Consider the following 144,179-nt stretch of genomic DNA (forward strand, 5'->3'; position numbering starts at 1 on the left):
AAAATAAAATCCTTTGTTCATGCACGAGTAAATTGTATCTCGAACACCTGTTCAAAAGTTCATCAAGATCGGTTGAGTATTTTTCAAGAAAATTTGACAACCGACTTTGAAAACACGGTTCCGAGAAAAACGCGTTTAAAGTTTTGAGTAACAATAGTACTTGACTAGGAGTGCACACCTTCCAAAGGCCCCCCGAAGTAAAAAAATACATTAAATAATTGATTATGAATATTTATTCATAGGAAGTTTGTATGTATATTATTTTAATTGTACTATTTTATTTTTATATTTGTCAGACTAATTTTTTTGTTGTTTTTATAATTTTATTATAAAGTTTTATTAGATATATTTCTCTACGTAATATTTATTGCATATTTTACTATTTTTGTGCTCATATATGGTAAATGCCGTTATTTTCAAATATGTAATACTTTTTTGGTTCCACAGTTTTGATTTTGTTTTTAGTGTTTTTATTTATGTTTTTAGTGCATTTGTATATAATATAAACATTTATTTGATTGCGATTTATCGCTTCTACTCATACTACTTAGACAGCTCCTAGTTAATTGAGGTTTGTTATGATACTTTTGTTTTCACTTGACTAGAGTTTGATGGCCATGGTGGCACTTGTAGCATGTTTTTGAAATATTAATCGTTATAATTATAATAATGTATATAATTGAAAAAAAAATAAATGATTTTTATAGTTAGCACAGTAGGAAGAAGTTTTTTTGTGAAATATACTTAGACAAATAACAGAAAAGTAGCAATATTCGTACCATGATTTGGTTTGCCAAAAGCTCAAAACAAAATTGTGTACTTACAAAATACTACAAGAATTCTTTTCGCGAAATGGATTCACTTTTTGACTAGTGAACCCATTCAGTAGGCAATCCTCACTCTCATGTTCCAGCATGTATTTCATCATCAGCTGGCAGGCCTGTGACACCTGTATGCGCGGTACATTTACCTCGCGTCGCAGCTGTTCGTTAATGATGCGCTGCTGTTGTAGATTAGCAGCCATAATGTCCAGTACGGCAGTCTCGGCGAGCCCTATGTTGCTGACGCTGTTAATGGACGTAAATTGAAGGAATTTGTGTGGAAGTGGAAACCACTTTTGGTTGATACACGTACGTATGAAAGCTGGATAAAAATTTGCGTGAATATGTATGTGCAGTTGAGAGTTGAATTTTTTCAGCAGGATGCAACAAAAATGTAGGATTCGGGTTGGGGAGGTTGTCAGCCGTGGGGTATGCTACAGTATTCAGCTTGATATGTTCTATTTGGCACTAGTTTCGCATTTTATCTATAAAATTAAGTGTAAATTTTAGATAATTTTACTCTCTTAATCACTTTCTTGTTAACTCACTGGCATAAAGTTTTGAAGGAATGTGAAGTCCTCGAATGCTGGTTTTGTTGTGCCTGCATATTGAGAGAACTGATAAGAAGTTTCTGAAAATCAATAACTACAATACTTTGCTACTCTAAGGAAGATGGCGCTGTATTAATGTTAATATTTTCCATGAAAACAAATAAATTCCATATTTTATTATGTTATTTATGTTTTATGCAACCCCTACAACTACTTTCCATAATAAATCCTTAATGAATGTTACAACTAATATATAAATAAATAAATTATATAACATTTTTATTTACCTTTTTTCGTATATGTTGTTATATGGTTATTAAATTAAGCGGTTTGCAGCGGTCCATCGAGAATCTTCTTGCTTTTATTCACAATAGTCAGTGTATCTATTTTGAATAGTTAATTTGTAGTCATCCGTCATTTGAGGCGTGTGTGAGGTTAAAATCGGCAATTTCTTTCATTCCGTTTATATCTGAGCATTGTGTTACCAAAAAATCTGTGAACAAAAATGGCTTTATCTGTACCAAAAGCTCCAGGAGTAGCGCAAATGCTAAAGGATGGCGCACGGGTGAGTGAAATATGCCAACACAGAGCGGAATTTATTCAGAATTTTGCTTTTCCAAATGAATAAAATTAAAAAAGAAACAGCGTGCGGCTTTTTAAACACAGCTGGCTGCGCCTATACACATTAGTCACCAAAGCGTGTGATCCATAAATTAATATAAAATCAGAATATTTTTTTTTTTTATAGTTTTTGTGATTATGATTTGCATTTTCTTTTATAGATGTATAGTGGTCTGGAGGAGGCCGTCTACCGTAATATCACCGCCTGCAAAGAATTTGCACAGACAATGCGCTCTGCTTATGGTCCCAATGGCATGAACAAAATGATTATAAATCACATTGACAAGCAATTTGTAACAAGTGATGCTGGTACCATTATGCAGGAATTGGATGTGGAACATCCAGCTGCAAAACTTATGGTTATGGGAAGCCAAATGCAGGATGCCGAGGTTGGTGATGGTACTAATTTTGTTGTTATCTTTGCGGGAGCATTGCTCGAGGCTGCCGAGGAATTGTTACGTTTAGGCATCACCACATCTGAAATTGCCGATGGTTATGAGAAAGCTTTAGAGAAGGCATTGGAAATACTGCCTAAACTTGTATGCCACGAAATCGAAGATTTCCGTGATGTCAACAAAGTCACCGAGTGCATTAAAGCAGCAATTATGTCGAAACAATACGGACAGGAAGAATTCCTTACCGAATTGGTGGCAAAAGCATGTGTAGCCATATTGCCCGATCAAGGCACATTCAACGTGGATAATATACGTGTTTGTAAAATTTTGGGCAGTGGTTTGGGCAAATCAGAAGTTGTGCACGGCATGGTTTTCAAACATTTTGTTGAAGGTGATGTCACATCGGCTGAGAAGACTAAGGTAGCTGTATTCTCGTGCCCCATTGATATCATACAGACTGAAACCAAAGGAACTGTGTTGATCAAATCTGCCGATGAGTTAATGAACTTTTCAGCTGGTGAAGAAAATCTGTTGGAGGGACAAATTAAAGCTTTAGCCGATGCTGGCATTAAAGTCGTAGTTTGTGGAGGCAAAGTGGGTGATATGGCATTGCATTTCCTCAATAAATACAAACTCATGGCCGTGCGTTTGAACTCCAAATTTGATCTCCGTCGTCTTAGCCGTACAGTAAATGCCACGGTGTTGCCACGCATCACCACACCAACTAATGAAGAGTTGGGTTACTGCGACAAAGTGTGCGTTGAGGAGCTTGGTGGTACAACCGTTGTAGTGTTCAGGTAAAAGCAAAGAAGACACTAAAATCCTAGAAAAAAAGACATAAATATTTCTATTAAATATTTTTAGGAACACTGGTAAAGATGCACGTATTTCAACCGTTGTCATCCGTGGCGCCACTGATAATTTCATGGATGACATTGAGCGCGCTGTAGATGATGGTGTAAACAACTTCAAGTGTCTGACACGTGATGGCCGTTATCTACCTGGTGCAGGTGCGACTGAAATTGAGTTGGCTTCACAATTGGCTGTCTATGCTGACACATTACCCGGTCTCGAACAATATGCTGTGCGTAAATTTGCCACCGCTTTGGAGGTATTCCCCAAAGCGTTGGCTGAAAACAGCGGTGTGAACGGTACTGATGTTGTAAACGCTTTGTACTTGGCTCACAAAAAAGAAACCGGTCAAACTACTGGTTTCAACATTGAAACCGAGAAAGCTGATACAGTTGATGTGACCACAAAGCAAATCTATGATTTGTTCCAAGCGAAATATTGGGGACTCAAATACGCCGTGGGTGCAGCCACTACAATTCTGAAGGTTGACCAAATCATAATGGCAAAACGTGCGGGAGGACCAAAGCCACGACAGAATGCCGGCAGTGATGATGAAAGCTAGACTGTTAACGGTTAAAGTGGCGTTGGATGATATTTGCATTAACTTCCTATGTATTACCATTTCTCATTAAAAAAAAAAAGTAATTTACTAAGTTATCTGCTACTTACAAATTTTTGACATAACGTATATCATTTTACGAACAAAATAATACGATATTTCGCAAATTGGTCAGCCAAAATAAAATGTTTAGTTAACAATATTCTTTTCTTCAATGTATTATAAATAACAAAAGCGTTCTGTGCACAGAGCTTTGTAGAACTGGCAATAAAGTTCGCAAAAGCTTTTGCTACAGTCAAATAAACTCACGGAAAATAAAAAAATTGTTCACTTTTTTAAATAATTAATAATGTGTTGAATTCTGTAAAAAATAGAATAGAATAATTATTGAGATATGCACTGTCACCCATGGTCAATTGTGCTTATGTCTACATCGGCTCGGTTCGTCCCAGCACTCTCATAAATTCCAAATGTTGGATTACTAAAAACCAGTATGCTGCTCCTGCTCCTGTAAAGTGCTACACATTCTAATAACAGGAGTAGTGGAGTTTCAGCGCCATGTTTCTGCTGAGGCCATGTACAAATTATATGGACGCTTCCTGAACTTGTGTTCCGGCCCAAGGTTGTTTTTTTCAACTTTAAAACGAGTTGTGCAGAATGTAAATGTATAAAATTTCAAATTTTAATGGCAGTTGATGAAACCATGAGATAAATCCACCCTTCCACGTTGAAGTAATAAATACAATTTTTTATGGGTTCCTCTAGGTAACACATCTAAATTTTATTTGAATCCAAGCAAACGAATATTCATTGATATTTTTTGTGTGAATGTGGTGTTGTTTCTGTTGCTATTGGAAATTCATTCAGTTATGTTACGAATTCCACCATTTTCAACGATACAATATTAAGTAAATACAAGAAAGTGTTTTCTTATTTAATTTGTTGTTCGAATAAATATTGCATTAATAATTTGTATATTTGATTTTTGTCTTTCCTGAAAAAACATCTTGAAGTTAGAATGTATGCAATCTCTTAAAGAAGCTGAAATATAAATCTCTTTGCATAATAAATACAATTCTAAGAATACATGCATAAGCTTCAATATATATACATATATTTATATATATATGTGCAGACCTATGTCAATTGCAATAATTATTTTATTATGTAGTGCTACGGTATGGGCACAATATCGTTGAAATTTAAATAAATTATTATTAATATGTTTTTGGTGGTACTTTCTCTATTATAAATTTTGCGCATCAGGTTTTGTTTTTATAATTAAATTGAAATATTTGTTTTTTTTTATACGTTTTTCAACAAGTTGTTCTTTAGATATATGTATGTATCACCTTGTTATAATATATGTATTAATTGGTAGGTCATACATTTATATGTTGCCCTATATCATATTATTAATTAAATCCTTTGTCTCCTTACGAATTAATACTTAATAATAGAAATATAACTGTATTTGTTACTTATTATTTTACGCATCAGGATGTTGTTACTACTTTAATAATTTTTTAAATTTAATTTTCATGTAGATATATTTATATAGTTAACTTTGCAATAAAACGTACGACGCTAATGACGTTTGAGCGGATTTCCTTTCATTTACATTCTATAGCAACAAATGTCACTGCAGTTTGACAAATGTCGCTAACGTTGTTGCTTTTACAGCTGCACTTGATTTATATATTTGAATTGTTGCATTTTTTACTAACTGCTCAAGTGCATTTACTATTTTTCAGAAAATAAACAAATTTTACGAATTTATTGTAGTGAAATTAAGTATACGCATTAAAATAAATATAAACGAAATTAAAAAAGAAGTAAGAATATAAAAAACTTTAAATTTTATCACGTTACTTTAGCATTTGATTTTTTGCCACCGACTAACTGTTTGTCTAACTACAGTTAGTTTAACAATAACCTATTCGTTGCTTTCGAAGAAATTTCTTCTAACTAGATTCAAATGACTATACCTTTCTACCAACCACATGCAAATGCTTTTAAATAATGGAAGTGTGAAGATTAAGATTTTTACCTAAATCGTATAAGCCGATTTTAATTACACAAACTTTTTTTACTTACGAATTTACGTTATACATATTTGCGGAAGAGGTATTTGCAACTTTGGCAACAATTTAAAGGAAACACTTAACACATACACAAACTAACATGTACACAACACATATTTTTATAAAAATATATATACCATTTTTAATTTGTTAACTTAATGTTGCATTGCTTTTTAAAATTATCACAAGTTTTTGATTTATCGCCTACTTATTTAATTGTTAATATCATAAAGTATATTTATTTAATGCATATTTTGTTGACCTTAAAAATGTGGAAAAATATGTCAAAGTAACATAGTAGATTAAATAAATCATACGTTGATCATAAATACGTTAAACCATACGTGCTTGCGTACCATACCGTTTTTGTTTGTATTCTTCCTGCAATACCCACCTTATATCACCACGATTTGTAACATGTTTTAAACATTTAATTTAATTGTGTTCGTCTTTGTTATTGTTAAAAAAAAAAAAACATTTAAACAATATTCTCTGATATAATTACTTGTTTGCTAATTTTGTTCGCGTAAATCTCGCCCTATTCTTATTGTTGCAGTGCAACCATTTCTTTTTTAAGTCCAATTAATAACAAAAGCCTTTAAGCTTCTAAATTTGTTCAAGAAATCCGCTTCAAATACGCCATATATGTATGCTGTCGTTCGTATTGCACATATATTGTTTATCGTGTAATGTTTACTTAATATTTGGTTAATTATTTATTTAATAAAATGTTAAATATAGTTTGTGTTTTTTGATAATTTACTGAACTTTAGTAAGTTTGAATAAAATATTAACTAACGGTTAAGCTTGATAAATATTTTGATAATAATACAATCAAATGTCCGCTAATATACTAATTTCGTGTAATCATCATAAATGTTATATATGTAGCATGTGATTATGCTTGTTTTTTTTTTTTTATATAAATCGCGTGCATAGTACGAATACATAGGCTGTAATTAATTAATTTGCCTTTCGTAAACTGTTTTAACTGCTTGGATATCCGCGTTTTATTTGAATATTCAACGTTTTTATTAACCGTTTATATGTATCGTTAGTAAATTGCTTTGATTTTTACGTGCGCAACCACAAAGAGCGCTTTAACAATAATTTAAGTATTAATATATATTTTCCACTTCGTTTATATGTATATATACTACTTGTTGCTAAGTGCCTCCGTGGTATAAGTACTATTTTTTCTATTTTTTTATTTGTAATAAAATATGTATTTGCTTTGCTTTTCAACTTCAGTTTGAGTATCGCACATCTCTCACTCGTTCTATTTCCAACTTTCGCCTGCAACCACTCACATTTAGTACATAGATATGTGTGAGCCCATCATCCTAATAGTATTTAAATCGGTTTTAAGGTTTTACTAAAATAATTGCCTCAACGACAATGATACAAATTGAATTTTAGTGTTTGAAAAAAAAAAAAATGTTTGTTGGTAGTTATTTTGCCAATATGTAAGTTTACTTTATTTATTTGTTATATTTTCGTTCAGTATATAGAATATATAGGTATAGTTATGTATTTATAAATTAGTTTACACAGAAATATTAAGAATTATTATTTTTTATTTTTGTAATGTGCGCAAATGGCACTTATTTTTTTTTATAAGTCTGTATCGTGTAAATGCGAGAGTGTGTGTAGGTGTGTTTTATACAAAATAACATGGTTTTCGGGAATCTATGTGAACTATTACATACTTTCTAAGAACTTTTGTGGTGGTTCTGTTTAGTGGTGGTCTTTAAATTGCTAGTCATAGATTACTTTTTGCCACGCAACTTCTCTCGGTCTATAATCGTATTAAATTTTTTGGTTTACAAATTGTAGATAAATATATATTTGTGTATATAATATGTTTGGATGTGTTTCATACGTTGAATAGTTTTGTATATAATTCATCATCAAATGCGTATGTGTATGAGTAGACAACTGTAAATGTGTTTACTTGTTGCAATTATTATGCTTTAATATGTGTACTTAATTGTCCCATAGTACTCAAGATATTTTTCGAATTCAAATTGTATGCGATCATTGCCGCACTCATCGCCAAATTTACATTTTCTGCTCGCACTGCTTAACCGCTTCCTCCATTCAAAATGCAATGCACACTCTCACACGCTTACCCACGATACAGAAACTAATTTACTGCAATACTCCAAATTCAAATTCGTAGAAAATTGTTGACTACATTTCGCCAAAGCCTCACACCAAACTCCCTCTCCATTTATACTCCCCAATGTCAATACCGGCAACTCGTTTTCTAACTTTGGATGGTGACTGCTGTTGTTAGTAGTTGTTTATAGCACGGTGCATGATGATTTCTCACGGAAGGGATTGACTTTTTGACTGGAGAAACCAGTCAAAAGATAATCCTCCTGTTCGTGCTCCGTGATATATTTGATCATCTGAGCGCAAGACTCAGTGACCGGTTGGCGCACGATGGACGCTTCGCGCCGCAATTGCTCGACGACTATACGTTGCTGTTGCAGTGAGGATGACATTACGTCCATAACGGCTGTCTCGGATAGGCCTATGGTTGAAAATTTGCACAATATATGTCGTTGTAAAGAATTTGCAAATTTGTTTGTGGGGTTTTAGGTATAAGTATTGTTGATTTTTACGTTTTGCAAATGTAAATAGTGCGTTTTAGATGTATGTGTTTTGGAATATTAAAGGTGCTGGTAATAATATGAATTCTAATTATTATTTTTTTTTTATAATATTTTGATGTGGAGATTGGTTAGGTTTTCTTGAAAAGCTGCTGCAAATATGTCCAAAAGAGAAAAAAAATGCAAAATACATTTGTAGTTGCACAATGAATGAAATAAACAGTTTTCAATTGGATTAACGTTGTTTTTAGTAGACACATTTAATTAACATTATTCAGGCAGCTTGTTAACGAGGAAGATGTTTTTATCAAAGGATAGTTAGAAATATGTAAAGGTATGATAGATGTAGGTTTATAGCTCAAATACATTTACTATATATGTACATATAAATTAGTTTGTATGTTGTTTAGTATAGAATTTTAAGAAAATTTAAAGATAAATAGATAAAGATTACTAGTTCTTATACGTAGTGGTTATGGATTCTAAAATATTTTAAGTTTCCGTTAACCAATTAAATATTAATATGGATAGAAGTTCATATTAGATTAATTTCGAATACATATATGTACTTTGCAGGCAGTCCGTAAATAACATGCTGTTTTGCAAATTTTTGAGTTAGTTACGTTTAATTTTTTGTGATTACATATACACAATGTACATATGTAGTACATTCCAAAGTTATATGCAACTTTTCGAGACCTTCAAAATAACTTTAAAGTCGGTATTTTATGAATTTGTCATTTTTCAAGAAATTAATTCGGAAAACAATGAGTTGGAAATGTTATATTATTGTAATAATGTTTATATACAACATTAAAAAGCACTTTTCCTCAAAAAACATATAAGTACATATGATACATAAGTACTTTTACTCGTATATAATAATATAATCACTTCTGTTTACACATATACATAACTACACAAATAACCACTAATATAAAATGGGTGCATGAGGTGTCTCAAAATGCATGATTAACATTTTTCAGAATTATGAGTAACAATATTTTGGAACAAATCTCGCTTGAACTACTTTTTTGTTTTTACGATGAGCTGAATATTTTCATTTATATATTTGAAATTTTCTATTTAATCTAGCAAGTTCAAATTAAAATGGATTTAATTTTTAATGAGGGAAATTGTATAAAATAAACAAAAAAAAAATCATGATGCAAAACAAAATGTCCGTAAATTTTATTTCTTCCTCTCAATCGATTAATCATTCATTTTTCAGCAATATCCCTCAGAAAAGGGTGCAGCCAACCAAACCCTAGGTGGGGTGGCATTTCCAAATACGCAAAAAATTATGTTTAAAATCAATTGTTCGACCAACAAATGGGTTTACGAAATGTATTATAATTTATGTATTTCGAGTTTTATTTCTTTATTATTTTAATGATTAATCCATGATCACTTCCATAGAATCCAGACACACTTATGTATACATGTACATCAATTTTTTCATTACTCAAGTAACGACCTTATACACCCATTTTATTTATTTCACAACACAAATTTTATATTAGTAACAGTACGGAAAATAGCTAAATTAGTAATTTACCAGCTCCTTATTGAGTATATTTTGAATTTACTTTTGCTGAAGAAATCTAAAAGGAATAGAAATCAAGATGATACACACCCTAGAAACGTTTGCCTTTGACAGCAATTCTCGCTAACTTCACTTGCTTCACCTTTTATGTATTTGGCATTTTGTTTTGCTCCCAGAAAGGAAGGGAAATATGCAAATTTCGACAAAACAAAATTTATAGCTCCGAATAATGTGCCAAAGAGAGACAGCTAAACAGTTCCTTGCGTATGTCAAATTCAGTGCAGGGTTTCCATTTCTTTTCGATAATACGAAACAGCTTGTCATTTTAATAGTTGGTGAAGGCATTCGATAGTTTTTTATCTGATAAAAATGTTTTTCTTGCGATATGGCGTTTAAAAAAATTATAATAAATTATATTCAGGTTTTTTCAAAAATTCCAACTATAAATTATTTGCCTTATGTTCAAACAATTAGCAATTTCCCTAAGCTATTGTGAATTGATCATAAACAATGGCATTTAGGGGTTGATTTCGCACAGCTGTTTCGACACCCTTTTGTTACTATCGTGGTCCAAAACAAATGCTGCTATTACCATACTACTTGGTATAGTAAAATTATTATTATTTATTAAATATGAAATTAAAGCGTTACATCAATCAACTGTGGCTTCGACATCGCAATACCGATGAAAATTGGTATACGTATCTATTTTTTCTGGTGCTTCGAGTTGTACTGGTCTTCATACCACAAAAGGGCTATGTACATCCTGATGAGTTTTTCCAATCCGTGGAAGTGATGACTGGTAAGTTAATAGAATATTTAAACTAATAACAAAAAATGCAAACATATTTTTTTTTATTAGGTGATCATTTCCAATTGGAACATGTACGCACTTGGGAATTTAACAATACAATGCCGTTACGTAGTATAACATTGCAATTCGTACTGCTGCGAGTGCCCTGGAGTTTTCTGGAGTTTTTCGCATTGTACACGCGTCGCTATCTGGACATAGAATTGTTACAAAGTTACACATACTTAGTTTTCCCACGCTTAATAATGTGTGCGTTGTCTTTTATCAACGATTGGAGTATGTATCGCATATGTCGTTTATTCAGCCTAAACTATGAAATACGTCTACTAGCGCTTGGCAGTTCTTGGGTTATGTTAATTTTCGGAACCCGTACGTTTTCAAACACCATAGAATTAGCTTTGTGCTCACTGCTGCTAGCGCTTGTCGCCGAATGTATGATAAAAACAAATACTATTATTTACAAGAAGGAAATGCTTGAGGAACGTTACGACAAGGCGAAATCTATAAGCGAACGTGTACGAATGTGGCGTCTGTGTAAATCGCTACCAGCACACAACTACTCGCATACACTACTAGTGGCCAGCATTTGTGTGGTAGGTGTCTTCAACAGGCCAACATTTATAGTTTATGGCGCACCAATGGTATTTTATTGGCTGCTACGCGGTATGGGTACGAAAACGATAACTTTTCGTGACTTCAATTTTCGCATGCTGCTGTTCTGCTTAAGTGCGCTACCCGCACTTGTATTCTTCATAATTTGTGATTCATTTTATTACAAATACCTAACGGTTGGTGAACTGCAAATGTTGCAATTGAGCATTAACAACTTCGTCAGCACACCTTGGAACTTCATTAAATACAATTTGGATGCGAAAAAGACCGCTGAACATGGTATACATCCGAAGTATTTACACCTCTTGGTTAATATACCATTACTGTACAACGTGCTCGGTGTAGTGACTGTGGTATCATTTGCATATCTCTTGACACGCTTTCTACGTGCCGAATACCAGGGCTTGCCGCGTGCGCAGAGCATTATCAGCTTGATGACAAGTGCTATATTTGTGCCACTCTTCTTTCTATCACTCATCAACCATCAGGAACCACGTTTTCTTCTGCCACTACTCTTTCCTATCGTACTGTTACACGCGCCCAAACTATATCATGGGCTTTGCCCCAACTACCCTTTTAAGGAGGAACATCCGTTAATGCGTAAAATTTACAATATGCTGCTTTGTACGCAGGCATCTGCGCGACCATTACTGAAAACCTGGTACATGTGCAACATTGCGCTGGCAATATTCTTTGGCTTCATCCATCAAGCTGGTATCTTTCCACTCACGCAGCATTTGGAGACGGTCATGCAAAGTAAAGCGCCCGCGGAGCATATACATCTCATAACCTCGCACATCTACAATGTACCATTGACTTTTATGAATATGCCCAGCACACAAGTGTTGCATTTGCACCGTGAAACTGGACGACGTTTTCGTCGACACAAAGATTTCTACATCTATGAATATGGTAGCCTCAGCATGCCACAGCTGGTGGCTAAAATAAAGCTCATACAGTCATATTGCGAAAATAAATATGTGAGCAAACAGCAGAAATATCGTCTCTATTTAGCGTTGCCCGCCTCATTAAGTGACAACATGCTCGCAGAATTGCAAACAAGTGGCGCTAGCTCCAATATGCGTACACAACTAAAACGTATCTTCTATCCACATATATCGACAGAGGCGCTGCCACGCCTAAATTTTAGAAATGATTTTAAAACGACGGCACATTCCAAGCTAAGTTACAGTTATGTGAGTGCACAATTGTCGTTGTTCGTTAACGAATTCGGTTTAGCGCTCTATGAGCTACAACCTGCACGCAAAAGTCAAACGGAGAAGCTGCAGACCGTTAAGTTGTCCAAACGGAAAATATAAGTGCTTTGAAATTAATAATTTTAACAAGTTATGCTCGCTGACAAGTTATTCACTCTAGTCATGTACTACGTTCATAGCTGTATGAACGTACTGCTTAGTTTTTACATTCCACTGTATTATTTATAAAGTATTTTTCTTAATAAAATATAAATTTATACACATAAATCGATTTAAAAATGCAACGTCAGTTTCATTGCAAACTGTTACCATGTAAATATGTCACTATGGAATTCACTTCAATTTCTACTATGCAGCTTTCGGTATATTCACAGTTATTTGAAAACACGTTTTATTTGCTATAAATGCATTACATTTGGAATAAATGTTTAACGAATGTACAAAATATAATCTGACATTGTACCAAATAATAAGAATTAATGCATAGGCGTGTACAATTTGTAGAGCTTATTAGTATAAAAACACAAGAGAGTTGTATAAATGTTAAAAAAGCAAAGTTAAAAGAGATCACAATACAATATAAATACAAATATTGTTGAAAATGTTAACGAGAAAGAAACTGAACAATAATAGATGTTTAAATAATATAAACGCGTCGATAAACGAAATATTAACGAATACAGAGCATAAAAATAATACTTGACACTACAATAATAAGCGAATCAGCTATCGATAGAATTCAGAATATTGCATACAGACCGTAAAAACACCAACGATTGGAACATTTTCGTTCATAACATTCAAAATTGTTACTGTGAGATAATTAGGAGCGGAGAAATTGTTTATTCAATGATCGAGGTGTTCAGTAAACGTGCTTGTGTGGCGCACGGTGTGTTACCGGATATCTCCGTCAATTGATCTAATATTTCTATAGAAAAAAATTATACTAAATAACTTATAATTTCCGTTGTAATGCAAAACAACTTACCCGAAATTTGTAAACTGGCCGAGTTTTGCAAATAAAAATTACAAGCTTTCTGTGTCTCTGCGGATTTTTGGCGCTTAAACATCACAGTACGCAAACTTTCCTCTGCAAACAGTAAACATATAAAGAAATTATTTTTTAAAGTAAACGTTTATTAATAATGTACCCACTCCTACGCATACTGCTGCCAGCACTACTGCTGCGACTCTGCCTGAATTGACTCTGCCAATCATCGTGTAATCTTACATGCGATGCGCGCTTATCATTTTGTGGTATTGGGCATTTAGAGTAATTACCACGCATGGAGTCGCTTACAGCACGCCTACGTGGTGTAAATAATTCGGTTTCATCGCGATATAAAATACTGCAAACGCTCGGTTCTATACATTCTAGCATATACTGCGAGGCATTCAAGTCAATTGATTTTATATCGGTAGCAACGTTTTGCATGACTGTCCGATCTGCTTCAACTTTTTTGCCCGACACATTTTCGGTTTGCTCTAGCGCATCAACGAATCGCCGCAAAATAGCACGCAATATTTTAAAACGTTTTATTATACGCATTTGTTCCACTTGATCGGCACATACGAGGATAGCACGACATTCGTTTAACATTAATTTCAATTTTTGAAACAGTTCAAGTGCGTTGTTTTTCAATTTATGTGCATGGTGGAGGACTTTTTTATTTGTGGTATACTGGAAATATTGCAAAAGAAATTCACCCATTTGCACCAAATCGTCCAACTTCGACTTATTAAATTGTTTTTCTGTTTCAGCGAGACAAGTGCTGAACAATTCGTAAAAGCACCTGGTGAGCGGCAGCGCATCGACAATTTCATATAAAACCGTTTTGAACTTATTTATTTCCTCATAGAAATGTTGTTCTAGAATTTCAGTATGCATATCTGTGCCGTTATGTGCTTGCAATGAGGGTATTATGCATGAATCAAGCGCTTCCAGCGATGCCATACAACTGCGCACCAACGTCTTTACTGCAAGTTCAAGTGTATAATATAAGTAAACTCAGTAATACAAAAGAAAAAATATTACATTTGGGCCTTAAGACGTCACTGGCAGCAAAGAGTCCTATTTGAGACAGTCTATCCAAATTTACATCAAAATCCGCTATGAATTCATCCAACTCGGTATCATTTGTGCCGTTTTGACGCATCTTGGCGCGTAGCTTATCTAACGAAAATTTTTCAAAATCTGCGAAAAAACGAAATATCAAACGCAAAACAGTTCCATCGATGTACTGATGCAATTGTGTTAATGAGCATCCCAACGCAATAGCCTTTATTCTGCGATGCCAATTATTACTTTTAATTTGCTGCAAGTTGTTTTGACATTCCTGTTGAAATGCGGTACTCTCGCGCAAGACCTAAAGAAATAAAACACTAACAGTCATAAAGTTTTCATTAAAATATTTACGTTTTACCTTTTGACATAATGCGCTGATAGCGGTTTTATCTTCAAACAGCGCTACATTAGCTAGCGCAAGTGCATGACTGATCATTAAACGGACGGCTTGGTAAACTTCTTTACTGGATGCTAGTGCCTAATGTTATATTGGAAACTATTTGATTTCAAATTGTACACAATATTTTTTTAATAAATAAAAACTTACATCTTCAAGTTGGTCTAATTCATGAGTATCAGTTTTAATTTCTTCTTGATAAGTACTATACTCTTTTATATGATCCATTGCCATGTCTAATAAGGTCATAAATCCACAGCCTGACATTCCCTGTGTTGGTAATTTCTTCTCGGCAGAAATTGTTAAATTATTGAAACATTTTTCCAATTTATCGAAACACAACATTATGCGGTCAATAAAATGTTTCCGTGAACACTGAAAGTATATAATTGTAAATAAAAATTTAAATTAATAACAAATTTAACACATACTGATAATGCAACTCTAGCAGTATCCTCCGCACGTATAATTCGTTCCAGATATTTTGTACACAAGCATACTTGAGCCAAGCAAAGCAAAATGTTATCCATATTTTCATTTCCTTCATGATCTTCGTCTTTCAATTCGTTAGTGATATATTTGTGCAGGTGGTTGGCAAATAAATAAAAATCACCGCAGAAATTCTGCAGAAAATAGTAATTAAAATAACCAACTAAATCAAATTCGATAAAATTTTACATTTAACCATTCTATGCGGTTTTTCATATCGCTGGAACCTCTATATATGGTTTCTCGACATTTTATTAATTGGGTACATAGCACCTGTTGTTCAACCGACATAATAAGACTTTTTATCGGTTTTAGATGTAAAATATTTCGCCAATATAATTAATTTATTTAATGTTCCGTTGATTATTCAAAACTGAATTTGTTTTCTGCTTCTTCACGAAAAAATTAGGTCACAATTGGATGTAGAAGAAAATATTCACAAAAGCCTTTTATGAACGAAAATTTTGAGAAACATAACTGGGATAGTACAAAATATTTACCCTGCTAAGACCGTTTTCACACGGGCAATTTTTGTCGCGGCAATTCTTAGTTTTATAGGAGAGGGGGCGACGAAGAGAAGAGAATTTCTCTCTCTCTAGCTTCCCTTGGTCGCCCCCTCTCCCATAAAACTAAGAATTGCCGCGACAAAAATTGCCCGTGTGAAAACGGTCTAAGGATTTTCTAATAAGAAGAGTTTTTTACAAAACTATTTTCGGAAAAAGTCTGCATTCACAACCACAATAGTTCCACTAACATTTCGGAGGAGGCGAATCAGAGAATAGATGATGAAAGTGGGTTAAACAATAAAATAAATATAAATTAATTTTAATTTAGCAGTGTTTGATTTGCGATTATTTAAAATTTTGTATTGCTCGTAACTAATTTTAAATTTAGCTAATTTATCTATGATTAATTGCTTTATGCATTGTGAATAAAACATAGACTGTTTTTCACTCGATTGACGTCTATGATTTTGCCTTGACAATCAACTTTTCGCTCATTTTCGCCGTCATTCGACGTTTTTCTTTCGGTAATGTCATAGAAGAATATTTTTTATTTTTTGATTGCCACAGAAGTTATTTCAATTGCAGCGTTTTCGAAATATACTCAAAATTGTTATTTTATTGAATTATTTGCTTAGATATAAACAAATGCAGCAATTTGAATAGTGCAAATTAAAGTGAAAAGTGTAGTACAAGTGGTCATATTGATCGTTTAAAAAAAAAACAAGATCTTTACAAGTGTGTGTTCAACATAGTGAAGAGGAAAAATGAGTTCAACTACGAGCCGCAAAGAAAATGAAAGGACCAAATTAATACAGGAAAAATGCCAAACTCTGCTGACTCAGATGCTACGCGATGAGGACAATAAATATTGCGTTGATTGCGATGCAAAAGGTATGAGGTGTTTATATAAAAAAGGTAGATAGTTTACGTGCAGAAATTTCAATTAACTTCATAGTGGGCTACCAACACGCGAATCCACCAAATCTACAGTAAGCATTAAAAAATGCCAATCCTTAATTTTTCAACCCGGTGTAGGGTGTAATTGAAACATTAGTATCGGTAATGTTGTCACACAATTGTGTTTTTTTTTTACTATTCACTTTACTGACTTAATTGGCAGCAATGCAATGAGGGACCATTTTTTTAATGAATATAAAATTATTCACAAGATACGTGACGACCAAATTTAGATCTATTTCAAATTGAAATTGAATAATTCAATACTTGAAGAAAAAAAAAAACAAAAAAATATATTACATTATTGCAGCAAGCGAACCACTTATATTTCTTAATACCGCTGTCACTGATATTCCTATCGATGTTGGCTCAACGTTGTAGGGTTACGTGTCGTATGATAGTAAATTGAATATATTTTTTTTAAGTTATATATTTCTTATCAGTAATGGTTTCGAAAAAACAAATGCATTAAAAGTGTTTAACTTCAGTCCCTAACTTCTCAATCCTATACCAAACATTCCGTTATATTGGGTAAAAATTGCTAAAAATCAATATAACATGAAAAATTTATTTATAAATTATATTAAAAAAAAAATTGAATTTAATGCTGTTATTAGTATTCTGTACAGTTGTTTTAATTTTTCTATACGAAACCTTTAAAATACAGATCCTTTGTTCTTTCCTCGCAATTAACATTTTTGTCAAAATTGCTTTACTTAGTTACTTCAGTTATGAGTCACAGTATAAATAGCTATTTGTTCAATAAAAGTGAAGATCACAAGGGAATATGAGCGCGAGAGCATAGAGTAGCAATTCGATAAAGCATCTCTTGCAACTTTAATGAATAAAAAATCAATGCACTAACCACGCAGACAGTTTGTTGTTGCTAAGCAGTGTTAAACTGATAAGCAACTTGTTGTGTTTACGTTTTATGATATGTGAATACACATTTACGATATTGCTAAAAAACATTTACTCATTAACAATTGCTATGTTTTTAGGTCCACGGTGGGCATCATGGAATCTGGGCGTATTCCTCTGCATACGCTGTGCAGGTATACATCGTAATCTTGGCGTACACATATCACGTGTTAAGTCGGTTAACTTAGACACTTGGACACCAGAGCAGGTGATTTCATTGCAACAGATGGGCAACTCGCGTGCGCGTGCCGTGTATGAAGCACAGCTGCCAGATGGTTTTCGCCGCCCTCAGACCGATACAGCGTTGGAGTCTTTCATACGCGCTAAATATGAGCATAAAAAATATTTAGCACGTGAATGGGTGCCACCATCACCGCCTAAAGTAGACTGGGCGAAGGAAATCGATGAAGAATTAGAGCGACAGAAACGTAAGAAAAAAGCAGCGCAAGCTTGCAGTTCAATGGGATTGAGTGTGATGAGTGCCATCGGTGCCGGAGGTGATAAGAAGAGCAGTACATCCTCAACGTCTGTATCCAAATCGACGCCACTGCCAGCACCATTGCCAAAACCCAAGGCCGGACAAGTTGGTAGTGGTTGTAGTCCAAAAACTCAGCGTATTACAGTAAATCCCACAGTTGGCGAAGGCAATCAGAGCAGCGATTTACTCGGTCTTTCCTCACCTACAAAACCAGTACAGAGTGGTATGAGTAATAGCACAGCACAAGACTTGCAAAACGATAGCTTCACTGGTTTTCTTAGTGCAACACCATCAATAGCGCCGCAAGCAGATCAAATAAAGGCGGCGGAAGCAAATGGACAAAGCGCCGCACAAAACTCGCTTGCAAAGGATGAGGAAGATTTCTTCAATCAGGGTTCACTAAGTGGTGGCGAAAAGGATAAGTCAGGGAAGCTGACTAAAGATAGTATATTAGCGTTATACGGTACGGCACCAACCAGCACCGTTAGCTCCCACAATCCGCACAGCGGTCAAATGCCTTTTGCCCAACCGCAACCGATGTTTGCTGCAACTGGCGCCTATTCAGGTGGTTTGGCACCCGGTTACATAGGCGGTGGCGGTGCACCACATCCCCAGCAACATCAGTTCATGACACCGCCCAATTCGACCAGCATGTATAATGCACCCGTTATGACGGCCCCTACAGCATTCACCACACCTGGCATGCATTTGGGAGGCGCTGGCGCAACTGGCGGTTTCGGTGCACAATTTCCGGGCACCACTAGTACTGGCGTGTACACACAACAACATATGTCGAGTCTTGGAAATATGATGCCGAATAATGGACAGCCAGTTAGCAATCTAAATCTTATGCACACGAATCAGAACTTACTGAGTGGAATGTCTATGATGAGCATGGGTGCAATGGGTGCAACTACGACGGGAATAATGCAGCAAGCACCGATGAACATGAGTCTACCATTGGGGAATATGCAAATGTCAAGCGCGTTTCAAACAGCACCAACAGCTGGCGCCGGTGCAACGTCCACCAATACACATGGCCTAAACCAGCAATTCAGCAATTTAAATATCGGAAATGTGTGGCAGTGAGCGGACGGTAATTTGCGGGTTGGTCAACTGTAACACCTGCATGATATGTCGTCAAAACTCAACTTGCCTTGTTCAACTTGTTCAATATTTCGCAATCGTAAATGCCGACAACGGTATGTTTTCGTTTTAAGTAGACATCAAAAGCAGAAATATGTTGAATAATTATATTTTCTAAATAATGAAAATATATTTAATATTTCTTTATATACTTCATTCGAAAATTAAAGATATGTATTTTCAATGAAAAGTGTGTTTTCTAAAATTTGCCGCAATATAAGATGATGATTATTAAATAACAAAATTATTTTTTATGATAACGCACTAAATTTCCTAACTTGCATGTAATAAGAGAACACGACGGTGTAATAAATTTATTATTTAACATAGAAAATCCCGTATTATATTAAAAATTAAAGATGGAGGAATTTTCAATTTACTAATGTTTATGCAGTTCATCATAGTTCTCGAAATTAATTATTATTTCGCTTATCGGTAATTAATTAAGTTAATGTATCAAATATCATTGTCTTAGGGATGCAGTACTTAACGTACCACACAGTATAAAGATATGAATATAAAAAAATGTGTCGACCGTCTTCTGTCGTAAATAATAAAAAAAATATTGGCATATTGCGACAAGTATGTGTGCTAAAAAGGAATGTGAGAAAATAATATTAAACTTATAGAATGCAATATATAAATACTTTGTTTTTAAACACCCCAATGGTGTACTATATTGAATAAACACCTTTGTACATTCGGCTGTCAGGTTTATATCCTCTATATTGAAAGCAGAAATGTTGTAAAAATATGCTTTTATATGTATATATATTAAAGCTAAGATCAGTATGTATGGAGTGAGGAATGTTTCCTTCCACAACTATAATGAAATTTGATTGTAAACCACAACTAGAATGATACTTTTATTACAAATTTAATTTCCACAATTCTCTAAATACACGAACATATTTGTAAGTTTATTACGATGTTTAATTGGAACTATGGATATCAATAAAAAACAATAAATAAAAAAGAAAAAGCCTTTACAATTAATAATATTGAGCGAAATCAAGTTTAAATTTTATTTACATACATATATATATGAACAAATTGGGTATTTCTATAAACAGTACGTCAAGAAAGTGTTTTGGTGAGAGAACATATTTCTCTTGTCAAAACACTTTTTTGACATACTGTACATACGTCTATATGCTAGGCCGATTTACTAGATTTCCGAAAACCTACATATATGACTATATAGAAAATTGGGTGCGAAAAATTTGCTCAGCAATTATACATGCTCTTTTATTGGAACTTGATGCGTTGAATTTGATTAACGTTTACACAATTGGACCACAAACGATGAACCAATATTTGTATTTAAATCATATAAAAATAAAAATATAACGGGATTTTGAAAAACAACGTTATTTAACATAATCGTATTAACTGGCAACATTTATTTCTTGGGACAATTGTTTTTTTTTTTTCATTCCTCCCATATAAATCTGTATATGTCAATTCAGACGTTATTGTGAATGATTCAACAGAGACAGCTGTTGAAAATACATACAAAGTTAACATTGCATTGCGCAGTGTCGGTTAAATAATTAAAACGAATGTCGTGTCCATATTGGTGAAAAAAATAAAGCAAACAAAATATACATATGCAAATATTAAAACTATAAAAACGCCAATGAATGAGTTTGTTCACAAATTCAAATAATAACTAAGAATTACCAACAACAATGGAGCACATAGATAAGGAAAACGATATAAAAAATGCAGAGAAGTGTGAGGATAGCACCACATCGCCAGTTGGCTCAGAAGCACAAAACATAGATGCTGAAAAGGAGAAACAGGTTACAACTGCACCGTCAACAGAAAATGTTGTTGGACGTGAGCTTACTACTAAGGAAGCATATTTTGCTAGTCTGAACGAATGGGTTTGTTTGCTGTTTTAAAATACATATGTCATGGTGCCTCTAATAATGTTTGTTTTGTTTTGTTACAACTCCGTTACAGGTGAAGCATGCTAATATCTCACAAAATGCTATGGCTCTCTTCCCTTGGTATTTAATAAATAGCTATCCTCAAATGTTTCAAAACCAACAAAATACTTCCTTTGCTGGTTTAGGCGCTACACTACCACCTTTAAATGCACAAACGGCGATAGTTAATGCACCGAATTTAAATGCCAACGATGCCAACGGACTAGGCGAACGTGGACGTGTTTTGTTTCATTATCGTATATTGAACGAACAAATGCAAACTGAACTAATACATCGTACTGGTGGTTACGAGTATGTTATAGCACCATTTTGGAAGCGTGTTATTGCTGAAATCATTGATATGGTTATATTGTTGTTGCTGAAGATTGTAGTCACATTTACAATAATGAATTTATTTGATTTGGATTTGGGTTTCGACCTCGACAAGGAAGTTTTGCGAAAAGCGATTGAGGATGATGACTACGCTAGTTTTTTGGTAGTATCTATGGACTTTCTAGCCTTTTCTTCAGACCTTCTAATGCTAGAGCTTTTAACAAAAGTAATAGTTTGTTTCTATGAGGCCATATGGACAGCAGCTTATAATGGCGCTACACCTGGTAAAGCGGCTATGAAAATACGCATACAATATGTAGAGGCAATATATACACTACCACCTCCAGTTGATATGCAGCCACCACCACTCGCGAGACAGCTTCAGGGCTTCCAAGCCCAACGAGTGCCCATTAGTGCGCTTATATATCCAAATGAGGTGCCAACATTCCAACGTGCATTCATGCGCGCGTTATCTAAGAATTTAATAATGACTCTATTTTTTCCAATGTGTTTCATAATGATCTTCTTTAAAAATAACCGTACGGCTTATGATATAGCAACTAAAACGATTGTTGTTGAGGCAAATTCAAATCCCACACTTCGACGTCCACCGCTACAATAGGTTGCGCTGTAAGTGTGCAACAGTTGCTATCTAAATATGGGAAAAATTTTGGTTACATTCACATTGTATTGTTATTTTTTATTGTTTGCTCTTTAAACTCTTGTAAGTATTTCCATATCTGAATATTATTAACAATTTATGAAAATAAATATTTCAACATATGAAACATATTAACATTTTTGTTATTTTCAATTACTTTACGTTAACGTTCTTCAAAGTTTGTGCAACAACGTTTCCTTTTCCAGGCACATGCAATGCCGCATCTTTATAACAGGCCACCAACTCGCCATTCGTTTTTAAATCAGGTGCACAAGTTTCAAATATTTTTTTCTTGGGATTAAGTTGAGCATCTGGTTGGCGAGTATAACCCTCACAATGCACCAAGTCACCAGGCACTGCACCTGCGGGGGGACTAAGAACTTCCACTTTGTCCGGTGTTGATGCACACATTACCATCGCTTCGGAAGTAACGCCGCGCATTTTGGCAGGTTTCAAATTACAAAGCACTACCACTAGACGGTTTTGCATCTCTTCCAAGGGCACAAATTTAACCAAACCAGATACTACGGTTCGTGGCTGTGGTTCTCCACAGTCGATCTTTTCCAAATATAAACTGTCTGCATCTGGATGACGACCCACTTCAATTATCTTTCCTACGCGCATATCAAGGCGTCCAACATCAACTGGAAGTTCAGCGGGTGCACTTGTGTTCGTAGTAGTTTTTTCCTTTTTGGGTTTCTTCTCCTTAGCTGCTGATTGCTTTTTATCGGACGAGTCCACTTCTGCGGTAGTTACTGGTGCACTTTTAAGTTTTGGCTCAACCGGAGTGCTTGGTACTTCGGTGGAAAAACTGCGAGTATTTGGTAATGTAATTTGCTTTTTACCATGACTGAGTTCAAGTGCAATGAGTTGCTGCTTAGCAATCTCAACTTGTTGCTTTAACAATGAGTTTTCTTTGATCAGTTGTTGTTTCTTACGTGCAAGTAGTTCTCCACGCATCACAGCTAACTAAAATATAGGCATGCATGTATAACATTTGGTAAATACAATATTGTGTTAGAAAGATTCGTACCTCCGCTGAGATAGACGAAATGATTTGTTCATTGCGTTTGTTGTTTGCTATAATATCCTCCAGAACGGGCATTCTTAGTAGCTGAGTTTGATGGCGCAGTGATGTGGTTGTAATTCTACCAGTTCCAAGACCAAAAATGCGGTATAATGACATGGCTCAGCTAAGTTATTGTGAATGACAAGTTACGGCCATATGATCGGAAGATGAGCAAATAATATTTTGTAACTAAATACATACGCTACGGAGTTAAAATTTTTTATTGAAATAGTTTATAAACGTTTTTTGTAAACGTTATAAATTTTGGTACGAGCGGAATGTAAAACTTTATTTTTTCGTGAGTGGTTGTATAATATCGATGTATACGGCGTATGTAATTGTTATATTTGGCAACCCATGTTTCGCTTTCTCTCATGCGATAAACGAACATTATTGTTGAAAGAGATGAAATGACATGATACTTTTTTATTCAGTGAGAAAGTTGCATTTTATAAAATTTACAACAGTGCCACTGCGTTGAATTTATTACTGGGGAATTTCGCAAGACTTTTGGGCATTTTACTTTTGTTAGATCAAAATTGGTTTTGTAATTTTTCTTTATATTTTCACGGTGATATTTGTATACATGATTAGTTATTTCCCCGGTGTGACACGCCTTGATTAAAATTAGTTGTATATATATATTTTTTTGTATTAACAAAATTCGTTTTCCAATAAAATACGGTGTGTTTTGTACCTCATTGTCTCTGGTAGCATACATTTTGTTACCCAGCTGTTGCAAATTTCGCTCTTTTGACATTCTTGCCAATTTAACTCACAAAATACGGGAATGTTTGTGAGAGCATGAGAGTATTGTATATCATGTCATTTTTATCTTTGTTGTTGGTCAACATTTAATGTGCTTTGTGTGCTTATTCTAAAATAGTCCTGAATTAATACGTTTGTGCATTTAATTCTTTCGTGCATTAATAAAGAATTTCAGCCAAGTAATGTGTAATTTAATAATAATTAATTAGTAGTATAGTGTAGTGCAAATTAACTAAAAGTTCAGTGAATGAAATTGTGTGGAGTATGCATTGAATGTCCAGACATTTTAGTAACAAAGGATAAAGAAAAAATGTAAGTGCAATTCAACCTTGATGATTAATCGGCATTTATAACAGTGAAAAGTGTATAAAAACAACTTCGTACGATGTAGTTAGTAGTTGCAAATGTTCCAAGAATCACCTGTTGTTTTTTTTGTAATCAAAGTGTTGAATACTCTTTGTAATATTTGTTGTATTATACGTACTTACGCATGCATAATAGTGCATTCACTTTGTTTACATTGCAAAAACAACAAAAAAGTATTAATACAACAACTCACCCACATAAGTATCAATTAAACGCTGTCATATACATATGTACAAATTGTATGTGCCATTTCGTCACAATATTTACATACATCTTTAAACACACCGGCCGAAAAAAGGTCATTCAACCTAATATTTTCACAATGTGTTATTACTACTATTTTATTTAATAAGCAATTTGCATGTCGCTAGTGCTATGTGTGTGTTATCTGTCATGATTTCGACGGTTAGAATTTTCGTTTTCATTAGCAAAATTCATTAAATAACCGGTTTAAATTATTTGCCTTTTAAGGTAATTCCAGTAAAAAAATAACTTTTATAAAATAGCGTGCATATGTATGTATGTATATGTATGGGTTATCATTATAGTACCTATTTGTTAAACTTAAATTAAAGTACGTATGAGCAATTGGAAATTTTTAATGTTAGTGTAGAGTGTTGTATAAATACATTCATATTTTGACTGTGATTTCGGCAAATAGGCATAAATACATTTTATCTCAGTGAAATTTCACAACATGATTGGCTCCGAAAACATTGTAACAACTTCCAAGAAGCTTCAAAAATATTTGTTTTCAAAAAGGATATTGAAAAACATGCTTTTGAATATAATATGATAATGTAAATAATATATGAGATATGTACTGACTTTTTTCAAAAACCAAATAGCGAAAACAAGTTAAGAACACTATCATACAATCATACATAATACAGCAATTGATAGCAATTAAAATACAATTTCACTGGAATAATCGTGATTCAATTAAACACGGCAATATTGTATGAATCATAATATAACGTAGTTAAGCTACCTGTAGCTTTACGATATCTTAAAATAGACTATTAATTTATGTGAACATTTGCATTATCTGGTAAATATAAGTGGTCTTTGAGAATTAAGTGATAGAAGGCATATTGCAATCAATTCAATTGACTTGTATATACACTGGCGGACATAATTATACACTCATCACGCAGTTTAACATAACATAACAGTCTTAACACAATAAATAATTTATTAATTACTGTTATATTTAAATACCTAAGATATAAATCAAGATTTCCTTAGAACAAATTTATAACCTAGTTTTTATTATCTCAAAGATAAAACTGCTTTTATGGTAAACTGAGTGATGTGTGAATGTCCGTAAGTGTGCAGAATACTATATTTATAAGTACATACCATATACAGTGGAACTTCTCTAACTCGAATCACCATAATCCACAAAAAAACTTCGAATTAGAGAGACTTCGAGTTATAGAAATTTTCAATAAAACATAAATTTTTCAAAAAGCTGTAAAATATAGATTAACTCACAGTTTTAGTTATTTACTTCGCAAAAAGTTTTATTTTTATACATTAAATCATGTATTCTGTGATTTTGTTCGTTGCAGTTTCCTATTGTTTGGCTATTAAAGTCTGTATCACATGCCTTCGTTACATGATTTATGCAATTCTTAAATGTAAAATCTTATTTTTTTTGCGTCCATACGATATAGGGGCCCTTTTAAAATTCTGCCTCGATAGTAAAATTTTAATTTTTGGATTATCCCCTGGTCGAAAAGTTTGATTTATGGAATGAATTTTGTATGTAATTTTTCTTCTATTGTCATTTCAAGAGTTCGAGTTATGGATAACTTCGAGTTATAAAAGTTCGAGATATGGAAGGATATTTGTATGAAATTTGATTTCTAAACGCTATTGCCAATTCAAAAGTTCAAGTTATGGCGATTTTCGACTTATAGAAGATTAAATTCGATTTAAGCAATAGAGTTGAAGGGAAAGAGAAACATTTAAAGTATGTATTAAACAAGTAAGGTAGGGCTAAATTCAGCAGTTTAGGCACTGGGATAAAATATGAATTGCAGCTTCAGGCTTTGCACTTGCTTTATTATAAAACAAAGCAAATAAGGCAAATAAAGCTTCAAACAGTTTTAATTTCTATTATTTTGCGCCAGATGTATAAACACATACATATGTACCTATTAACAAAAACCTAAAAATTTAATATACCGTTACTGGTTAATAGAAAGTTAATAGAATGCTTCAATTCAAATGATAGTTTTAGCCAGAAAAAATATATGATTTTATAAGATTATATGTATGTACATATAACATTTAAATCTTCCACGAAATGTATTAAATGTGGTATTGTTGAGGAGGGGAATGGTCTGCTGTTTATATGCTCCATTTAATTACAGATGATGTCACTTGCATTCAACTTCTTACATATGTACATTGTACATATGTATGTAAGTGCGATAATGTCATTATCAACATTATTGCAGCGCTTAACGCTTCGGCTCGTTGCAAAAAGCGCGGGAAAACGTATCGTATATTGCATAGATAACTAAAAAGTCTAGTAGTAGACTAAGAGGTTTCGAAATTCATTAGTCGAGCTATTGTAGAACACGCTAGTCACTATAATTGTAGTCAAATATTGTATACATCACACTTTATAATAAGTGAGCTGTATAAAATCACTTTTATCGAGAGCGAACGGAATTTGAAAATTATAAGTATGAGCATAAAAAATATGTAAAAAGCAAATAACTTGAAATTTGAAAACGCAATTGTCAACACCAAAAGAGAGAAATTTGCAAAAAGTTTTCGTATATTTGATTTTCTTTTTGCCACTCTCAATTGATTTATGTTTGTCAGCATGCTCGGTTGTGTTATTTCAATACATTGCAATGGTATATATGAATGACCATATATGCATGTGTACATATGTATATACATATACATATATCTTACTCGCATAGGATTCAGTGAATTTGAAATTTATCGTCACTGAAATTCATTGTGGAATTACTATAAAGCGCCACAGCTTGTTCTTTGCAGTTCTATATTCATTAGATACTTAGTATAACTGATAAGGCTTTTTATTTATACATACACATACATATATATACTCCTTTGAGTGAACTTAATGCACGCATATGCATACTCGAGCTTGGCATTACACTCGTTCGCTGGTTTATTAGTGCTATGTTTTTTAACTAATTTAACATTAACACTTTTTCGACTCAATATATATTTTTTAATTGCAATACGGTTAAAATTAAGTGAATAAAAGCAAACCAAAAACGTTAATAATATTTTTAATACAGTGCTGTGAGTTTAATGTAATGAAATGACAAAGAGATGTAATCTTTAATTCTATGATTCTTGCTCTGCACTAAATGTATAATTTAAGCCGGTGTCCAACTTGACAACTTCCGTAGATATTATATTATTATCGTTTTAATATTGATGTTGACCCAACAACCATCCGCAGAGTGCTTACAAAGGAAGATCTCAAAGCCCTAAGCACAAGAAAAGTCTATGTCTATGTTGCCAAAAAAGAACGTGTAACAAATACTAATGTTTGCTCAAGAACAACTGGTTTCACATTCACTAGCCTGAAAACAAATGTAAGCTTATTTAGTTCTGAACGAGGTATTCATCTTATAAGAAAGACCAAAAATTTATTTTAAAACTCTAAGTACTCGATACGGACCGCTAAATATGGTTTGGGGATCGATTTCCTGTAACAGCGTAGGGCCGCGTCTTAGCTTACAGGGCACTATAATGGCAACCAATTATACTACGATACTCCATAAATGTATGATACAGTACTCTGAAGATAAAATGGCACTTGTGTGGGTATTTCATCGAACCAACGATCCTAAACACACGGTTAAATGTACAAAAGTGTGGTTTGGGTCAACTTCAATAAGGTGAAGTGGACGCCGCAGTCTTAGGATAGGAAAAATATAAAATTTGTGGAATACAGTCAAGTACAATGTGCCTAATCAGAGAATCCGTTTCGATCGAAAAATGGTTCTATACGATCGAAATCATTGAAACCGTATCGAAAATAAAATTTATGATCATATTGAACTCACTTACCGACTCGAAAAAATATATTCCGTAGCTAATAGATGTCGCTAATTACGAAATCATTGAATCGTAATCGTAAAATCGAAAACTTTGGTCGAAATCAATTCCTTAAAACTCAAAAAAAAATTTACATATATATTACAAAATTCACCACACCATATGTTCATATCCACATAATACAAATATCATTAACCGAATAAAACTACACAGGTAAAATATTAAAAAATGATTAAAAAAATCACTCATTCACAGAACAACAGTAAACACAGTTTTGGGAGAGTTTTTGTGAAGTTGTATTCACAAGTGAAACGATTCGCTAAGATGATAGCAAATAATTCGACTCAATTGTTCCAACAAAGTAATGAATCTCAAGCCTCGGCGGATGGGTGCATGAATTCGAGAATGTTGGATAATGAGCCGTTGCTTCCACCAACAATCAACAACTCTGCGATAACACTGGATAGACAAAGCTGTAGGCATTTTTCTTTAATTTGTTTACTATTTTACTTTATTCATAATTTCAATTCAATTGCAATTCTAATTATGGTTCAAAATTTAAACTTTAGTTTATTTGTCTCAAAATGTATTTATCAATTTGATTCAAAATTATTAATATTTCCAATTCTCCTGTGGCATTTTCAGCAACCGCCATGAGCAGTATTTCAAGTGATGACGCTTCACTTGACGGCCATTATGCGTTGGACATTATAGAAGGACATTTTCTGCAAGACTTTGATGTGAGAGACATCTGGGAACATGTACAAGATATCTTTACCACACCTGAAAAACAATATATAAATGCGGTGAGTGAACCATTCGTAATGGTTTCAAAATATTCAAAATATTAATACATTTGTTTTTCCTTTGTTAGAATCTACAAAGCGATAATGAGAGTACACAACATTCCACCACCGACAGTCAAGAAGTGTTTCGTGAGGAGCAAGTTTCGCGTCTATTTGCTATATTACGCAATAAGGATCATACTCAAATATGCAAATTCAAAGAGAATTTGCGCATGGATTATATATGGCTCATGCGTCTTTTCGACAATATCAATAAAGTGGATTCTAGTATTTATGTGGATTTGGTACACGATTTGCATTCGAAAGTTAGCCTTAAATATGACGACTACAATGTACATCGTTCAATGCCGGTGAGAAAATTGTTTCGCTTATTTCACTAAGACTCTGACCGTATTAAACCAACTAAACCAATGGGTGATAATCTTTATATTTGTTATATAATAGGGTCCACTTAAAAAATAATATGTTAAAAATCATTTTATATGTGACAGCTGTAGGGTCTGATGTCATCTAGGGGGAGGCATATACATATTTTAAATATTTTTGGAACAGAGTTGCCTTAAATGGATCGTTATTGGTAATACATTTAGTTGTATAAAGATTTAAAGTAATGTTGTATGGTTGAGAAAAGAATGTTACCAACAAAATTTGGTTTAGTAATTTGGGTTTCATCTAAATGTCAATTCGACCTATTGCTTAATGAACTAATACGTATGTAAGTCTATAGTTATTATTATAGATAGTATCACAATTGTCAATATATTGCAAGAGTACAGAAATGTAGACACTCGATCTTAGGACTATCTGAAATATGTGTTATAAGTTAGATATTGTGAAGCTAGGTGTGGTTGGTTCATGTTTAATTCATGTTTTTATACTCTCGCAACAAAAGTTGCTAAAGAGAGTATTATAGTTTTGTTCACGTAACGGTTGTTTGTAACACCTAAAACTAAAAGTGTGAGATATAGAGTCATGTATACCAAAGTGATCAGGGTGACGTGTAGATTTGAAATCCAGATGTCTGTCCGTATCTCTGTCCGTTTGTCTGTCCGTCTGTGCAAGCTGTAACTTGAGTAAAAATTAAGATATATTGACGAAACTTGGCATAAATATTCCTTGGGACCGTGAGAGGGTTGCTTTCGAAAATGGGCGGAATCGCACCATTGTCACGCCCACAAAATGGCGAAAACCAAAAACACATAAAGTGTCATAACTAAGCCATAAATAAAGTTATAAAAGTAAAATTTGGAATAACAGAAAGAAAGATTCGGATGAAATTCGGTATATAATATTTTCTTGACACCCTGATAACACGGACAAAAAATGGGCGAAATCGGCTCACAACCACGACTACACTTTATAATATATATATTAGGTACCAATGAAGATAACGAAATAAAACTTTACACAAATAGTGCATATCATCTCTGGCTTCACTTGTGAAAAAATTGTCGAAAACGGACCATAACTTTTCAAGGCCCCAGATATCGAACATATTGAACTCAGCGCCTAAGGATAAATTTTAACTAAAAATGTGGATAAATCTCTCAGATAATTTAATGTAATTTAGAGGAAATTGTTTTCTTCTAATAGTGTGTCTCTATTCCAAAAATTATTAAAATAGGGTCATAACATCTCCATATACCTAATTATAGGTTTTTCAAAAATACGGTGAGCTTTATTCCGCATATATGTATTGGTTAATATGTGAGATATTTTAGCAAAATTAAGTGAGCATATAGTCTTGGATATAGTGTACCTTGCTGATGAAAATTAATGAAATCGGTTCAGGAATTACCTCAGCCCTCATATACTATATATGACGAATTTCGTTATTCTATTAAACTGTATGCCGAATTTATGGGTACATTTGTGCGTTATCTTAATAAGATTTCTTCAATAAATTGCGAGAGTATAAAATGTTCGGTTGCACCCGAACTTAGCCTTTCCTTACTTGTTTTAGTTTAAAATTGGATGAGGAACAGTGCGTTGAATTATATACGCGAATTTTAGGTGTGGTGGATTTCATGTATGGTTAATTAAATCTGTTGAATTTAAAGTCAGTGGTGAATTAAGTTAGGTGGTGAATTAGTGAGACGTTAAGAATATGTAAATGGTGAGTACTAGTGTTGTGAATTACCCATGCTGTATTCGATAAGTTTAGTCCTGATGAGTTCTTACCATTTTGTTGATCTGTCTTCATTCCTCGCTCAATAACTGCATAACTTTATTTTATTTTGTATTTATTTATCTCTATTCTTGTCCATTATTATGTCTTTTTAGTTTCGAAATTTACGCAATGCCTTACTTACGATGCCAATTCAAGGTCGTGTGATATTAACTAGCGATTTCGGTTATGGGAAAAAATGGCTCGCCATCGACGTTTGCACGGATTTTGATGTGGCCCAATCAATGAATTTTCGAATTTACTGGATCGATATGGGCGAGTGCACGAACGCATTGGAAGATTTACGTATGTTACGTTATTTAAAACTTTTGCTGACCAAACCGACACGTTCACCTTCGCCAACCGGTTATGGCTCACTAGAACGTTTCGAACCGAATACGAATGCATTTAAAAATTCAATAGATGAAACTAAACATCTAGTAAGTCAAGAGCTCAAAAAGAATGCGAATAGAAAGTGCCTTGTCGTATTGGTGAATGTACGAAATACGCATGCGTTGGAAGTCTTCAATTTGCCATGCAAATTACTTGTACTTACACGCAGTAAAAAAGTTAGTGATTCATTTGCGCAAAAACTTAGCACAACATTGCGTCTGAAAAATGGTCTAACAAAATTCGAGTTCTATATGCTCTTTGAAAAGTATTTGGGTCATCAGAATTTGGTGAAAAAATATATGGATTTGATTTATGCGCACAGCAATGAACATCCATACTTGCTCAGCTTGATTGGGCAGAGTCTACGTCAAAATTTGGACAACTGGCAGGATTGGATTGATAAAATGCAAGAATCAAAGTGAGTACACAACAATTTTCATTGGCAGATATATGTTAGTGATTTGTATCGCTGAGTTCTGAGCTCTTATTTTAAATGTTGTCAAGTGTATTTTCTTAAGTATTGTCTTATTTGAAATCAGATTTGTTGACCATAAATTCAAAGCGGCCATTGAAAAGAGTCTCGACAGTTTACAACCGGAGTTGAGAAAGACGTTCACCAAGACATTCAGTTGCTTTCCGCATGCCATTTATGTGCCACAAAAGGTAAATATATTAATTTCTGTAAAAAATACATTTTCCATTGTATTTGTAAAACGTTCCATTCGCCCGTTACAGTTGATCGCTGCGATTTGGTCTGCGGGCAGGTGCGAGAAAGACTTGGATAAGTTGTATCGACATGGTTATCTAGAAAAATTTATTTCACCACGTGGTGAGATCTGCTACAAGCAACTATTTGTTTACGGCAAAGCAATGCAAAACAATGAAGTGACAGCAAATGATATGATGGAAATGCATAGAAAGCTGCTTAATTATTATCAGTATGTTGTTCACAATGTGTGCTTTCTTTCATTATATTTTGTTAAAAATAGTATTTTTTTTTCAACTCCAGTTTAGTTGAAGATCTGACGGCACGCACTGAAGTTTTGCCATTCAAGCGTCATATACATGACTTCTACTTTTTCTCTTGTATTGGTTATCATCTCAAAAAGGCTGGCTTCACTGACTACTTTCCTCAGCTCTATTTGGACTTTGGCTTTCTGGAGCAAAAACTACGCAAAGTCGATATGCTAAGTACAATTGCCGATCTAGAAACTTATCACGAGTATATTGGTTAGTTAAATGTTAATATTTATAAAACATTATAATAATTATTGTATTTCTTTACTAATGCACAGCACCAGACATGGAGACACACAAAATATTTCGTGCAATACGTAAATTTTTACCCAACATCGAAAAGACATTGCAGGAATCAAGCAACACCACACTGCTGCAATGCGCCTTCATGGAGGATGGTTTAGTGGGCAATGAAGCGCGCAAACAAGCTGCCGCTTTTCCGAATTTCGCATGGTTTGAACAGGAGTAAGTATTTTTACCTATACTTGCTTCGGTGACAGTAGAATTTAAGTCAGCGACATGAATTTGTTTCTGGCATATTGCATGTTACAATAACAACAAGTGTAATAATACGTTACTAATTGTCTATCTTTCCTCTTTTAACACAGCGGCTGTATACAACAATGTCACAATATTTTACCACTACCAAGCATCCCGAAAAAGGTCATATTACTCGATCAAGAACGTGCATTAATTGCCTTGAGTTCAGCAATCTCGTTGATTAATATAACTTTTGATTGGAATACGTATTCGCTGAAACTTAAGGACCCCATGAAGGGCAAATCAAACGTAGTTGATATACGTTTTTTACGTGACAATAATGCGTTTATGTTATTAGCCTTATATAATAATGGCAATATGAAAGTTTGGTATCTACCGGGTGATTGCAATATGAACCGTCGCAGGGTGAGTACAGTTTGTAATTATATATATATTGTTTTTCATTTATAATTACTATGTAAACAGAACATAACACATACATATAAACTTAACATAACATACACTGCACGTCATCTGATAAGCGCCCACCTCTTAATAAGTTGCAAAAAGAAACACATTAGATTTTATTAAAAAACTATATGGTTCTCTCCTCAATTTAATCCTCTCCTCTGTTTAATTTAAGTAAGTAAGGGCTAACTTCGGTCGTGACTGACCATTTATTTATTTAATTTTTTTAATATAAAACACAATTTGAGTAACATATTCGGCATATATATGGTATAAAGTCCATTGAAAACCCTAATATTAAGTATATGGGAGCTAGGGGAAGTTATGAACAGATTTCACTCATTTTGACACGGAGACATATTATTAGAAAAAAAATATTCCCTCTGAAATTATTCAAAATATCTGAGAGATTACCTATATTTTCATTAAAAATGTATTAGAAGATCCTCTAGTTCGATATATGGGGCCTTGAATTCTTATGATCCGATTTCAACGATTTTCAAAAGGACGATGCAGCATTTGTGCAAAGTTCTGTTCCGATATCTTCACTAGTGCTTACTTTATATATTGTAAAGTGAACGATTCAGATCGACTTCAAAGTTTTGGTATATGAAAAGTAGGCGTGGTTGTGCACCGATTTGGATTTATTTTCATAACATATCATTGGGAAGCAAGGAAGATATCATGAACCGAATTTCATTGAAATTGGTCGAGTAGTTTCTGAGATATGGTCTTTGGCCCATAAGTGGAGGGAGTCACACTCATCTAAAATTTTTGCATACCAATTTGAGTGCAGCCCTTCGGTACCATCTTTATAATGAAATTTAAGGTTTCTGGTGTTTTTCCTTACTAAATTAAAGCATTTTTTGTAGTTTTCAACATAACCATTGTATGGGAGGTAGGCGTGTTTATATTCCGATTTTCTCCATTTTGGACTATTTAAAGTAGTATCTAAAAGAGCGACTGTAGAGAGTTTAGTTGATATAGCTCTAGTGGTTTACGGAATATGTACAATATCACGCCCACTTCCCCATAAAAACCCACATACGCCCCTTCATAGTGCGATACTTTTTCCCAAAATTTACTTGCATAGCTTTATTTATGACTTAGTTATGACACTTTATATGTTTTCGGTTTTCGCTATTTTGTGGGCATGGCTGTGGTCCGATTTCGTCCATCTTCGAAAGCAACCTTCCAAGAAACACGCTATCCTGATGACGCGCCGTGTATAAGTAACATAATGCAACATATTTTCTTTTATATTTCATATATTACTATTTTATTATAAATATATTTTTCTACTATCCTACAGTCTGATACATTTCCGAATAAAGCTGTAAAAGAAATTGAGTGTATCAATTGTATACCAACTAATAACTTGCTTAAACCAATCGCTGCTTTTGATGTTGATTACGGCGTTAACACTAAACAGCCCACTTTACATTTGGCTTATAGAACCGGGGAAATTAAATTTATTGAGTGGCGAGGCGAAAATAAGATCTTTGTGCCAGTAATATGTGAGCCTTTGAAAACCAGAATAACCGATATATGTATACTACGTAAAGTCTTCGAACGTTATTATATAGTGTGCAACAAGAATGGTGACATATGCATTTTCGATACACGCGATTACTCGAATCCACGTGGCGTCGAACCATTTAAGCACCTAATCGAAACAATCGAATTAACGCGAAACGAACTGCTCTTAATATGTCGACGTTGCATTGTATATTTTTCAAGAAAATCTATCAATGAAATCGATCCTTTGAACTATGTACTACATGAAAGTGATCTAACAGCCGATGATGCAAATAATGCAATCAATTGTGCCAAACTGTTGTACATCAATGAGCATAAGCACCTACTTTTGGGCACCAAGAAGGGTCTCATAATGTTTGACATCGAAACGCGTACAAAAGTGCTGACGACAAATTTCAACGAAGAAATCACTTGTGTTGACATACAGTTGTTGGATCGCACCAAGAACAAGTATGTAGTGGCGTGTGGCTCCAACGCGCATAAGTTCATCAATTTGTTTGCATTGCGCACCGATGCCAATGGCAAACCTTTGCTCAGGTGGTCAAGTAGTTCAAAAACATTGCAATCGAAGCACGCTGCGGTGGACCTACAGATGCCGCCATATGTTACGCTCAAGGGCGACAAATTATATACGGTGCAATATGATGGGGGTGATGAAGCGACGTTGCTGGCGGTTGATTCTCAAAATCAGGTTAATTGCAATATAAATGAAAAATTATGTTTAGAAATTTAATTTCGTTTTCTTCTATTTTACAGTTACATAGAATTGATGCCAATGGTCATACGAGAGTATACGAACAAGTGCCGAACACGATCACTGCCATTACACAATACGGCGAACAGGCATTTGTGGGTTGTGCGAATGGCGAACTTATACGTTTGAATTTGAATGCAACTGCAACGGCAACAGTGGAAACAGTGTTTGGTGCGCAGCCGATTGAGTTTTTACAGTTGCTCAATGAACACACACTGATTGCAGTGGCTAAAAATGAGTTTGTGGTTTATGCTAATTTGAATTATGGAGAATGTAAGCGATTTCCAATACGCCATAAAGTTGTGCGTTGTTTTCGTTTGACAACTGGCAAAATGCTTATAGTTCTTGCAAGCGGTGAATTTTTGGTATGTGCAGCATATAATATAAAAAGATTCATTTTCATAAAAATATTTTTTACTTGCAGATTTTGAATGAATGTGCTGATTTAATATACCCTTACCGACCAAGAGCATCTGTTAGTATTGTTGATTGCGATTTCCAAAACAATCAACTCTTTAATGTAACACAACACTATAAAATCGAGGTGAGTAACGGCAAGTCGTTAAAGTTTGCAATCATGGAAAAACACAAAAATATATAAATACGTAATAGTCTATAAACTATTTTGTACGTATATATGTACGCTTTGTTTTAAACAGCTGTCTGCATTTCAGCCAATTGTTCCTATTTTTATGATGCATGACCCTAGAAGATAACTGTTCTAAACATATTCTATGAACTATGTCAGCGTTTGGATGCTGTGGTGAATTTGTAAAGTCATAGCATTCTATCCACACTTCTGGTTGCCTCTTAATGCATTTACGGTTATTGACAGGTGCAGCCTTATTCTTCTTTCTTCTCATACCTCTATGATTTTTAACTGAATGTATTATAACGTTTATGTGAACACATTTCTAATTCACAATATTTAATATCCACACACGTTCCTGGTCAGTTTGCTAACTCAATTGTAATAATTTATGGCACATCTACCATAAGGTAGTTACACTCACAAGTTACTAACAAAATGGTGTCAAGTTATGAATGTTAAATGTTAACAGAGATTATATGTGTATAGGTTTGGCATGTTTTAAACGAACCTGAAATATCTCGTGTTATTTCAGAAAATTCGTGTACGTTTAGTCTAAATTGTTAAGAAATGCCTATGTATGTTAAACTCACATCGTGGCCACTAAACATGAAGCTTATAGCGTATTTTATTTCATATTTAATGCATTTTTGATATCACATGGGTTTGTCTAAGGTACTAATACTTGACCTAATACTAATTTTTTTTTATACTCTCACAACAAAGTTTACTTTATTAAGTTTATATCTCATATCTCTGAAACTACCCGACCAATTTCAATGAAATTTGGCTCATAATATCTTCCTAGCTTCCCATTGATATGTTGTGAGAATAGTCTAAATCATGCCTACTTCCCATATACCAGAACTTTGAAGTCAGAACAGAACTTTGCAAAAATACTGCATTTAAAGAGTGGTATCGCCCTTCTAAAAATCGTCGATCTCGCTCCATAAGTTAGCTCCTATATACCTAATATTAGGGTTTTCGAACATTCAATGGACTATATACCGTATACATGCCGAATATGTGACTCAAATTGTGTTTTATATTAGTCAGGGGTGTTGTGGAATCCAAGACAGATTTGCTGAATGTCAGAATGGCAAACCAATTCTGATTTTCATTGGTGTCACAGAATCTGATTGGATTTTCGTCTTTTCGAATATAAGCAAACCAATATTCGAATCAGCTGTTCTGCTATTTACTCATAGGGAAAAATTAGCAAGACATTTTTTTGAAATTGTAATCATATAATTAGTTCAAAATATTCATTTTAAACCCAAAAAATATATTCAAAATGAGAAATTATTTCAGCTTTTATTTTATTTGGCAATGAAAGTAGCGCGAAAAAATTAAAGTTTTACGGAATCACAGTAATTCGCTTTATGCTCAAAGGAAGGAAAATAGTAATTATTTTTATTTAAAAATGTACATATTTAAGTGTATATATACAGTGGAACTTCTCTAACTCGAATCACCATAATCCACAAAAAAACTTCGAGGAAATTTGTATGGAATTGCCTTTCAATGCCACTTCAAGAGTTCGAGTTATGGAGAACTTCGAGTTATGGAAGGAAATTTGTATGAAATTTGATTTTTAAACGCTATTGCCAATTTAAAAGTTCAAGTAATGGAGATCTTCGAGTTATGGAATTTCCACAGTATATTGTTTAACTTTTATATAAAAAGTTGGATATTTCCATGATCTAATCTGAATTACTTAGAATTAGAATATTTTATTTTTTTCCGTTGAATTCAATAATTACGTCATTATGCGTTCTTATCTTATTTTTTAATAATAATTATATTTTTTCCAAAGCGTTTTCAATCGGCAAATCAAAATAAATTTGAACAAAATGTCTCAAATCTGTCAACCCTGAAGCTCTTGGTTTGTTTCTGATAGTTAAACCGATAAAATTGGTTTCAATGACACCTAAAACCAATAGAATTTCTGATTCGAACATCAAACCAAGAATATCAGAATTCATAACACGAACCAGAATTTTTTGTCGGTTTGAATTCTGATTCCGACAACTGTCAGATTCCACAACAACCCTGAGTAAAATTAAATAAATATATTGCGAGAGTATAAAATGTTCGGTGGCACCCGAACTTAGCCTTACTTGTTTTCAAAACTTTTTAACAACTACATGTCATCATATGAATCGCTCGCTGTACATATTGTATTGTGGTATAACACCATTCGAACGTTAGCGGCGGTGTCCACTGTCTTAAAAAAATGAGTTTTGAGATAAACGCGTTTTGAGTTTTAAATCAAAACTGACGTGGCTTCATGGCGGAACTTCCAAAGGGTCCATCTCTTAGAATTTTACTCGGATCGATTTGGAAATGTTGGAGATTATTTGAATAATATTGTACTCTTTAATCAGATAAAAAATCCGTTTTTTTTTCAAATTTTGAAGTTTTGAAACCCACCTAACCCCTTAGCGGTTATAGAGATATCCGTAAGTTACTAATAACTGCGAATAAACGTTATTGAATCCGTTGTTTCTCTGCGCTGAGTTTCATTTCATTGAATATACTCTAAAAAGTGTAATCAGTATAGTTTATGTTGTAAGGGATTCACTTAGTTATTGTACCTTATTAGCTACAAACAATAACAGTGTTAATGTATGTATTTGTAAATTGTTAAATTCCACGATACAACACATTCTGCATACCAGTGTTAATATGTATGCCTTCTTTCTTAAAAAAAATAATATTATTACTACTTCTTGTTTTATTTAAAGATTTTCGATCTAGCCAATTCGCTCAGTCCCACACAACCGAATATGACCTATAAGAAAGATGATATGTTGGACATCTATGTTGGAGCAAAAGTCAGTTGTATAGCTGTGTCACGCAAAGCGAACTTAATCGCAGTCGGTTGCTATAAAATTACCGACCATGAGGAAAACGACATAAGCATACATGTATGTATACATATAACTATAAATATATTATGAAAAGAATTCCTCAACCTAACCTTAAAATTGATTTGTAGGTTTACGATTGTCAATTACACGTTAAACACATCGATTTACTCTACACACTCAAGGGACATAATCTACCCATCAATAGTATGCGTTTCTCGCCCAACGCCTGTGTGCTAGTCAGCTGTGCCGAGCAGATATGCTGGTGGAGTATGCACATGGCGGCGTGTAAGCTGAACAATACCGTTGCAGTTACCGCACACGACCGTAGCGATCATTCACGCTTTTCCTCCGATAGTGATGACGACGATGTAGCGAATATACAGCACTTAACACTGGACAAACTCGAGCCAATTTTGGAAGATATTTCAAGGCGCGCACGTTATGACACACGCCCACCAACAGATGTCACACCAGTCGATGATGTCGTTGATTACGTTATTGGCGGCGCTGATGATGCCGTTTGGAAGACAAAACATGGCCCGGCAACAAATTGTGAATTGTTGGCCTGTATCAAATTTAATGGCAGTGAGGCGCAACAATTTTTCGCAAATGAAGCTTTCACCAGGTTTCAGACGATCGATAATGGTGGCAGTTATTATGTATTGACACTGCATGATTTCAATGCGTCTGAGCGCGCTTATACGGATGTTGATGTGGTCACCTGATCGGCTGACATGAGAATTCGTACACCAAGGGGGTGTACGAAAAGGCGTTCTCTAGCGAAGTATACGCCTGTGTTTGCGACTGCGGTATTTTGCTACCAACTAATATATTTTATAATTTATTTTTGTAAATTTCACTGCGATCTTTTTGCATGTGATGCTTAATGGCAAGCTAAAAGTCAAAAGGCCAAAAGTCAAAAGAACAATGCCAAAAGAAAAAAACAATCACAAATGCTATGTATTTTTACATAAATCAATTAGTGTATAAGTATTAAAGTTTTCTACGGCAATCAACTACACATGACAACTATTACGTAATTATTTTTAGTTTATATAATGCAAACAAATGGTGACTTCAGTGTGCAACAAATTGGTGCCAAATACTAATTTACACCATATACAACATATTGTAAGTCTTCCAATAGCGAAAGACACCCTTAAAGCGGTCTCACTTGATATTTAAATGTATGCATGTTCAAAATAACGTATTCCATACTTGACAAGCCAATTATACCATAAGCCACATTTGATATGCATACATGTTTATATGTTTTTGTAAATGTTGCATTTATTTTATAGCAATAACTGCCACGTTGAAGCATTTATAAATTTTGTGCGAATGCTAAAGTTATATGGCATATTGAGATGTACCTCCGTTTGTGGGGTATTCTTGAAAACCAAATGTAACGACAAGTTTCTCAGGATGTTTAAAATGATACAAATTGTGTCCATTCACTTAGGCCGACTTAAGCTGTTTCAACATATTATTGTAAATATATGTACATACATATATATGTACATATATATACATATATATACAAAATCTCGTTGATCATGAATCATGCTCTTGTATGCGTGCGAGTCTGCACTAGTGTAGAGTTTTTGTTGCAATTAATAATTATGTTTTATTTAAAAACAAAAATAATTTTTTTATAAAGTCATATTTGGTATTCTTTTTCAAATTGTTCTTTTATACATATACATATCAACATGCTTTTTAAAGTGTCATAAATATTTTTAACTCAAATTTACCATATTTTATGATTTTCAAAATTATTATTTTTTAATTTATAATAAACGGACGTAAAATATAATATGTTAAAATTTACAATAGCAGAAAACTGTATGTATTCCAAATTTTATTATATTATCAGCTTCCAATTTTTATATACAACTATATGATATTTTTGTAACAAATAAAAATTAAAATATAAAAAAAATACAAAAAGAATAAAAATCAAAATAAAAAAGAAATTTTCGTTTTCATTAGCAAAATTCATTAAATAACCGGTTTAAATTATTTGCCTATTAAGGTAATTCCAGTAAAAAACAAGTAAGTAAGCGCTAAGTTCGGGTGTCACCGAACATTTTATACTCTCGCAATCTATTTATTTAATTTTATTAATATAACAAACAGTTAGACTCACATATTCGGCATATATATGGTATAAAGTTCATTGAAAGTTTGAAAACACCTAATATTAAGTATATGGGAGCTAGTGGAAGTTATGAACAAATTTCACTCGTTTTTGGCACGGAGACATTATTAGAAGAAACATATTCCCTCTGAAATTATTCAAAATATCTGAGAGACTTACCTATATTTTCGTTAAAAAATGTATTAGAAGCACTGAGGTCCTCATATTCGATATATAGGGTCTTGAAAACTTATGGACCGATTTCGACGATTTTTAGAGGGGTGATGGCACTCTTTAAATACAGTATTTAAGCGAAGTTCTGTTCCGATATCTTCACTAGTACTAACTTTATATATTGTAAAGTAAACGATTCACACCGACTTCAGAGTTCTGGTATATGGGAAGTAGTACGTGTTTGTGAACCGATTTAGACTATTTTCGCAACATATCATTGGGAAGGTAGGAAGATATTATGAACCGAATTTCATTGAAATTGGTCGAGTAGTTTCGGAGATATGGCGTTTGACCCAAAAGTGGGCGGTTCCACGCCCATTTAAAATTTTGTATATCATTTTGAGTGCACCTCTTCTGCACCTTCCTTATAATAAAATTTAAGCTTTCTCTTGGTTTTCCGTACAGAATTAATGCATTTTTAGTAGTTTTCAACATAAGCTTTGTATGGGAGGTGGGCGTGGTTATAATCCGATTTCCTCCATTTTTGGACTGTATAAGGTAGTATCTAAAGTAAGAAAGTTTCCTTGATATATCTTTAGTAGTTTGGGAGATATGTACAAAAAACTTAGTCGGAAAGCGCTGCAATAATATTGATAATGACAGTATTGCACATATGTACATACATATCTACAATGTACATATGTAAGAAGTTAAATCGAGCAAATAAACAGAAGACTATTCCCCTCCTCAACAATACCACATTTAACACAGTTCGTTGAAGATTTTAATGATATATGTATGTATATCATATCCGCGTCATATATTTCGAAATTCGAATTCAGTATTTTTCATATCATTTTGTTACTTTTATCTGGCAAAAATTATCATTTGATTTGAAGTAGGTATTACTTTACTCTTCCAGTAGCCATTTCACAATTACAAAATTAAATTTATAGATTTATTTGTTATGATGTACATATATAAGGGCTTTTAAAATTATTCGAATAACCTGAAAATCGATTATTCGAATGTCCGGTTTGTAACCGTTCGTATGAATATTACCCGATTAATACTATTCGAATAGTCATAACATTGCGACTATTCGAATAGTCGTTCTACTACGATTATTCGAATAGTTGCTCTGCTGCGAGAATTTGAATAAATGAAAATTTTTTAGTTTCAATTTTCACAATAAAAATATAAATTTTATGAACTTTCGCTATTCGAAAAGTCGACAACGAACGGTTATCCGAATAGTCGGAAATGAGTGGTGAATCGAATAGTCGACAACTTACGACTATCCGGATACTGCAATCCGAATATTATTATTCGTATAATGTCCTATCCGGTTAGCTGATTGTTTAGTACAAACAAATACTCCTCTGCATTACCCTCCAAAAAGTAATAGAGAGATAATCAGAGGAGACAAACTTCACCTATCACACAATAACGTAGAACAGTGATCGGCAGCCCATTGTTGTCGATGTTCTACGTAAAGAAACAGGTGAACAATACGAAGCAGCAAAGATAACAGAACAGAATGATTCTCCAGAAGTATCCGCACTTTAAGAAGAATTGAACAAGTGCACAACACGAACACAGAAACCCGCGCAATTTAAAGTGTGATAAAAACCCAAATTCTCGCAAAACACAAAACCCATCAACACAAATCCACTCACGGAGAGAAAATACACAAACCCAACGCAACCCAAGAAGGAGGAATCTATACCGAACACAAACCCAACAACACGGAGGATTAAAACACTATACAACATAAAACAAGGAAATAACATAAAACAGGTCAATATTTTACATATTCACTAACACTAAATTTATCTAATTACACATAAATCTCAAAACTATAATGTTTAAACTCAACACACTAATCTTTTCTTCAACGGAATCGGCCTCATCGTCACCTTAACCCGACACTGATAATATAATAAAATTTGGAATACATACAGTTCCCTGCTACTGTAAACTTTAACATATTATATTTTACGGCCGTTTATTATAAATTAAAAAATAATAATTTTGAAAATCATAAAATATGATAAATTTGAGTTAAAAATATTTATGACACTTTAAAAAGCATGTAGATATGTGTATAAGAGAACAATTTGAAAAAGAATATAAGATATGACCTTATAAAAAAATATGTTTGTTCTTAAATAAAACAAAATTACAGGGTTCTCAGGTTTCTAGAATTATTGCTTTGCTATCGCTACCGCTCTCACTTTGTCGAGAGCCACAGCATAGCCTTAGCATAACAATGTAAAAGTATGTGATCAACTCTGCTCAGAGTTTTGTTGTGTAAAAAACTATAGCTGGAGCGGGAGCAAAAATTAAATTCTGCGCTTTGCTCTGGCGTAGCGATAGCAAAAAATTGGGAGCGGTAGCACAGCAGAGCTAATGAAAATTTTCATGTGCTACAGCACTCGCATGTGTTTGTTGTTTCTTTTTCTTTTTTGCTGTTTTCTGTCATCTACAAGTATGTATATCATCTATTCCAAATGTATTACAATACTCAATTACTATATACTGAGCAATTACTATGAATTTTATGCTCTGTACAATGCTTCGAAAAGATTTCTGAAGAAAAAGAAAAAAAACGACAAACACATGCGAGAGCTGTAGCACATGAAAATTTTCAAGAGTTGTATAACAATGTATAGTACACCATACTAGTACTCACCATTTCTAAATTCTTAACGTCTCACTAATTCACCACCTAACTTAATTCACCACTCACTTTAAATTCCACAGATTTAATTAACCAAACATGAAATCCACCACACCTAAAATCCGCCAATATAATTCAAAATATTATTGCTCAGTATCTGAAACTAGAAAAGCTAATCACACATGAAATCCACCACACCTAAAATTCGCGTATATAATTCAACGCACTGTTCCTCATCCAATTTTAAACTAAAAAAACATGAATCAAACATGAACCAACCACACCTAGCTTCACAATATCTAACTTATACCACATATTTCCGATAGTGAAAAGATCGAGTGTCTACATTTCTGTACTCTTGCAATATATTGACAATTGTGATACTATCTATAATAACACCTATAGACTTACATACGTATTAGTTCATTAAACAATGGGTCGAATTGACATTTAGATGAAACCCAAATTACTAAACCAAATTTTGTTGGTAACATTCTCTTCTCATTCAAATAACGTTACTTTAAATCTTCATACAACAAAATGTATTACCAATAACGATCCATATAAGGCAACTCTGTTCCAAAAAACTTTGAAATCTATATATACCTTCATCTAGATGACATCAGACACTACAACAGCTGTCACACATAAAATGATATTTAATATATTATTTTTTAACTGAACCCTATTATATACCCAATATAAAGATTTTCACCCTCCAGTTGGTTTAATACGGTATACATCGGTCAGAGTCTTAGTGAAATAAGCGAAACAATTTTCTCACCGGCATTGAACGATGTACATTGTAGTCGTCATATTTAAGGCTAACTTTCGAATGCAAATCGTGTACCAAATCCACATAAATACTAGAATCCACTTTATTGATATTGTCGAAAAGACGCATGAGCCATATATAATCCATGCGCAAACTCTCTTTGAATTTGCATATTTGAGTATGATCCTTATTGCGTAATATAGCAAATAGACGCGAAACTTGCTCCTCACGAAACACTTCTTGACTGTCGGTGGTGGAATACTGTGTACACTTTACACATAAGTGAATAAAAGCAAACCAAAAACGTTAATAATATTGAGTTTAATTTAATGAAATCTGGTTTCACATTCACTAGCCTAAACACAAATGTTAGCTTATTTAATTCTGAACAAGGTATTCATCTTATAAGAAAGACCAAAGATTAAGTTTAAAACTATAAGTACACGATTTGGGGTCAACAACGTCAACAACAAGGTGAAGTGACCACCGCGTTCTTAGGATCAAAAATCCATAGAAAATTTGTGGAATACAGTTATTCCAACAAAGTAATGAATCTCAAGCCCCGGCGGATGGGTGCATGAAATCGATAATGTTGGATAATGAGCCGTTGCTTCCACCAACAATCAACAACTCTTCGATAACACTGGACAGACAAAGCTGTAGGCATTTTTTTCTTTCATTTATTTATTATGTTTCTTTATTCATAATTTCAATTCAATTGCAATTCTAATAATGGTTCAATATTTAAACTTTAGTTTATTTGTCTCAAAATGTATTTAACAATTTTATTCAAAATTACTAAAATTTCCAATTCTCCTGTGGCATTTTCAGCAATCGCCATGAGCAGTATTTCGAGTGATGACGTTTCACCTAACGACCATTATGCGTTGGACATTATAGAAGGACATTTTCTGCAAGACTTTGATGTGAGAGACATCTGGGAACATGTACAAGATATCTTTACCACACCTGAAAAACAATATATAAATGCCGTGAGTGAACCATTCGTAATGGTTTCAAAATATTAATACATTTGTTTTTCCTTTGTTAGAATCTACAAAGCGATAATGAGAGTACACAACATTCCACCACCGACAGTCAAGAAGTGTTTCGTGAGGAGCAAGTTTCGCGTCTATTTGCTATATTACGCAATAAGGATCATACTCAAATATGCAAATTCAAAGAGAATTTGCGCATGGATTATATATGGCTCATGCGTCTTTTCGACAATATCAATAAAGTGGATTCTAGTATTTATGTGGATTTGGTACACGATTTGCATTCGAAAGTTAGCCTTAAATATGACGACTACAATGTACATCGTTCAAAGCCGGTGAGAAAATTGTTTCGCTTATTTCACTAAGACTCCGACCGATGTGTACCGTATTAAACCAACTGGAGGGTGAAAATCTGTATATTGGGTATATAATAGGGTTCAGTTAAAAAAAAAATAATAATGTGTTAAAAATCATTTTATGTATGACAGCTGTAGGGTCTGATGTCATCTAGAGGAAGGTATATATAGATTTCAAAGTTTTTTTTGGAATAGAGTTGCCTTATATGGATCGTTATTGGTAATGATGGATGGATTTAAAGTAATGTTGTATGGATGAGAAAAGAATGTTACCAACAAAATTTGGTTTAGAAATTTGGGTTTCATCTAAATGTCAATTCGACCCATTGTTTAATGAACTAATACGTATGTAAGTCTATAGTTATTATTATAGATAGTATCACAATTGTCAATATATTGCAAGAGTACAGAAATGTAGACACTCGATCTTTTCACTATCGGCAATATGTGGTATAAGTTAGATATTGTGAAGCTTGGTGTGATTAGTTCATGTTCTTTAGTTTAAAATGTTTTTTTAGTTTAAAATTGGATGAGGAACAGTGCGTTGAATTATATACGCGAATTTTAGGTGTGGTGGATTTCATGTGTGATTATTTTCTCTAGTTTCAGATACTGAGCAATAGTATTTTGAATTATATAGGCGGATTTTAGGTGTGGTGGATTGCATGTATGGTTCATTAAATCTGTTGAATTTGAAGTGAGTGGTGAATTAAGTTAGGTGGGGAATTAGTGACACGTTAAGAATTTGTAAATGGTGAGTACTAGAGTGGTGAATTACCCACGCTGTATTCGATAAGTTTAGTCCTGATGAGTTCTTACCATTTTGTTGATCTGTCTTCATTCCTCGCTCAATAACTGCATAACTTTATTTTATTTTGTATTTATTTATCTCTATTTTTGTCCATTATTATGTCTTTTTAGTTTCGAAATTTACGCAGTGCCTTACTTACGATGCCAATCCAAGGTCGTGTGATATTAACTAGCGATTTCGGTTATGGGAAAAAATGGCTCGCCATCGACGTTTGCACGGATTTTGAAGTGGCCCAAGCAATGAATTTTCGAATTTTCTGGATCGATTTGGGCGAGTGCACGAACGCATTGGAAGATTTACGTATGTTACGTTATTTAAAACTTTTGCTGACCAAACCGACACGTTCACCTTCGCCATCCGGTTATGGCTCACTAGAACGTTTCGATCCGAATACGAATGCAATTAAAAATTCAATAGATGAAACTAAACATCTTGTAAGTCATAAGCTCAAAAAGAATGCGAATAAAAAGTGCCTTGTCGTATTGGTGAATGTACGAAATACCCATTCGTTGGAGGTCTTCAATTTGCCATGCAAATTACTTGTGCTTACACGCAGTAAAAAAGTTAGTGATTCATTTGCGCAAAAATTTAGCACAACATTGCGTTTGCGAAATGGTCTAACAAAATTTGAGTTCTATATGCTCTTTGAAAAGTATTTGGGTCATCAGAATTTGGTGAAAAAATATATGGATTTGATTTATGCGCACAGCAATGAACATCCATACTTGCTGAGCTGGATTGGGCAGAGTCTACGTCAAAATTTGGCGAACTGGCAGGATTTGATTGATAAAATGCAACAATCAAAGTGAGTACAAAACAATTTTCATTGGTTGCAATATAGCGAAATTGGCAGAAATATGTTAGTGATTTGTATCGCTGAGTTCTGAGCTGTCATTTTAAATCTGGTTAAGTGCATTTTATTAATTGTGTCTTATTTGAAAACAGATTTGATGGCAAATTCAATGCGGCCATTGAAAAGAGTCTCGATAGTTTACAACCGGAGTTGAGAAAGACGTTCATCAATACATTCACTTACTTTCCGCATGTCATGTATGTGCCACAAAAGGTAAATATATTAATTTCTGTAAACAATACATATTCCGTTGTATTTGTAAAACGTTCCATTCACCCCTTTAAGTTGATCGCTGCGATTTGGTCTGAGGGCAGGTGCGAGAAAGACTTGGATAAGTTGTATCGACATGGTTATCTAGAAAAACTAATTTCACCATGTGGTGAGGTCAGCTATAAACAACTGTTTGTTTACGCCAAACTAATGCATAGCGATGAAGTGTCAGCGAATGATATAATTGAAGTGAAAAGAAAACTGATGCAGTATTATGGGTATGTTGTATATAATAATAATTTCATTATATATTGTTAAAAATATATTTTTTTCCACCTGCAGTTTAGATAAAGATCTGGAGGCGCGCACAGTTTTGTCAGTCAAGCGTGATATACGTGATATATTTGCTATCATGTATTTGTTATCATTTTAATCATTGTGTTGCTGAGGCAACTTCAAACCCTCTCAAATACTCTCTAAAAAGTAATAGAGAGGCAATGCAGAGGAGACAAACCGCAAATCCACAAAACACAAACCCGAACGAATTAAAGTGTAAATAATGAATTGTAAAAAGAAGACCACCCACAAAAAAGGAAATAACATAAATTAGATCAAAATTTTACATATTCACTAACACTAAGTTTAACTAATTACACATTAAACAATTAACTCTATTGTCAACTCACACATCCATATATACATTTTAATGTACACTTAATACATATATAACCAAAGGCCTAGGTGCGCCGTTTGGCAGCCACTCTACCTAACCTAACCTAATACATATATAAACGAAAATTATTATAAATTATACGAAATTTATTTAAAACTCAACCAAATACTCTTTTCTTCAAACGGTATCGGCCTCATCGTCATCTTTACCCGACAGTTGTTATCTATTAATGGAAAATCTTTGGTTACTCTCGCTCTTTAAACTCTTGTAAGTATTTCCATATCTGCGGGGGGACTAAGAACTTCCACTTATATATGGGGTTATATATATATAAATGATCAGGATGACGAGTGGAGTTGAAAGCGATAACTTGAGTAAAAATTTAGATATCTTAATGAAACTTGGAACACATATTCCTTGGCATCCTGAGGAGGTTGCTACGCCCACAAAATGGTGAAAACCCAAAACCTATAACTAAGCCATAAATAATGTTATGAAAATAAAATTTGGAACATAGGATCGCATTAGGAAGGGGCACATTTGGATGTAATTTTTTTGGAAAAGTGGGCGTGGCCCCGCCGCCAAATAGGTTTTTTGTATATAACTTGCAAACCAATTTTTTACAAAATGGAAAATGGGCGTGGCGTCGCCCACTTATGGGTCAAAAGCCATATCTCAGGAACTACTCGACCGATTTCAATGAAATTCGGTATATAACACTTTCTAGATACCCTGATGATATGGGCTAAATCGATTAACAGCTACGCTTACTTCCCATATAACTCAATTTTGAATTCTTCTAATTCGTTCACTTTATAATACATACATATACATTAGGAACAAATGAAAATAGCTTAATAAAACTTTACACAAATACTGTATTTGAGCTGTGACATCACTTGTGGAAACTTGTCAAAATCGGACAATGACTTTTCAAGGTCCCTGATATCGAACATGAAGAACTCAGTGCCTAAGGGTAATTTTTCACCGAAAATATAGGTAAATCTCTCAGATATTTTAATGTAATTCATTCCCTCTGAATTTTTTTCTTATAACAGTTTGTCTCTGTACCAAAAATGGTTAAAATCGTGTCATAACTTCCCCCAGATCCCTTATACCTAATTATAAGTAATATAAACTTAAGTGAGCGTATAGTCTTCGATATATTGTATCTTGGTGGTGAAAACAAGTGAAATCGGTTTAGGAATTACCTAAGTCCCCATATACTATTTATGATGATTTTCGTTATTCTATTGAACTTTATGCCGAATATATGGGTGGAATTGTGTTATCTTTATAAAATTGCATCAATAAATTGCGAAAGCATAAAATGTTCGGTTGCACCCGAACTTACCCATTCCTTACTTGTTTTTTTTTTTATTTTAAATTTATTATTACATTATTTAGAATGATCCGATTTGTTTCAAATAGACACAGTTTTGTTCAACCACTTGTTGAGATTTTGAAGATAATTTCATAATGTCACTCTTATAGAAACCCCTGTTGCTACTGGCAAAAAACTGGGAGAGTCTATTTTTAAAAGTTTCGATTGAGACAAATTATCAACATCATTCGTTATAGACGGGAACAGCTATTAATAATTTCGTGCGGGTCTGGACTATGAGGTGCATGCAAAAGAACCTTCCAAAAAAAGCTTTTTTTCTGTTATTAAAGGAAAAAAAGCTATATTGTTGACCAATAACTTATTTTTCATATATATAAAAATTTGCACACGTCTGCAGTTTGGTCCAACCATCTGTCCATTCGGCCATTCAAGCGATAATTTGAATTGAAATCTATCTGAAGAAAAATTAAAAAGAAGATGGCCAAAATCGGACTTATGCGACTAAAAAATAGTAGTTAAACAAAAAGGGATATAACAAAGCTATAGTGTTAGTTCCGTCCATTTTCATTCGTCCATGAGAGGGTTAACGACAGAGATGAGAGTAGAGGTAAAGAAACTGCTTTTAACTTAAAATACCGATTAATTTTATTGCGAAAACGGCATACATTTTCATAATAAATTTCTTCTTAATTTCAACTCTTATTAATAATGCAATAATTTTTCTTACATTTAAAAAAAAGTGATTCGAAAATATAACGGAAATTTTTGTTAGTTTGTGTATAGAAAAAATCAGCATGGAAAATACAGTGGTGGTCAATGAATAGTAAGTAAACCCATTTAGATGAGGAGTAGCCTCAATACTGGCGCTCACGCTATTAACGCATATGATGATGATTCATATATATTGGATTTGGTGATTCGACATCCTCGAAGACCATGTCCTCTTCCGCATTCCAACGTACACTGCGCACGCTGCCATACCTGAAGGAGACGAGCGAAAAATGGTTAGAAGTGTGTGTGCAGTGTTGGAGAGGGTGTGATTGAGAAAATAATTAAAGTTTATTCGGTTTTTGTTTTGTTGTTGTTGTTGGCATAAAGGCAGCATTATGGCGGCATACGAAGTGCAGTGAATGTTGTATAGAAATGTGTGTATAAGTGTTTAGAAAAGTTTAATTTAGTTTTAATTTTTGTTCAATTTGCTTTAATAACGTGGCCTGAACCTGTTCATCATGCCGGGCGGTGGTGGTGGTGGCGGTGCCGTGCGTGGCGGTGTTCGACGCGCGCTATAAAGAGAGTTTAAAGTATAGAGAAATTATGAAAAGTAATGTTTGGAACTCAAAGAAAAGGAAAACAAAGATTGCGTGTTGATTTCGAAAATTGATAATCGCAACCTAGTGATTTGAAAATACAGATATTAGAACAATAAAAAGACCGAGGGCTTACGGCAAGGTTTAGGTTAAAAGGCAGACCTCTGCATTTGCAGAAGATTTCACCTGCACAATTAAAATAAATGTTTCAGTCTGGAAAATGCTGGACATTGGAGGAAGAAATGTTTAGATCATTCCAGCTCGCCTTCCTCTAAACACCATTGGCAGCTTGTATCTGCTAGTCTCACCGCATGTGTTCCTGTAGGACAGTGTCCAGTAAGCACATCTATGATAGCGCAGAGATTGCTAAGAGAAAGTAGTTTAAAGCACTCTTTACCTTCCACTGCGACCAAAACCTCACAACTGCACAGGTGCAGGATGTTGTCCAGAGTTTGGCGAGCTCATGTGGACCGTGGACTGCCAACTCGCTCTCAATCCGGTGTTAATGTTGCTAGGCTTGACTGCGTTGCACTTTTCAACGATTCAACAGGAACGGGATACCCACCCAGGTGAGATACCGAAGTAGTAGAAGCTATTGATAAGAAAGTTGAACACCCCTTAACTAACATGGAGCACACTGACATCGGTTTCAATGCTAGTACTGCAGCTCTGCTGTCGGAATGAATACATACTTCCCTGAAGGAGGTCAGACTACGGAGCAGTATGTCTACTGTTACCTGTTTAGTGATTGGTCCCTATCTACAAGTTCTTATGTCAGCCTTCGGGGTCTAGCTTGTTTGCTTTCAAACGCCTAGGTGAGGACCTTTCCAACTAAGTTTACATGAAGGTTGGAGTACCGACTTCTAAAATAGCGACATAAAAGTCGACAATTTTTTTTTCTGATCTTAAAAATCTATATCCCAATTGATGAGATACAATTAATTAGGGCTTCGATACTTCAGTTTATACCTACGAGGGGCGATCATTGATTCGAAACCAATTGTTCTTAAAAATAGTATACTTACGCAGCCACTGCGGCAGAATCCTGCGCCGGCGCACCATATGTCTCACTTTCATCGATTTCAAAATCTTCAGTACCGCTACGTTGACTATGAGACAAAAAACAGAAATATATTATTAAAACAATAAACAATCGGTAGGAAATTTGGAGATCACTGGGGCATGTTGGGTTCAACTTGCGAGCAGGTAAATAACTGGAGAGACAGAAGAAGACAGTGCATGCTTGTGAAAGAAAGTTTGCATTACAAAATCAGGTTGGGTGGGTTAATAAGTGTATTCAGCTATTTTGTTTGACAAACTATTTATTATTGGGTTGTGACAGGTTTCGTGCAGTTTTAAAATTACCAACAACAGCTACTCACAGCCTCTTATGGCGCGGATTACCGGCACGCATTAGATTGGTGACGGCGCGTGTTGTCAATGTCACGCGATGGCGCAGACGCGTCGGTGTACGCGGCATTGGTCTGGCTTGCTGTGCATCGGGACTAGCTTGCAAAACGGGTGTCATGGAGCGACGAGTGGGGCGTTCATATTTCTCACGTTCGGTGCGACGTCTTACACATTCGGCGAGCGAGAGAGGATGTAAGTAGTTAGTGGTTGGTAATTAAAATCGAACGCACACAATTATTAGTAAAAATAGAGTCGACTTTATCGAAGGAGTTGTAATTTTTTGTATGTCTCTTTAAAGTCAACTTTATTTTGTCTAATTTCGATTGTTGGTATGAAAAATGCTCGAACTTATACTCAATTTATGCGCGCGAACTTACAGTTTCGGTTTATTGCGTCCGTTACTGTGTGAGTACGCCGGTTGCTCTCGCTGCTCGCGTCTTACACCAGCGCGTGACTCAGAACGTGTGGCGGCACTACTGCTGGCTGTAGGCGCTGGCTGCCAATTGTCTTCGGCTTCCAAATCGAACTCTTCTGTACCTTGTTTGCGTCTATATGAAATGAAGAATTTGGACATGCAGATAACAACTAAACTGTTCAAGTTAGCTTAATCTCAACGTACAGTTGTGGTCTCGCTTGAGTTCCGCGTTGCTGTTGTGCACTACTGCTGCTCGTGTACATTCGCGGTTGACTGGGCTCTCGTTCCATCGATGTGGCACGACTGGCGCTCGACGAACCCCAATTATCTTCGGCATCTGTGCCAGTACGACGCCTAAATTTAGAAAACATATTCATAAGTTATATAGGTCCCAAGTATACACTACTAACTGTTGAGTTCGGCTACGTGCCGGTGTGCTGGCCGCTACACTCTCACGCGCTCGACTCATTTCCCGATCACGACTGCGTACATCTCGTTGCTCTCGTCTTGGTGGCGGTGACTCTTCAGTGGCGATATCCAGCGTCTCTTCGGTAGCTGTGCGGCGTCTACAAAGAACATAAAAAATTTATATAACTCGATGAATAACTGACATCTTAGAGTGTAAGTACGTACAGTGGCGGTCGACTAGCGCTACTTGCACTACGTGGCTCGCGTGCCGCCGAACTAGTGGTTCGTTCTCGCCGCCGGCTGCGACTGTCCGATCTTTCAGCTGAACGTGCTTGCGCACGACGCAAACGATTTATACGTCGTTGTATGGTGATCAGATTGAGTCCAACGGGTGTACCGACCGACCAAAGTAAGAGTGTTATAAATATGCAGAACCACAATGCATTGATGTAGTCGACAATATTGCGGCATAGGAAAATGCGATTCGCATCGAAGATATCGAAGAATGGTCGACATTTGGCAGTGGTGTCTCCCAATTGTGATGACATAGTTGCTTTGCTATTTGTCAGATACGCTTTCAATCTGAAAGTGTAGAAATGTGTGAAGTTATAGTATTTGAGACAACAATCTGTGCTAAACCTTTCCGTATAGACGCGTGTTTGATTACTGCAAATCTCGCCCGCAGTCTTTTCCAAATAACCCTGTACGTTGCGTAGGTGATTTAGTGTTTGGTTAACTTGTTTGGCCCAAGGATCCCGTTGCAATTCTAAAGCCGTCAAATGATAAAGTATTTCATTCTGCAATTGCTCGAGTGGCTGTAGTATGGACGCCTGTAAACGTTTCGAACGACTGCCGAGTGTAGTCATGCGCGATGAGGTGGCCACATCTTGAATCTGAGAAAGTATCGGGTTAGTTAAAATAAAGAACGACAATGAGCGACCCCCATATTACTCAACGTAGTTAAGATTTTACTTTTCTGAAATTTTGAGTTATAAATCTCCCAAACCGTAGCAAGTTGTAAGCAAAAAGAAAAAAACATTGAAAACCTATACTTATTCCATGGTTTCAATATTATCGACACTGTAGAAACTCTTTCTGTAGAGAGATCGGAAAAGATTTATAAAATAATTTCAGCGTTTCTTTCTCTGAGTTTTTCTTACGAGGAATGTGGTAGAAACGATAAAAGTTTTTGAAAAATTTGTCTTTCAGGATATTGAAGTATTCTTGCCGTGAGTTCTAATCAACTTTTTTTTGAGTGAGAGTAAAATGTAGTGAGAAAAAGATCGAAACTTTTCTTTAAGAAAAAGCTTCTCTCTGACGTTATTTCAAATCGAGTCGAATAATTGCGTTTTCCACATAATTTTTCCTACAACTCATAAGAAATTATCTGTCACATGACAATGATTGAATCAACCGCAGATAACAAACCACATAGTTTTATGGTCTTGAGACATTCATTCATACCCATAAGCACTCTACAACCACTAATCTAATATAAAATTTAGTAGTATTAAACAAAAAAAAATGTGTAATAGCATCTGGGCTCACAGATCGCTCCCCAGAACTTCGCTTACCTGTAGCGCCACCCTCTGCATTTGATCGATGAACGTAGCCAAATCCTTCTCAGGCGTCGGTGCACCAATGCTAACCCGGTATGTGGTTAGATTGAAGGATGAAGTGTGCAGCATATTCTCCAGTATATTCTGTATGGTCTGCGTCAGCGAGAGCATAGTACGTTCGGATACGGTGATTGCATCAATAGCCGTGGTCACTTTTGGGAATTGCTTTAAATCGGCAATTTGTGTGGTATTAACGAATGCATCCAGTTGGAAGACATTGTACGATGCTTGGTTTTGTTCACAACCTCTGCGCTCAAGTGCCGATTCCACGCACACCAATATGTGTTTGGCACATGTGTGTCGGAGTTGTGGGGAGCGGTGTAGCAAACCACACAAATAAATTAACCGCACAAAAACACACACAACGCCGCAGGGCGATGGACGAAGGACGTACAAGACACACATGCGCACAAGCAGAACGTTTGCATTGAAGAAGACGTGATTTGAGGTTAAACAGCCATTGAAAAGGCGTTGGAGCCAAGCAACGATTGCCCGTGGTGAGTTATGGCGAATGGGTGTGGGAGCGTGTGTTTTCGCACGTATATTGTGTAGGCGTGTTGATTTGAAGATTATTTCGAGAATTGCAGCCATGCAATGTGGCGTTAGGAGACGGTTAGAGGCAAGTGATAAAGAATTTTGATAGAATGTTGCATTGTTTCTCCATTGTATAAGTTAGTTCATAGTTGTTTGTGCATAGCGGGCAGTAGTGTAAAATTAGGTTGAGTAGTTTTAATGGGGCACTCAGAGTGTGGGTTGTTGTTGTAAGTTGTAATAGCTGCTGATTTAGTACAGAAACGGGGTGGAGGTAGAACATTTGTAACGGTGGGTGCATGATTTGTACATACAGAGGCTAACAGGGCGGGGAGCTTTCTATATGGAATATATACAATGGAAAAAATAGAGCGAGAATGCGAAAAATTCCTTCAATGAGGCGTTTCGCTTGCTATGCTGGGTATGGTGGCTGGGAAGTTTATTCTAAACGAATTCTTTAATAATTTTTTTAAGGTACAAAATGGGATTTGGATATATATAAATTATTAAACGAAAACTAATTATTGGGCTTCATTTGCATATTTTAGATATTGCATATTTATATAAAAAGGTGTTAAGGAAAACTAAGTTAAATTGATAATGATTACACCAAAACAATTGGTACCGAGCCCACACATCTATCAGTAACCGTAGATGATATTTAGAATCATATAAGCTCATACTGATCTATACTTTCTATTTATTATTTCAACTAGAACCTCTTTAATTAGACATCTGTGCGATAACAAACATTTTTTTGAGCTTAAAGATTTAAGGGGTTACATGGGTTTTGTGGATTCAAAAAATCGATTTTTTGGCTTATTAACTTCTACAACATCTCAAGAATATTGTCCTAAATTTTCAGTCGATCCGAATAATAGTTTCGGAGATACAGCCTTTGGACGGTGTGCGCTCGAATTCAGATATTATTGTTACTCAAAACTTTAAACACGTTTTTCTCGGAACCGTGTTTTCAAAGTCGGTTATCAAATGTTCTCGAAAACTACTCAAACGATTTTGATGAGATATACATGTTCGAGATACAATTTACTCTTGCTTGAACGAAGGATTTTATTTTTTGTACTCTCGCAACAAAGTTGCTAAAAAGAGTATAATAGTTTTGTCCACATAACGGTTGTTTGTTAGTCCTAAAACTAAACGAGTTAGACATAGGGTTACATATATCTAAATGATCAGGTCAAATCCGGATGTCTGTCTGTCCGTCCGTCTGTCCGTCCCTGCAAGCTGTAACTTAATATTTGGTACAAATGATTGTTCTAGGAAGGGGCATATTTTAATGTAATATTTTTGGGAAAGTAGGTGTGGCCCCACCCCCTACTAAGTTTTTTGTACATATCTCGTAAACTACCAAAGCTATATCAACGAAACTTTCAGGAGTCGTTTTTTCAGGTATTGCCTTATATAGTCCAAAAATGGAGAAAATCGAATTATAACCATGTCCACCTCCTATACAAAGGTTACGTTGAAAACTACTATAATTGCTTTAATTCAGTAAGGAAACCCAACAGAAGCCTTTAATTTCATTATAAAGAAGGCACAGAAGAACCGCGTTCAAAATTGTATACAACATTTTAAATGGGCGTGGTTCCGCCCACTTATGGGTCAAAAACCATATCTCCGAAACTACTCGACCAATTTCAATGAAATTCGGTTTTTAATATTTCCCTTGCATCCCAATGATATGTTGTGACAATAGTCCAAATCGGATCACAACCACGCCTACATCCCACATACCAGAACTTTGAAGTCGAAGAGTGAAGTCAACTAGTGAAGATATCGGAACAGAACTTTGCACAAATACTACATTTAAAGTGTGGCATCGCCCTTCTAAAAATCGTCAAAATCGGACCATTAATTTTCAAGGCTCCATGTATCGAACATAAGCACCTCAGGGCTTCTAATTATTTTTTTTTACCGAAAATATAGGTAAGTTTCTCAGATATTTTGAAGAAATTCGGAAACAATATCTATCTTTTAATAATATGTCGCCTTGCCTAAAATACGTAAAATCGGGTCACCACTTCACCTAACTCCCATATACCTAATATTAGGGTTTCCAATATTCAATGTACTTTATACCATATACATATATGCCGAATATGTGGGTCAAATTGTTTGTTATATTAATCTAATTAAATAAATAAATAAAATAAAAATAATGTTGAAATTTGACCGACATTTCTATTTCTTTTGGAAAAATGTCTGCCAAAATTCCAATTTTTACTTTTTTGTCTTTCCTTCGTTCAAGCACGTGATTATGGCCTTACCTAAAACATTTATTTTTGTTTTTTTTTTTCATTTTGGATGATCCTAACATGAGTTACGCGGAAACACCTTTTTTTCCGAGGGGTCACCGGAAATGACGTCGCAATGGAGGAGTTTTAATTTTTTTTTTGAAAATTTCAGAACTTTTTCTTTAAATATGTATCTATAAGACATAAAATATTTGAATCACATAAATAATTTTTTACATAGACAAAAATATTGAAAATAGGCCATTTTTTACGCGACGAAACCAATGTAACCCCTTAAGTTTAAAGTTACCTTACGTTATCATGAACAACTTTCTCAAAATAATTGGAATTTATGTGAACCTAAAGAATTTAGAACTGGCAAACGCTTTAAGTTTTCAGTCACATCAAGATGATCTATCAACAGTTAGATAACGAGTTGAATCATTAGGTCTCTCGAAAATATACCTAACTGATAAATTATATTCTCGGCATTTCGTCTTCTCATTTCATTTCAGTAAAGTGAAAATGCATAAAGAACATACTTCGATGTGGAGTATTTTTGCCACACTTCATAATAAAATCTGCCCATATAACCGTGTTTCATAAAATTATATATGTCGAAGCAAAGGAGATATGTATAATCCTGCGACACTTTATTACAAAAATTCCTAACTATTTACGTTACGTCTTTATTTCTCTCTCCCTATTCTGACTGTTAATATATTTTTATGTTTGAACGAAATGCCATAGTCACTTTAGTTCTGGGATGGCAGCTCACCGAAACTATGTCCCCTACCCTATAAATATAATCTTTTTTGAGTTTCAGATCCCGTCGCAGGATATCAATAAATTAATATTAATCATTATGGGAGTTTCCGAAGGAAAGTCTTTAGCTGGTTAAAAAAAGAGGACATACTCATTTCGAAACAATATCTTTTCAAATGGTATTCCAAGTTAGTCTCATTATCAGATATTAACTAAGCACGAGTCGGAATTGTCTGAAAATCTTTCTACATTCTAAAATCCACAATTTTTTATGTAGTTTTCGAGAGAAAAGTTTTGCGAAAGGTTTATGGTCTTTTGAATATTGGCGATGGAACGATGAGCAGTATGAGTTATACGAAGGCATTGACATAGTTTATCGAATAAAAAGACAGCAGCTACGCTGGTTGGTGATATTGTTCGAAAGGACTAAAGTGCTAAAGCATTGAAAAGTACCGCTGGTGAAAGCCGAGGAAGAGGAAGACCCCCAATCCATTGGAAAGACCACGCTTCACTTGGTATCGCTAATTGGCGTCAAACAGCGAGCAGACAGAACGAATGGCGAAGGTTATAGATTACTAAGGACCAGGAAACCGCATTAAAAAATCTAGTCACCAGCAAAAGGGAACTGTATAAAAATCCTTTGGTATTTAAAAACATATATTAACACAAACTATAACGTTAATTACTTCATGAAGACTTTTTCAGCAATGCTTTGGGTATCTTATTTTTCTCTAACTCTTCAATACAATCTCCTTTCCTTAGATACTTCCGCTTTTATATTTAGTTTCTAGTAAAATTTAGAGGTGGGGATTACAGACAAAGATTTCACTTTCAGGACGTACAATCTTGAGCACCTACACTGTTTCAAAGTTTCATACGCTCTTCTCTGTGTCATACATAAATATTATATCCTATGGATATCCCTGGATGCACATATATACAAGGAATTGTGTTCCATCTCATTACAGTTCATTATGTTAAATCAGACATTAACATAACGCTTACGCAAGCCGCTACAGCGTTATACGGAGCGTCATACGAGGTTTGGAGAAGAAGTAGACTACGTTCATCAATAAATATTACATAACGGATTCATTTGGCAGTATTGAAAAATAGCGTCGCGCTGTAGTAGCCGGACATTTTGACAATTAAGTGCGGTATGGGCGATGCAAGTAAAGAACCTGCACACATTTGCTATATAAACATGGGTAGGTCCAGCAGATCGGTGAATAAAAAGAAGCACGTACAGTATCAAGCTAATTGGATTTATGGCTTTGCTTCATAAGCAACAATAATTTTTTGGCTTCAACAATTTGAATTGGTGAGTTGGAGCCACATGCGGTTGGGCTGCGCTAAATGTACGTTGGATGCATAATAACTACATTGTAGAGGGGATGAGGATGAGGGACTATAGTGTATAGCTACAATTACCAGGCAGGTAACACAGTGAGTGTGTGATTTCGTTAGCATATTATACCAAAAATCTAGCATCTGTAATTCAATTTACAACAATGTCTACTTGTCTAATAGCTATGCTTTGGCCATTTGCCATTTGCCATGTGCATACCTCAGCGCCGTTGCGAGGCTAACGTTTACAATCGAGCGATTCACACCTTCCGGCCGTAGCAGTTCGCCAATGATGCCCGTCTGTGGTTCGTGTGCGTACACATAACCCGGTTTATCGAATAACTTACCCAATAAATGATAGCTGGACGCATCGGACACATCCGCAAGCTGATTGTTACCCCAATTACCAGCTGTACCAGTAGTGCCAGCATTTGCCGTCGCCATCGTCGTCGCATCGTACATTGAACGACAGAGAAATACTTCCGTATTGCCGCCTATGGCAAGTGTCAGTACACCGTAGAAAGTAATACAAATACTGCCCAAACAGATAATCAGTACGGACATCAGCAGCACAACGCCGGCTTTCACATTCGATTCGCATAGGAAGCAACAGTATGACATGAGACCGAAGAGCAGCACCCAACCGATAACTAAGGCAGCCACCCAACCGGCTGTCCAATAGGAGTTGGACCAACTCTGCAATTCCTCGTAGCTGGGTTCGAGTGTGGGCCAAACGCCTTGCAAGCGTTCGAGCAGCGCATTTATGGTTGAGGTGAGCATTTGCGCGTTGGCTTTCGTGCGATGCCGTATGCTCTCCAGCTGCTCGAGGGTATCTGCATGGAGAAAGAAAATAGGTATTAGCTTGTGAGTAAGCGTCACATGTGCGGATGAAAGCTTAGCGCGTAAATGGAATTGCTTCCTCACATACAAATATCCCCACTACGCAGCAGCGTCTAATCAACTATTTCGGCAGTTGTTTACTGCTTGGTCAGCGTAAATTAAGCACAAAATTCATTTGCAGCTGTCAATTAAGCGAGGTTAAATTGAACGTTGCGCTAAGAGTAGGAGGACCTAAGCACAATTCATATTGCTCACATATTTTTGGAAAATTCAAGTCGGGTTTTACTAACTTTTGTAGAATCGCGGACAGTCATTGAGAAAATGGATCAAGTATGAAAAATTTGAAATGATATATTCTATGAATATATACAGATAATTTCGACCGATACCAAATTCAGATTTAGCGGCCAAGAAGCAGCTCCTTTTTGTGCGCTTTAAAATCGATGAAATTGTGGTGTGTACCGATTTTTTTCTCTTCGGTCCTTTTTAAGATTTGACCATTCAAAAGGTTGGAGAAGTGTTCCCTCCATAAACAGTATGCCCATATTATCTCTTTGGTTCCTTCATGAGTATGATCCGAATTTTGAATAGTCCCATCTTTTCATAAAATTTTCGAGCCCTGTCGGCCAGCTTCTCAAGCTCTTCATACTCACGCATTTCTGTTTCTTTCTTCTTACGTCTCGCTTCACTCTTCTGCTCTTCAACGTCGAACCTTTTTGTGTCTTTTGACTGACTTTCTGTGCTGCACAGAGGCGGGTGCGTATCTTCGCTGTTACCAGATAGTGATCGATTTGGTTGCGCGTGTTTAGATTAGGAGTCAGCCACGTAGCTTGATCACATCGTCCTTCTCCGTTAGGGCGTGGTCGCAAATCGGTTATAGGTAGAAAAGCTGAGCTTTAATGCGGATAGTTGCTAGACGTTCATCCACTGGGGTGCATGTAAGGACTTTGGCAGATGTCACAAGGAGCAACCATCTTCCGTCCTTATCACGTCCATCGCACTCTTGGATGGCGGTTATGGCAGCCTTTAGTCTTATGATGACATCAAGCAGCTGGCAGGGGATGCCTTCAAATCGTGATCCAAGGGTCGTCATTAGGGGGTTTCTCATCTGTGGTTCTACTTCTTCTTCTTCTACACATGACTCAAACATATGTATGTATATACGGATATAATATCAAACCGAAGCAAAATAGCTCTATGATAATAGGAAGAACAATAATATTCGGAGAAGTACTCCAAGTACTGAACACTATATAATTGATCCTGATTTATCTTATAGCAGGTTTAGGACAAAGCGAAAATATATTTTCAAAGGTCTTATAAAGCCTTCCGAGGAAATTGTGAGTTGTTACTATTGGTTAACAAATACTTTAACAAGGTTTGTGTCTCCAAAGACACACACCTCGAAATAGATGATAAATAAGAAATGGATTCTGATGTGAAAGATAGATGGATAAGTATTGGTGAAATATTATATGAACGATGGATCCAGCTAACATTTAAATGTCGAATTGCACTTAAGTATAAAGAAAAAACCAGGCTCCTTGAATTTTTAGATTCTTCGGAGTGGATTACCTTAGCTTACCTATTGTCAATCACAATACAATTCTAAACAATCTAAAGTCGCATTATGTTGGAGTCAAGATTTAAAAATCACCAAATTAAAGAGGTAAAAAAATAGCACATTACTTACAGTTCCGTTCGTATGCAGTGTCGTGTTTCACTTGTTGCGGGAAATTGCTGAAAATTGAACGTGACACACCAACCTCAGATGTCAAATTCTTGACAGTCGCACCAAATTCAATTTCGCCCAAGTAACGCATGCGAAAGATGGTCTGGTCCTCTTGCAGCTGACAAATAGGCGATCCAAAACGAAAAAAAATTATTGTAGAATGAATACAAACAAAGTTGAAAAAGTAATGCATGAACATAGCAGAAAAGCTGTCATAACTAAAAATTATAAATAAAAAAATCAAAATCAAAGGAAAAGGAAAAGGAAAAAGAAAATGCTATAAAAGCACCAACTAACTACAAAAAGTGTGAAGTGCAAACGTGAAAAGAAAATTTAATTTGTCAAATGTCAAATACCAGTGGAGCTACTAGTCAAACTCAGTGCAAAAGGGCTGGGCACGCTACAGGCCGAAAAAAAAAAAAAACAAAAAAATAAAGACAGTAAAGAAACAATAATGCAAAAAACACTTTACAACAAATGCGCACAAATAACTGTCACACAACATTGTTGCAACTGTCAAACTACCGTTACAAGCGGTACTACTACATACTGCATAGAGAATATGCATTTGGCCAACCAACCGTCTTGAGTGCATCAATAATGCCATTCTCCTCGAAACTACGTATGCGCAGCGTGTCGCAGAGCGGCCGGTCGCGATAGGTGCACTGTCGCTGCAGCACGGACAGTTGTATTTGTAGTTCCTCCATGCGTGCGGCGGCCTCTTGTGAAATCTTCAAAGCACGCCCCACTGTCTCCTGCAGCATTAGTACACGATAAATCAACTCTGCGTTGGCTATGGTGAAAGCCATGAAAGGAAATAAGGTTAAAAAATCAGTAAAAAGAAACAAAATGAAAAAAAATTGACTTGACAACTTCGGCAAGTCATAATAAAGCCCAACACAATTGCGAAATACCCGTGTACAAGCCTGTGTTGCTTCGAGAAGGCAAGGCAAAGTAACACTCCAACAAGCAATAACTTGTCCAACTTCATAATGCACGCAATAAAACATTACAACAAATACAGATAAGATTTTAAAATAAATATTTTGTTAGATTATGTTACTTGTAATACACAACTATACACATATAACGGTGTACATATTACTGTACTGGGAGTATCCTTTTTATTATTACAAAGCATGTCGAGTTTAGAAGCCAATACATAATGGGAATTTGCTCTCGTGTGCTTGTAAATTTATAATAGTACAAGTGAAACAGATTTCCTCGCATTTGACAGAGTTGTTGTTAGTGATCTGCGCTAAAGTGTAATAAAATCCGAATACTCATACTCGGCTAGTTGGAATCGGAGAGTGGTAATTTTTGAGTTGATTCGGCGCCGTTCGCAGCAACTCGAAGAGACATATGCAACGACTAGAGATAGTTTATGTCGAGATCTTAAATTGAAAGTGTATAAAATACAGTTTGTGTAAGAACTGAAGCCGCTCGATCTTCCCAAGTGATATCGCTTTGCTTTATGGGCTGTTGAGAAGTTGGTAGAAGATCCGACGAGCCAAATTCTGTTCAGCGATGAGGCTCATTTCTGGCTCAATGGGTATGGAAACTGGTAATCAAAATTGACGCGTTTGGGATGAAGAGCAATCTGAAAAGATTCGAGAGCTGCCATTTCATCTATAAAAAAAACGTTTGCTGTGGTTTGCGGGCCGGGAGAATCATCGGTTTAAATTTCTTCAAAATGCGTCTTTCGTCAATAGCGACCGTTATCGCGCCTTGATAACCGACTATTTGATGCCTGAAATTGGAGATCATGATATTGGCGACATTTGGTTTCAACAAGACGGACCCACTTCTCACATAACGCATCAATCAATGAATTTATTGAAAGAACCCTTCGGTGAGCAGATAATTTCACGTTGGACCGGTTGATTGGCCACCAAGATCGTGTGATGGCACACTGTTAGACTTTTCCCTGTGGAGATATGTAAATTTAAAGTCTATGCTGCCAATCCGGCTTCGATTCAGGCCTTGGAGCAAAACATTACGGGTGTCATTCGCCAGTTATCAGTCAAAATGCTCGAACGAGTCGTCGAAAATTCTACTCAACGGATGGACTATCTGAGACAAACATTCTCCATTAAATTTGAATTTTTTGTGTAGGGAACCTCGAAATGGTTCACCCTATCCGACAGTACATAACCTAGAACTTCTCTCTTTAGTGTCCTGGTATTATATTTAAAGCTATGAGCAACATAACCTAACTTTTTTTAATTCTCATAAATGAGTACCCGTCACATGCGAACCGACTACTCTTAAAATATTCACTGATGTCGTTTTTTAACATCTCCGCCGGTACACTTATGGCTTGTGTAAGCATTTACGATATAATTTTCCAACAATTTCACCTTACCCAAGCTGATGGTCGCCAATGAATCATATGCCAGCTCAATGCCAGTGTGTGCTGAAATTTCCGCTTGAATTGGCTCCCCGAGGAGAACATCGACGTCTGCACAGTTAAAGTGGAAAACACATAAGCCAGCAATGCAGAAATGTCCATTATGCACAAGCCAGTCCATTGGGCAGACAGACAGTGGGTTTGGTGAGACGAATGGCCGCCAGCAGCAAAACGGACGAGAATCAAATAAATAAAATGAGTGCATAGAAGAGGCAGTGAGTTATAAGGAGGTGGCGACAACAACATGGGTTTATGGGTTGGGCGAAATATGAATTATAACTTTGGATGTAAAAAATGGAGGGAACATGACAACATACTTGTAGGCGCACACACAGTGATATACACTTGAATGTGGCTACACATACTGACCTTCTAAATCTTTGACAACTTTTTCGACAGCTACATGAAAACCATTATCCAACTTATGTTTGATTTGTAGGTGTGTGTCTTTGAGAAATACTTCCATGTCGTGCACAGTTGATTTGACCATTTCGGGTGTCATTTCAACGTTGGCAGCCAGACGACTGTTCGCATAAAATATGCAAAAATCACTCAACCTGCAATGAGAAGTGTTGAGAAAACGTCAAAACATAAAACATAGACAGCAAATTGGAATATTTTTCCACATTCCCGTGCAATTCGACAACCTTTGACCAGCTAGGCATACTCACGCCAACAGTAAAAACGTTATCCAGAGCGTGACCACGGACGCACTCTTTCGGCAGTTCAGCGCCTGCTGCAACGAATCGTCGTGTATGTTGACAGGTGCGTTGCGTATGAAGTCGGCTTCATCCTGGTCGGAGCGCCGCCCGCAACACCAAGCGCAGGTGGAGATGAGCGGCACCAACGCCAGTATGGCGAAGATGCTCATGAGTGCGATGAAGCCCGATTCGATTTTGATCGCCTGTGGAGAGAGAACAAGAGAGTAGAGTGTAAAATGTAATAAAATTGAGAATTTCTAAGTTGATTTTAAAGCATTAATTTGAAGTTCGAATTTATATTTAATTTATATTATATATATTAAATTTTTTTAGTAGCTTCAGCAACTCAAGTGATTTTACTTACATCCTTGGTGAAATCGATGAGCGTGAGGTTGGAATGCAAGAATTGACGCACCAAATCTGGCAGGGAATATACAAAATGAAAAATTTAAAATGTTTACATCAAAAATATGACAACAAATATACTACTATATTCGTACTTTACTTTATGTTATATATTCACACATCATATGTACATCATCACTACATACTAATATTATTTTTTCTCTGTTCTCGCGATGTGGCATCACATACAATCAACTGATATTATTTCAAATTGTGCATGGCCACTTAATTTTCAGAAAAATATGTATGGAGCACAAGCGTTATAACATCACATGATCGTCATATATATGATGTGTCATCAAATGATGTAGAATCGCATGATGTACAATCACGTGATATAATTTAAATTATGTATTATCACATGACATATTATCTCGTCATATATTTATTATCACTATTATTTATTTTATCCCATTATAATAAATCATATCACTGTATTAATTTATCACATCTCACATAATAATATCACATCGCCAAATAAGATATAATGTGGAACTATGTAGCTGACAGGGGTAAAATGTTATGAAAAAATTAAGCGACTTTACGAAGGTTTCCAGACCGGAGCATCCTTATGTAGAGACCAAGGTGGTAACCTGGTTACCGATGTCCTGGGATTGTGGAGGGAACACTTCTCGGCGGGGGTCGATGGATTACCGGCCGAGCTATTCCAATACGACGGCGAAGAGCTGATAAGGTGCATGCATCAGCTTCTTTGCAGAATATGGTTGGAAGAAAGCATGCCCGACGATTGGAATCTCAGTGTGCTCTGCCCAATCCACAAAAAGGGAGACTCTGCAATCTGCGCTAATTACCGTGGGATAAAGTTCCTAAATATAAGGTTCTATCGAGTGTCCTGTGTGAAAGACTAAAGCCCACCGTCAACAAACTGATTGGACCTTATCAGTGTGGCTTTAGACCTGGAAAATCCATAACGGTCCAGATATTCACCATACACCAAATCTTGGAGAAGACGCGTGAAAATTGGATCGATACACCTTTTCGTCAATTTTTAAGCTGCTTTCGACAGCACGAAATGGAGCTGCCTTTATGTCGCGATGTCTGAATTCGGTATCCCTGCGAAACTAATACGGCTGTGTAAGCTGACGTTGAGCAACACCAAAGGCTCCGTCAGAATCGGTAAGGACCCCTTCGATGCCAAACAAGGTTTCAGACAAGACTCAAGTGACTCACTTTTGTATGACTACTTTAACCTGATGCTGGAAAAAATAATAGGAGCTGCAGAGCTAAATAGAGAAGGTACAATCTTCTATAAGAGTGTACAGCTGCTCGCTTACCCAGATGATATTGATATCATCGGAAACACCATTCGCGCCTTTAGTTCTGCTTTTCCCGTCTGGATAAGGAAGCTAAGCGAATAGGTCTGGAGGTGAATGAGGATAAAGGCAAAATATCTCCTATCATAAAACAAACAGTCAGCTCACTTGCGTCTTGGCTTCCACGTCACTGTTGACAGTCATAACTTTGAAGTCGTATATAATTTCGTATACGTGGAAACCAGCACCAACCTACTTAGGACTGAGTAGGCAATTGAAAAGTAAAGTCCTCTCTCGACGAACCAATATCAAACTCTACAAGTCGCTCATCATTCCCGTCCTGCTTAATGCTGCATAAGCGTGGACGATGTCAACATCCGATGAGACGACACTAGGAGTTTTCGTGAAGAAAATTATGCGCTAGATTTATGGTCCTCAGGACATTGGCAACAGCGAATACCGCAGACGATGGAATGATGAGCTGTATATGTCATTCGACGACATAGACATAGTCCAGCGAATAACTATACAGTGGCTTCGCTGGCTAGACCATGTTGTCCGAATGGACGAAAACACTGCAACTTCCGCTGAGGAAGACCTCCACTACGTTGGAAGGACCTGGTGGAGAAGGACGTGGTTTCACTTGGTATTAGCAATTGGGACCAAACTATCAAAAGAGCGAATGACCGTCGCTCTATTGGGGACTTGGGTAAGCGGTGTCTTCGCCAGTTAAGAAGAAGAACAATTTAAAGAAAATACTAGGATTTATATAAATTTTTTTTTTACAAAATGGCGGCTAGTGAGTCAATCGTTGGTGATTCTTTAATCTCAAATAAAATAAGAAATGTCTCAAGTTTTACGCGTCAAAGCTGTCTGGCACGGACGTTTCCATGCTACAGTGGAAGCACAGGTTATTTTTTCCAACTGTATAATGTTTTTAGGATCATAAGGTGAGTGAATAATATTAAGAATTCTCAAAGAACATAATAAAATTTTTAACAAAAATTTAATACCAGTAATGGTATACTACATTTATTGTTGACGAGACTACTCGTGACTCCTAATACGATTGCACATGTTGCACAATATCGCGAGTAAATACAGCACACATTCCGTTCATGCTGCAACAGCTATAAATAGTTCAGGCCATATACTATAATTCGGTAATAAAAAGCCGTAAACAAGCACGCAAACAAACGTACATACAAACACATACAAAATGTATATATCAAATTGATTGCCAATGTGGTGCAAATGTGTGCGTAAATGTAAATTGGTCGGTATAGAAAACGAAAACACAAATAAATACATGGCTCTCTCTGTATCCGAGTCGCTTTACTGCAAATATTTTACTATCACCTCTGTATATCAACTGGGTTTGCGTGTCGAAAATTCTACAGCTCGTTTTCACACTTTGCCGCCCATCTCTTTTTCCCCAGCACCACAATACATATGGAATTGTATGTATGTGCGCTTGTGTGTGCTAGTTCACCACATGGTGGCCGCGCTTGAATGCACTTAACTGGCGTCACTAAATTCTGAAATTAGACACGACTGTGCCGTTAAAATGTCCAATTGACTGTCCAGCGTAATATATTTTAGGCGCGACTTAATTCACTTTATACATATGGAGGCTCGCATGAGTAAGGAGCCTGTAGGAAATGCATTAGATATAAGAAGATATATATCCTCTTTGCATATTTCATCGAATGACTAACTCAGAACTAGTACGAATGAGTAAAACAGTTTCGAATCGACAGAAAGGAAGGAAAACTTAATATATTGGATCGAGTGACTGCCACTAGCCCTGAAGTAATCTTATATTCATTAGCACGCCATTAAATAAATTAATTCATTATGTGACTTTGACCATGAGATGTTGAGCTAAGACCATAGTTTGTGCCTTTTTAATGTTTTTACAACTGCCATAAATTTGGATCCGTTCTATATAACGTCCGACAGTCATCTGAAATAAAGATGATCTGTTCTTGCAATCGAGGACCCGATCTCTGTCCGAACAACATTTGTATGCTTCCACAAGTAACTTCTTAATTAATTCTTTATTTCACATGTCTGTTCTCGTTTTTCTGCAGGGTGTGGATACGGATATATATTCCAGTACGTGCTAGGCATGTGGGTCTGGATGCGTTCGTGCGAATTTTGGCATTGTTGTTTGGTGGTCGGTGATCTCGTTAGTGGGTTGCCTTTGCCCAACATCGATAGGTAAACATTAAATATTTATTCGAGCAACGTTGTGTAAGTTTGTATGGGTACGTGTATTTGAGGAATTGCTGTGTGGTTAACATAGGTACAGTGTACTTGCTGAAGTGCTTGTTTGGTTAACTGGTGGTTGATATTTTATAGACTGTTATTTTCTCTTTGGCTTTAAAACTTAATAAAGAAAACAAAAGTTAGATAACCAATAAAGTCTTAACTAGCAAAGAGGTACAACTGTTGGACCTCGAAGCAATCTATCTTTCAGGAGAGTGCTTTAGCAACAACGCGACCCAAAACGAATATAGTATCAACTGGGATTGGGTCAGGGTTTGGCAATAAAATCCAAGAACCACTTTGGAAAACCACAAAACCACAAAAGCTAGATAACCAATAAAGTCTTAACTAGAAAAAAGGTACAACTGTTGGATCTCGAAGCAATCTATCCTTCAGGAGAGTGCTTTACCAACATCGCGACCCAAAACGAATAAAGTGTAAACTGGGATTGAGTCAGCGTTTGGCAATAAAATCCAAGAACCACTTTGAAAATCGCAACGACTCGTGAGAGATGACATCATTCTCTCCTCACTAATCACAGCCTCAGATTACTAGCACAACATTTACCTAGTTCATCGGATAATACCGGCAAGTCGATTCATAAAGATTTAGATTTCCGAAATGCAGATGATAAAAATCATAATGATGATCATGACATACTCGTACATAAGTTCGATTTCAGCTTCGAGGTTTCTCCTTGGCTGACAATGTCAAATTGTCAAGTATATGAAGTTCTGAAAAGACAATCGCTCTCTAGGCATTCGGATCCAGCTTGAAGATCTTATGGGCCATACCCTTTCACATACTACATGAAGAATTGGTAAACCTTACAGGTATATAGCTATAATGTTATTTTCGCTGATCATTTCATCCATGATGGCCATAAGGCTTTGCGGATATAGAATTAAGATTTAGAAATAATGTAGATTTCGTAGAAAAAAAGATGGAAGTTTTTGTGGAAAAGCTAACATTATACGAAATCTAAAAGTCTACAGGCACTTCAGAGATTCGTAAGGTTTATGATATTGAATCAAAGTGGGATTCACCATCATTTGATATGAAATATTATAACAGAGTCGGCTGCCAAAAATCATTCTGTCTATGCAAGCGCAACAGAGTTGATTTCCAAGACTTGAATTCAGCAATTTGGAAAACATACACGTTATTTTTAATTAAAAAAATAACAGCGTTTCTTAACAGCGACGCAATTTGGTCCGATGTTTGATGTTTCTGAAAAAAAAAACAACGGTCTATGCTGGGGAATGTGAAACCATCTACTCGTATACGCTTTTTGGTTAAAGAAATCTGGACAATAAGATATGTATCACCAATGTGATAAGGAACTCGAAGATGTAGCAGTGAGAGCTTTCAAAAGCTCGCAAACGTAGCAGTGTGAAAGATCGATGATGTAAGAGCTTTTCGCCTACTATTGGACTATCAAGTTTGTGTCTGGGAGTTCGCAGAGAGTTTTTTAAGATTAGTTTGCTTGAGGAAGCTGACACCAGACTTTGGTAGATACACGTCATATGTATGTATTTTGCCAACAATCTATTTTAGCAGGGTTTATTAATGACTGTGAGTTCACCTGGTCAAAATTCATACAAATTATTTTAAAATTCTCGTATTCTTCATAAACATTGGAACTACTTATTTAATTTCAAATGACTTTAAAGTCAGCCAGATACATTCACATACCTTTGAAACCCACATGCACCTACTATATGCATCTTTATCACAATTTCGCATGCAGATTATCAATCACACTTATATACCACATATATATTTAAATGCTTAGTCTTACACCTCCCACATATGCAACATATGAGTACACATATATCTCACATGTTAACTCATATTTTCGCACCATTTCCATCATCATTCACTTCCGGTAATCACACACATATACACACTCCCGCCACACACAAACTTACCGAGTGGCAGTTCCGCCGGCGTGATAAGCGATAAAAATTCACTGATGTAGGTAAAAGCGACCGGACCCGGTGTGATATCCATACCCGGTATGCTGTATGTAAAATATGTTGATGTTGCTGGTGTTGTTGTTGCGGATGGCAGTGTCATGTTACTGTGTATATTATTATTAAAGTTATGTAGATCCATAATGGCTGCAAGTTGCGACTCAGTGAGCGTGTGAGAATTCGATAAAACTGACAGTACTGCTGGCGAGCAGCTCCGTTGCGTTCTTTTGCAACGCGCTCTGCTCAAGCTTGACCAAGTTGTTGAATGTTGTTTTTTACAATACTATTGTATTTGTTATTCCTGTAGCCGGTATTTCTGCTCTTCCAATTTCACACTACTTTAAAAATATTACTGTTGTTGTACTTGAATTTTTTTCACTTCCCCTTTTATGCTCTCTCCCGTCTGGCTGGACGTGTTTAATACGCGTTTATGAATTCCTTTGTATGCGCGCGTTATGTGCAAGTCGCATGGGTGTGTGCCGTCCAGGTGCTTTTATGGACTTCCCTGTGTGGAAGAGTATAAAGTAAATTGAATTTGACTGGACACGTTGTGAATAAAATAAACATTAAGTGAAACGAACTGAGCTGGTGTGAGGAACTTCATTTGGAGCAGGGTGAAAGTCCTCATGCATGAATTTATGAAGGAAGCTGTTGGACAGTGTGAGTGATGGAGAAAGTGAGTAGTAACTTTGTTATAATGCGATTACGGCTAGTGCGAAAGAACTTTGGAATGAGGCAATGCAGGTGTGTTTAGTTTTGGTGTGAGAGACTATTAAATAATTTATTTAAGAAAGTAATTAGGCTTATATTTATTGTTTAAGAAAATATAATAGAGATCCCATAAAGATTAAGTAAGATCAGCCGGGGTCAGAGCGGGTGAAAACGCCATGGAAAAGCAAGTCGGTGGAAGACCTGTTACGACGAATACCAATCAAATCATGGAAAACATCGAGTTAGACCGGTATGTGGCATCTCGTGATAACGCCCTGTAGATGGGAGTTAGCAATCTGCACAAAAATGCATGATTTGACGCAAAAAACCTTCTGGACCTTCTGGCCTGCACTAAGCTGCTGAAACGGAACGAACACGACCCATTTTAAAATGACGAAAAACGAAAAATGGATCACATACGACAATATCATGCGAAAACGGTCGTGATCGAAGGCCGGTGAATCGTCCCAAACAGTGGCCAAGCCGGGATTGACGGCCAGGAAGGTTTTGCTGTGTGTTTGGTGGGATTGGAAGGGAATTATCCACTATGAGCTGCTCCCATATGACCAGATGCTTAATTCTACCATCTTCTGCGAACAACTAGACCGCTTGAAGCAGGCAATCGACCAGAAGGGTCCAGAATTGGCCAACAGGAAAGGTGGACAACGCCAGACCACACACTTCGTTGATGACTCGTCAGAAGCTACGGTAGCTCGAATGAGAGGTTTTATCGCATCCACCATTTAGCCCGGGCATAGCGGCAAGTGATTACCACTTGTTCCTGTCCATGGCGAAAGCCGTTGAGAGGAGGCTTGTGAAAAGTGGATAGTGTTAAGGCATGTCGTATTCGAGTTTTAAAATGTAGGATTGAAACTCGGAATCATTTTGTAAATGGTATGTGGGCTTATTCTGATGTTACTTTAGAGTTATGACTGTGGGCTATGGCCGAATATATAACGGTTGCTTACTCAGTATCTTTTCGTTGCGCTTCGTAAACTGCTAAGTTTCCTGAAACTACAGTGTTGATCATTATATTTTTTTTCTTCCTTTGCTTTATGATAATTCTATATAAACATGTGTACTTGGACATCCTAAAGGAAGCTACATCCACAAAATGGCGTTTTTTATCGAAAAGTGTCGAAAAGTTTTTATCCCACACCAAGTATGTTTTTTGTACATATCTTGCAAAGAATACACTGAAAACTACTAAAAGATCCTTAGCTCAATAACGGGAAAAGTCAGAAAGGCTAAATTTTACAGAGAGCAGTATTCAGATTGTTAAAAAATATGCGACGCCACACGCAAAGTTTTGGGTAAAGTTATATCTCGACCAATTTCAACCAAATTTGATACATATCATTCCCTTGGCACTCTGATATTATATCTTGAAAATGGGCGAAATCGTTCACAACCACGACCACTTCTTATATAGAATAATTTTGGATTCCATCTGATTCATTCACTTTAAAATATATAAATCTAGAACCAACGATGATATCAAAATAAAACATTGCTAAAATTTTGCAATACCGGACCTCCAGTATTGCATATATAAAAATTGTCGAAATCGGACTATACATTTTCAACGCCCTAGATATCGACCTTGAGGATCTCAGTACCTATGTTTTTATATAAATTTTTACTGATTATATCGATAAATCTCACGAATATTTTATAGAAAATGGGAGGGAAAATGTTCATTATAATAATATATTAGAAATGAATTTGGTTGAAAAAGTGGACGTGGTCCAGCCATCTTCTAAGCTTTTTATACATATCTCGTAAACTACTAAAGCTATATCAACCAAACTTTCCTGAGACACTTCCTTTAGGTACTTCATTATGCAGCATGGAAATGAATAAATTCGGATTATAACCTCTCATACAAATGTTTTGTTGAAAATACTAAAAGTGGTATAATTCAGTAAGGAAAAACAACATAAATTCTGAATTTCATGTCAAAGCTGGTACAGAAGGGCTGAACTCAAATTTGTATACAAAATCTGTGGTTTCGCAAACTTAGGGGTCAAAAAGCCGAAATCGTACTATAAATTTTCAATTCCCTCACAGATCCTAAGGAAGTTAAGAGAATATATTTTGCTTTTAATAGTGTGCCTCTGTTCCTAAAATGATCAACATCAGGTCAATACTTCCTCTATATCCCATATACCTGATATTCGAGTTTTCCTTCCGATGGACTTTATATCGTATATAACGTTTAATATGTGAGATATCTTTGCGAAATTAACTGAGCGTATAGTTTTGGATGTAATGTATCTTGGTAGTGAAATCGGTCCAGAAATCACCTCAGCCCTCACATAGTACATACATATAATGATTTTCATTATTTTAATTGGCTTTATGTCGAATATTGATTTATAATAACAGATAACTCTTCGTGAAAACGAAATTCCTTTTCTACACATGAGAATAATTCAACATATTTGAACCATTCAAATTATGAGAGTATAATATATTGGGGTACAACCGAACTTAGGCGTTCCTTACTTCTTAAATTTCGATTTACGATTTCAGACCGTGTAATGGTCAACAACACAAATTTACAGCAACCTACGCTACTAATTGTTGCATTTGCTGCAAGTGAATTGCCATGACGCACACCACTGTTGCTATTGCCATCCTTGAAATTCGCCTTGAATTAGTTTCTGCTTATTTTGCCAACTAATTTCATTATATCGCACTCGGCGTTTCTTGCTGCTACCTTTTGCTTTCAATCAGCAGTTGGTTAGCTTTCCTTAGGAGGCAATTTTTTTCGGCTACTCAAGTGGAAATACGATTTTGCCATATCTCCCTTTCCTCGCTTCTGTACAATTGCTAGCACAAGTTATTACTGAACAATGCTTTCGATTGCTTTTATTTAACGAAAGGTAGCCACTTTCACTTTCTTTCGATGAAATTAAAAAAAAAAAAACGGTTTTTTCTTGCATGTGTGTGTATGTCTATTTTGGGTGGCAGTTTCAACTCTATATGTATATACATTCGCTCTTAAAGTTTTCTACATTGTTTTACGCCGTTGTTTTTATTGTTTTTAGTTCAATTCCAGCGCTGAGCCGAAGCGTCGCTTGGAAGCCATATTAGCGCCGAGCGCCAACTACACGGCTTGTATTTACATTTTAGCTACCACATACATACACACACACATAGCTGCGCATAGGTAAATTTGCTTGTTTTCTTTATTTAAGCCCACTTCTTTTTTCCTACGCCATTTTAATGTCTGTGCCTTTGGGCGGCAAAGAGCAACGTAAAATGAAAGAAAAAAAATGAAAAGAGATTGCAAAAAATAGCACAAACCAATAAATAGTATTTTTACGCTCGTAAGTGGGTCATTAAAATTTCATTGAAATCGTGTGCCCACACACATACATATCTACACATGTTTTTAGATACATAGTAGCTTGGTGTTTTCCTAACGTTATCGAAATGCACGAGTGCATATTTCAAGGCGCTGAAGACTGCTGTGTATATGCTTAGTGGTTTCTTTTAGCAATTCTTTTTGGTGTGTGTGATTTTTCCCAAGGATCTTCACGTACATACCAAATGGAGCTATTAAAGTAGCTTAAGTGCCTTGGAAGGATGCAATTTGTAGGCAAAGTGCATTTACTTAGATTTGCTTGTGGAAATTCTCGTAGCAAAGAGAAACAAGATAATAATATTAAGTGCAATTTTCGAGATAAGAATAGGAAAAGAGCAGTATCGGCAAGTTATTCAGTACTAGTTTTTGAAAAGGAAAACAGTACCATGAAATCCAGAAAGAATACAATAAAATATAAAATAACTAAACAGATATGGCCAAAATATGATACGACTAGATCTGCGGTATTATTAAATAGGTCCAGGAAAAGTATTTTCAGACTTACAGCTACTCTAAGGGATCATTGGCCATTTGGAGAACATGCAATGAAAATGGGCAGACCCTATAATAACATTTGTCGAGGCTGTGAAATAGAGGGGAATAAGGAAACAATATTTCACTTTCTCTGTGAATGTCCAGCCCTATCGCAGATCCGACACAGGACACTTGGAAGCCATCAGGCATCAAGCCTTGAATGGATGTCCACTAAAAGCATATTGGTCATAAGTAGCTTCATCGAAAACACAAAGTGGTTTGAACGGAAAGATGAAACGAGATAACAGTAAATTATAAGGTCTACGAATAGTGCATCAAAATGGCACATCTAGTGCTAATTGGGCCATATAATTATATGGCTGCACTCCTACCTACCTACCTACCTACCTACCTACCATGAAATCCAAGATCGCCTCAATACTGTGCACAGTGACTCCTTCCCTTCCCTGCATTGGCGCATGCCAAATATTGGCTTAACGAATTTTAACGTGATCGCACTTCGATATTCGATATGAGCCACGCTCAGGTGCTCTGATTATATCTAATCCGGAAAACCAGTGAGAAATTTGTATGATTTTGAATTGGCAGATTAGTAAAGAGTCACTTAACAACTCGGTCTATTTGATAATTTTCTAAGTAACTGTCTCTCCAGTATCTGTTCTAAATATTATTTATTAATCCTTATATTTATGACTGATTCATACCAATAAAGTAATCTCTTCTTCTTCTCCGAATATGTACGTAGATCAGACAATTTGGTGTCTGTAATGTTTGTTCTCGATCAAACAAACTCACTTTTTATTAGTTAAGGTATTCGAGATTAACCCTTAAATGCCTGGCGTACCATATATGTACATGCGATTTAAGGTAATTAAGGCTTCGTTTACGATCAAATTAATCTGTATCGCAGTTTAGTTTACTCTCAGTAGGAGTCATAAATGCTAACGGTTATTTAAAAATTACTGCAGCTTTTAGAAGTTTATACTCAGTTGACAGTGACCTAACGAAGTGGTCGGAAGTCTCTATTTGGGGGATGAACTCATGCATTTCAGGGTTAAAATTTATTAAGTTCTATTCCATCATTCTCGTTGATAGAAGGGGCACATAAAAGAAAGGAAAGTGCTTCAAATAGGGCTTCAAACAGGTTTTGAACCTCTTCTCATCTCTTTTGGCGAGCTTTGAACCAAACCTCAAACCGAACTGCTTTTTTCGAAAACCGAATCGAAAATCACTAAAAAAATTATTCGATCTCCAATCTCCAATAAGCATTTTCAATTTAAATAATACTTGACATGATTCAAAATGCAATCCTTATGGTAAACTGCTGCAAATTTACTTGATACCAACACCATGAGGTGTATTTTGTCATTTTAATTTCAGAATCATGTCAGTTTTTCTCATCAGGAATTTGATTCTGATAAACATTGCACAAGAACTCAATCTAAATTAGAAAGCTTTTTACATTCATACGTATATAGCATATATTTACACCAGGACTGGAATCTCATTATATTACTATACCCTCTGAACCATTTGTAGCCTTGATAAAGCTAATCAATTCTAAAGCTTTATGTGATCACCTTCCGAGTCATCTTCATGAAATCCGTGACAGATAGTTGCCATTATTTTCCTGTACAACACCTTGCAGTTGCATAGAAGATGTATGTCCTGCAATATCTTCTTCTTTTACTTCTTGGTAGCTTCAACAGTAATTATTATAAGCTATTACTAATCTGCTGGCTTATCTTCCAATCAGACCTATTTGCACTCCTACTAGAGTTCTTATTTCTTTTAGTCATTTCTTTTAAATTTCAATAGTTGACATGTATGTCCACTGTGACTCAGCCAACTCTTTGACATATTTATGAATTAAGTGTCTACATATGACCAAGGGTATGTATATTCCCTCTTTCGTATAATATAATTGTAGGGTTGTGTCTAATCTGGCTAGTTCATCTGTAAAGTTGACTCGAATGTTACTGTGTCCAGGAATTCATTGCAGGTTTATCGAGAAATAGTAAGCCGGTTCTACTAATCGGCGCTCGAGGCGTTCTTTCACTATTTTAGAGGAAATTATTAAAGATTTTAGTGTTGTCAGTGCCGCGTGGATGTTTGTAAATAAAAATCTATTTCATGTTGTAAGCATCCTTCTTGTTAGTATGAGAAGGCCTTCTTTGAAGGCGGTAATCTCCGCTTGAAATACACTCCAGTGAGTCGGAAAGAGATTCTGGTATCTAATTTTACTGAAAAGACATTAACTTTCACTCGTTTTTCTAGTCTGGATCCATCTGTTATAGATACTTATAACTATAGCTTTACCCAACTCGGGTATAAACGGGAATCTGCCAAGTGTATTATTAGTATGTCCCTTATTAAATGTGCCTAGTAAGGAAAATTCCCTCAGTCTAAGTGATTACTTCGTGGTCAGTTGCTTTCAAAACAATTCAGTAGGCAGTAAGTAAAGAAGAACCACGTTTTTTCATTTATGGCATAATTTGTATGGCATAATCAGCCTTATCTCTCATCCAATGAGTTATATGAGTCGTTAGACCCCATTCAGGACTAACTATGTTTCCAGGTGAACAATACAAACTAGCTCCGCTTTGATAATATTGAAGTTAAAACCGCATAAGTCTAGAGACAGTGTTACGAACTAACTGAGATAGCCACAACATCAGCGTAGGCCACAAAATGCATATTTTCTAGATCTAACAACATTTTATTCATTGTCAAGATCCAGAGAAGTGGTGATAATATGTCTCCTTGAGGTGTATCTCTTTGAACAGATCTTCTAATCGTTGAAGTTTCCAGTGTTTGATCCTGCTCAAAAGCATCTTTTCAATCAATTTCACCAGAGATAAAGATCTATAAGTGAGCTCACTATGTAGGCTGTAGGCTGAATGTTATGGAAAGCGCCTTCTATGTCAAGGAAGGCTATGAGGTCGTATTTCTTAGCCTTCAGAGATTTTTCAATCTATGCTATCACTGACTTAAGTAATGACTTCGTGTATTTTCCTTTAGAGTACGCGTGTTGTGAAGCGGCCAGTTTTTCTGGGGTTAACTTGTTTCTTATATATATTTCTAGTATCCGTTATATAAAGTTTTCTAAGAGAAGTATATTTGTTTTAATTTTCTTGCCATAAACCAATGCAACATAACCAATAATCTATATCAATTTAGTTTTCTATTATCATTCTTTTACATGAAACACTAATATTATGTTACATTAAGGTTAAGTTTTCGTCCAAGACTATGACTACTATAATATATCGAGAATACGATAAAGTCTTTGAAATACTTATATTCCGTCTCTGGCTAAGTCAAAGTATTATTTGAGAAGCCTGATTATTTAAGATACGATAACGAAAGCATATTGGTGTTCTTTAAACTTAATTCTTCTGGCCTAGAATGAGATGGTTAAACCTCCACTTAAAACTAAACTATCTTCTGGAATAAAAACGAGGTATCAGTGAAGTGAGGGAACAAAGCGTGGGACACAATTCGCAGTTATTTGTGATAGGAAGTTTCTACCATATATTCATTCGGGGTAACCGTTAAGTTATATCCACGGTTCACTTTATTTTTTTTAGAATTATTCTCTCGAGATTTTTCCTATATTGAACATCATGTATTCACATGAAAAACTTTTTCAAAGCAAATCGTTAAGGCAAACGTAAAATCTCTGAAATCGAACGTAAAGCCAAAATTACGGGTTGATTAAGGTGATCTATGCCCGGTTTGTATAGGATAAAGAGAAACGTGGAAAAAATTGAAGATGGATCATGTGCTGCTAAATTATTTTATTTTTTATTTTTGCAAACAACTGTTTTTGCTTACGTTCGGAGGGTTTTAATACTAGAGCCAACAGTGCGTATGAGTAACATCGATTTATTAAATTAAAGATAGAAGTGATATATTGATTTTTAATAATATTAATTATTTTAAATATATTTTTTTTTTATATATGTTAAACTGATATTATTATTAAACTAAATTGAGGGTTTATAAGATTGAGTAAGTTTTTTTTGTATTAAAAAATATTAATTAATCACTAGATACTTTCCTTGCGTAGCACTTCACTATCGAGTCTCCAATTTTCAACCAACAATATTTTTACATTTTTCCATTTCCGTTAACTTTTTTTTCCAAAATCTATTATTTTTTATATTTATAGTATCCGTGCGTTAGCGCCAGTCACTTCAATCAGTTCACTTTAGCACTAAAATTTATTTTTAGATTTATATGCACACTAGCTATCTCACTTTATGGCAGTTGTCAGCACACGCATGCCAACTTAGCAGTATATTGACTTGCCGTTTATGTGATTTCCACAAATATTCAACGATTATGTAACGCTTACAATGAGCGATGAAAGAAAATCGATATGAAAAATGTAAAGCATTTTTAATTAAAAAAATAATATTTGTTTTTCAAAGTAAGAACGTTGATTTAGGAAAATTGAAATTGTTTAAAACACAAAATTCTTGAACACTTGTCATTAATCCAATAATAATTTTGTTTAAAAAAATAAAATTTTACATATTTAATTAATAAAGTTATCACTTTTGTAATTTAAACTCCTTCCTAGCTTACAAGCTGCTCATTTTGTGGAGTTTCTGCTCACTTTTCGGCACTCTTGTTTTAGATTTAACAGAATTTAAATTTTTTTTAATACAAGTTTAATTCATTTTCACTACTAAATATTTAATTAGTGCCTTAGTTGTCACCATTATTCCGTCCATTCACAAGAGAAACGTTCTAACACCGCCAGAGGCACACCGCAACTGAAAGAGAAACTAATTCTGCCAACAAAAAGTCGTCAGTGAAAACATAGAAATTCTTTATTTGGAATGGCAGTCAGTGCAAGCGTGGTTTTAAGTCAACGCTTGGAAGCCGGAAGACGCGCGAAAGCGCACTTACGAGAAGTGTGTTGAGTTGGCGCTAAAACATGCGCTCAGTGACCGGTAAATTCCAAGCGTCAAATGTGGCGTCGTTATTTATTTACATTGAATTGTTTTCTTGGAATTGTGGAAGCTGAAGTTTTGAGTATTGATGCCGGTTAGAAAGTGGCGGTAAACAAGTGTGGTGAGTTATGGTGAGACTAAATAAGGCCTAACATGAAAGAAAGTCTTAAATGTTTTAATGATCTGCTAAGCTACATAAACTCTATTTTATTTGAATATGACTTACGCTACAGGGCCGCGATAATTTCGTTTTCAAAAGTTAATGATCCGCTCTTATGAATAAAATTTTATCTCTCCAACTGTTTTTGAATAAAATTTTATCTCTACAACTGTTTTCGCTTTCTTACAGCAAGAATACTAAACCCATCAAAAGCATAACGAAGATTACTGTATCAAACATACATTGAGCTGCCAAACGGGATTTGTGCAACTTCAATATTTTCGTTTACTTCTATTCACCTACTGAGAACATTGATAGAGATTTCTGAAGAAATCCCATCCGACTTTATATATGATTTTCTATACAAAAGTAGCATCTTCAATAAACACCTTTGTTCATGATCTGTCCAAAACTCTCTCATGACTCATGTCACTATATTTTGCTGGCGAAGGTCTTGATTTATTTCGTGAAATCGAGTATATTTAACTCATATAAGCAACTCTCATCTTATCAATGAATTTACACAGTTTTTCGATGAGATGGTGAGTCCGATTCAGTATTCAGCGGTTAGCAAGAACTCATCGAGAATAAACTGGGTCGGATCTTGTCATGTATGCCTATTAACTAATGGATATTCACCACGCGTCAAACTTTGGAAGGATTAGCAAAATAAGTTGCCTTCCTTCTGCAGAATGTTCTTGAGATAACCTTTAACGATTGGTCTTTAGCTTCAGCGTGGCGATTTCTTTACATCCAGCGTATTCTTGAGAACAGAAAGAGGTCACTGGGGGCTAGTGTCATTTTACTTTAATCTAAAATTGTTGTGTGGATTTGATTTATGGGATTTAGCAAACTTCCGAATGGTTGCTTCGCCTGGCAGGACTTAGATATATCGTTTTGACGTCTTTATATTTGAAAATTATCTGTTATTCGCTTTTTCCAAAAATCAAAATATAAATACAGAGGAACTTCTCTAACTCGAATCTCCATAATCCACAAAAAAACTTCGAGTTAGAGAGACTTCCGAGTTACTGAAGGTAATTTGTATGAATTTTGACTTCTATTGCCAATTCAATAGTTCGAATTATGGAGAGCTTCGAATTAGAGCAGTTCGAGTTATGGAAGTTCAACTGTATTACGAATTAGCGATCCAACAGTTGTAAAATTTTTATACATATCATTTGAAGGTTAGGTCTATCTGAAAACATATATATATCGTTTTAGTAGTTTGCTTTTATGACAATATTTTTGCTTGTTGAAAAGCTTATATCAAAGAGGTCGAGATTTATCTACCCAGTCTAAGTTGCATCATAGTATCGATCTCTCTGACGAATGATCACAAAGTAAAGATATTTCTATCGAATAGATGAAGGCTCCCTGAGGGCATTTAATATATAGTATGCAAATGTTAGCAGAATATCATAAAAGACCTCTTACCACAAGTTGCATTACCCTTACCGAAAAAGAAAAATCCTCTCAAATTCCGATATAGTAAACATAAACAATCGAAAACTTGGAAAACCACCACGCGCCTGTCTAGGTCAATGGACCAATGCGCATTCTTCAGTTTACAATTAGTAAGTGATTTACACACATACGAGTATTATTGTTGTGTAAAAGCGGCTTATTTACGTTTCGCTAAATCCAACATTTAACGGTATTTACGCTATAATAACGTATCGGCTATGACAGTGTAGAGCTAAAGTAATGCGAAAACAGCAAAAAATGTGAGTGAAAGAAATATTGAAGTTTGACTGCCTGCTGAGCTGTGCTGAGCCGCGCTCTGCGTAAATAATAACCGTAACTGTTGACCAGAATTAAGCGCATTGACATCTGATGCACCATGAACTCGCACGCTGAGCGATGGCGTGGGAGTTCATACATATTGTATGTATTTGTGCTAAGGCTTTATATGTCGGAGAAAGTAATTGTATAAAAATATGTTGTATGTATGTATGCTGTTGTATAGTTTTTACAACGTAGCATTTGTTATGTTGCATTCTTATTATTATTTCTAATTGACTTTCACTTCGAACTATTAATTGACAATTACTCTAGCATAAATTTGACATTTCAGCAATTTTTAGTAACTGTTGCTTGCTCTTTTTGAATCTTCTCTCTGTTATTATCTAACACAGCTTTAATACTATGCTCACTCGACAAATTAATTCCGTTCATTTTGTTTGCTGATTCATTTAATTGCAACCATTTATGCATTCCTTTCCGTTATCACTGATTTATTTGCGAATAATTACTCACTAAAAATGATTTAATTAAGCGTAAATAATGCGCGATTATCCTATGCTAACACCAGCATAACGGTAGTAAATATTTATAGCAGAATGTGGTGCTAATTAGTACGCTTACGCACGCTGTAGCTGATTAGAATGTTGACTTAAATTTAAAATTCAAATTTCAAAAAGTAATTCAAATATTTCCAATGACCTCTATAGAAACTTAGAGTAACCGAATAGTGGAGCTTCTGTTGATCTGATTAGAATAAAATCATATAGGTCGAGTTATGTTAGGTTAAAAGGCAGAAGTTGCTCGAAGTAAGTCTGATGCTACCTTGATCGCAGACACTGCAATGGTCTCGTAGCGTTAAGCTGGTATTGATTCAGAGCTTCCGACTGAAGACTGTTCCTTCCACATATCTGTTTCACACCTCTCACATAGCCCTCGTGTGTATATAGTATGTGCGCAGAGAAGAAACCAATGGGGAACGGTTCCAGGGTGCCGTGCTCCAAGTAATCACGATTGCAAGCGAACTGGCGGCGAATTCCAGAGTGCCCCTGATTGGGACCCTTCATGTACTAAGACATTCTGAGCCTAATGGCTCCCTTCGCCGCAATTCATTTGATGTCTAAAAGCATAGTTCTGCCCAACCGGTGAAATAATGTACTCGCTTCTTTGTACTTCTTTCTTCTTCTTCTTCTTTTTACACCTATAACTTGTAGATTTCTTCATCTCGGACAGCTCAAAGTAATACATCACAAATTTAAGAAGAAGCTCATCCAAATCCTTATAGAGGTAAGCACATAGGCCTCAAAAAGAACATTCTCAACAAAATATCGGAAAGAATTCTAATAATAGTATTATTATTAATATTAACAAGTAAGAAAGGGCTAAGTTCGGGTGTAACCGAACATTTTATACTCTCGCAATTTATTTATTTAAGTTTATTAATATTATAAAATACACAATTGGGTCCACATATTCGTCATATACATATATTGTATAAAGTCCATTGAAAGTTGGAAACACTAATATTACGTTAGAAGCATCGATGTCCTTATGTACGATATATGGGGCCTTGAAAACAAATGGTCCGATTTCGGCGATTTTTAGAATAGAATGCCACACTATAAACATAGTATTTGTGCAAAGTTCTGCACCGATATCTTCACTAGTACTTACTTTATATATTGTAAAGTAAACGATTCAGATCGTCTTCAAAGTTCTGGTATAGAGGAAGTAGGCGTGGTTGTGAAGCGATTTGGCCTATTTTCACAACATATCATTGGGATGTAAGGAAACTATTACAAACCAAGTATCATTGAAATCGGTTGAGTAGTTCCTGCGATATGATTTTTGACCCATAAGTGGGCGATGCCACGCCCATTTTCCATTTTGTAAAACAATCTGAGTGCGGCTTCTATCTGCCATTTCTTATGTGAAATTTAGTGTTTCTAACGTTTTTCGTTAGTGAGTTAAGCCACTTTTAGTAATTTTCAAACTAACCTTTGTATGGGAGGTGCGCGTGGTTATTATCCGATTTCTTTCGGATCCGATCCGAATTCTTTGGACTGTATAAGGTAGTACCTAAAATAAACGACTCTAGAAAGTTTCCTTGATATAGCTTTAGTAGTTTGCGAGATATGTACAAAAAACTTAGTAGGGGGCGGGGCTACGCCTACTTCCCAAAAAAAATTACATCCACATATGCCCCTTCATAGTGCGATCCTTCATACCAAATTTTACTTCCATATCTTTATTTATAGCTTAGTAATGGCACTTTAAGTGTTTTCGGTTTTCGACATTTTGTGGGCGTGGCAGTGGTCCGAATACGCCCATTTTCGAACTTAACCTTCATGTGCCAAGAAATACGTCTTCCAAGTTTCATCAAGATATCTCAATTTTTACTCAAGTTACAGCTTGCACGGACGGACGGACAGACAGACATCAGGATTTGAACTTTTCTCGTCACCCTGATAATTTTGATATATATAACCCTATATCTAACTCGTTATGTTTTAGGACTTACAACCAACCGCTATGTGGACAAAACTATAATACTCTCGTAGCAACTTTGTTGCGAGAGTATAAAAAGTAATTCATTTCGAGTCCGAGTTGGGTATATCTTAAAATTTCAGATTGGGTTAAATTATGTTCGATGGCTATCCACTTAGAACGTCTTTTCGAAGCCGCGATAAATTATAGTTTTGGATAGCATATTTAGGTTTTTTATACTCCTACAACTTCATCAATAGGTTCATCCGTCTTTGTCTCGCAGACAAGAGGAGAGTCAAGCAGGAAGCCGTGAGATCATTTAAATTTTTCTTCCTTAAATAAGCTCTGACATTGTGATTTTCAAATTTATCACGTGATCGCCAATTAGATAATCTTGAATTAAAACCGTAGCTAAATGCTGAAGATGCAGCGCTTACTACTGCGATTTACCACGATTCAGAAAAGTATTGCAACTATTTTAATGTTCTTAATTGATAAGGGTTCGCCAAGTTCATCTATCGGCATTCATCCTGTAGCAAAGCGCCAATGGACGTTTTACTCCGATCTATTTTCATGCTACTCATGGTGAGAATTATGTGTCTTCCTTTGCAAGCTTTTCTTTGATATCCGTTCGTCTGGTAGTTTGTATAAAATTATAGTTTGACCTTTATAAATATCTACCTGAACTGTGGTACACGATGTCAAAAATATATTCGTTTTAGCACTATGAACTCGTCAAACACTGGTCAACAATCAGCACTTATGCAGTGGCGAGCTCCTTTTGGCCCGCTGTGGAGCGTAAGAGGTCCTCTCAACTGCTTTCTCTTGGCAAGGTCCATCTCAGCGCGATCATTGGTGTGCATACTGGACATTGTCCAATGGGTACCCATGCGTTGAGACTTGGGATCGTGGCAGATGCAAGTTGCTAAAGCTGTATGGAGGAAGGCGAGGTGGAATCGTCTAAAAATTTTCCTTCTACATTGTACAGCTTTTGCCAGACTGAGGTTGAAGCACCTCGGAAGGCCCTTTTTCGGCGATCCTAGCGAATTGGCTGGAATCGACATTAGCCGTCTAAAGAAATTCGTAACAGATTCTAAGCGTTTTGCTGAATCTTTAGGGTCTTTGATCCAAATGGAGTTTGACTGGTATCACAATGGACAGCGCTCTAAGAGGTCTAAGTGAGATCTTCTGTGTTTTTGCAGTGATCTGCCTACAAACCTAACCTAACTAACCTAGTAGTATGAACTATAGCTTTCATTTCTATTAGCTGTTGTGGAAATCCCTAATCTTGTTATATTTGTAATCTATTTATCATTAATGGAAAATGCGGTGTGAAAATCATCAATAACAAATCCCTTCATATATAGATTATTTCTATTTTCTTATTTCTATTATGCAATATTATTTTATACTCCGAGAACCTTAGAATACGTAAGCTTTCATTTATGAAAGCTATAAATTCTTAACCTTAATCGAAAACGCTGATTCGTTCTACTGCTTCTACTTCTTCATTCTTATTGTATGACCTCTGACACCACATTTAATGTACACATTTTTATGTGTCACTACATCATTTATTTCAATTTTTTATAGAATTTCAATTCTTCCTCAAGGATACTCAGCAGAGGATTATTATCGCTGCCACATGCTTACTTTACTTTTATGCAGCTGTAAATGAATACGTTACCTGTACCTGCAACTTTTTGAGTTCTCCCTGAATGCGCGTCTTTTACTGGGTTTCGTTGCCGCATCGTGCCCGCTTGCTACATGCAGTGAGCTTAGTTATTCATCAGCTGAGGCGAGCTGAGGTGCTGCCTTTTGTTCGTCGTGTGGTGGCGGCGCAGCTGCACTTTTCGCCACAGCTGCAGTAATGATGCGCCGATTATTGAGCCATTCAGCGGGTATTAAGCACATTTACGAGTCGCGTAAAAGCACAAATATGGCAAATAAAGCTGAGATTGAGCGCATAAAATGAATGCGAGTGGCATTGTAAAAGCGACTGCAAAGCAACTGTTCAACTGTTTCACATTGAGCGCGCATTAAATCGAATGTGTATTGATTGTGTGTATTATTGTGTGTGTGTGTGTGGAAGATGCACGCGAAGCTGCGCATCCAGAGCTTAGTATGCCATTGGAGCAGTAATAGCATTGCCATTCCATTTGCACATGACTTTCAATGCATTTCTATTATGATAAATATGATTTGGTTGTTCTACACTCAGCGCTTATCCATCATTTTTATTATGCCAACGCGGAAGCCGTAAACGTGCCAGCTGGTTTCCGTCAACAATTTCACTTTGCTGCCATCACTTCGGACATATTTTCCGAAAAAATTTCCAATTTATGTAAATCCCTGCGGACTTTTGTTGTTTGTTGTTGTTATGAAATTAGTTTTCTAGTTAGCAACACTTTGTTGGCGCTCATAAATCTTGTAGAGCAATTAAACGCGCTACGTGACAAAGTTGACCAAATCTGTAAAGCAGCAAAACTAACACAAATAAAACTGTAGTCGAGCCATTAAAGCCCAACAAACTTGGTACAGTGTGAGTTTTCAAGAGTTTAACGGATATTAATTATTATGAATTATTGTGAAGAACTCAATCATTTGAGAATATTACAACTGATCTCTATATAACTAACCTTTAAGTTCGGCGTCATATTTAAATACTCAATGATTCCCCTGGATTCCTGAAGAAGAGAATGCCTGATTGCTTCACCTTCTATATATTTGAGTCTTATTAGACTTTCTTGCTGAGCTTTATTTCGTCCAACCGTTAATAAGTCGACCGAAATAGTACTAAGAACTATCCGACCCAATATGGCCTTAAAAACTAGTAAATTAACAAGCCCGACACTTCATACGTGAGGAAAGCTGTCCCTAACTACTACTTTGAGCGCACGAATTGCGATTTGAGCGCAAATCTACAAGGCTGACTCCGAAGCAATATATACCTTTTCTTTAATAATAGTTCCTTCGGCTCTAGAGTCGCGTAAGTGGCCTGAGTGACTGATAGTTGAAAGAGAGTTCGCTATTTTAGACTTCTTAACCTTCATAGCTGACAAACGAATGCGAACACTTAGTTCTTTAAGTCTCATTTAATCTGAAATTTATCGATTCCCATATATTTTCTTCTTTTATTTTCTTTATTCGATGGAAACTTCGTTTTTTAGTTTTTAGTCGTTATGACCTAGGATAATCGGAATGCCTCCTAACTCAGGAAGAAGTTCGGAGTCGAGCTACATTTAGTTCTCTCTATCTGGGTCCGAGTTATTAGAAAGAGAACTATCTTCCATCTAGTTAGTTCGTTATATGGGCTCTATAGTTGCAGACAATACGATACAATAGAAAAACCACATCGAATTAATATTCTAAACGCCTTTCGAAATAATTTGAAAATGAGAGATGGATATATACAGCTGCTATGCTACCTAAAGCGTCCACAATGTGTAGTGAAAGATGTAACCATATTGCTGTACTTTAGGAGGCATGGTGAAGCCCAGCCCTACATACACAGAGTACTGCAGGGTTAGATTATATTAGGTCAAGGGGAGAACTCTACGACTGCAGAGAATCTGACTAAGACAACTTCAACTGTTCATTGTGGTCCCAAATACCCCTAACAGATCCGAAGACCCTCACGACTCAACAAAGCTCTTGTACTCTATTACATATGTAGTTCTTAAGGCGGATTATGTCAATTCCCGTCAATTCAGAGGAGGTGTTTAATATTAGTCTGGCGAATGCTGGAATGTGACGAAGGAAGTGCTTGGATGATTCCTTTATGCCAACCGCTGGTTAATATTTTACGAAGAATACTGCATAATTAAAGTTCATTACAAGGTAGATTTGAGATTTTCGCTTGAAATTATATTTTAATCAAAAATATATCCGATATGTCCCACTGTACACCATCGTTTTAATTTTCCACACTTTCAATTACTGGTTTTGATATGCAAACATGCAACCCTGCATTACACTAGGCTAATCTCGCAGCTGTGTTGCAAACGCAGTAAAACTAAAAGCTGGTTGGCTCACCAGCTCAGTTGGTCGTTTACTCATTCAGATGACCATTCAAACATTCAAAGCTGAGACGAGTTGAACAGCTGCTAACCGACACCTTCTTCTAGCGACTCCGCCGTAAAGGCACAGACAACGTTGTTGTGTTGTCACTCATAAAATCAATTAGTGTAAAACTCTTTACAGTTTCACACAATTCCGTAAATAGTCCTTGCTTTCGTAATTTGCGATCGCAGCTAGGACCAGCATATTTCATATTTGTTGGCTCTACATATATCGCCGATAATAGCTGTCTTTGCGGGGTTGCGGTTGGTTCCACTACTTTTGAGATCATATGCTTTGAGATACTTCCGTTTATTAAACATCCGCAAGAGGGCACTCTCCGCTTCTTCCATAACTACGCTTTACATTTCCTTCGAACAACTTAAGCCATAAATTTCAAAAATTTCCTATCTAACAAACAAAAGTTATTTGAAGGGTTCTTTTTGCTTAATTTATCTACATACCATCCGCACATATTTTGGTTGTCGTCCTTCCAGCACCACTACTCGCATTCGTATGTTTTGCTTGTTGACGAATAACATTCGTTGTTGTTTAACATGTTCTTGTTTTCTGCTTTTCGTTTGTCTTCTGCTGCTTTTCCTTGCTACAGCAGTCTTGCGGTATTCGCTCCTTAATTTCGGTTCCATTCAGCTTAGTTTTGTTGACGTTGCAAGCAGCCGCTGGCCAACCAGAAGACTAACCAAAGTTGCCAGACTTTGTCATAACGGAACGTGACTGCACTTAGTGTAGGGAACAGCGAAGGCTCGCTGCCAAAATGATGTACGTTGCAATTACTTTTTGGCTTGCGGTGAAAAGCGTTGAGATAGAGCGCGTAGAAAGGGCTAACGGAACAGTGTTACGGCAAATATTTTAAGCGTATTGTTTAATTGTTTGTTGGAAGTGTTTGGTATAAGTTATGAGCACCTATATAAACATCCGATCGGTACTCCTTTGGAAATGGAGCTTGATCCCATTTTTGGCTGGAGGTCTCTAAATGTTCTTCCTTCCACAAGATCTTTAATACAAATAATATAACCAAAATTCTTCTGATGGATTTTAGATACACAAATTCTGTGCCGAGCTCCCAAAAGCGACATGGAAACAGATCGAGGGGGTTTTTAACAATGTAGGACCGAGAGCGGTCACTGATGTGGTCGAAAATTTTGGGAACGAAGCGAACCTCAAGCATCTCATCTACTCATGCTCAGCCATAGAACTGTCATTTCGGAGTGGTTCGCTTCGGACTGTAAGTAGGGAACCCCGAAAGGTGGTGTTCTCTCCCCTTTGATCCTGGTAGTGAACGACTTACGGAAGGAACTTGAAAATCAAGGCTGTCGAGTGACGGCCTAAGCTGACGATGTAGCTTTTTTTTCCAAAATACTGTCTATGAGATGACCCAAGAATTTTTTTTTATTCACAAAGAAATATAAAAACCCTCTAATCTATTAGGCGCTGCCCAAGTGACGTTTTCCTGCATATGCAGAGATATACCTATTATTCTAACCTAATCAAACCGTTTATTAGAAAAAAGTGCAACATTTTGCCACAGCACAGCAGCTCCATCTATGAAACTAAAACTATTTATTGCTACCGAATCATTGGCTGATGATTAATGATCTATAAAAGCTCAAAAGCTCCTTAAAAGTGATGGCAGTAATGTGCGCCAAAGAAGTTCACGAATGTTAAGAGCACTTACGTATATATTCACGAACAAATTTATATATATGCGAATTCGGTCGTAAGGCTGTTAAGATACAAAGTCACTGTGACATAAGTTACCATCATGTCAGAATGGTAGTAAACATCATTAAACTGTTTTACTGCACTATAAAAAATAATAAGCATAATTAAATGGAGCAAGATAGAGAAAGAGAGAGAGCGAAAGAGAGGAAGTGACACGTGACAAGGAGTTACACAGCTGAAAGAGCTTTTTATGGAACAGCTTCTGGCTGGTAGACGGAAGGGTAAAAAGTCTTCTGGGTGGCACGTGGAGCGCGACGCGTGTAGCTGTCGTGTTGATGAGGTTAATTTGCCACAAGTGAGAGTGAATGCTTTTGCAGCACTAACTGTAAAACATAAGAGAAAATAGCATCGTGAAAGGAAACTAAGAAAAAAACAATGAAAGTGTGAGCTTTTACGTGCACATAGACTACGTTGAGTTGTCCCGAAATGTGTGGGTATACTAGTATCTGTAAGTGAAAGTAATTTTAGAGTAAGGGTTTTAAAAATATAACTGTAATAACACGGTGTACGACTGCACGCGAAGAAAGTGAGAGTAAGTCATAAAAAATGGCGTGGAGTGAGAATTTAAATACATTTAAAGCGACCGTAAGGACACGGTCCAAAGGCATTTGTAGTATTTTTTCGAGATCACAAGAAAATGTTGAGAGATAAAAATTGAATTGGTCTTGAAAACCTTACATATCAAAAGATGGCGTATAACTGTAAGAAAATATTATTTTCGGTTTTGACCGAGGTCTCCAGGTCTCTAAAAATGATGTTGATGTTGTTCTTGGATTGACAATACAATTTTCCAAATAGTTCTGCTAAATGACTGGCGAGTCAGCCGCCCTTGGTCGTGTATAAGTCAAGTTACAAAAACGTCCAAATGACTGTGGAAACGAACAGATATCTACGAAGTTGCCCTTTTCTTTTTACTTTAACTTTGAAGATCTACAATACCCTTTCGAACTGAGTTGAGAGAACATTGGCTGACTATCCATGCAGGTATGAAACTACGTAGTAAAGCGAAAACTAGTCTTATGAATGTATATGTCTCGATGATAGGCCAATATTTGATCAATGATATCAACGATGCCGGCTCGACATCCATTAAATATACTCTTTGAAGCAAATATATTATGATCACAGTGGGATTAAGGCTTAGCTAGGCCAGAATTATCAGACAGAGGCAGTGAGAGTGCTGCACATGTCAGTCGGATCTCTAAAAGCCAAACGGACCGATTATATCAACCAACTCGCTGAATGAAGTTCGAATATATCTACTGTTAGGGACGAAGAATGAACTTTGCTTGGAGGAATACGATTCGATGTAAATTTGGGTCTTAAAATTAAATATTAAGAAATAAACAAGGCTTTAGAGCTTCTGAAGGACTCCACGCTACTGGTACTGGTTTGTAGAAACTTACAAAAGCCAAATAGTATCGGCTGACCTGGGCAATCGCTGGTCCATCGCGTAGTCGTGACCTTTTGGTCTAAGATGAATGGCAAGGGGTCTACGGAGTCAAAGTTAATCTCCCTTAGTCGTAGCCATTGTTAGATCGGGATCCACGCTCTCAAGCACTCGCGTCTTCGCCAGTTCCTACTGGCCTAAGGTGAATCGCAAGGATCGCTACGGAGTCAAAGTTGATATCTACTTAGTCGAGGAGTTCTAATTGGTCATTGTCCCAAGGGGATCCAATATGTTAGGTTAAAAATCTTTTTGGATGCTAAGTGTCAAAGTGTGTTTCCCTCTGGTGAACAGCCATACAACCTAACCTACCTAACTGATTAAAGCGTAGTTTAATTAAGTTCAATGAATCCATTGCAAATTGTCGTTTATTTGTTTCTGAGTGTAAGTGTGGATATTTCTATTTGATTATATGGAATAATTTCCATGCTCTGCACGTTCACTTTAATGTTTGTCACAACAACCTGGAAGGCAGTTCTGTGCACGTAGAACAACAACATGCTCTATGCATTCGCATATGCATATACTATAAGTATGGAAACACTTAGTAAGTACGCTTTGTAGTAATATGCATACGTTGAAAATAAATGCAAATCTGTAAGCTTCGAAGGTAGTACTGCAGGCAGTGTAGAGAGAAGTGAGTTTTTGCTTTTCTTACTGCATACGATTACAAATAAAACAACAATGTGAATTATAATTATAATTAAATTTTTTGGCAACTGTAGGTGAAAGAAGAAATATAAAAGTTAAGACAACTCATATATTTAGTGGTATTGGCATACTGAAATAAGTAAGGTAATTGTGATCTACATTTCGGGTAGACCCAAAAAATATTTTTTTCTAATACAGATTCTTACAAAATCAAACAGCCGGATGGAAGTGGTTCTGCGAACTGAAAAATATTAAAATTAAAATTAAAATAAAAATAAAAGTTAAAATTAAAATTAAATTTAAAATTGAAATTAAAATTAAAATTAAAATTAAATTTAAAATTAAAATTAAAATTAAAATTGAAATTAAAATTGAAATTAAAATTAAAATCAAAATTAACATTAAAATTAAAATTAAAATTAAAATTGAAATTAAAATTAAAATTAAAATTAAAATTAAAATTAACATTAAAATTAAAATTAAAATTAAAATTAAAATTAAAATTAAAATTAAAATTAAAATAAAAATAAAAATAAAAATAAAAATTAAAATTAAAATTAAAATTAAAATTAAAATTAAAATTAAAATTAAAATTAAAATTAAAATTAAAATTAAAATTAAAATTAAAAATAAAATTAAAAGTAAAATTAAAATTAAAATTAAAATTAAAATTAAAATTAAAATTAAAATTAAAATTAAAATTAAAATTAAAATTAAAATTGAAATTGAAATTAAAATTAAAATTAAAATTAAAATTAAAATTAAAATTAAAATTAAAATTGAAATTGAAATTGAAATTAAAATTAAAATTAACATTAACATTAACATTAAAATTAAAATTAAAATTAAAATTAAAATTAAAATTAAAATTAAAATTAAAATTAAAATTAAAATTAAAATTAAAATTAAAATTAAAATTAAAATTAAAATTAAAATTAAAATTAAAATTAAAATTAAAATTAAAATTAAAATTAAAATTAAAATTAAAATTAAAATTAAAATTAAAATTAAAATTAAAATTAAAATTAAAATTAAAATTGAAATTAAAATTAAAATTAAAATTAAAATTAAAATAAAAGTTAAAATTAAAATTAAATTTGAAATTGAAATTAAAACTAAATTAAAATTAAAATTAAAATTAAAATTAAAATTAAAATTAAAATTAAAATTAAAATTAAAATTAAAATTAAAATTAAAATTAAAATTAAAATTAATATTAAAATTTAAATTTAAATTTTAAATAAATAAATTTAAATTTAAATTTAAATTAAATATAAATTGAGATTTCTTTAAAGCTTTTTATATACTAATATAACCAAGTTTTTTTTTTTTTGTTTTTGTGCCAGTAATACTCGGATGTAAACTCTTCTCAAAATTTGTTTTAACGCTTCTATTGTAATATTTAATTTGATTTTTCATTTAACAAAATTTTGAAACTGTTCCAATCCACTGTTTTCTGACACGTTCTCATTTTATACCGCAGTGTTGCTTTACCTTACATATTTTTTTAACGTAACTTAAAATGTAAAAATAAAAAAAAATCAAACAGGTGGCAACCACAAAAAATCTACTTGAAAATAATTTTTTTAGTGATTATATCAGGGACCGGAAATAAGAGTTATTTTACAATTTTTAATCAAAAAAATCATACATAAAGGAACATCGTAGAAAAGTTTTGATTACACCATCATGATTTTTAGGTGAACTATATGCGAAATATTGTATGATTTTTAAATTTTGATTTTTATATATTTAGATCAAAAATAAAAGTTATTTTTGATTTTTATTTTTTTAGATCAAAAAATAAGAATTATTTTTGATTTTTATATTTTTAAATCAATAATAAAAATCAATTCAAAATTTGTGACATAATATGTTTCTTAACCTCTGTTAAGCTTTAAAGTAAAACTAAGGTGTACGGTTATAATAACAACAAAATGTTATGCCCCTGAACTTGATAATGGATAGAACGCATATACTCATATATAAAAATTGGAATCATGCAGCATATTGTAATACATACGGCATAAATAAATAAATAAAAATTTTGAATTGATTTTTATTATTGATTTAAAAATATAAAAATCAAAAATAATTCTTATTTTTTGATCTAAAAAAATAAAAATCAAAAATAACTTTTATTTTTGATCTAAATATATAAAAATCAAAAATAATTTTTATTTTTGATCTAAATATATAAAAATCAAAAATAACTCTTATTCTTTGATTTTTTTGATAAAAGTCATAAGAGTTACGGTCCCTGGATTATATACAATAGAAATATTTAACTTGTTTTAAATTAATTTACCAAAATTTTTAGACAGGTGGCAACCCTCCTCAAAAGTAATATACAATCTTCAATTTTATGTAATCTACTCAGTTTGAAGTGTTGTTTTATCTTATAATTTTTGTTTTACTATACAATTTTTACAAAACATGTGGCAACATTCTTTTTTTTTTGTTTTAAAGAATTCCAGTATTATATTGGAGCTTTACGTACTGCGTGTGTGACGTAATTTTGTGGCGCTAAACATTTTCATTTTCATAAAGCATAAGTACGCTGCAAATATTATGCGCCGGCTATAGTTTTATATAGTACAAATGCTTACGTGCTTCCGCAACACTATTTAAAACGCTTAGCACACGCGAAAGCGATTAGCTAACGGAAACGATTTTGCGATTTTCACCTAGTTTTCCAAAAGCTTGTTAAGCCATTCGCTAAAGCTTCTTAACGCACATAACAACATATACATTGAAAGCAAATACAAATATCTCTACAACTAAGCGAATGCGAGTTGAGTGTAGCGTGGCATTGCCACCCTATTTACAAATGCTATTATAGTAGCTGTAGTATTAAATATTTCAGTTTCCATTGTTGTGCGTTGAACAAAGCTTTTGCACAGGTTTTGCGTAAGCTACATATTGACAAAACGCTTATGCAGCAAGCGTGTTACTCAAGGCATTAACGGTAAACGTAACAGTATTTGTATGTGGGAGATCAGGAGTTACACTGAAGGATTTATGGCACTGGTTAAATGACAAAACCATAAGCACTCACGCACACACACGCATATGTTACTCATCAAGTTTACAGCTTAAAACGCTTGAAATTTTCGGAAAACACACGCACCACAAGACTTTTGCGCACCACGTCTTTCTTCAATGGCACTTGACTCACAAGCGTGTGTGACTCCCACAGCGCTGCACAGTAGTGCCTTGGCATTATTTAACTGTTTTACAAACACTTAATCTCTCTGTTATAGTTAACATTCTACGCTTGTTTTTGTTGTATTCCTTTATGTAGTTGTACCTTGAAATTGTTGTAGTGCGCTCAGAGGAGAATACATACGTTATCCCCCAGAGCACGTATACGCCCCGTGGCGTGGAAACCAAAGAATGTTTTGTTGCTTGCTTGTGTTGGCAACCGTTATGTGTGAGTATTAAATTTATGAGCATAAGTAAACAACAACAACAGTAGCAAAGCTTGCAACTAGGTTGAAAGTCAGCAATCCAAAGTCAAAAATGGCAAATATGCATATGAGCAATAATAACAACAACAATTTTAAATAAAGACTCTCATCGAGCAGTTGACTTAGCCAAATGGAGTGTGTGAGCATATGTACTATTTATATAAAGGGTGTTCCAAGTAGAGGTACTTTTTTCAATAGCCTTTTTTTGACAGATCACGTATGATTTGTGTCAAGCTGTCATGTTCTTTTTGTTCAGTTTTGTTTGGCATTTCATCATGGAAAGACTTACAAGTCTACAAATTGTTCAACTTTAAATTCACTTTTTGTAAAGAATGTGTTTCGCGCACTTCGTTCAACTTATTTTCAACATAATCGGCGTACTGAGCGTAGTATTCGCAACACCATCATCCATCTTGAGACCCAGCACTAATTAATGCATAATATACGACCGAATAGGCAACGTTCAGCACGCAGTGAAGAAAATATATTTGCCGTAGCTGAGACTGATGTATGGAAAATCTTGGCGAAATTTACGTCGGGATCTTAAATTGAAAACGTACAAAATACATTTTGTGCAAGAACTGAAGTCGCCCGACCTATCCAAGCGACATCGTCTCGCTCTATGAGTTCTTGAAATTGTTCGAGCCAATTTTTTTTCAGCGATGGAGCCCATTTCTGGCTCAATGGATATGTAAAGAACCAAAATTGCCACATTGGGGAAGAAGAGCTACCTGAAGAAATTCAAGATCTGTCATTTCATCCCGAAAAAACAACAGTTTGGTGTGGTCTGTGATGATGGTCTGTGTGATGCGATGATTACACCGGTCCTTATTTTTTCAAAATCGGTTCATATTTTTTCTTCCGGTGAGGCCGTAACCGTCAATGACGACCGTTATCGCGCTATGATAACCGACTATTTCATGCCTGAAATTGAATCTAGGGATCTCGGTGACATTTGTTTTCAACATGACGGTGCCATTTCCCACACATCGCATTAATCAATGGATTTATAGTGAGAACTCTTCGGTGAGCAGATAATTTCAGGTTTTGGGCCAGTCAATTGGTCACCAAGATCGCGTGCTATCACACCGTTAGCCTATTTCCTGTGAGGATATGTAAGGTCTAAAGCCTATGCGGACAATCCTGCTACCGATTCAGGCCTAGGAGCAAAAACACCAGTTTCAAGTTGAACTGCTCGAAAATTGGATGGCCCATCTGAGAAGTAGCTGCGGACAACATTTAAAATGGATAGTCTTTAAAAAAATAAGTGCCAAAAAAAGGTTCTTTCGAATGATAATAAACATGCACTATCAAATTTGAATTTTCCGTATTTTTTTCTTTAAAAAATGAGGGAACCTCGAATTGGGTCAGCCTTTACAAGTATCAGTATTTGCTTAAAAAGGATATATGCCATATCTATATTTAATAGTTTTGCTCTTTCTCGAGTTTCGCAAACGCATGATTTACATTTTTCTATCGTTTCGTATTTTTAGTAAGCATAGATACAGCTATTTACAGAAGTTAATATATATATATATTTGTATATATGTGGAACTAAGTCAAGCAGAAATTAAACTCGACTGATGCGCTTTTCTAAATAAATATTCATATTGCTCTTTGTTTATTTATTCTATCATGCTTAGTTGCATCTAATTCATATATTTCTAGCATACATTTACTAAAAAGCTTAACAGTCTAAGCTTAGTAGAGAAATAGTTGAGTTAATCATAACATTTTTTATTTTACTTATCAATAAAATGTTTATGTTAATGTTACTATTTATCATTATCCTTATCTTAATCTTTGTTTTAATCTTTTTCTCTTTATTGGAATTATCCTTTATTTTGATTGATTCAATAGTGAACGAAATTACCCGTAAATGATTCAATTAAATCAAAATCTATTAATAAAATTACAAATTCAATCGTTTCGAGTTGACTTTTAATTGCCCACAATTAAGTGTTTACCACCAACAAGACTGGAAAACATTTCCATACATATGTATGTATTTCAAAATGTCAATTCAACCTTTCACCGTAAACAATTAATATTTAATTCCCCAATCAATTATTTAAAACATTAGTGTCATTTAATTCGATAGAAATGCAATTGGATACGATTTGTGAGTTTTTATTGTTAAGCGTGATAATCAAAATACGATTAGCTTTTGCTGTTGCAATTTTAACGAAATTTAATTGTACAAAAGTGCATTTGATCTTGTGTATTTAAATTAATTGCCATTGTTTATTTTTTAAAGCTTTTGTTGTAATCCTAAAATGATTTTCAACATTACAAAATTATACAAAATAATAATGATTTATAGTAACATACATATACAATAAATTTAGTACATACATAATTGTATAGTATTTCCACTATCGCATGACTTTTCATGTTGATATTAAACCAAAATATTTCTATCTGAAAGTGGATTCAAAATACCATTTTTTATATAGTATGGTATATAAGATATTTCACATATTAGAGATATATGTATATGGTTTAAAGCCCACCAGTGGTTTCAAAAACTTAATATTAAGTATATGAAAGCTAAAGAAAAGTGATGTTTCGATTATATTCATTTTTGTAACAGAGTCCTTCGAATTTCATTATGATATTATGGTTTATAATCGATATTTCTCGTTGAAAATTAAGTCAGTCCTAGGTACAAAGGTCCTCATGTTCGGTATCTGAGATCTTGGAAAGATATAGTGCGATAACGTTTATTCGAGGGAATACTAGCAATGCAGTATTTGGACAAAATTTTGTTACGATTATCCGATTAATATTTACATTGTATAATGCCAAAATGTCAAGAAATTATTATGTACGAAATTTGTTTGAAATTGGTCGATTAGTTCCAGAAATGTGGTTTTGAACAATAAGTGGACAGTGTCACTCCTATTTTTTATTTTTTTTGAACTAACTAAATTGCAGCTCTTTCTCATCCTTTCCCTAAAATTTAGTTCTTCTGTCATTTTTTTTATTAATGACTTATGACACTTTTAATACTGTTCAATCTAATCTTTTTGTGAGGGTTTGACGTGGTTATTATCACATTTCTTCCACTCTCATTATATATAAGGAGTGAATGTGGCGAAATCTTTCCTGTAAAGTTATACAATAGAACTTTAGTGGTTTTTAAAATTGGGGGGGCGGGTCTACGCCCACTTTCGCAACAAAATTTCCATCAAATATGACCATTCGTAGTGCATTCCTTGTACCATTTTACTTGCATAACTAAATTTTTGGTTTAGTTATAGAACTTTAAAATTTTCTTCCATCAACGGCATTTTTTATGTGTGGTATGTGTGGCAATGGTTCGATTTCGCCCACCTCCAATATCACCCCTTCTATATTGCCAGTAATCTATGTTCTCACTTTCTATTTGTATTTCATAAATAGCATATTATTATCAAAGTTAAGCATTTTTTAAGAATTCCAGATCCCGCTTATGCGGTTGTGCGTAGGGTTAGGGACCCACCACATAAAAACGAATAACCAATGAATTGGAAGCACCAGCCTCGGATGAGACACCGCCCTTTTTGATGACGACCACAGCAAACGTATAAAGGACTATGAATTAAGGGCACGCACCTGGAATGTCCGGAACCTTAATTGGAAAGTTGCCTCTGCCTAGCTGGTTGATGTCCTCGTAAGAGTAAAGGCTGACATCACCGCAATCCAAGAAATGCGATGGACGGGACAAGGACGGAAGAAGGTGGGTCCTTGTGACATCTACTACTGCGGCCATATAAAGGAGAGCAAATTCGGTGTGGGATTCGTTGTGGGAGAGAGACTCCGTCGTCTAGTCCTGGCATTCATTCCGGTGGATGAACGTCTAGCCACAATCCGCATCAAAGCGAGGTTCTTCAACTTATCGCTGATTTGCGCCCACGCTCCGACGGAAGAGAAGGATGAAGTGATCAAAGATACCTTCTATGAGCGCCTAGAACGTACCTATGAGCGCTGCCCCCGCCACGATGTCAAAATCGTGCTTGGCGATTTCAACGCTAGGGTGGGTAAAGAAGGTGTCTTTGGCACAACAGTCGGAAAATTCAGCCTCCATGACGAAACATAGCCAAACGGTCTGAGGCTGATCGACTTCGCCGGGGCCCGAAATATGGTCGTTTGTAGTACTAGAATCCAGCATCAGAAAATCCATCAAGCTACTTGGCTGTCCCCGGATCGAATCACTCGCAACCAGTGCGATCATGTTGTGATAGATAGACGACGTGTATCCAGTGTTTTTAAAGTGCGTACGCTATCTTCTAGCAGCTAAGATACGCACTCGCTTCTGTGTAGAAAAGCGCACACGTCAACAAACACAAGGAAGGTTCGACATCGAGAAGCTGCAATCACAACCGACAGCCGAACGATTTTCTACTCGACTTGCACTCCTACTCTCTGAGAGCACTCATCAGCATCTCGGTATATGGGAACTGTGGGATGGCATATCAAACTCCTTACGTACAGCTGCAACCGAAACCATTGGCTTTCGGAAAAGTAAAAAAAAACAGCTGGTATGATGAGGATTGTCGTCTCGCAGTGAAACAGGCTGCCTACCTCGCAATGTTGCGATCGACCGCAACACGAGCGGGATGGGAAAGATACCGAGAGCTGAAGAGGGAAGCGAGACGCATTTGCAGACAAAAAAAAGAAAGAGGCCGAAATGCGTGAGTATGAAGAGCTTGACAAGCTGGCCGACAGGGGTAATGCTCGAAAATTTTACGAAAAGATCCGGAGACTAACTGAATGTTTCAAGACCGCAGCACACTCCTGAAGGACCCCCAGTGGTGATCTAGTTGTTGATGACCAGAGTATACTGTGTTTGTGGAGGGAACACTTCTCCGACCTGCTCAATGGCAGTGAAAGTACAACACCAGGAGATGGCGAACCCGATTCCCCAATCGACGACGATGAAGCAGATGTTCCATTGCCCGACCGTGAAGAAATTCGAATAGCAATTACCCGCTTGAAGAACAACAAGGCGGCGGGGGCCGATGGATTGTCGGCCGAGCAATTCAAATACGGAGGCGAAGAGCTGATAAGGTGCATACATCAGCTTCTTTGCGGAATATGGTCGGAAGAAAGCATGCCCGACGATTGGAATCTCACTGTACTCTGTCCAATCCACAAAAAGGGAGACCCCACAATCTTATAAAGTTCTACCGAGCGTACTGTGTGAAAGACTAAAGCCCACCGTCAACAAACTGATTGGACCTTATCAGTGTGGCTTTAGACCTGGAAAATCTACAATGGACCAGATATTCACAATGCGCCAAATCTTGGAGAAGACCCGTGAAAAGAGGATCGACACACATCATCTATTTGGCGACTTTAAAGCTGCTTTCGACAGCACGAAAAGGAGCTGCCTTTATGCCGCGATGTTTGAATTTGGTATCCCCGCAAAACTAATACGGCTGTGTAAACTGACGTTGACCAACACCAAAAGCTCCGTCAGGATTGGAAAGGACCTCTCCGAGCCGTTCGATACCAAACGAGGTTTCAGACAAGGTGACTCGCTATCGTGTGATTTCTTTAACTTGATGCTGGAAAAAATAATACGAGCCGCAGAGCTAAACAGAGAAGGTATAATTTTGTATAAGAGTGTAGAGTTACTGGCGTACGCCGATGATATCGATATCATTGGAAACAACACCCGCGCCGTTTGTTCTGCTTTTTCCCGCCTGGATAAGGAAGCGAAGCGAATGGATCTGGTATTGAACGAGGACAAGACGAAATATCTTCTGTCATCAAACAAACAGTCAGCGCATTCGCGTCTTGGCTCCCACGTCTCTGTTGACAGTTATACATTTGAAGTTGTAGATAATTTCGTATACCTGGGAACCAGCATCAACACCGAAAATAATGTCAGCCTTGAAATCCAACGCAGAATCACTCTTTCCAACAGGTGCTACTATGGACTGAGTAGGCAATTGAAAAGTAAAGTCTTCTCTCGACGAACAAAAACTAAACTCTACAAGTCCCTCATAATTCCGGTCCTACTTTATGGTGCAGAAGCGTGGACGGTGTCAACATCCGATGAGACGGCACTAGGAGTTTTCGAGATAAAGGTTTTGCGGAAGATTTATGGTCCCTTAAACATTGGCAACGGCGAATACCGCAGAAGATGGAATGATGAGCTGTATGTGTTGTTCGACGACATAGACATAGTCCAGCGAATAAAAAGACAGCGGCTACGCTGGCTGGATCATGTTGTTCTTATGGACGAAAATGCCCCAGCTCTGAAAGTTTTCGATGCAGTACCCCCTGGTGGAAGCCGAGGAAGAGGGAGACCTCCACTCCGATTGAAGGACGAGGTGGAGAAGGACCTGTCTTCACTTGGTATTACTAATTGGCGCCAAACTGCCAAAAGGAGAGATGCGTGGCGCGCTGTTCTGGACTTGGCTATAACCGCGTAAGCGGTGTCTACGCCAGTCAAGAAGAAGAAGAAGATTCCTAATTATTTTTTTTTTAATATTGTATTCAATCGGAGCAACACCAAAAGCTCCGTCATGATTGGGAAGGACCTCTCCGAGCCGTTCGATACCAAACGAGGTTTCAGACAAGGTGACTCACTATCGTGCGACTTCTTTAACTTGATGTTGGAAAAAATAATACGAGCTGCAGAGCTAAATAGAGAAGGTACAATCTTCTACAAGAGTGTACAACTCCTGGCGTATGCCGATGATATTGATATCATCGGAAGCAACAACCGCGCCGTTTGTTCTACTTTTTCCCGCATGGATAAGAAGGCGAAGCGAATGGGTCTGGAGGTGAATGAGGACAAGACGAAATATCTCCTGTCATCAAGCAAACAGTCGGCGCACTCGCGTCTTGGCTCCCACGTCACTGTTGACAGTCATAACAGCATCAACACCGATAATAATGTCAGCCTTCAAATCCAACGCAGAATCACTCTTGCAAACAGGTGCTACTTTGGACTGAGTAGGCAATTGAACAGTAAAGTCCTCTCTCGACGAGCCAAAATCAAACTCTATAAGTCGCTTATCATTCCCGTCCTGCTTTATGGTGCAGAAGCTTGGACGATGTCAACATCAGTTGACGGTTGAACGCCATAAACATACATACATACATTCAATCGTTATTAAAATTTTAAATTTGCGTTGCTTGTACACATTTTGAATTTAAACCATTTTCTGTACTTCCAACACGCATTAAAGTATTTCTAATCAAAATTCATTACATTTTACGATCCGCAATAAAATACTTTGTTTTTCACACCTATTTGCCACAGTTGTTGTGGATATTTTCGTGAAATTGTATAACTGCAAGCTGTAATTGTTGCTTTTGGTGTAAATGCATGCGTGAGAGTTCAGCGAGAATAATTGCCATTTATTTATTTATTTTTCTATTATTTAGCGAGTGATTTTTTTCTGTGTGAGTTGTAACACATAAGTATTCTATTTCATTTGTTTAATTAAACGTTTTTGCTCGATTGCAAATATTTGCTTGTGCACGTGCGTTGTCTAGCAATACAGAACGGGTTTTTATTACACACACTTTTTTAACAATAAATGCGCAGATGTATGTGTGTGAGTGTGTTTATGTGTCTGTGTGTTTGCGTTGAAAATCAACGCATTGTTATGCTGAATTTATTCAATTATTTATTTGCCATGCAAATCCCAAAAGGCCAGCGCCACATATACATTCAAAACACACATGCAAACGCTCATAAAAATCAAATGAAACAAATCGACACTTAATTAGATTTGAGTGCTATTTAATGCAATATTTTTTGTTGCGCAAAAAAAACACAAATTGAGACTCACATACTTACATACAAATATACAAATTCGCTTTAGTTGTTGTGCTAAGCCCTGGTTAAGTCCATTATTCAACTATTATTGTAATGGAATTTTATTGCAAATATAGTTTGTGGTTTTAATGTAAAAAATTGTACAAATTAAAATATAGTTTAGCAATTATCGCTTCAAAATATACATATTTTTTCAGACTACGAAAGATGAATGAAAGCTCGCAAAAATTAAAAAAAATACCAACATTTCTTATTGTTGTATATTGTATGAAGTTCTCGTGCAATTACGCTTACCTATTATTCTTAGTTAATTATTATACATAACGCCAAATTAGCATCAAACACAATATAGAGGAAGAGCTAGAATTTTTCTAATTTAAATTATTTTCATATCTCCTTCTAATTCTCTTTGCAATGATTTTTTTAATCATATACTCTTTGGCAAGAATTCAACATTCAACCTTACTGATTGACTGCATTTGAATTGAACTTATGCTCACACAGTTTCCATTAAGGCACACTCGAAATCACCATATAGAGACTTGTTGTAACTTAAAAGAGAGGACGCATATTTTTCCCAATTGTATTCTCATATGAAAACTTCATAAAATATCCCATATGTTCACCAAACTATCGGTATACATAGCTCAAGGCTTAATTTCGGATGAAAGCGTTTTAATTCTCAAAAGAATGAGAATGAGAATGTATAATTTATTAACATTTTATTGAAGTGCTATCTTTCCATTGTATCGCATACCTCTATGATGTTTCGGAAATCTCATTAATGACCAGTTCAACCCCTTACTTTAAGGAAATACACTTCGGGTATTAAACAGAAATACTATATAGAAATATATATGATAATTCTCAACATTTTTTAGATTGGTGGACATACCTCATTGTAGTCCTGAAAATATTTTATAAACATGAAAACACCACCATGACTATTCTAAACTTTATCCAGTCTTATCAATATTAATATGATAGGCAACATAACTAAATTGTAGGCTCCATAAAGGTGCATATTAAACTCCTCTTTTTCTTCTTGACTGGAGTAGACACCGCTTACGCGGTTATAGCCGAGTCCACAACAGCGCGCCACGCATCTCTCCTTTTGGCAGTTTGGCGCCAATTGGTTATTCCAAGCGAAGCCAGGTCCCTCTCCACCTCGTCCATCGGAGTGGATGTCTCCCTCTTCCTCGGCTTCCACCAGCGGGTACTGCATCGAACACTTTCAGAGCTGGAACACTTTCGTCCATTCGAACAACATGACCTAGCCAGTGTAGCCGTTCTTTTTTTAGTGCCGTCTCACGATTCTGCACCGTAAAGTAGGACTGGAATGATGAGAGACTTGTAGAGTTTGGTTTTTGTTCGTCGAGAGAGGACTTTACTCTTCAATTGCCTACTCAGTCCATAGTAGAACCTGTTGGCAAGAATGATTCTGCATTGGATTTCCAGGCTGATATTGTTATTGCTGTTAATGCTGGTTCCCAGATAGACGAAATTATCTACAACTTCAAAGTTATGACTGTCAACAGTGACGTGGAAGCCAAGACGTGAATGCGCTGACTGTTTGTTTGACGACAGGAGATATTTCGTCTTGTCCTCGTTCACCACCAGACCCATACGCTTCGCTTCCTTATCCAGTCTGGAAAAAGCAGAACTAACGGCGCGGGTGTTGTTTCCGATGATATCTATATCATCGGCATACGCCAGTAGCTGTACACTCTTATAGAAGATTGTATCTTCTCTATTTAACTCTGCAGCTCGTATTATTTTCTCCAGCATCAGGTTAAAAAAATTATACGATAGTGAGTCACCTTGTCTGAAATCTCGTTTGGTATTAAACTCCTACTTACCCGCATATTCTTGCATGGAACCAGTTTAGGCATGGAACTGATAACGTTTTTTCTGTTTCCAATTCAATGCCAACAAGAAAAACTATAACTATATATTCAATCCGATATCACTATTGTGTAGAAACTGTATTATTAATCAAGAGTATGAAGGAATCAGCAACCACAATAACCTTGGTGGAATTATATTTTGATTAAATAAATATTAATTAAAGATTAAATATGATTAAATATTGCTTGATATTGTCGCTACGAACAATATTTTCATCAGATCAATTTATCCATTTTTTGGATTATTAAAAATCCACAATTGCTCCAAAAATATTAAATATTGAATCGAGCTAAACATGGCGGAATATAGTCGTAACACTAATAAAGTTTCTTTCATTCATTTACTACTCTACTTCATCAACTTCTAAACTAACAACCATCTATGATGTCAACGACAACCATTCTAATGATTTTGATTTTTGAAGAACACTATGTGTAATTAGATAACTCTCCTAAAACACGTATCTGTCCATACAACTATAACAAATAGTTGCTGATAATCAAAGGTATATATCTACTTTTGGCTTAAGAGTTCGATTCCTTGCGGTCACGAAAGATATATAATATTTTACATAAGATCTAAGGATTTAGGTCTGAGTATCTAAGAAGAGGCTGGTGTTGCCCCGGGTTTTTATGTAGTATTTATTCGAACATAAAACTGTTAGTAGTGATATTTTTATAATATGTGACCTGGTCTACGGAAAGGGGGCTTAGGTGTCAAAAAATCAATTTTCACTTTTTAACAGCTGTTTCCCAGAAAACTATTTTTCGCACGTTAGCTCCCTTTTCGTAGACCAGGTCACATATTATGTAAACTATACTTCTAATATTAAGTAATATTATGTAATAACAAAGCAGTAAAGATTAATGACAGGTAGAATAATTTGTTCAGTAACAGTCGGAAGCGGAATTATGAGAATTAAGCAAAAGAGAATAATGATATTATATAACAACTAATTAACCCGGGGAGCCATAATTGTATTATTTTGATAATAAGTATACATAGATTATTTTCCAAGAAAGGTATGCTGTATGATTCTCATATTAGTTTATATTTGCTAAACACATAATTTGATTTAGCCTTCTTCATTACAGCATACTAATAATACGAATAATAACCGCAATTCAAATGAGTAAACGTATTACTTCTTACATTTACTTTCATAATTCAGCAGCTTCATAACTAATCAAACCTAGTACATTTTGATCTTTCTCGAAATTAATCTTGACGAATTGATCAGCAGGTTTGGAATTGATTTCATATTTGCTTAATTGAGGATTATGTAGATATATTTTATTCCAAAGCAGAGAGTGGTTAGTCATTACAAATCTGTTCTTGTGGTTAATCAAATTAAATATATTTACTGAATTTCGCTCCACAAACCAGACATAGATATTCTAAAAGTAAATATTTAGTTTTTGGAAGCAAACTAAGAAGGTTTCTCTGATCCAGTGTTCCAAAGTGAGATCTTCGTCAAGCAGAGGGAGTGTTTTTAAGATCAAATAGAGAGTGATAGAGAGAGAGAGAGTCAATTCACTTGAAGTAATTTGGAACTCTTCAAAAATGAGATAATATAAAATTCGGTTCTGTGGCCTTTTAGACTACCTTATTTCTTTTGTTTCTTTTTTATTCTTATTTTACCCTTTAGAGAATTTAATAAATGAAATGCCTTAATGAGAGTGCGAAAAAATGCGAAGAAAAATTGAGAAAAGTTGTAAGTGTTGATGGAAAGCAAAAACTTGTATTAAAGGTCGGTGAACAATTAGAAAAAAAAATTGCAGCAAAATGACCGACAAATAAAAGAAATAAATAGGAAATAAAATACACTGTAGGGAAAATTTCGACCAAGTTATAAAATTAAAGTCGAGAAATTAGAAAAAAATGAATTGTAGGATAATGATTGACAAAAAGGGAAAACCTAAAATAAGTAATATATAAAACACAAGTAAGGAAGGGCTAAGTTCGGTTGTGACCGAACATTTTATACTCTCGCAATTTATTTATTTAACTATATTTATATTATATAACACACATTTTGACCCACATATTCGTCATATATATTGTATAAAGTCCATTGAAAGTTGGAAACCATAATATTGGGTTAGAATCACCGAGGTCCTCGTGTTCGATATATGGGGCCTTAAAAACCTATGGTACGATTTCGGCGATTTTTAGAATGGGGCTGCTACACTATAAACATAGTATTTGTGCAAAGTTCTGCACCGATATCTTCACTAGTGCTTACTTTATATATTGTAAAGTGAACGATTCAGATCGACTTCAAAGTTCTGGTATATGGGAAGTAGGCGTGGTTGTGAACCGATTTGGCCTATTTTCACAACATATCATTGGGAAGCTAAGGAAGATATAATATAATAAACCGAATTTCATTGAAATTGATCAAGTAGTTTCGGAGATATGGGTTTTGACCCATAAGTGGGCGGAGCCACGCCCATTTAAGATATATAATACCAATTTATGTATACCAATTTGAATGCAGCCCTTCTGTACCTTCTTTATAGAGAAATTTAACGTTACTGGAGTTTTTCCTTGCTGAATTAAAGCATTTTTAGTAGTTTTCAACATAACCTTTGTATGGAAAGTGGGCGTGGTTATAATCCGATTTCCTCAATTTTTGGATTGTATAAGAGAAACGACAATAGAAAGTTTGATTGGTATAGCTTTAGTAGTTTACGAGCTATGTACAAAAAACTTATTACGGGGCGGGGCCATACCCATTTCCCCAAAAAAATTACATCCACGTTGACCCTTTCATAGTGCGATCCTTCATATTATATTTGACTTCAATAGCTCAATTTATGGCTTAGATATAGCACTTTATGTTTTTTCGGTTTTCGCCATTTTGTGGGCGGGGCATTTTGCGGGCGATTTTGCCCATCCAAGTAACCTTCCTATGGTGCCAAGAAACACGTGTGCCAAGTTTCATCAAGATATCTTAATTTTTACTCAAGTTACAGCTTGCACAGACGGACGGACGGACAGACAGACATCCGGATTTGAACTCCACTCTTCACCCTGATCATTTTGGTATATAAAACCCTATATCTTACTCGTTTATGTGAACAAAACGATTATACTCTCTTAGCAACTTTGTTGTTAGCAACTTTGTTATATCTTGTGACGAAAATTTCTACAAAGTTGTAATTGTCGTGACAGTTTGAAACCTTGGACAGAAAAAATTGTGAATTGTAAAACTTATCATATAATGGTAATTGTTGCATGGAAAATTTTTGATTTAAGAAAGTAGGGAGATCTGTCAATAGATTTGAACTAGAAAATATTCATACTTCGACAATTCTTTTCTTACTCCCTTTTCATGAAGAATACCAACTGCTAATGCCTCAATATGAACTAGTACTGTATTAGTCTCAGTTTGTTGCTTGAATTTTCCAGCAGGTCATTCATGAGCAGGGCAACATCAACAGACGTCTCCTTAACTAAAAGCAAGTGGTTTTGCTCGAGGCACTTCCAAAGCTGATTGAGCTGTATGTATATGTAAGCAAAGCGGCGGCGGTGGAGGAAGTAAGTATCGAAAGGACAACAACAATAACAACATTGCGTTAAGTTTTCTTTCCGACCATTTTTTCTCACATTGTACAAGTAATCAAAACTTATACGGAAATAAAATTAAGCTCAACATAAAACAACAACACGAACAATAATAATAATAATAACAACAACAACAAGGGCTAACAATAGCTGCGTATAAGCAAAGTGTCGTTGCGCGGGGGTGGGTGTTGGTGGATTGTTTGGTAATTCTTGCGCCTGTGCAAATTGGATGCTAGCAAAAGTTTTGTATTTTGCGCAAACTTAATAATGAAGGCAGCAACAACAACACCTTAAGCTACACCCCACCGTTGCGTGTGGGGTTCACTGGCGTGAACAGAAAAGGATTGGAATGTGCGTGTGCGCGTGTGTTTCGGTGGAAAAGTGCGGACTCATGGTCCGACAAAGTGTTAATAAATATTAAAGGTGCGTAGCTGTTGGACATTGCTCTGTGCGCTCCTTTTCTCAACTGACTGAAGGTGTTGAAAAGCGCCGCGGAATGCCCGTCTAATGTAATCAAAAAAAGTTTCAAATTTGTAAACAGCGGAAAAACAAGCAATGGCATGGGCGGTGTAAAGTGTATTTAAAAGTTTTATGGGAAAATAAAATTCAATTCAATGCAACAAGTGGATTTCGGAATGCAAAACGCTTACGGCTGGCATTAACAGTATTTGGGTTGACAACAAGATGCAATGCGAACAATTTTGGGATTCGGAATCTTTATACTCCATTTCATTTTCGTTTTTTTTTTTGTAATGAATAAGGGTAATGGGTCTCAAACCTTAAACAAGTAAAGCTTTGAGTTAGAAAAAAAAAAAACGGCCAACTTTTCAGGCGCAAGAATTTTAAACAGCGTTTTTAATAATAATGTGATTTATAATACAGAAGTAAGAAAACGGCGAGTTTGTTCAGGGCGGAATCTTAAAACATTCGCAAATTGAGGGTATAAAAAGAGTGAAGGCTTTTAATTGTATGGATCATGAAAATATCTCTTCAAAATTGCAATGAAGAAGTAGGGTTTCCGTCTTCGTCATTGGATGTTAACCGAAGTCATTGCTATATTACACACATGTGTGGTAACATCTACAAAATTGTCGAAGTAACTAGTTAATTTTATAACTAAAACAATATCCTTTAAAATAACTCTCTTTCGTGTCTAAGAAATCCATTGTAGAATCCAAATGTTGTTCGAAATGTTTGTATATAGATAAATACCTCACTTATTTTTCCTACATTATAAAGTGATAAAGTATATATACTACATGTGGTCAAAAGGAAGATATAGGCTTTAGGTGGCTATATCAGTGTAATCCGTGAAAAATAGGGTGGTTTTCGTGAATTTTTTTAAAGAAAGTACTCAACCGAATGTTTCGAATTTTTTATACTATCACAACAAATTTGCTAAAGTGACTATAATACTCACATTTTGTTCACATAACGGTTGTTTGTGTCACCCAGAAATAAAAGAGTTAGATATGGGGTTATATATATATATATATAAATGATCATGATGACGAGTGGAGTTGAAATCCGGTTGTCTGTCCGTTCGGTACAAAACTTTGCACAAATACTGCATTTATAGTTTGGCATCGCCCTTCTAAAAACCGGACCGAAATCGGACCAAAAGTTTTCAAAGCCCAATATATCGAACATGAGGACCTCAATGCTTATAATATATGTTTTACCAAAAATACAAGTAAGCAATAATTAAGTAAATATAGATATTTTGAAGAAATTGAGAGGGTACATTTTTTTCTAATAATATGTCTCCTTTCTCAAATTTAGTGATGGGTCATAACTTCTCCTAGCTCACATATGCTTAATATTTCGGGTTTCAAACTTTCTTCGGACTTTATCACATATATTGGTTAAAATATACTATATATACTGATTTTTGTTCCCTAATGGACTTTATGCCGAATATGTGTATAATATTAATAAAATTAAATAAATAAACTGCGAGAGTATATAATGTTCGGTTACATCCGAACATAGCCTTTCCTTACTTTTTAGGACATAATAAGGTATATTTTTAGCTATAGTTTAAGATTATTTTTTTTTTTTTTCAAAATATAAAAAATTACGGAGTTTTGTGCTGTCTTCGGAGGTGCCATAAAAATGTTCCTTAACTGCTAACATGATTCCAGCCGAATGAGTAGTTGAAACGAAAAAAAAAAAACCAAAAAAACTTCAAAAAGGTTATTAACGTAGAATGTATTTCTTAAAATCGTATATCATTTCGAAAAATGTGTTTTTTAATGCCAAATTGACAATCTTCAACCAATCAAAAAGATAGTCGGTCATTTTATGGAAAAGGAAGTGTTAAGATGAGATGATTTTGTAATTCTAAAAATGATAGTAGCTAAACAGAGCTTATTTTGTGGTTTTAGCTGATTTGAATTTGTCGAATAGTTGGTGAGATATTTTACCTAATCCTAAACTGCCACCTAATCCAACAAGCCCGTTGACCAATTAATAAAAGACTGATGTATCCATACATTATAATTTCTGACGGTTTGGTATAATTTTTAAGAAATATGTCACATTTTTGGTGGTCTGAAAGGATATTGGTAAAGGGTTTCAAACTTGCCATGGAGCTGAGCAAATCGATTAGCTCTAGACCCTTTGCTTTTTAACTTTTTTGTATTTGTTTTTAGTGTTTTTTTTTGTTCTGCTTACTGATTTGCCTTTATACTGTTATCTCTAGTTGGAGTTAGGCATAATTGCTTGCTCTTTATTAGAGAAATAATCTTGCTATTCGAGTACGGTAGCAGGGACGAAAGAGTGTGCCAAACAATCCACTCCATTTTATATTTTAACATCTGTATATGACAGCACTTTAACGATAGCACAGTTATGTTATGTGTCGTATAACACTTACCTGCCAGCGGAATGATTTGGAAAATGAAACAGAACCAGCGCTTTTAAATTTTGCTAGGCGGTTTTTAAGTCCTGTCCCTATTTCGTAGCGTTAAGGATCTTCGATTAATTTTTGGATGAAGAGAGCTAAGAAAATTACGAACTTGGTTGTCAGGTCGTTTGGCTCAAGATTTTGCAATCGATGGAATTATTATACATCCAGCGGATATCAAATTGAACACGTCTCAACCTAAATATTTAGAGACATTCTGTAAAAATTATTGAGGACCTTTGCCGTCTCTCTGCAGGCCAAATAAATTTTTCTACGCATTTACCAATTTCATTCATAATATTCCGAAGTTTTCTATATCCTCATTATTCTCATTGAATTGTTTATGCCTCCATAAAGTTTATACTAATGTTATACACAGAAGTCCGCAGTCTATTGGAAATATAAAATTCTAAATAAAAAGGGGTTTTTCCACAGAGAAAATTTTCGATTATTATAAAGTCGATACTGGTAAAATTTGATTTAGTGGTTATTCAATTATTGCTATTATTGTTGTAGCGGCAGAAAATAGTTCGCAAATATTTTTTTCTAAGCTGTATATGAATCCTGGTCCATTTCGGACTCGTTAGACCTGACTGCTGTGGTCTGTTGAATGAAAAGTCATCTACAATTGTTTCAAATTGGTGTCTGTAATCTTTAACTATCTCTACACCTCTTGCCGAATTTAACCTAATTTTTTAAGATGTCGGAACCAGTACTTACAGCTTGAAATATTCTCTTCAAAAGGAGTCCAGTATTCTTTTCCCAATTGACCTTAGTGATCTATGAAACTCGATAGGCATCTCGAGCGTTTGGAACACACCTGCATACAAATATGTATGTATTTCATAAATAATAAGAAAATATATGTAGATCTTCTTTTAAATAAAATACAACTCTAAACACAAACCGTAGTCTCATGCACTCTCAAACGATTCCCGCTTTTTATTGCGAATTCCCAGCGAGCTTTTATAGCGGTATTTTTCAACTGTCTATAGAATTTTTCGATTAGCATAATGTTAAGCTGAGCAAGCCGCTGTACAAGTAAGTGTGTATGTGTGTGCAAGAGTGAGTTTATTAAAGCTGTCTGCTCATACTGCCGACAAGCTGTCTATGTCCAGTACACCAATGAATTCAAATGCTTCACTTTACTAACACTCCCTTCACTGGAAAATAACATATTTGTTTGTGTGTTTATTTAAATATTTAGTTTTACGGTTTGCATAGTTTTTGTTGATTGCAAATACCGATGTCAACAACAATAATGTGCGGCGATTTGCAGGGCAGGGAAATAAATTTCCAATAGTTCAACATTCTTAGTTCGAAGGCACTGCGCACAGTACGTGGAAGTTCCTTGCTGTCCAATGCGAAAGGGTCCAACGGTATTAACTGCTGTCCTGCTATTAAGTATTTGATATTTATTGCTTGGTCGCCTTAATTCGATGTGTGTGAGTATATGGTAATACGCTCTGGAGTTTATACTTTGTTTTTGCAAATATTTTCTTTTGTGGCTTTAGTGATTTTAAAACAAAAGCAGTGACAGTCACTTAATACCAGCAGCTTTTATTGTTGTTGGATGTTTATTTATTTATTTTTTTTTCAGCATGTTTTCGTTCTATGCCCTCTTCTATGTATTTATATCATGGTCGCTGAGCTGCTGTTGGAGCGCATAAAATATTCCGCAGCCTTTTGTCGGTCTGCTGTGGGGTCCATAAAAAATGCATTCACTTCCTGTACACTTTTTTTACGATTAAAAAAGTGCCAGGGCTTAAATAATTTAGAAAAAAGAGTTCAGAAATTTTAGAAATATATTACAGGATAGTTCCATAGAAAGTGAATGCAATTAAACAATGGAAATAGGATTATCATATAATACATAAGATAACGGAGCACATAGAATACAAATAAAAAAATTTTAAGATATTATACCATACCATTTTCGTCTCTTTAAGCAGTGATCATAGTCTTATTTTTTACACACAATCAGAGTTGCGTTCTCGCTAGCTATAAATATCACTACCGAAAATTCGAAGGTTAGCTTGGAACTTGTCGACAATAAACTAGAATTTTCGCCCCTCAGGAACTAAAGAGTGAGCTATGGGCTTGAGTCGCTGAATCGAAAAACCACGGCGAAGTGAAATGAAATGCGAAAGGACACCACAGGTTTTACGAAGTAGTCGTGTGATATCAAAGAAAAATTAGTCGTCGATAGAAAATGAAAGTGCTGCCTCCATTACAATACACGTCACAAAGTGAGCCGAGATATCTATGAATTAGAAAATGAGTTCTGGAAAAACATGGATTATTTACTATAATGTGATTGTACAGATCATCCTTAAAATGCATTATTTATAAAGATTCAAATGCCCGAAGAAAAGCATTTAAGCGCATTATTTAGCTCAACAAATATTGACGATAGAATTTGGAGAGAAGAAATATGTATTTGCATAGGTAGCTAAGTAGGTAGGAGGGAGTGCTGCCCTGTTATAGTTCGGGCTCAATTAGCACTATCTGTGCCATTTTGGTGCACTAGTCGTTGCTATTTTTTATTTGTTATCACGTTTAAACTTCTCGTTCAAACCATTTTGTGGTTTTGATGAAGCTACTAATATCCGTTATGCTTTTGGTAGACATCCATTTAAGTTTTGATACTTGATGGATTCCTAGTGTTTTGTGTCGGATCTGCGATAGGGCTGGGCATTCTCAGAGAAAGTGGAAAATTGTTTCCTTATTCCCTGTTAGTTCGCAGATTCGGCATATGATATTATAGGATACCCATTTTCAAAGCATGTTCTCCAAATGTCCAATGCCCTAATATGGTAGCAGTTAGTGTGAAGATACTGTCCCTACTGTCCCTAGTTTAATAGATCGTTAGTACTTTTCATGTCGTATTTTGGCCATATCTCTTTAGTTATTTTGCCTTTTGTTGTATTTTTCCACTGTTATTACCTAATGTAAAGAGGCATTTGACTGCTAACTAGCCGAAGAAAAGCATTTAAGCGCATTATTTAGCTCAACAAATATTGATGATAGAATTAGGAGAGAAAAAATGTATATTTGCATAACTAGTTGTGGAAAGGTAGTGGAAACAGTTTTGATACATCTTATACCGCTAGTCAAGAAAATATAATCAAAGCAACAGCTGGAGCCGATGCTAAAGCATATTGAACAGTAGGGAATGGGATAAATGAGTTTAAGGCAGTATTCTGCTTTACAGCTTCAAAAAATTGATTTTTTTGTTTTGTTTTAAATCTCTTCCAAAACTATCCAAGAATATGCCTTTAAAATTCCAGATGCAAATTCGACACATTTTCGAAGCTAGAGCAGTTTTAGTGGCCGAACGTCGAGCAGGTGCGAATTCTCAGGCAAACTTTAAAGCGCGTTTTCTTGAGTTTTTATTTTCACAAATGTTAGAAAACGGTGCCGGCGATAGCAAAAAGAATATATGTATGTCCGACCGAAAAAACCAAAGTGATCTAGCTTCAGTATTAAATTATCTTCTATTTGAACTAAAAAATTTGGACAATAGTTTTATTTAAACTACTTTTTCGAAAAAATTTGGAATTTTATAACTTTTTCGGTATTTTTTTTAGTTCATAAAGAAAAGAAACTTATAAAAATTACAAATGCAGACTCTCAGGCCCTCCAGAAAAATACTTAAAACTTTGAAAAAATTTCAATATTTTCTAATAATAAATATTGTTTTTTAAGCCTTAAATATAGTACACTATCGTCTCAAAATTCCGTTTAGCGCAATCATTTCCTTCCCTTTAAAAAAATTGCTAAAAAAACGCTTTTATTCGGCTTCTAAAGCAGACTGCTGCCTTAAAATAAATTCACTTTTAAACAAGTAAGGAAAGGCTAAATTCGGGTGCAACCGAACATTTTATACTCTCGCAATTTATTTAGAGATTTACCTATATTTTCGGTGAAAAATTACCCTTAGGCACTGAATTCTTCATGTTTGATATCAGGGGCCTTGAAAAGTCATGGTCCGATTTTGACAATTTTTCCACAAGTGATGTCACAGCTCAAATACAGTATTTGTGTAAAGTTTTATTTCGCTATCCTCATTAGTTCCTTATGTATATCTTATAAAGTGAAGGAATCAGATGAAATTCAAAATTGAGTTATATGGGAAGTAGGCGTAGTTGTGAACCGATTTCGCCCACCAGTGTCATCAGGGTGTCAAGAAAATATTATATACCGAATTTCATTGAAATCTGTCGAGTAGTTCTTGAGATATGGTTTTTGACCGATAAGTGGGCGACGCCACGCCCATTTTCCATTTTGTAAAAAAATCTCAGTGCAGCTTCCTTCTGCCATTTCTTATGTAAAATTTGGTGTTGCTGACGTTTCTCGTTAGTGAGTTAACGCACTTTTAGTCATTTTCAACCTAACCTATGTATGGGAGGTAGGCGTGGTTATAATCCGATTTTCTCCATTTTTGGACTGTATAAGGTAGTACCTAAAGTAAATGACTCCAGAAAGTTTCCTTGATATAGCTTTAGTAGTTTGCGAGGTATGTACAAAAAACTTAGTAGGGGGCGGGGCCACGCCCACTTCCTCAAAAAAATTACATCAGCCCCTTCCTAGTGCGATCCTTCATACCAAATTTTATTTCAACAGCTTTATTTATAGCTTAGTTATGGCACTTTTGTGGGCGTGGCAGTGGTCCGATTACGCCCATTTTCGAATTTAACCTTCTTTTTGGTGCCAAGGAATACGTGTTCCAAGTTTCATTAAGATATCTCAATTTTTACTCAAGTTACTCGTCACCCTGATCACTTTGGTATATATAACCCTATATCTAACTCGTTTAGTTTTAGGACTTACAAACAACCGTCAGTTATGTGGACAAAACTATAATACTCTCTTTAGCAACTTTTATTGCGAGAGTATAAAAATACCAACCGCAAAGACCCATGAATATCAGTGAAGATGTGCATTGTTTGATCTGGGGAAACTATATTTTTTCTTCTTCTAGAACTCTATCGTTATCTTATTTCTTAAAATCAAAAAAGTATAGTGAAAAATGGAATAGTGATATGTATAAATACAACACGAGATTATTGAACTATTTTGGGGCCACTACCTTCTCTGAATAAATCGAAATAATATATTGGAAAGAGAAGATATTATTTTTTCAAAATCTGATGAAGTTAGTGCAAGTGCAATTGAGAGACATTAGAACAACAATGATGAATTGATAGTGAACACAATGCTGTTCTTCTTAAACATTGTTATGGAAGTGTAAAATTTTTACATTACATTTTACATCTCAGTTGAATACATTTGATGCAGACTTTCAAGTGTACTCATGCATATTCTGTGCATTGTTGCGCTTAAATTTTTAAATGAGCACTCATGCTGCTACACAGACAGCTCAATCTTATGCGACAAATTTGCCTGTATTGAATGTGCATTTCAAATTCAACAATAATGTTTTTTGGTATTGCTATGTGAATACCAACATATGTATAATGAAAAGAAAAGAAAAGAAAAGAAAAGAAAAGAAAAGAAAAGAAAAGAAAAGAAAAGAAAAGAAAAGAAAAGAAAAGAAAAGAAAAGAAAAGAAAAGAAAAGAAAAGAAAAGAAAAGAAAAGAAAAGAAAAGAAAAGAAAAGAAAAGAAAATAAAATAAAAGAGAGTGTTATTATAGTCAGTGTAGTAGGTCATTCATTTCAAGTTGATTTCATTCATAACAAAAAACTATTTGATCGAGAGTGTATGTACTTTCAGAATTTACACTTTTTAAGTGAGTTGAATGGTTTCATATTTTGATTGATATTAACATCGATACATGTTTTTCTCAGATTATTCTGAAGCATTTTGAGCTAAAGACATTCTTTACAAATACATTTTGTTACAATTCAGCATTTTATTTAGATGAGTTTGTGATCGTTCGTAGAAATTTTCTAGAAATTCCTTTTTTTCTTCTTCTTTTTATTGTCATCACTAAGGAGTCAGTTTTGTGTGTCCAAAGCCTTTTCGCACAGCCAAATTAATTGATCAATTAAAATTTTAATTGAGAAACCAGTTTTTGCCCCTCGTACTGCCGGCTATTCGATAATCGATCAGCTGTTAGACATTTTTGTTTTTGCTTTTCATAAGAAGTTGGTAAGTTTCATTTTTATTATCTATTTATAATCTATAAGATTGCTATTTTATTATCTATTTCCAGCAGCGACATCTACCGTCGTGTAGCATGAAGAACAACACGCAGACAAGGAACGTATTACAAATACGGTATTTGTCGCAGAGTTGCATTTCATTTTCAAGTCGATTAAAGTCCAATTAAAAATTAATGTAGAAAAATTAGAATTTTATTTTGTCTGGTAAATCGAGCTAAATCAGCGCTTTAATCGAGCAAAGGACGGTTAATTGATCATAACATAATGCAGCTTACAACATCAAATTACACTGGTAAAGTAAATGGTGTATTTTAAAAATTAAATGAGATGATGAGAACATCTCTGAGACATTTCATTACTTCTACATACAATATTCTATTCTCTGCATTAAAATATGAAAATTGAAAAGTTTAAAGTTTCCGATTTTAAATAGTTAAAAAATAAATTCTTATTTAATTTTTAACAATGATTTTTTATTTCTTTTAATTTTCACTTTCAGTAGTTTCAAATTCATATTTGATTACGTATACGCCGTGTATTCTCCATTGAAATTTGATTACTCATACGCCATGTGTACATATTTGGTTGTGGCAGCTCACATCATCCGATTAACATACGAAACCACAACATAGCAAGCAAACCTCCGAAATTTTGAATAATTTTATTATTTTCTGCCTTGGATTTTACTTTACATATGTATGTACTTTACATATCTTATCTTAATTTGAGCTTGTGAATTGTGGTTGACTTCATAAATTTCGTTTGATAGTAAAAGGCGTATATTTAATAACGCAACTTTGTAGTGAGTACAGCAAATGTCTTCTGGCTATGTCATTGATTGACTTTATTGTGTAAAAACTTTCATTTAGTTTATTATTAAATTTAATTGAATTTACTCGTTACTTTGTAGGCAAGATTTTTCTTTGAATTTGTCATTTTATTTACACATAAAAATTATATACCAATATGAAGAGTTAGTGCTTAAAGGTCTGTATGAGACAATTTCTCCTTTATTGTCCAGCTTTCGCTAGACTGCGGCTGTAACATCTTGGCAGAACGAATTTTGAACTGTCCCGATTCGTTTCGCTTTGTCATTACTTGAGTGTATCGGTCATCCGTTTAAAGGAGTTTGAGGCATCCAAAAGGACGGGTTCTAGCTGTCCAAGTGGGTAAGGCTGAAACATCTTGGCAGGGCGAACTTCGGAGAACCATTTGAACTGTCCTGATTCGTTTCACTTTAACGTTACTTGAATGTCTCGGTCATCCATTTTAAGCAGTTTTTGGCATCACAAAGTACGGGCTCTAGCTGTCCAAGTAGGTACTGCTGTTGTAAAGGGAAGTGCCCTTTAACCTAAGGAAGATAAAGTAGGTGACATTTTTGTTCAACAGAAGAAATGGTAAAGTGGTGCAGTAAAGCCTTTTAAACTACGCGGGACCTTCGTTTCATTCTTGGCACGTCACTTTGTTGTATTAAAGTGCTAGCGAATAGACACCTGACAGAGTCCACTATTTCATTCGCTCCACTCGGTACAGCCAATGGATTTCCTCTTTTCATTTATAAAGCTGTAAAACATCAATCCATTTGGATCCATTGACCTAGGCAATCTTGGTTTCGTACAATTAAATTTTCCATTTGAAGCTATATTTCAATCTTTCCATTAAAAACTAAAATAGTTGCTTCTTCCAATTTTGCTCTAATCGTTGTTTGTACACCTTTATTTGGATTTGATAAGATCACAAACTTGTAAATATTTCTTTTCTAATTAAGAGAAGACTTTACTCACCAATTATCAACTCAGTCGAGACTAGAATTTGTTCGAAAGACTCTAGGTATTATTTTGGGTGTTTCAAGATGGACAAGATTGTTCCAAAATATATACTGTGATATATCTTTTGATTTAAAATAGTTCTCTCTCTTGGCGATTGGATCTTCATTGCATAAATCTTCTTGAGATATTTAAGTTCAATAATTAGGGGGATGGGGTCATATGTAGAAGTTCACGCAAGTGAGGAAAGTTTCTGATTGCCATTGACTTGGGAGTGGCCAGGAACGATTCTTTTGCATATGACTCAAGCAGCTCACTACTTCCGGTTTTAGACCAAGTATCCCCTGGGTAGCTAACAGACATCCGTTTGGAGGCGAGCTAAAGTGAGAAGGCGAAGTCCGCTTGTGCGGTTGTGCGTAGGGCTTGGGACCCACCACATAAAAAAAATCTCCCCAATGAAAACAAACACCGAGCCTCGGATGAGAAACCCCCCTTTTGATGACGACCCCTGCAAACGTACTAAGGATCATGATTTGAGGGCATGCACCTGGAATGTCCGGACTCTTAATTGGGAAGGTGCCTCTGCCCAGCTGGTTGATGTCCTCATACAACTAAAGGCTGACATCACCGCCGTCCAAGAAGTGCGATGGACGGGACAAGGACGGAAGAAGGTGGGTCCTTGTGACATCTACTACAGCGGCCATATAAAGGAGCGCAAATTCGGTGTTGGATTTGTGGTGGGAGAGAGACTACGTCGCCGAGTCCTGGCATTCACCCCGGTGGATGAACGTCTTGCCACAATCCGCATCAAAGCGAGGTTCTTCAACATATCGCTGATTTGCGCCCAAGCCCCAACGGAAGAGAAGGACGATGTCACCAAAGATGCTTTCTATGAGCGCCTAGAACGCACCTATGAGCGCTGCCCCCGCCACGATGTCAAAATCGTGCTTGGCGATTTTAACGCCAGGGTGGGTAAAGAAGGTGTCTTTGGCACAACAGTCGGAAAATTCAGCCTCCATGACGAAACATCGCCAAACGGCCTGAGGCTGATCGACTTCGTCTTCGGTTGTCTGTAGTACCAGATTCCAGCATAAAAAAATTCATCAAGCAACGTGGCTGTCCCCTGATCGAAACACGCGCAATCAAATCGATCACGTTGTGATAGACGGAAGACATGTCTCCAGTGTTTTAGACGTGCGTACGCTCCGAGGACCAAACATTGACTCGGACCATTATCTAGTAGCAGCAAAGATACGCACTCGCCTCTGTGCAGCAAAGAACGCCCGTCAACAAACACAAGGAAGGTTCGACGTCGAAAAGCTGCAATCACAACCGACAGCCGAACGATTTTCTACTCGACTTGCACTCCTGCTCTCTGAGAGCACTCATCAGCATCTCGATATAAGGGAGCTGTGGAACGGCATCTCAAACTCATTGCATACCGCTGCAGCCGAAACAATTGGTCTCCGGCAACGCCAAAAAACCAGTTGGTACGATGAGAATTGTCGTTCCGCAGTGGAGAGAAAACAGACTGCCTACCTCGCAACGTTGTGATCGACCACAACACGTTCGGAGTGGGATAGATATCGAGAACTGAAGAGGGAAGCGAGACGCATTTGCAGACGTAAAAAGAAAGAGGCCGAAATGCGTGAGTATGAAAAGCTTGAAAAGCTGGCCGACATGGGTAATGCTCGAAAATTTTATGAAAAGATGGGGCGATTAACAGAAGGTTTCAAGACCGGAGCATTATCATGTAGGGACCGAGAAGGTAATCTGGTAACGGATGTCCAGAGCACACTGGGATTATGGAGGGAACACTTCTCCGACCTGCTCAATGGCAGTGAAAGTACAACACCAGGAGATGGCGAACCCGATTCCCCAATCGATGACGATGGAATAGATGTTCCATTACCCGACCATGAAGAAATTCGAATAGCAATTACCCGCTTGAAGAACAACAAAGCGGCGGGGGCCGATGGATTACCGGCCGAGCTATTCAAATACGGCGGCGAAGAACTGATAAGGTGCATGCATCAGCTTCTTTGTAGAATATGGTCGGAAGAAAGCATGCCTGACGATTGGAATCTTAGTGTGCTCTGCCCAATCCATAAGAAGGGAGACCCCACAATCTGCGCCAACTACCGTGGTATAAGTCTCCTCAATATCGCATATAAGGTTTTGTCGAGCGTATTGTGTGAAAGACTAAAGCCCACCGTCAACGAACTGATTGGACCTTATCAGTGTGGCTTTAGACCTGGAAAATCCACAATGGACCAGATATTCACCATGCGCCAAATCTTGGAAAAGACCCGAGAGAGAAGAATCGATACTCACCTTCTTTTTATCGATTTTAAAGCTGCCTTCGATAGCACGAAAAGGAGCTGCCTTTATGCAAAAAGCAAAACTAATACGGCTATGTAAGCTGACGTTGAGCAACACCAAAAGCTCCGTCAGGATCGGGAAGGACCTCTCCGAGCCGTTCGATACCAAACGAGGCTTCAGACAGGGTGACTCACTATCGTGCGACTTCTTCAATCTATTGCTGGAAAAAATAATACAAATAAGACAAATAAGTCAAGACGAAATATCTCCTGTCATCAAACAAACAGTCAGCGCACTCGCGTCTTGGCTCCCACGTCACTGTTGACAGTCATAACTTTGAAGTTGTAGATAATTTCGTTTATCTGGGAACCAGCATTAACAACACCAACAATGTCAGCCTTGAAATCCAACGCAGAATCGACGAACCAAAATCAAACTCTATAAGTCGCTCATTATTCCCGTCCTGATGTATGGCGCTGAAGCGTGGACGATGACAACATCCGATGAGACGACTCTTGGGGTTTTCGAGAGAAAGGTTTTGCGCAAGATTTATGGTCCTCTAAACATTGGCAACGGCGAATACCGCGGGCGATGGAACGATGAGCTGTACGATTTATACGACGACATTGACATAGTTCAGCGAATAAAAAGACAGCGGCTACGCTGGCTAGGTCATGTTGTACGGATGGAAGAAAACACTCCAGCTCTGAAAGTATTCGATGCAGTACCCGCTGGAGGAAGCCGCGGAAGAGGACGATCTTCACTCCGTTGGAAGGACCAAGTGGAAAGTGACCTGGCTTCACTTGGTGTTTCCAGTTAGCGCCAAAAAGCAAAAAGGAGGAATGAGTGGCGCGCTCTGGTGGATTCGGCTATAATCGCTTAAAGCGGTTCCTACGCCAAATATATATATATAATTAGGTCTCAGGAGACTTGATTAGGATAATACTCAAAATACTGGAGCATTTCGAAACTTAGTTCAAACAATTTTAGCATTTTTCATTGATTTCTGATACTCGAGGGACTGGCAATTGGATCCGTATAGAAATAGAAGATACGAAATTCATTTAGAAGAACTTGTGCTATCTTCAAAGGGCAGGAGCTCCCTTTTTGAACAGTTTCTTCTACAGTTTCTAATCGCTGTTTATTTATACACCATTGTTTGGATTTAGTGAGATCACAAACTAATAAATATTTATTTTCTAATTAAGAGAAAGTAGAATTTGTTCGAAAATCTCTAGGTATTATTTTTGGTGTTTGATTTCTGATACTTGAGGGACTGTCAATTGGATCCGTAGAAAAAATACAGATATCAGAATCATTTAGAAGAAATTTTGCTATCTTCAAAGAGTAGGAGCTCCCTTTTTGACATCAAACATATATTTTTTCCTGAAGATATCACACCGCAAAGTGAAGTGCCACAATTTTAGTTGAATTTCATTGAAACTAAGTTGATCTTGGAACTCGTAGCTGCTCTTTTTACTACACAGATACTCTGTAAGTTAATGACTTAATTTCATTTTACAAAGTTCAATCGAATAGTTCCGAAGTAAATGGAAACTAGCGCAAAGTATTGAAAGTAGATGCCATTGATTAAAGCTGTAACTCTTGTATTGCCAACTCTAGCACTTCATGCACATACTCGTACACTGAATATTGTGGGTGTGGAAGTCTATGCAAACACTACGGCAAAGGCAAAGCTGTTACTAAAGCTTTTCACAAATTCACTTTTCTGCGTGACTCCAATGAAAAAGTGAAACGAAAAACTTCCAAATATCTGCATATGAGTCGAGACCTTTGCCGCATGTTGAGGGGTCAGTTACTCGCACACACATACTCGAGCGATTGTGAGCGTGCATAAGAGTGTGGCCGGCGAGTGTGTGTGGTCCCCAGCTTGCAGTGAACGTGACTTTCGGCCAATTTTCGCTAACATCGCCATGCAACAAAGACTCGCCTTGATGCTTATGGGAACATGCCAACAGAAACAACTCACAGACGCGAGCACAATTCTAGAGCAGTGTTGATTGCTGGCGCGTTGCATGCAAAACTCTGTGTTTCGTAAATTTCATCGTCACTGCTCCACTCGTGTTGTTATATTTTTTTTTCACATTTTTTGTAGTGTGTTTGTTGTTTTGTTGTTTTGTTGACGGCAACAGAAGTCAAAGCCATACTGTCGTGACCAAAAATGCCACTGGAGTGCAAAATCAGCTGTGGCATGACTACCGTTATGCAGTTTTACACCTACTGCCCCACTTCCCCTACTATCTAGGCGTGTTGTCCGCAGATGTCAGTACTTTTGTGGTTGTGGTTTGCTGGTTCACTTCAATCGCCAAGTTTGGTGGGTCGAATGGAGCTTCTGTGCCGGTTAGTATGATTATGTCTGTGCGTGTGTGTATGTACTTATGCAAAATGGTTGTTCCGCATTGAACCAGCACATTCTAAACTGTGGCGATATTGTTGTGATTACCGATAGTGCGAGCCGCCAAAGTTGTGGTTAAGTGTCGCTATCTCGCCGCTCCGAATCAAGTAGTCACGCCAGCGTAATAGCGTAATAGCGTAATGGAATTGAAATTGTAATTCAGTAGTAGCAATAGAGACGTTACCTTTCTCATTCTCTTCTCAATATATGGCTTCTAAGACTGTTAGGAGGATGAAACTGAGAGTATCCACATGAAGGGTGCCCCTCTCCCTTCATTTTATAAGACCATGAGAATCCGACAGCCTCGTTATTCGAGCTCTTTCAAAATGTCATTAAAGACCAGAATCCATCTCTTTCGGAATGGTTTCTGTACGGCTCCATTCCGCCATGACAGTTCAGTTGCAAAGAAGACTGTAGATAAGGTGCTTGAGGTGCGATTCGACTCCAAATTCCTCTACAACCCTAAAAATCGCTCGGCCTCACATTATAGAAGACATCTAGAAGGCAAGTTGTAATGAGATATGTAGGCAAGTTGTGCCCTCAACGGCTTGCCCCTGAGAAGTTTACTTCAAATGTACTGGTCCATAAGCTTCTTCCAAAGTCTTTAACAGAAACGAGGATAGGCTGATCGGTCTGAAATCCTTGTCATTGATGTCAGAGTTCTTTTCGATTCTAAACGCCACTCTGATCTATCGCAGTTCGCGTGGATGGGTATGAGTCCCCACACAGAGCCGCTATCCATCTCTCGGACAGATATTCGCCTGTATAGGTCCCAAGGTTATCTCGAATAAGAAGCCAAGGCGAGGGTTGAGGAATGTGCTCAGAGCCGATCAGCGCAAAGAATTAGCCATCTCAACTTATTCCTACCACACCAACTTGATAATGACAGGAGGTGAACGTACGCTAGGGTCTGTCATTAACCAGCCAGTCATTTTTGCCGAGTATTATCCCTACATACTCTGTTGACAGAATACCTCGACCACCATCAGGGTTTAAACAAATCCTACCATAAAAATCTAAAAGTCGTAGCGGCCGCATGCCATTTAGCGTTATTCAGGATGCACCCCGCAGAGGTGATCCACTTTACATCCCATGGAATCAGTTATTGGGTTTTAATCGATTAACAATTAGAACTGTACTTAGAATCGCGGATCGAGGTATTATAAGATATTTACTGTCTATTCATTAAGTAAGGAGATATATAAGTAAGGATAAAGATTCTGATTTCAGTAAAGACAAATAATAACTACAATTTTCGCCGAAATAAATTAGGGAAAAGCGTGAGAAACAGAACTTCGGTTATTTGGTTGCCATTAGTGTGGTGTTGTCAGCAAATTTAATTGCATTACCTGCAATTTCTCATTGCGGCTAATTAGAACGACCATACTGTATCGAATAAAAGTTTTAGTGTAGTAAAAAATGGAAAAAAGAGAAAAATGTGAGAAAATAATTTCTGTCGAAAAGTTCTCACTCGTGGATGGGAAATATATGTACTTTAAAGCAATCCACATTGTGGAACCACAAATTATAGAAATGACAAGTAACAAAGTAAGGCAACAATAGTAAGAATTGCGAAAACACCACACAAACTATTCGGTTTAACCATCGTTACAGTTTCCTTCTGTTAGTCCATAAATTGCCGTTAAGTGCAGACAAACTCTGCAATTTGTTGTTTTTGCGGTATATTAATATTGCTTTTAGTGAGCACTGAAAATTTATGGTTTCTATTAATTGTCGTTTTGGTCGTAAGTATGAAACACTTCGGTAATTAAATTCTGAGTTTCAAGTCTTAGTTGAGTGCAACGGAGAGCAAGACACTGTAATTGAAGTTATTGCTCGGTACGTAACTTGGTGGCGTACTGCTTCAAAAGAATATAGTCGAATTTACATGATTTCTGATCTTCAACTAATACGGATACTGTGCTTAGGTTCCCGCTAGAAGTTTGATGATCGCTCACTCCATACCTGCGGATGCGAATCGGTTCATCTTTGTTAGAGTTCATAAAGAAATATTAGGCATTTTTGCAATTATCTCGAATTATGTTGACTGCTGGTGGCTACAAAACTTATCTTGATGTGGAAATCGAATGACATTTGCCAAGGATTATAAACTATCCGCCAAAAGAAGTTCTAATCATTTGAAATATGGTTTTCTGTTATATGGACTATGCGAATGTTTTGTTCGAAGTTAGATCTTTTATTTTGTTCGTAACGAATGACACTTCACGATTAATATTTTGCATTATTACTGAAGATACCTAAAGTAAAAATCAATAACTGGTATATATGTAAGATATTATAGATGTTAGTTAGTTAGTGTCACAGGAGATTCCACTTGCACAGCTACAGTCTCCAGTTCTTTGTGATGCCGCAAACTGCTCAAAATGGATGCTCAAGATCCTCAATAGACGATAAAACGCTTTGAACCTTTTACGAATTTTTAAGGCGACTAATTCGTATTCGTGATAGTCCAATTGGTTCTCCGAAGTTCCTACCGCCAATATATTTCAGAAGAGAAAGTGTCTGGAAGTCTCAATCTCACTTTCTTCCATGCAGCTTTGGTATTTTACATCCGATAGCTGAAGCTTGCTAAGAGCAAATAGCTCAGTAGATCGCCTGCGATCCACCTTAGGCCAGAATGATCTTGGAGTCAAACAGGTACTGAGCGTTGTCCAACGCCTAGCGTGCTCATTCGACGACCACTAATCCAACGCGGATAGTGGGGCCCCAGCTTGATCCCAATCTGTTGAGATAGCAGCTTGGGTGTCCTTACGCGCAAGCTCATCGTCTCTGTAGTTCCCAGAGATACCGACATGGCTTGAGACGCAAACGAGTCTAAAACTAAAGTAGCTAGAAGCTATTGAATGTTAGGCCAATTACTCATTGACTAGCTTTGGGCGAACAGTCAGCGAGCACATAACCAGGATTACCGCTCTACAATCCGAGTGAATGCTCGCATAAATGTTAGTTAAGTAGTTAGGGATACGTCATAATTCCTACGCATATTCAGTAGTTAGTAAGTAAGCATAGTTGTCGTATATATTACATATTATAAATAATGCCGTTATGAAATCTGAGAAAATTGAACGTTACGGTATAATGATGACTTATTTCTTGAATAACAGTGTGAAAGTAAAACCAACCACTCACCCAATCTTACGACCATTCAGGATCTGATTAAACGAAATTTGACATATGATAGTATTATTAGCTGACAGTTATTGTGTTGCACATGAAGTTCATTTATATGATAATATATATGTATTCGCACATAAGCAGATACGTTAGTGAGCGCTTTACCGACTAAGAATAATGCAGCCCTACTATATATCTATTTTCTGTGAAGCGCCAAGCCTGCACTTCATAAAACTCAACATTTAATCCTTGCGCATGAACGCCTCAACAAAGCCACAGATGTAAATAAATTACGGTTTATACAATGTATGGAATATATATGTAAAGGAATTGCCATCATAGTGTCGCTAATGCGTGCAGCAGCCGGTCACAATGGACGTGTCTTGCTCACTTTACGCCACTTGACAATGACGATACCTATCATTTCAAGCGGCTTGGGGCGCTCAGGTGCACCGAAAGGGGTGTAAACGTGGAATTATGTAACAATGTGTTGTACTCTGCCTTAGCAGGTGTATCAGTATTGATTACATCTACTACCTGCCAACTTCCGTGCATAGACATCCGAGTGCTGTCAAAGCGTTGCAAGCGCCTCAGCGTTGATGACAATGCTGACACATGCATGACATAATGCTGTGTGTACACATACATGAGAACAACAAACGCCCATCCGCAAGTGAGTGTCATTTGTGCGGCATGACGTCTCGCCTAGAGTGGCGTCATCATTGATTTCGCATTTGTCAGCCTTAGTAACTGTATAGTCCGACTAAAATATATATGTACATATTAGTCTGTTAGTATTGTATGCCTTTACAGCTTATACTTATTACCCATCAACTTCACTCTTTGCTCTCGTAAGCTCTTTGAACCATTCGCTTTGCATTTCATGCCACCAAAATATTCCCCGGCATTAGTTTAAACTTCCTGCGCTACAAATCCTTACGCGAAATCGATCAATCCATCGATCTTTTTACTTGTTTTCTTGTCCACTTTCGCTTCGTCACTGCTCCTTTTGCGTGTCGTTCATCATGAGATTCGCTTTCGCTATGTTCAATACATTAACTTTGACAGTTTTTTGTTGTTTACAAGCTGCATTCCTAAGCATTTTGCTGTCACCTACACTTATACTGGCACCTTTGCGAACGTATGTGTTATTGATTTACGTTCAATTCTTTATTTTCCCTTTTCAAGTACATTTACCATGTAGTGGTTTTGAGTGACAGCAGCAATCAATTGTTTGTGAATTTAAGCATGACCATTTTTTTCTGGCGATTTTACTAGAAAATACCATAAATCTGCGAGAGAATGCAATGAAAAGTCAGTGATTGCGGATTCGTGGTCTCACGAACTCGTGTGTTTCAGCAGCGCTGGGGATTTTCTAATATTAATAGCTGTGTTCGACCATCTTAAATACAGTGAGAGTGGTTTTAAGCTGGAGACTATGTACGCTTGAATATGTTCTTATAACTATTAATAATAGTTCGTCGATAGTGTTTCTTGAAAATACTTCAGGAACAAATATTTAGGGGTATTGTCGATATTCGGACAAGCTATTATATATGTCTTTGGATAAGTTCAAGTTAGTTCATGCTTATATTATATATGAATGTGATGTTTCGCTCGTCGACTTCACGCAACAAATGGGGCCCTACAAGTGTTAAGCGCTCTCTGGACATATGGAGTTCCCGAGCTGTTTCCTCATCTCAAAAATACAACTGGATATCGGTATTGTCTTCAGAGAAAAATCATCCATTAAAGACAATATCTTACCATAATTTAGCTACCTTTAAATAAGTTATCCACCAAAAATTGTATAGCGCTTATTGAATATGCTGAATATTTCGTACACCTCACCATCAACAATAGTTACATACATATATCACGACGAGTTTCGGGAAGTTGTATCGAAGCAAGAATTCATAGTTGTACTGGGATCGCTGGGATCTGTCAGTCTATTGAAATTCAGTTTAGTTCATATTTTCATCTAAGAGTACAACGAATAATTAGGTCGTCTATAGGTCTCTCGGTTTCCAAAAACTAGTATTTAGGAAATCTTGTAACACTGTTCTTCGTCATCAGATAAGGCTAGGCTATACGATTTAATTCAAATGTAATTTAGTCTACCCACTTAAATAGACTATGTGGACCTTGAGTTAGCCTCGTACAGCCCTCGAAATGGAAAAAGAAACCAGTGGAAATTACAAAAAAAAAAATATATTTTTTGATAAGATTGGTATTCTGAAGCCGTGAACATGAAAAGTCAAGTAAAGGCTAACATACTCCTCAAATCAGAACTAGTTTCACCAAACTTTTTGGACTTGATTTGGACGAAACCCAATAAAAATTAAAAAAAAAATATATGATAAGATTAAGATTGTGAAGCGCCAATCATAAAGAGTATTCAGAGGTTTTCCACAGCCGGAAATCATTCTTCTTCCCCAACATATATTTTTTATACACTTTGACAAGTCAATATGGACTCATTAGACCAGATAAAGACCACGTTGAATTCTGAAATTTAATGCCGTTGGAGGATTTACCCTCTAATCTCTATATTCTACACCTGGGCTTCCAGAAACAAAAAGAAAGGGGTTAAACATAAGTACAAATAAACACATCAATCAAATTACAAAATATTTACAGTTCGACTGACGTCATTGAAGGTAAGTTGTTGTTGAGATGACAATAAGAGTCGGTGGAATAGAATGAGTAGAGAATCAACAAATAGCTGTCACAATCATTGTATTCGAGTGGGTGTGTGTGTGTGCTTTCGCTCCTAAGTGTATGCTATTATGTTAAACTTTACATTACACATGACGAAAACGATTTGAGTGGAACAAATGATGACGGCATTTGATCCAGTGAAATGCTGAAACCTCAAGGAGGCAAGAGCAATATGTCGGAAAAGAACATCTGCAAACAGAGGCGTGTCAAAGTGTTGTTGTCGAAGTATTGTACATATGTTTATACACAAACAATGCACTGCTAGGGACGGCGTAGACGAAGGGTGGGGAGCTGTAGAGCTGGCAAGTCAAATATTAAATGTCACGCTCAAGTGCCAAGGAATACACGAATTTAAGGTGTTGCACATAGAGTATACAAATATGTATGTGTTTATTAGTAAAGAGTAGTGAACAACAACTGCGAAATATATCGACTGCAAGTAGTATTACATAAGGCATTACACGACAGACGAAGACAACAGAATTCGAGTGCTTCTGCAGTTCAAGTGCAGATGTAAACAACTTTGCAGGATAAAAGGATGTTGTTGAGAGGAAAGCGGGGAAAACTTGTTTCCATACGAATTTGTAATTTTGTATTCAAAATTTATTTTTAACGGCAACAAAAACTTATCGTTTTGAATTACTGATTTTAGCGATAATATTTACGCTTAATGATGATAAGCGTTAGAAAATCTGAAAATCTAAAGAAGTTCGAAAAGTTCATATATAACAACCTAAGATATGGTTATACATATAAAATGAAATCCAGATGCCTGTCCGTCCATCTGTATCTAATAAAAAAAATTGTGTACAGAGAATCACACTAGAAGCGGGTATATCTAGATGTAATTTTTTTCGAAAAGTGGCTGGGGCACCGACCTCAAATTGGTTTTTATATAAATCTCCTAAACCAGTAATGTTACTAGACACAATGTTACTAGTCAGCATCCGATTATACACCATGAAAATAAGTTAAATCGGAAAACAACCATGCCCATCCCACATACAAAGGTTAGGTTGAAAACTACTAAAAGTCATCACCCATTTTTGTGTCAAAAACCATATCTAAATTTGGTACAATACATTTTCTTGACACCCTGATATTAGTAATGAAAATCGGTTGAAATCGGTTAACAACCACGCCTATTTCCCGTATATAAACCAAGAATCAAAGGAGATACCGGAACAAAAGATTACACCACTTTGAGGTGTGACATCAATAACTGAAAAATTGTCGAAGTCGGACAATAATTTTTCAAGGCTGCAGATATCGAACATGAAGACCCCAGTGCTAATGAATATTTTCATACCGAAATTATTGGTAAAACTCTCAGATATTTTAACGAAATTGAGAGGGAATATTTGTCTTCTAATTATGTGTCTGAGCCAAACATGGGTGAAATCGGGTCTAATCTAATAATAATATCTAATATTAGGATTTTGAAACATGCGGTGGGATTTATGCTGGAAAAAATGGTTGAAATCGGACCAAGAATTACTTTAGCTTTCATATACTACATATAATGATTTTCGTACAACTAGTGGACTTTATGCGGTATATACGTGACGAATTGTGGTATACCTTATAAGAATAAATAAATAAATTGCGAGATAATAAAATGTTCGTTACACCTGAACATAACGCTTCCTTACTTGTTTTATCTAGGTTTTCCGGAAATTAAATTGAATTAAAATATTTTCGATTTGGAGATATTCAAAACAAAATGTGATGGGAATGGTAATTCCGCTTGTTCTTCATAGAAATTCTAACTGAACCGTATGAAGATGTAAAAAGTATTATTTGTAAAGAGCATAGCTTTAGTAATATCTACTAGATTGTCAGTCCTACGTTATTTTCATCGAAAACTTTTCAATTAAGGTCTCTGGATATAAGCTTAAAAATAGTTACTCCCAGATCTCAACTGGGCAGTTGATAATTTATAGTGAAGCCAAATGAAAGATTTTATCTTAGACATATTCGTATGTGCACCGAAGATTCCAAAATTGATTGCAGGTTCAGTTTGAAGGTGTTCTCTGAGTAATAAATATATCTCTCTCTTTTCATTTTTTTAACCTTTCCAATATCTTTCAGTTGTAAATTCTGTACATTTAAGGTATTGTGAAACACCAAATGTGCGAATAAAGCTGAAATATAACAGATATCCAGAAAGCCATTCAGGTTGACTAAAGACCACATCAAAGCTCTCAGAAATTCAAGATTTTACTAAATTTGTCGGTGGTATATAAATGTTATTATTTGTCATTAAAACATGAAAGGTAACTATGAAACAAGGATAAGTATCTCAGAGTAGACCGCTCGAAACTGCTCGAACTTTAGAAACAGCTCAGACGGATGGAATCGGTAAGAAAGGCAAATATGGTAACACAGACCAAATGCACTTGTTAGATCAGGGATAACTGGATAAGTGAAGCCAAAAATGTAGTACATAGTTCATTTGAAGAACATTCTACGAAAATTGTTCTATTTTATACAGCATAACAGAAAAAGTGCGCTTGGGAAGAAAATGGAAGGATTGAAGTTCAGTTCTCAGCCTCTCTATAGAACTTTCTTACAAATCGTAATTTAAAACCATTAATTTGAGGAATAAATGGCGCGCTGTTGTGGACTCGGCTATAGCCTACGCCAGTCAAGAAGAAGAAGAATTTGTATATACGAGACTATAGGCTGTAATAGGAATAACTTGAACTACTCATTGCCTCCTCACCAATCGAGTAAAAAACCTGACAGGGTGTTAAGATCTGATTGAAAATGCTATTGTGTAAATAACAATATGTTAAGCGTATAATGGCGATAACAAAAACAACCACAGCGCATGACTAGTGAAAGTGTTAATGGAAAGGCGCTAAGCTCTTCCATGAGTGAACTCGTTGGAGGTGTGAGTTCTCATAAGCTGCTAAGCATATGCATATGTGAGTATTCAGCTTAATGGAGATGGGTTTGTACATATAAAAGACCGCAAACACGTGTGTTAAAACCATGTGGGAAAATAATGTAAAATTTATTCAGGCAATTCATGACATTTTAATTTGATGAATTGAATCACATCGGAAGGGTATATTACAGGCAGAGTGCGATAATATTCTTTTAAATCAAAGCATGATGAGACTATTTCTTCCCGAAATATCGCTGAAAGGTTTTCGGAAAAGTAAGAAAGTGTTTAGTGTAAAATGTTTAACCTTTTGGGTATCCTCTATTTAGCTTTAGTTGGCTCTTGCTTCTCTGTCGCTCTCTTTCTCTCCTTTTGCTTACTTCACTCTAATGTCGAATTAAATGTCTCCCGTATGGTTCTCGGTTTTCTTTACTGTAATGGGTTAAAGGTTCAAAGGACAAAGGCAAATGTTAATTATCTGTAAAAGATTCAAGATTATTCACACGTAGATGAGTGTATTATGAACTGACTTCAGAATCATGATACAATAAATGATATATCATGGACATATCTATTATATGATCTCATATAAACCTAATGAAATATCTGTCAGAGGTTTAAATTCTTCCCCACTTCTTGTCGACAAAACGACCGTATTTTTATGCCCTACCCACTAATTGCTGCCCTCAAGTTAACACCCAGTAAATACCACTAATTTCTTTAACATCTTTATTTGTCTCTCATACCTTCTTCCATTCAACATTTAACAGCCCTGTCGGTAAATACTTATAAAGCTCTCCAAGTATCCCGGTGTAATGGAGCGGCATGTTGATGCTTGAAATTTTACAATCTTCAAATGCCCACAGTAGCATACAGCTTTTACGGTCCTGCAATAAAGCAGCAACATAAAGTCGAAATGCATTGCAATAAACAGTTGAAAGTTCGAAGATGAAACCATAAGCAAGTAGCAACAGTATGGAAAACGCAAGAGTCGAAAGAGAAACATGAAAATCAAATTACTAATGCTTTCGTGGGATGGGAAGATTGAAAGTAACTAAATAAAAGATCAGATTCAAATAATAGTAAATAATGCGAATGCAGTGAAGGTTATGAAGCTACTAAACATGATGACACACAAAATGAAATGATGCGAAATAAAATAGTGGTATAATTATGTGGGGTATTAAGGTCACGACACACATTTTAGTAGTAAAATTGGTCGAAATTTGGAAGGTTGATTTAAAGACAACAGGGAAGATATACTACTATGTGATGTTCATAAGGAATGTTATAAGGCAAGAATACAACCTTGGTTTAACTATTTTAAGAAAATTTAACTGACATTCAGAGCAATCTTAGCTTAGAAAACTTCTTCTTCTTCTTGACAGGCGTAGAAACCGCTTACGCGGTTATAGCCGAGTCCACAATAGTGCGCCACCCATCTCCAATTGGTAATACCAAGTGAAGACAGATCCTTCTCCACCTGATCCTTCCATAGGAGTGGAGGTCTCCCTCTTTCTCGGCTTCCAGCAGCGGGTACTGCATCGAAAACTTTCAGAGCTGAGGCACTTTCGTCCATTCGAACAACATGACCCAGCCAGCGTAGCCGCTGTCTTTTTATTCGCTGGACTATGTCTATGTCGTCGAACAACACATACAGCTCATCATTCCATCTTCTGCGGTATTCGCCGATGTCAATGTTTAAGTGACCGGAAATCTTCCGCAAAACCTTTCTCTCGAAAACTCCTAGTGCCGTCTCATCGGATTTTGACACCGTCCACGCTTCTGCACCATAAAGTAGGACGGGAATGATGAGGGACTTGTAGAGTTTAGTTTTTGTTCGTCGAGAGAGGACTTTACTTTTCAATTGTCTACTCAGTCCAAGACGCAAATGCGCTGACTGTTTGTTTGATGACAGGAGATATTTCGTCTTGTCCTCGTTCATCACCAGACCCATTCGCTTCGCTTCCTTAAAGGAGTCACACGATAGCGAGTCACCTTGCCTGAAACCTCGTTTGGTATCGAACAGCTCGGAGAGGTCCTTCCCGATACTGACGCAGCTTTTGATGTTGCTCAACGTCAGCTTGCACAGCCGTATTAATTTGGCAGGGATACCAAATTTAGACATAGCAGGGTAGAGGCAACTCCTTTTCGAAGGCAGCTTTAAAATCGACGAAGTGATGGTGTGTGTCGATCCTCTTTTCACGGGTTTTTTCAAAGATTTGGCGCATGGTGAATATCTAGTCAGATGTAGATTTTCCAGGTTTAAAGCCAAACTGATAAGGTCCAATCAGTTTGTTAACGGTGGCCTTTGGTATTTCACACAGTACGCTCGACAGAACCTTATAAGCGATGTTAAGGGGGCTTAAAGGGCATGCTTTCTTCCGACCATATTCCGCAAAGAAGCTGATGCATGCACCTTATCAGCTCTTCGCCGCCGTATTTGAATAGCTCGGCCGGCAATCCATCGGCCCCCGCCGCCTTGTTGTTCTTCATGCGGGTAATTGCTATGCCAATTTCTTCACGGTCGGACAATGGAGCATCTGTTCCATCGTCGTTGATTGGGGAATCGGGATCGCCATCTCCTGGTGTTGTACTTTCACTGCCATTCAGCAGGCTGGAGAAGTGTTCCCTTCACAAACACAGTATACTTTGGTCATCAACAACTCTGAGGGTCCTACAGGAGTGTGCTCCGGTCTTGAAACCTTCAGTTAGTCGCCGGATCTTTTCGTAAAAATTTCGAGCATAACTCCTGTCGGCCAGCTTGCATTTCGGCCTCTTTCTTTTTTTGTCTGCAAATGCGTCTCGCTTCCCTCTTCAGCTCTCGGTAGCTTTCCCATCCCGCTCGTGCTGCGGTCGATCGCAACATTGCGAGGTAGGCAGTCTGTTTTCTCTCCACTGCGAGACGACAATCCTCATCATATCAGCTGTTTTTTTACTTTTCCGAAATCCAATGGTTTCGGTTGCAGCTGTACGTAAGGAGTTTGATATGCCGTCCCACAGCTCCCTTATACCGAGATGCTGATGAGTGCTCTCAGAGAGCAAGAGTGCAAGTCGAGTAGAAAATCGTTCGGCTGTCGGTTGTGATTGCAGCTTCTCGATGTCGAACCTTCCTTGTGTTTGTTGACGTGTGCGCTTTTCTACACAGAGGCGGGTGAGTATCCTAGCTGCTACAAGATAGTGGTCCGAGTCGATGTTGGGACCACGAAGCGTACGCACATCAAAAACACTGGAGATATGTCGTCCATCTATCATAACATGATCGATCTGCGAGTGATTCGATCCGGGGATTCTTATTTATTGGTTATGCGTTGTTATGTGGTGGGTCCCAAACCCTACGCACAACCGCATAAGCGGGATTCGCCTTCTCACCCTAGCTCGCTTCCAGACGGATGTCTGTTGGCTACCTAGAGGATACTTGGTCTAAGACCGGAAGTCGTGAGCTGCTTGAGCCCCATGCAAAAGAATCTTTCCTGGCCACTCCCAAGTGAATGGCAGTCAGAAACTTTCCTCACTTACGTGAACTTCTACATATGACTCCATCCTCCGAAAAAAACTATCAACCGTTTATCGGGACTGTACAAATTTTGGGTAAATTCTAGTTGGAAAATTCTTTATTAAAAATGGTAGATGGTGGGTTAACCAGAAACTTCTCCATCTTAGTTCGAATTCATACATCTTCGAAGATTACGATAAAATATGAGAACATAGAACATCCCGTTGTTTTTTATTTAAGAAGGGATCAAAGTTCCGTTCCATTTCTTTAATTTGTCCTATTTTCTTAGTTAGAGATTATTAAAACCTTTCGATGATAGCTAAGGTTGATGAACAGCCCATATAAAGTATGTTTTGCAGTGCCAGAAAAGTTGGATAGTTTTGCAGTTCGATTACTGATCATTCTGGAATCCTTCAACATTATTTCAAATAATCTAAGCCAACCAAGAAAGTTGATCGGATTTCATCTGTCGCGTAGCTATCTCATTAGACTGTTAGCAGAGCTGGTCCACGGGTGAAATCGTGAGCGATATTTAATTCCATCATGGTTTATATTGCACTGGTATTTCCTATGCACTTACCTACTCGAGACATGTGGCTGGGACGGAGCCTCTGGAAGCATTTCAAAAAGCTTTTTCATGGATGGATCGAAACTCAGAGGAAAGGTTGATAGCGCGTCGTCTGTCATGAATTCTCCATCAATTTATGTTTTAGGCTTCTATACCACTGTGTCGTCTTTCAAGAAAATCTAATTGATATCAATGTTTTGATGGGCATTCTACATCCGACACATAAGTATTCTCTGTAGTAGCAGAGCTAGCACTTGTGTGAGATCGTAAAAAGATATTTAATCTCATTATAGTCCATTTTGGATTAGCTGTAGGGGCTCCAAGAGGATATTGTGGAATGGTTTTCCATAATGTTAGTCGTTCGCCAATAATCAAAGTTGTCTGGATGTTGCGAGATACGGGAACTTTTTCCTGGGCTGTCCAGTTTTTGTTGGATGTCATACTTTCAGTCATCCGGACGAAATGCTGATTGGAAACTATACGTCTTTCCGGAATATTGACAGGTTCTAAAATTGTGTCGATATAGAGTGTTTTAAGGATTTTTAAAAGGACAGCAGTTTTAGCTGCAACGACTTCGGTCTAATTAAAGTCTAGCTAAAACACCAACTAGAGCTCTCATATAACAAAGCTGATTACTGAATCAAGAAAGTAGCTGATAGCGTAGCAAAGAAATGATACAGGATGCTCATATATGTAGGGAATGCACGCCAATAAGAGAGCTATGAGATCCATAGAAATATATAAAGTCGTCTTGGAGAGGAACCTGGAATTGCATCCCTTTAGATTAAACGAATTATATTGTTCAATTTGATTAATAAAGAAAATATTCTCGGCGTGATAAGTAAACTACTCCCAAATGTTCAATGTCATAGCGAAAAGCTGTGGGTTAAATAAGTAATTTTGTGACGGCCGTTAAAGCTATGAGCTTTTTATCCCTTTTACTTAACAGCATTGCTTTCTTCTTGCTTAACGAACTACTGGATGACAGTTGTAAATCTGCTTCAGCTGCGTGTTATCCATCGAGCGCAGCAGTCAGCTGCCAGCAGTCATTCTCGCACTGTGAGAATAAAGCAAATTTTATGACATTTCAATTTCGTGAATAAGACTTTTCTGATGGATAATGAAAAATGAATGTAAATATGTAAAATTATATATAGATATATGCGCGAGAGCGCAGCGCGCAAGAGTTATCAGGAGGAAAGCAATAAAAGAAGAAACGAAAAGCACCGCCTTGTCATTTTCAAGTCAACTCTGCATAGCCTTTAGTGAGGACCGTAGCGAGAAGCGCCTTCGATGCTGGCATTGTGAAACGGTAATCAGCCGCTTAACATGTCCGCTTGGCAATAAAGTAACAAAAACAAACAAAGAGACAAAGTTATACGGCTGCCACAGTCCCAAAGGAAGCGTGTGAAGGACGACACAAATTGTAGTCATGGTAGAACATGGCGGTATGTACCGTTAACCGTTGTTGTTGTTATCGTCAAAGTAGTTGGATGCGGCGCATTCGCGTGTGAATTTTAGCAGGTTTTCAAGGCTTCTTTTTATGATTTTTATTGTTTTAATTTGTGGCAATGTCGTAAATGTGTGCCCCTTGCCTGTGCCACGCCGCACATTCCGTTCCTGCCTGACGCTTGACGGTTTGACTTGTGCCAACACATGTATGACATTATGCACATTGCATATAACGATATAACGGTGCATTTGCTGCAGTACGTGTTGCATGTAACGTGTTGACGCTACTGTGCTATGTGCCTCCTGTCTTCCGTTATTTTAATCCTTTTCGCTGTGCTCAAATGCATTTCCTGTCGTTGTTGTTGCTGTTGACATGTGCTTTCATAGCGACACGCATGCGACCAACACGTCGCTACGAAATAAATGGAAAATGTTTATTTCCTCTGCTTGCCGTTGCTCCTTCGGCTTGTGCACCCGCTTCTCAACGTACACCATTCGCTTACTGTTTCGCTGAGCGCACTCACAGCGGGAATGTTTTAAAAAATTAAAAGACAATGCGAAAAATTCATTCGTTATTCGTGACTTGTGGTTTACTCCTGTGGGCAGGCGAGCGTTCGTTTGTTAGGCTGCCTGCTTGTGGTATGGAGCTCGCTTGCATTTTGTAAACAGGCATTTTGACGGCTTCGGTGACAGCGTTGATCTCCAAAGAGCAACATACTCACTCCCACACACTCTCACGTAATCACATTTGTGTTTAATGGCAGTCAACCGCAATGAAATACTATGCTATTAACCAATGTTTGGTGAAATATTGCACAATATAAAGGAATTAGTAGTGTTAGAGCTCGTAATATTGAGCTTTTTTCGGGTGGAATTGGTGAGAAAATTTTCCACATCTTAGTATGTCATATAATTTTTATTTCTACTTTAAATATTTAAGACAACATGAAGCTTTGGCCTTTCACACAGCCGTCTATTCGATTAACAATCAGCTGTTATACATTAATTTTCTTTGCTTTTCATAAGAAGTTGGAAAGTTATAACAGTAACCACAATCATATTTAACAAACCGCAGAGCTGTATTCCAGTTTCAATTCGATTAAAAATTAATCTAGTAAAATACATTTTTTATTTTGTATGATCATCAGCACTTTAATCGAGCAAAGGCCGGTTAATTGATCAATTAACTTTTGTGCGAAAAGGCTTAAACTGATCTTAAACACCACATGATCGATTTAAAACGAGTTTTGTGAGTTAGTTTCTTGGTTAAATAAACTGCTATGTTAATTGAGGGATATAGTTGAGGTTTTGGCTAGACTTTAATCAGACCGCAGTCGTTGCAAGTACGTGAAATTCGGCGTATCGCGTTTGGACGGCTAAAACTCCAGTCGTTTTAATGCCAAAAATTCTTAAAACCCCTGTATCAACACAATCTATAGCTTGTCAATAATCAAGACGGCTATTTTGCTTTCAGCCATTCATCAGGTTGACTGAAGCTATGGAGTCCAAATTGTCTCAATGTCAGTCCTACGAAAACTGGACAGTCCAGAAAAAATAAATGAGATAATTCTACCGCGTTGTCTTCCAGACTACTTTGACTATTGGCAAACGGGAAACCCATTCCACAATATATAAGCTATTCCACAGCAAAGTCAAAATAAACAGTGATGAGATTAAATATCTTCTTGCGATCTCGCGGAAGTGCCAGATCTGCTCTGTAGTAATACAAACGATACATTGGTATAGAAGCTTAAAAAATAACTTAATGGAAAGCTTGCGATAACAAAAATTAAGGTTGGGGTAACTTTCTTAATTTACAAACTATGTTTTATAATTAAAATACAATAAAATAGTTAAAACCTTCATGGAAGAAAGTCTTAAAATAAATCAGTTGCAATATATTTGGTTAATTTGGTCATTAATTGAGTCAATTAACAAATTGTGCAACTAATACTAATTAATTAATTTAAGAGTTTGGAGTCTCTAATGTAGTAATGTAGTTGGTTAATTTGGTCATTAAATGAGTCAATTAACAAATTGTGCAACTAATACTAATCAATTAATTTAAGAGTTAGAAGTCTGTAATGGTTAATATTTATCGAAAAGAATTACATTTTATTTTAACGAGTATAAACAATACAAATCATGTGTAGAGTGAAGATCGGAGACATTAATACTATTTTCTTTTCACTATTAGCCTGGTTACCGTTTGGTATTCGAACATGTGAATCCATTTGCTGAAGTTTTTCTTTAATCGAGTTATTTGGCGTAAGTCCACTGACTCCTTTAGACCTTCAGCCTTGACGAATTCTTATCGCTGTAACACGTATACTCAAAAAATTAAAATAAATGTCTTCGAGTAATTATTCTCCGCACGTTTCTCCTTATTTTTCTTCTCCAATCCCTTCTTACAAAATAATGATATTACTTTTCATTCGCGTTCTTAGATTGAAAGCCTCTCGTTTGATGTGAATAACTACTTGATTAAAGCATAAAATATTATTCACTTAGCAATTCACGCAGCTTGCGCTTCCTAATGAAGGCCCATAAAACGTACCGACTGCACATAAATGACCTCGATTTAATCGCTTTCACACATTACTACGCCAATCATTGCAACGGTTTTATTGCTTATCCGCTCATTAACCTTGTAATTAAAGGCGAAAATGTAAGTGAGAAGTACCGCAATGGTTGAGCGGAGAGTGAAACCGCATACACATACTCATACATATATGTACGTGTGGTATAAAATGCTTATTACTGCAGTCGTAAAGCACACATATCCTTACACCTGTTTACATATGTATGTACATCGTTTGAGTTCATTACCAGCTGCCAGCTGCAGGTAAAGGTGAAAGCAATATTTTATATTCGCTGTGAAGTCAAGGAGAAATAAACTGAAGGTTGTATGTATGTGTGTGTGTGTGTGCCAGCGTGTTTTTGGTCTTCCGCCTTGAGATTAATATTTATTAAAAACACTGAAATGCATCATTTAACACTGAACGGCGCGTTGGGATAATTGGAAGGATCATTATTACGCTCACCTTTAAGTGGTATGAAGTGCGAAGGGATTATGCAGTTTATAATTGAGTTTATATTGTAAGAAAGTATATTGCAAAAGCGTTTGAAATCATATATTTCAACGTATGTAGAATGTTTTTAATAAATCAGATGTGAGAGATAAGAGAGATATGTTTGCTGG

General features: G+C 36.0%; 11 protein-coding genes across 26 annotated transcripts; 6 read left to right on the plus strand and 5 right to left on the minus strand.

Moving 5' to 3' along the window:
- Positions 1-251: 251 nt before the first annotated feature.
- Positions 252-1,798, minus strand: LOC105216929 (guanine nucleotide-binding protein subunit gamma-1). Its single transcript, XM_054232779.1, has 4 exons — positions 1,660-1,798; positions 1,370-1,422; positions 1,135-1,306; positions 252-1,067 (listed from the first exon to the last, which is right to left on the minus strand). Exon 4 carries the CDS (start codon positions 1,022-1,024, stop codon positions 821-823), a length of 204 nt encoding a protein of 67 aa, XP_054088754.1. The 5' UTR covers positions 1,025-1,067; positions 1,135-1,306; positions 1,370-1,422; positions 1,660-1,798; the 3' UTR covers positions 252-820.
- LOC105216928 (T-complex protein 1 subunit theta) lies at positions 1,768-4,122 on the plus strand. Its single transcript, XM_011191690.3, has 3 exons — positions 1,768-1,937; positions 2,155-3,185; positions 3,253-4,122. Exons 1-3 carry the CDS (start codon positions 1,878-1,880, stop codon positions 3,800-3,802), a joined length of 1,641 nt encoding a protein of 546 aa, XP_011189992.2. The 5' UTR covers positions 1,768-1,877; the 3' UTR covers positions 3,803-4,122.
- Positions 4,123-7,730: 3,608 nt separating this feature from the next.
- LOC105216927 (guanine nucleotide-binding protein subunit gamma-1) lies at positions 7,731-10,279 on the minus strand. Of its 8 annotated transcripts, none has more exons than XM_011191689.3 (2): positions 10,138-10,279; positions 7,731-8,422 (listed from the first exon to the last, which is right to left on the minus strand). In XM_011191689.3, the coding sequence occupies exon 2, from the start codon at positions 8,400-8,402 to the stop codon at positions 8,190-8,192; it is 213 nt and encodes a 70-aa protein (XP_011189991.1). In that variant the 5' UTR covers positions 8,403-8,422; positions 10,138-10,279; the 3' UTR covers positions 7,731-8,189. The 8 variants fall into 8 exon arrangements, with proteins under 8 accessions (XP_011189991.1, XP_011189985.1, XP_011189988.1 ...); XM_011191683.3 differs by having other exon boundaries at positions 7,731-8,653; positions 10,138-10,278; XM_011191686.3 differs by having other exon boundaries at positions 10,091-10,217.
- A 141-nt stretch (positions 10,280-10,420) lies between these two features.
- LOC105216926 (GPI mannosyltransferase 4) lies at positions 10,421-12,954 on the plus strand. Its single transcript, XM_011191681.3, has 2 exons — positions 10,421-10,849; positions 10,910-12,954. The coding sequence occupies exons 1-2, from the start codon at positions 10,681-10,683 to the stop codon at positions 12,787-12,789; spliced, it is 2,049 nt and encodes a 682-aa protein (XP_011189983.2). The 5' UTR covers positions 10,421-10,680; the 3' UTR covers positions 12,790-12,954.
- A 423-nt stretch (positions 12,955-13,377) lies between these two features.
- LOC105216925 (serendipity locus protein alpha) lies at positions 13,378-16,048 on the minus strand. Of its 2 annotated transcripts, none has more exons than XR_003752695.2 (8): positions 15,828-16,048; positions 15,581-15,772; positions 15,300-15,524; positions 15,111-15,230; positions 14,723-15,053; positions 13,839-14,664; positions 13,676-13,777; positions 13,378-13,615 (listed from the first exon to the last, which is right to left on the minus strand). XR_003752695.2 is itself a non-coding variant. In XM_011191680.3 (8 exons), exons 1-8 carry the CDS (start codon positions 15,927-15,929, stop codon positions 13,530-13,532), a joined length of 1,980 nt encoding a protein of 659 aa, XP_011189982.2. In that variant the 5' UTR covers positions 15,930-16,047; the 3' UTR covers positions 13,378-13,529. The 2 variants fall into 2 exon arrangements, 1 of the variants encoding a protein (XP_011189982.2); XM_011191680.3 differs by having other exon boundaries at positions 13,843-14,664; positions 15,828-16,047.
- A 594-nt stretch (positions 16,049-16,642) lies between these two features.
- Positions 16,643-20,498, plus strand: LOC105216924 (stromal membrane-associated protein 1). Its single transcript, XM_011191679.3, has 2 exons — positions 16,643-17,035; positions 18,103-20,498. Exons 1-2 carry the CDS (start codon positions 16,909-16,911, stop codon positions 19,587-19,589), a joined length of 1,614 nt encoding a protein of 537 aa, XP_011189981.1. The 5' UTR covers positions 16,643-16,908; the 3' UTR covers positions 19,590-20,498.
- Positions 20,499-21,160: 662 nt separating this feature from the next.
- On the plus strand, positions 21,161-22,705 carry LOC105216923 (uncharacterized). Its single transcript, XM_011191678.3, has 2 exons — positions 21,161-21,535; positions 21,615-22,705. The coding sequence occupies exons 1-2, from the start codon at positions 21,338-21,340 to the stop codon at positions 22,533-22,535; spliced, it is 1,119 nt and encodes a 372-aa protein (XP_011189980.1). The 5' UTR covers positions 21,161-21,337; the 3' UTR covers positions 22,536-22,705.
- On the minus strand, positions 22,582-23,950 carry LOC105216921 (aminoacyl tRNA synthase complex-interacting multifunctional protein 1). The gene is made up of 2 exons (XM_011191675.3): positions 23,608-23,950; positions 22,582-23,543 (listed from the first exon to the last, which is right to left on the minus strand). Exons 1-2 carry the CDS (start codon positions 23,758-23,760, stop codon positions 22,728-22,730), a joined length of 969 nt encoding a protein of 322 aa, XP_011189977.1. The 5' UTR covers positions 23,761-23,950; the 3' UTR covers positions 22,582-22,727.
- A 490-nt stretch (positions 23,951-24,440) lies between these two features.
- LOC105216922 (uncharacterized) lies at positions 24,441-41,901 on the plus strand. Of its 5 annotated transcripts, none has more exons than XR_008471649.1 (15): positions 24,441-24,723; positions 29,095-29,314; positions 29,485-29,645; positions 29,714-29,995; positions 31,929-32,623; positions 32,745-32,868; positions 32,941-33,143; positions 33,215-33,435; positions 33,501-33,687; positions 33,831-34,128; positions 35,483-36,400; positions 36,466-36,828; positions 36,888-37,007; positions 37,138-37,298; positions 39,800-39,939. XR_008471649.1 is itself a non-coding variant. In XM_054232782.1 (15 exons), exons 2-15 carry the CDS (start codon positions 29,164-29,166, stop codon positions 40,648-40,650), a joined length of 4,503 nt encoding a protein of 1,500 aa, XP_054088757.1. In that variant the 5' UTR covers positions 24,447-24,723; positions 29,095-29,163; the 3' UTR covers positions 40,651-41,901. The 5 variants fall into 5 exon arrangements, 4 of the variants coding, with proteins under 4 accessions (XP_054088757.1, XP_054088760.1, XP_054088758.1 ...); XM_054232782.1 differs by lacking the exon at positions 37,138-37,298 and adding an exon at positions 40,054-41,901 and having other exon boundaries at positions 24,447-24,723; positions 39,800-39,982; XM_054232783.1 differs by lacking the exons at positions 24,441-24,723; positions 37,138-37,298 and adding exons at positions 27,324-27,476; positions 40,054-41,901 and having other exon boundaries at positions 39,800-39,982.
- Positions 41,902-43,686: 1,785 nt separating this feature from the next.
- On the plus strand, positions 43,687-49,575 carry LOC105216935 (uncharacterized). The gene is made up of 7 exons (XM_054234024.1): positions 43,687-44,039; positions 46,529-46,689; positions 46,749-47,030; positions 47,973-48,667; positions 48,808-48,928; positions 49,001-49,203; positions 49,268-49,575. The coding sequence occupies exons 2-7, from the start codon at positions 46,537-46,539 to the stop codon at positions 49,356-49,358; spliced, it is 1,545 nt and encodes a 514-aa protein (XP_054089999.1). The 5' UTR covers positions 43,687-44,039; positions 46,529-46,536; the 3' UTR covers positions 49,359-49,575.
- Positions 49,576-51,587: 2,012 nt separating this feature from the next.
- LOC105216920 (prominin-2) lies at positions 51,588-81,977 on the minus strand. 4 transcript variants are annotated; one of them, XM_054233789.1, is made up of 20 exons: positions 81,782-81,977; positions 81,248-81,543; positions 72,565-73,114; positions 67,048-67,103; positions 66,654-66,886; positions 66,352-66,539; positions 65,938-66,033; positions 64,154-64,365; positions 63,534-63,690; positions 61,221-61,833; positions 56,058-56,349; positions 55,123-55,376; positions 54,709-55,065; positions 54,486-54,641; positions 54,280-54,429; positions 54,038-54,208; positions 53,633-53,824; positions 53,276-53,359; positions 52,164-52,226; positions 51,588-51,924 (listed from the first exon to the last, which is right to left on the minus strand). In XM_054233789.1, exons 3-20 carry the CDS (start codon positions 72,749-72,751, stop codon positions 51,819-51,821), a joined length of 3,567 nt encoding a protein of 1,188 aa, XP_054089764.1. In that variant the 5' UTR covers positions 72,752-73,114; positions 81,248-81,543; positions 81,782-81,977; the 3' UTR covers positions 51,588-51,818. The 4 variants fall into 4 exon arrangements, with proteins under 4 accessions (XP_054089764.1, XP_054089765.1, XP_054089767.1 ...); XM_054233790.1 differs by having other exon boundaries at positions 81,248-81,977; XM_054233792.1 differs by lacking the exon at positions 53,633-53,824 and having other exon boundaries at positions 51,590-51,924; positions 81,782-81,976.
- Positions 81,978-144,179: the final 62,202 nt, after the last annotated feature.

Source organism: Zeugodacus cucurbitae, chromosome 6 (genome assembly GCF_028554725.1).
Source record: "Zeugodacus cucurbitae isolate PBARC_wt_2022May chromosome 6, idZeuCucr1.2, whole genome shotgun sequence".
Lineage (NCBI taxonomy): Eukaryota > Metazoa > Arthropoda > Insecta > Diptera > Tephritidae > Zeugodacus > Zeugodacus cucurbitae.

Bases quoted from the DNA above. Each gene is read 5' to 3' on its own strand.
- LOC105216929 (XM_054232779.1), bottom strand. From the start codon at position 1,024: ATGGCTGCTAATCTACAACAGCAGCGCATCATTAACGAACAGCTGCGA.
- LOC105216928 (XM_011191690.3), top strand. From the start codon at position 1,878: ATGGCTTTATCTGTACCAAAAGCTCCAGGAGTAGCGCAAATGCTAAAG. The intron at 1,938-2,154 runs GTGAGTGAAATA...TTTCTTTTATAG, and splicing joins TGCTAAAGGATGGCGCACGG to ATGTATAGTGGTCTGGAGGA. The intron at 3,186-3,252 runs GTAAAAGCAAAG...AAATATTTTTAG, and splicing joins ACAACCGTTGTAGTGTTCAG to GAACACTGGTAAAGATGCAC.
- LOC105216927 (XM_011191689.3), bottom strand. From the start codon at position 8,402: ATGGACGTAATGTCATCCTCACTGCAACAGCAACGTATAGTCGTCGAG.
- LOC105216926 (XM_011191681.3), top strand. From the start codon at position 10,681: ATGAAATTAAAGCGTTACATCAATCAACTGTGGCTTCGACATCGCAAT. The intron at 10,850-10,909 runs GTAAGTTAATAG...TTTTTTTATTAG, and splicing joins ATCCGTGGAAGTGATGACTG to GTGATCATTTCCAATTGGAA.
- LOC105216925 (XM_011191680.3), bottom strand. From the start codon at position 15,929: ATGTCGGTTGAACAACAGGTGCTATGTACCCAATTAATAAAATGTCGA. The intron at 15,231-15,299 runs GTAAGTTTTTAT...ATATAACATTAG, and splicing joins AATTAGACCAACTTGAAGAT to GCACTAGCATCCAGTAAAGA. The intron at 13,616-13,675 runs GTAAGTTGTTTT...TTTTTTCTATAG, and splicing joins GGCCAGTTTACAAATTTCGG to AAATATTAGATCAATTGACG.
- LOC105216924 (XM_011191679.3), top strand. From the start codon at position 16,909: ATGAGTTCAACTACGAGCCGCAAAGAAAATGAAAGGACCAAATTAATA. The intron at 17,036-18,102 runs GTATGAGGTGTT...CTATGTTTTTAG, and splicing joins CGTTGATTGCGATGCAAAAG to GTCCACGGTGGGCATCATGG.
- LOC105216923 (XM_011191678.3), top strand. From the start codon at position 21,338: ATGGAGCACATAGATAAGGAAAACGATATAAAAAATGCAGAGAAGTGT. The intron at 21,536-21,614 runs GTTTGTTTGCTG...ACTCCGTTACAG, and splicing joins TTGCTAGTCTGAACGAATGG to GTGAAGCATGCTAATATCTC.
- LOC105216921 (XM_011191675.3), bottom strand. From the start codon at position 23,760: ATGTCATTATACCGCATTTTTGGTCTTGGAACTGGTAGAATTACAACC. The intron at 23,544-23,607 runs GTACGAATCTTT...CCTATATTTTAG, and splicing joins TTTCGTCTATCTCAGCGGAG to TTAGCTGTGATGCGTGGAGA.
- LOC105216922 (XM_054232782.1), top strand. From the start codon at position 29,164: ATGATAGCAAATAATTCGACTCAATTGTTCCAACAAAGTAATGAATCT. The intron at 32,624-32,744 runs GTGAGTACACAA...ATTTGAAATCAG, and splicing joins GATAAAATGCAAGAATCAAA to ATTTGTTGACCATAAATTCA. The intron at 37,008-39,799 runs GTGAGTAACGGC...TTTTATTTAAAG, and splicing joins CACAACACTATAAAATCGAG to ATTTTCGATCTAGCCAATTC.
- LOC105216935 (XM_054234024.1), top strand. From the start codon at position 46,537: ATGAGCAGTATTTCGAGTGATGACGTTTCACCTAACGACCATTATGCG. The intron at 46,690-46,748 runs GTGAGTGAACCA...TTCCTTTGTTAG, and splicing joins AAAAACAATATATAAATGCC to AATCTACAAAGCGATAATGA. The intron at 48,929-49,000 runs GTAAATATATTA...CACCCCTTTAAG, and splicing joins TCATGTATGTGCCACAAAAG to TTGATCGCTGCGATTTGGTC.
- LOC105216920 (XM_054233789.1), bottom strand. From the start codon at position 72,751: ATGGATCTACATAACTTTAATAATAATATACACAGTAACATGACACTG. The intron at 63,691-64,153 runs GTTGGTTGGCCA...CCTATTTGTCAG, and splicing joins TTATTGATGCACTCAAGACG to CTGCAAGAGGACCAGACCAT. The intron at 54,209-54,279 runs GTACGTTGAGAT...CATTTCATATAG, and splicing joins ACTCAAGCGAGACCACAACT to ACGCAAACAAGGTACAGAAG.